Genomic DNA, 144,179 nt, shown 5'->3' on the forward strand with positions numbered 1-144,179 from the left:
CCTCATCTAACCGGAGGCACAGCTGGAACCCCATGTTCCACTCTTCGTGATGGTCACGACCCCATCTTACCGGAGGCACGGCTGGGGATCACAAAGCACCCACTCTCGTGACTTTACTCATCACTCACGGGTTCCCCATCGCACAACCTACTCTATTCTCTTCTGTAGCACTTTTCTCTCTTTTATTCGCTAGTGCTCAATCTCTCTTTCTCTTTATTATTAGAGTGTTCTCATTCTCTTTACTCTTAGAGTTGCTATTCTCAACATTCTCTACTCTTTCTCACTCAAACTATTACTCATAGTATAGCTTATACTCATAATTCTCTACTCTTGCTCAAGCTAATACTCATCTCTTCCTCAAGCTAGTACTCATAGTATAGCTTAACTCTTAGAGTAATCTATTCACAAAGTTCTCTACTCTTTCTTAAGCTACTTCTCAATGCACATGGATGGCTCATGCTCAATAATGCACTTAGGAAATGCCAATATGCAATGTTGCATCAAAGACAGTCGTTCTATGTAGGTCACACTCAAAAAGGAATAACTTGAGTTATACACATCAGATTGCTACGATTTTTGTCTCATTTTAAAGCTTAGAGACAGGGATATAACTTTTATGTTTTGGTCTAAACCCAGTTCAATCCATAAGATGCCCAAAAATCACTCAGAAAGTCACAGCTGTGACAAGGCAGTTTGGTAACATGTTTTCACTTAGGCACTTTATCAAACAACTCATGTGCATACAAAAACTCCTCTATAACTACAACTCTATTTCTCTTTTTAATCATCCAAAATGGGAAGAAACTCCCTTCTATGGACATAATTCCTATCATAGAACTTCTCCTCAAAAATTTACTCAATCTCCTCCAACTTCATCTCAAACTCATCACACATCAACACTTCTCATAAAGGAAGCATATCCAACAAACACAACATGAATATTCATCTCAACTCCATTTCTCAACAAATAGACATACATCTCTACTCAATTTCTCAACAAGCATCATATATACATGCATAAAGAAAATCTGTATTCAAGGATTTCTTAAACTTTAACTTGAGTTGGATTTACTTACCTCATACTTGAGTAGTCTTCACTAAAACTCTCTACTCTTGTTGGACCTTAGCTTTCCCTTATTTCCTAAGCATAAACTTAGTAAGAACTTAACCCTTACATAAATAAAACTCATATCTAGAGTAGAGATTCTTATCTCTTCTTGCTTAGGATCAATTCTTTGTCAAATCCCAACTCAAAAATCCCTTGGAAGATTGAGTGAGGAATTGAGAGAAAATGGGAGATGAAGAGGCGGTGGAAATGGGTGAAATGAAGGGGTTTAGAGAACAAAACCCTTATTAGCTCATATAATATACACTTTTTCCCATTTTGCCCCTACCCTTTCTTGAAAATTCCACCTTTATCCTTTAATTCTTTACAAACTCACCCCCATTCTACACTATTCTCCATGAAATTTCCTTGCATTTTACTCCCCACTTTTCCTGCTAATTAGGGGTAGAATGGTCATTTTGCCTTTAGGAAAGAATTCTCTAGAAACTCAAACAAAAACTCAGCCGGCCCTTCGCTGCGGCGAAGGATTCTCTATTGCCCCGGTGAAGAATTACAGAACCGACACCGCCATACACAAAGCCAATGTCGCCCCGGTGAAGACTGCAACTCCAAAATCCGCCAAGTCTTGACCAATTCTAGGGTAAACACTCAACCAAACGCAAAACATAAATTCAACCAAGGGCCAACCAAACAACATGAATAAGATACAACCTTATTTAGGGGCAATTCAGTAAACCTTGAGGCCATAACATAAACAATGGCTATGTATCTCAAATGGGGCGTTACATGACATATGTCACAATCTACGCTACTCTATCAACAAAATTATACCATATGGAGCCATTCGAACATACCAAAGAGATGTGTCCATTTATACCTCTGAGGTCAATGTAATGGGTACTTTTGCAAGTTATCTTGATATAGGGGACCACTTCTTAATCTTTATCTTAAAATGAGATATGATTGGTATAAAATATCTTTCGGAGGTGGTTTGAGTTTTGATAACTAATACACTTTGTTTTTTAGGTAATGCTGACATTAGTATGTATTTTTGACACAACACTTACGAAGAAATATTACAAAGATTTTCATACAAAGTGAAGTGACAAAAAATGAATAGAGGAGTGAAACAAAAAATTAAACTTATTATATTCATTTTTCCATTCATTTTTTATTACATTAGTTTGTATAGAGATTTTTATAAGATTTATTTGTAAGTATAACATTACTCTTCCTATTTTTAGAGTATTTGTCCTTTACTCTTTCTTTCTTTAATTACTTTGTCTTTCTCCACCTAATACAAAAATGACATCGTCATCGAACTTTGTCACTTTGATATCAAATTGCTAGTAGATCCAGATGCAGCAGTCAATATTCAGCTAGCTTTGATAAGTGTAACGAATCCCACATCGAAAGTGTATTGGAGAGGTTGATGCGTGTTTTCACAACATGCAATGTGTAGCAAGTACACTAGTCGCAAAAAGTAATAAAGTGATAAGTAGAATATCGTTCCCACAAGGATAGTGTTACTAAGTACCGATTTCTCTAGTTTAAGTCCTAATTGAAACAACAATAAATTGGATTGATGGAAGATTAACAAACTAAATACAAATGCAAAACCCAACAACTTAACTAATTAAACAATTCTAAAACAAATGCTAGGGTTTTGAATTCACCTAGATATGCTAACCCAAATCATAGAATCTATTACCCAAATTCCTTGATTGAAAATCGAATTCCCTAAGTTGTAAAACATACTTCTCAGACTATATTTTCCTACTTCTCCCTACTAAGGTTCTGCACCCAACAAAATGAAGATTAATGGTTCAAAGTCTCTTAAGCTTTATGGAATTCTATCTAGATTTCATAGATCGCGTTTATCTATCTCTAGTTTTCGCTCAATCTATGGTATTTATCCCAAGAGGCACAGTAACAAATCACTTCTTAGTCTAATTGTGAACAACATTCATTTGAATGGTGATCAAGCATACAAAAGTCATTAAGCAAAGAGATAAACACTCAATCATGAAATTGAAACTCAAAGTAATTCAAAACATATAAATTTGAATCATTGTATCAAAGTTACATCAAACCCTAGCTAAACAACTCAGTTCATACTCAAAAACAAAATAAAATAACAAAAACAAACTAAATCAAGGTTCATCATTGAAAAACAAGCAAAAGATGGAGAAGTCTTCTCTAATTTGAAGCCCAAATCTTCAATAATCTTCTCCTTCCACGAGCTGCCTCCCAAATGACGAACCAAGACCCATTTTCCTTCCTTTTCGTGCTAATTTATACCTCTTTCACTTAAGGAAGAAGCCCTAGCAAGCCAAAACGTGTCGTTTTATTTTTCACATCTGATGCAGTTTCGCTGCAGCAAATATTTTTCCTTGCCACGGCGAGGATCTTTCGGGCCAAATTTGAGCATGCTAGATTCTGAATCTAAATAGTGGTAAACATATAAATTGTAGCCCTTTCAATTATATTTCTACTCTTCAAGAATCAGCTAGATCAAAGGTCTACAGCTCAAGTTATGGAAAAAATACTGAAGCACGTCCAAAAACGTTTTTTCTTCAGTTTCTAACGTACTATTCACGACTTCAAGCCAAGTTTTGTCCCTTTTCCAATCAGAATTAGGAAAAACCCAAAAGATAAAAGTTGTAGCTCTACTTCTTAGCTTTCCAAAACTTCTAAATTCAGATCATTCCGAGTTTCTAAGCTCAAGTTATGAAATTTACACTCAAAACTGTCATTTATGCTCAAAATCATCGTTTAGGCCTGCAAAGAAAAATTAATAGAATTAGGTAGCAATTATGGCTCAAATTGTATGAAAATTATCCTAAATCCTATTAAAATTCAATGCAAAATCATAGGGAAAAATAGGATTATCGGAGGTCTTGGGCTTATAAATGGGGGAGTCCCTCCACCTAATATGTTAGCCTTTTGGGTGTGAAATTCCTAGCCCGTGACAAGTGGTATCAGAGCAAACCTGATCCATCTTTCGATGTCTCGCCAAGCGCCCATGTGGGGGTGTCTACGTGTGATTGTGTGTCCATACGAGAGTGAGGTGGATGGGTAGGTAGGGGACCCCACCTGTGACGAGGGCGTCACATGATTGGGTGAGGAAGAATGTAATAAATCCCACATCGAAAGTGTATTAGGGAGGTCTTGGGCTTATAAATGGGGAGAGTCCCTCCACCTAATAGGTTAGCCTTTAGGGTGTAAAATTCCCAACTCGTGACATAAGGTACCCATTTGTTCACAATGCTTGAGTTGGAAACCGCAATACTTGAAGCCCTAAAAGATAACGAAATTATTTAGTCGGGAGATTAAATTTAAAGTTACCTATTTATCCCATTGGATCGATGGATAGACTGGTCAAACCCGCTTCTTTGGTGGAGTGAGTCAATGAATTGCTTGGACTTTTGTGTTTCATTGGTGGAGTAGTAGGACCCTCTCAACTCTCAATGGTGCAAATATTGTGGGTTTAGATTTTAGCATTAAGTTGTCTGTTGTCATTTAATCAACTTCAAAATATCAGAGTTATAAGTCTTAATCTTGAGTCTTGACTTTGGAAGTGCTTTTGTGTTATATATGGTTTTGTAGTATGTATTTCAGTAGGTTAACAAACAATTGGTGGTTAACAAACAATTGGTTGTAGTAATTGTCATTTGCTTCAAGCAGCAGAAACCTATCACCATCAACCTCTCGACTCCTGCTATATTACCCTCTTGTTATTTATCAACTGAAACTCATCAAATCATACAGCCTTTCATTTCTGCAACTAGTTTATCTTTTTTTATGTAGGATTCTGAATAGTGATCGACTTGCTGTTCATTGAATGTTTATCGATCCCCATAAGACCCTGATTTATGCTATCCAGAATTAGTTGCTTGCAGGCCTTCAATATATATAATCAACCAATTATGTGCTGATTAGCTCTCCACTCTTAGCCTTAAACATGACTTGGGCTATTAAGATTTTTTACAATCAGTATTCCATTTCCATCCAATTCTTGGCTATATTTTCAATGTATGACTACTTCTTTTATCAATATGAATTTCACTTAATTAGATCGTCTCAGGGCTGTCTAGCCCTATTATATCTAGATATAAATGAATTGTTAATTTGAAGTTCAAATCATTTACTAGAAGTTAAGAAGGCAACATTTGAGCCAAGTTAAATAAAGTTTTTTTTTTTTTTTTTTTTTAATTTATCACCAGGAGTGTTTAGGTCAACTTATGTGCATCTCGACTAATCCTCCAAGGTCTTGAAATTGTCGGTAAAATAAGAGCCTTAATGGTTACCCTTATTATTATTATTATTATTTTTGAAGAGTTGCTAATCGATGTAGTAATCTTTTAATCAACACATCCATATTGATTTCATTAATAATACTCGTTAATTCTTATCCTTATTTCTTCTAACAATTTTAATACACACCCCGCCCAAACTAAAACTTGCAAATGTTTATTGCTTTGATTCTTTCAAGAATGCAACTAATTTTCTTGTGCATGGATACCAACAATGAACCAACTACAATGTGAGTATTTATCTTTGTAACAAAATATTTATCTTTAGCCATATTAATAGCTTTACTATTAGCACTTGTATTATCTAAAGTTAAACTTATCACTTTGTGAACAATATCATAATCTTCTAAAACTTTAACAATTTTATTATAAATTTGTTGACCACTATAATCCACATCCATTAATCTAAATCCTAATAAGAATTTATTTAATTTACATTCATTATCAAAATAATGACTAGTCACGCAAATATAATTTTGTTTAGCTCTACCACTCAAAATATCGATGGTTAGAGCTACATTAACATGACAACTATGTATTTTATTTTTTAATTTTAATTTCATTTTCCCAAACAATTTTATTAAATCATTTCTAGTTGCAGTTTTAGAATAACTTTTAAATCCTGGAAAAAATGAATTTTTAATAAATCTTTCAAAATATTTATCTTTAGCCATATTAATAGGTTGATCAGTTGCAGCAACATATAAAACAAATTGTTCCCTATATACATCAGAATTATAACGCCAAGTAGTATCCATATTAGTTATTTGAGTTTGATTGGTTTCTCTATTTCCATGTTGAGTAATATGTTTATTAGCATGACTTTTTAAAATACTAGTATCATTATCTGCATTAGCTTTATAAATATTTCCACAATACTTTCATCTTGCTTTCTTCACTTGAACTCCATTTTTTGTCTCATAAGACTTATCGAAATGCACCCAAACATATGATGTGTGCCTATTGTCGGTTTCGATTGCAATTGATGAACCCGCTTCTACTTGAGGTGGAGTTGAACGAGGATGACTTCTAGAACCACCGGGAGCTAGAGCAGCATGGAAAGGAAGGGGGGAATATTATGAGGTGTATTAGATTCTGAGAATGGGATAACGGGACTATTTGAATCAACTACATTTACATTAGTAAATTCAGGGGGAGTAGGATAATTTCCTTCATCATTGAAATTGATGGGATGGAAATATCTATCCATTCTAGTTTAAAAAAAAAAAATGGATATAAAAGAAATAAAGAATTAAAGAAGCAGAATTGAAGTTTGAAAATATGAATTGAAAATTGCAAAAACTAAGAAAAATTAAAATGAGAGCAAATTGGTAACAAATAGAATAATTGAGAGATTTCAATAGAGAAAATGAGTAAATGAGAGAATTTGGGATGTGAGGAAATATGAGAGATTTCAATAGGTTTTTTTTTTTTTAAAAAAAAAAATATATATATATAACCCGTCGGGTTGTCGGGTAGGCCTATGAAGGCCTAGTTCTTGCAACGGGGTATACGCGGGCTAGGTTTAACCCGCTCCCACCCCCACCACCATATCAATTTTATTGTTTGTGTTGTGCCTAATTTCTTGGCAGTCAACTTTGTGCCATGTGTCCTTAAGTTGTGCAGAAGGCTAATAGCTTGGATCCTCTCACTTGTCACTTGTCGTTTTATTAGCAGTTGTCTTTTCTTACAAGGTGATTATTGTCAAAAGCATGAGTTAAACTGTCATTAACATGACTCGAACTATTATAAGTATGAAGATTACTGACTCAGATCCTAATTAAGGGGATTATACATGCAAGCAGCCCGTAACACCGACTCTCAACCACTGTTAGACGAGCTAAGTATAAAAGGATCCCACGGCCTCCGTTCCAAGGGATTCTAGTGTTTGTAAAGTCTAAGAGAAAAATACACTTGACTTGTTTTAGAGAGTGTTTAGAGAGAATAGGTTGAGCGAGAATAGGTTGCGAGAGTAGAATGGCCTTCATTCATCTCGCAAACTTCTCTTTGTAACCACATTCGACTCTACAACACCCCTCAATAATGGCATATCAGTGAATGTAGATTTGGTTTTTATATAGCCGAACCACTATAAAATCTTTTTTGTTCTTTATTTTATTATGACGTTTTTGGCGACCTTGCTAGTTACTAGGAACCACGCGTATATCTTACCTGATCCCTTCTGAAACTGGCTAGGTATCTCTGGTTGATATGAACTATCGCATCAACAGTTTGAAGTGTTTCATTCTAGGCTGTTGTTACAACTCTTAAATAGTTTGAACCTTTGGGGTTCTGCTATTTCTGCTAAGTAGTAGTTTTGTGGTGGTGATGAAGATAGATGCTTCCAATTGTGATTTGCCAGGCAATGCTGTTTATTTTGTTCGAAGACGCCAATCTTCATAATTGATTGCAGTATAACATCATAAACCAATTGATCTGATCTAATTCATCTCATCCATCTACAAGTACAAGTCAACCTCCAAATTATTATACAATTCTAAATCATAAACATTGTGATTACTTTCTTTAAAAACTAAACACGTATTAAAGAGGTCCGATTTTATTACATATTTAATTAGATTACGCGATTTAATTGCACTTGTGTTGTGCGTCATCTTTATATTGTAGTATATATTATTAAACTCAAATAAGGTGGGAATTAATACTATAAAGACATCAAACTAAAACCTGTGGCGAATGGGAAAGCCACATACTTATTAGATAAGCAGAAATAATAGAAATTTTTACCTTCTTGTAAAATCCTGGGCGACGGTGAATGGGCAAGCACTGAAACAAGATAAGGGTTCATTCTCATCAATTGCACACTTTTGACTATAAAAAAATGTTGAATGGGCGACGATGAATGATTAGCATTTGAATAAGTTTATTAATGTAGTGATGCGTTTGACATTCTAAATGTCTCTAGTAAACTTTTGATCATCGAATAGTCGTGCCAATCCATTGCTTGATGTACCCGCAATTAAAATAAATAGTCAGAAAGCTATAGTCAACTGTCCAGATCTTCTTATAGAAGAATCTTTGTTGATGCGTGATTTTGACACCAACCAAACACACGTGTGAAATGCTGAGCTGACCCTGAAGACATACGTGGATGAATGAATGAGAGTAAATACAATAGAGAATAGCGTTTAAAGTGGTTCGGATGCTAAGGAGGCAAATCTTACGTCCACTGATTTTGTATTAATGATAGCGGTCAGGTCGCATTCAGCGGACTGACTTACAAATAATTGTACAAGAGAGAGAATGCTATTTTTTCTTTAGAGAGATTAGTTAATCCCTTAAATGAGAGAGGAGCTTTCTATTTATAGTGGGATGGATTAAGGTTATCATTGCTAAATCTGTGAGTTTGTGGGATTATCCATGCAAATCCTTCTTTATGTCCCATTGCCTACCTTCTAGAGTGATTTTCGCGATTTGGTGCAGGGATTGGACACGTGGAATCGCCATATCTCTTGGCTGGTCTGACGTGCACCCACTGCCCTGACAAGAGCATGCCGCCCCTGTCATTGTATGACATGGCTGCCTTTGACTAGCTGCGGGCCTACCTAAGCTCTGACTTTTTGTGCTGATTGAGTTTGCATCAGCCCTACATTTTCAGGCATAATAAAAGTCCCCCAGTTTCTAAGGTGCGAGGATCGGACCTTGGAAACTATAATTCATGCCGTGACAAGATGCCTTCGAGGAAACTTCGGTGATCCCAACCTGTATGAGAATAGGTCGTGAATGCGTTTTCGTGCGCTCGACTTGATACGGTTTTCGCTTAAGGATGAACGACCTGATCTCAGACCATATCAGTGCTGCTGATTTCGATTTTCCTAAGTTTACGACCCGATTATACTTGGAATTCTCTGGACAAGGGATTGGGTTGTTTCGAAGCTAAATACTCATCGAGTCACGTCGTTTAGCAACCAATGTGGTAGAACCGAGGAGTCACGTTGCTTTGTGATTGGCTAGACGAAGAGTGTTCTACGTAACGATCTCTTTAGACATTACCTGGCGCATTTTCATAAGGGATATATTTCATGAAGCCCCTTTTGCTCTGACAAACGTGTCCTATACATAATTAATGCCAGCTATGCGCATTAAATGCGTGACATGCTGAAACGATATACTCTTATCAGAGCCTTAAATGTAGATTGGGGCACATTTAATGCGGCAGGAGAATCGTGCCGTCGTTTGGGGTTTTTAACAACGATTGGGTTTTCTTGGAGCGCAACGATCACCCTTTCCCGTGGATCTACGACACGTGGTCGCGATCAACGAGGAGGTACATTTTTTTGCCCAAACGTCGTTTGATTTCAGGAAAACCAAATGCCAGTTCTTTTGCTATAAAACCTAGGTTTGTCTCAAGCAATGTCACCATACTCATCTTTTCAGGGAGAGCAAGAGACTTTTTGCAAACTTGGATTCTTTGCTTTTCAAGTGCGTACCTGATATTCGAAGCAGAAAGATCTATCTTCATATTCTGAGAGGTAAGAATCATTTTCTGTTTTTGTTTCTTAGTCCCAGTAGTTGATAAATGATTGGTTTTCCAGTAGTTGATCGGAGACGAAATGTTTTTGCTGGGTTCGAGCCATGAATGGCTGCTCGACTCATTATGTTAGGGTTTTTCTAGGATTTAGGAGGGGAAGTGTTTTGCTTTCCTCCACGTCATCGTACAAAATGGTGTACAAGGGCTAAAAAGATTCCCTGCTTGTCGGTTCTGTAGACTGTAGTAGGATGGACCCCTCAACGACTAGATCTGAGGAAGAGACCAGTTCATCCACGCAGGATGTACCTATGAGTCCCACCCAAGAGATCTTCTTGGTACTTACTGAGGATGAGCTCGATAGGGTGATAGACCAATATGGTATCCGCGAGGATGTTTTCCGCAATAGGACGCACACAGCTTGGCATCCGCCACATGGGTGGTCGGTCTTGGACCATTTCAGGATTGCGTCGATGCAACTCACGCCAAATGCGTACATGATTGCGGTGGCCATGTAAATCGCGTGCTGCGAGAATGGGTTGGGCGAGCTAACCACAGTAGAACTCGGTTGCTCGTACATCTTAAAAAAGAGCAAGGACAAGGACTCTTACTACTTGTCCAGGCGACCTACTATCGCAGCGGGGATACACAGTTACCTTAGCAACACGGGGGCTTATGAGACGAAGTTTTTCTTTTTTCGTTACGACGACCTCTGCCGTTTCCAGGACCTAAGTAGGTTCTTTTCCCTTAACGAGCTCATTGACTTTATTTTTCTTACTAATGAACTGTTTATTTTTCTGGCAATTAACAAAATGACCAGTTTGGATCTGCTCGCAGATCCGGACAGAATCATAGCCTTCGGTTTCTTGCCCGAATCAAGTCGTGATGCAAAGCTGCTCGTGACAATCGTGAATCTACGGAGATACTACTTTTTCAACGTAGACGCGACCTTAGAGCCTCCATCGAGTAAGTTGCGTTAACTGGATCCTTTTTTATTGCGCAATGAACTATTTTTTACTAACGACGTTCATATGCAACAACCATGCCTCCGAAGAGGCCAGGTAGTTTTCTTTCCCTCGGGCGAGGACCGCTAGGACGACCTAAGCTGCTCCTAGTGGCCCTCCGGCCGAAGGGGAAACATCAGAGGCCTCGACGCGTCCTGCCGAGATTCCCCAACCTTCGGCTGGCGCCCTGATTCGACTTGCGGGCGCTTCCTAATCTTCTGCTGCTTGCCCGAAGCAAAAAAAAAGGGCTCAGCGACCCAGGAAGAGGCGACAAATTCGGGTCGAAGAGTCAGAGTCTGAACTGAAGGATCTGGGCATCTAACCCGGGAGGTCGCAGCCAAGCATTTCACTGCTTCAGGAGCATTTCGAGCAGGGAAAAGCAAGGTCGTAGGCATTGGAAAGAGGTCGGGTAAGGAGACGGTGGGCGACACCCCTGTCGGGGGTACCGACGAGGACACTCCAGTGTTGGACTCGATGGGCCAACTGCCAGATCATTTGCAGCCAGCGGTCTTCGCCTTGTTAGAGTGCGAACTCGCGGAAGTATTTAAAGAGTTCATGGGTTCCGACCACGTGGACCTGATGTCCACATCAATCCAGCACATAGGCAAGGTAAAATGAACTGTCCTCAACGAGGATTGCCTTTTTGTTCTTAATAGGAAACTGACATTTTTCTTGTTCGCAGGCTCTACTCTCCCTGCAACTATCCCTGCAAAAGGTTCGACTGGGAGCTACTGTGGGATAGGTCACACTGAAGGAAGAGAATGCAAAGCTCAAACAGGACCTGGAAGCCGCCGAAGCAGAAAATAGGCTATCCACCAAATCGTTGGTACGGTACCTGAATGAAAGGGATGCAACTCTTCGCACGGTGGATTTTCAAAAGGCCGAGCTTGAGAAGCACGGGGAGGAGATAAAGGAACTCCAGTGAACTATAGCCAGGCTCTCCAAGGAAGTCGGCGAGAAAGATTAGGAGCTTAAAACGACCTTTTAGTGGGTCCTACGAGCAAAGTAGGAGAGGGAGGTCTTAGAGAAGCAAAGGCAGGCTCTTGAGGCCTAACTCCAAGCGAGTCAGGGAAAGGTTACTTCACTGACTGAAGAGATGCAGAACCAAGCAGAGGAGATCGAGGCAAAGGTTGCTGAATGGGAGATCGAGTCCATCTATGCCTTGCGGCCAAAGAATCCACAGATTGATATGTCCGACCTCCCGGAGGATTGGCGGGAAACTCTCATTTCCATGGCACGGCGCGAGGATGATGAAGTAGCGGAGGCCGCCCGAGGATTTGATCAAGCGGATGGGGACTAGCCCTGAGGTGACGAGGTCAGTCCTCCAGGAGTCGAGAGTTAGGACCGATAATTGTAATTTGTTTTTTGGGATCTTTTCTTGTTCGCTGTACTTATTAATGAAATGCATCTTCCTTAATCTCGAGCACTTACAATTTTTGTACCCTATGAGATCGCATTCTAACCGTTTATATCATTAGAACAAGTCTATGTGAACATAATTATAACACGTCTATACGAACATAATTACATGCGAGGATTATAACAAAAGAACAGGATAATACACATGTTATTTACATTTACAAAGATTGCGAAAAATAAAATCTTTACAAGGGAAAACTGAGTTCGGAATTACTGATAATATGGTCGGAGATGCTTAGCATTCCAAGCTCGAGGCACTTCGAAACCATTCAGCCTTTTGAGATGATAAGTCCCGGTCTTATCACTTTGGCGATGCAGTATGGACCTTCCCAGTTCGGTCCTAAAACTCCCGCGCTTGGTTCTCTAGTACCGAGAAGAACTTCCTTCAAAACAAGGTCGCCGACCTGGAAGTCCCTTCTCCTGACCTTTGAGTCAAAGAACCTCTTCGCGCGTTAATGATAGGCTGCTATTTTTAGCTAATTCTTGCTGCGATGTTCTTCAACCAGGTCCAGACTTGTGCGCATAAACGCTTCATTGTCGACTTCGTTGTATAGGTCCCTCCGAAGTGAACCGGTTCCTACCTCCATAGGGATCATTGCTTCGCAGCCATATGCTAGCGAAAAAGGAGTTTCTAAGGTAGAGGTTCTTGGAGTTGTCCTATATGCCCATAGGACTTCGGGGAGGTCGTCGGCCCAATTTCCCTTGGTTGCGCCAAGTTTTGCCTTCAGAGTGTGCTTGATGGTTTTGTTGATAGCTTCAACTTGACCATTTGCTTGCGGCCTTGCGACTGAGGCAAACTTCTTATGAATACCCAACTCGTCGCAAAACTGCTTGAATTCCTCATTGTCGAATTGTTTACCGTTGTCCGAGATAAGAGTATGAGGAATCCCATAGCGGCACACAATGTTCTTGAAGACGAAATCCTTGAGCTTTCTGGTCGTGATCGCGGCTAATGGTTTTGCTTCGACCCACTTGGTGAAGTAATCCACCGCGACCACATGATACTTTACTCCCACTTTACCAACTGGCATGGGACCGATGAGATCGATTCCCCACATGGAGAATGGCCAGGGGCTGGTCATGGTTATCAGCTGGTGGGAAGGAGCTCGCGATATGTTCACGAACCGCTGACACTTATCACACCTCTTGAAAAAGTTGTAGGTGTCTTCTTGGATTAGGGGCCAATAGTACCCTTGGCGAACAACTTTGTTGGCGAGAGATCGTGCGGCGGTGTGATCACCGCAGATCCCTTCATGTATCTCCCTTATGATGTAATCTGCTTCCTCACTGGTCACACACCGGAGGAGAGGGGCACTAAACCCTCGCCTATACAGTTGGTCTTCGATGAGTGTGTAACAAGCAGATCTTGTTTGCAGAATTCTTGCCTTGACCGTATCATCAGGCAAGGTCCTATGCCTAGGATACTGAATGATAGGAGTCATCCAGGAATCTGATTCTATTACATTCACAGCCTGTTTGATCGGGCTGATACTGGGGGTCTAGATGAATAGAACAAAAATACTCTCCGGTGCATCTGGGTCCAATGAAGAGGCTATCCTCACCAAGACATTTGCCACAGAATTACTCTCTCTAGGAATCTGTATGATCGTGAAGTGCTTGAATGGCTCAAGTGCGGCCTTAGCTTTCTTCAGATAGTTGATCATATTTTCTTCCTTGGCTTGGTACTCTCCCGAAATCTGGTTAACGACCAGCATGGAGTCGCTGTGGATACTAATCTCGGTTGCACCTATTTCTCTGGCCAACCGTAGTCCAGCGAACAGAGCTTCATAATCGGCCTTATTATTGGTAGCCTTAAAATCGAACCGGAGAATGCTGTGAATGCAAGCCCCTTCAGGACTCTAAAGGAGAAGACCTACCTCGACCCTATTTCTATTTGATGATCCATTGACGTAGAGGCTCCAGGTTGACAGATTTTGAGCAGTCTCCTGAATGACTTCGCTGGGCTGTTATTCTGACTCATTCGTCATATGATATGAGAATTCTGATATAAAGTCGGCAACAGCCTACCCTTTGATAGTTGATTTTAGTCTGTACTTTAGATCGAACTAACTTAATTCCATGGCCCATTTAAGCAATATACCCGACGCCTCCAGTTTCTGGAGGACCTGCTTGAGCGGGTAGTTAGTCATTACATGGATCGTATGAGCATGGAAGTAAGGTCACAACTTCCTTGAAGCAATCAGCAGGGCATAAGCTAATCGTTCTATTTCTAGATACCGCATCTCGGCATCTAACAGACGCTTACTCACGTAATACACAGGCCATTGGACCCTATCCTCTTCTCGAATTAAGGCTGCACTGACCGCAAACTGGGAGACGGACAGATACAAGAAGAGGATCTCTTGTGGGAGAGGCTTGGACAGGAGAGGTGGCTTCCCGATGTGTTTTTTAATACTCTGGAATGCCTGTTCGCACTCAAGAGTCCACTCGAACTTTTTATTGGCCCTTAGAACATTGAAGAATGGCAAGCAGCGATCTGTTACCCTCGATATGAAGCGACTTAATGCCGCTATTTGCCCATTAAGGCTTATGACCTGCTTTTTGTTGGTCGGGCTTTTTATGTCGAGGAGAGCTTGGATTTTCTCGGGGTTGACCTCTATTCCTTGTTGGTTAACCATTTATCCTAGGAATTTTCCTAAAGATACTCTGAACCAACACTTTAGGGGGTTTAGCTTCATTATGTACTGCCGAAGGATGTCAAACATCTCAGCAAGATGCGCTATATGATCTGAAGCAACATGGGATTTGACTAGCATGTCATCTATATAGACCTCCATCGATTTTCCAATCTGTTCAGAGAACATTTGGTTAACCAACCGTTGGTGAGTTGCGCCAACGTTCTTGAGGTCGAAGGGCATAACTCTGTAGCAGTACAACCCCCGATCTGTAACAAAGGATGTATGCTCTTCGTCCGATGCGTACATCAGAATTTGATTATATCCCGAGTATGCGTCCGAAAAACTCAGCAGCTCGTGCCCTGAAGTTGCATCCATGAGCTGGTCGATTCTGGGCAAGGGAAAGCTATCTTTCGGGCATGCTTTGTTGAGGTTGGTAAAGTCGACGCAGGTTCGCCATTTGTCGTTAGACTTCTTTACTAGAATCATATTGGCAACCCAGGTCGGATAGAGCGCTTCTCGGATGGATCCATTTCGAAGGAGGTTATCCATCTCAAGTTTTAAGGCAGCATATCGCTACGGATCCATCGCTCTTCTCTTTTGACGAACCGGCTTGGCTTCACTGTCGATGTTCAATGCATGGCAAATAATATTCGGGCTAATCCTGACCATATCTACATGTGACCATGCAAACACATTGATATTCTCTCTAAGGAGGCTGGTCAGTTCGGTGGCAAGTTGAGGGCTGAGATTGCTCCCAATCCTTAACACTCTACTCGGCTCGCTCTGGTCGACCGATACTTCAGATAGATCCTCAACTGGCCCACTAGAAGGGCATTCCTGAATACGAGGATCCATATTATCCTCGGCTAGGTCGGGCTGTGGCTCAATCTGGCTGATCACCATTGCCTGTCAGGGAATGCCACGCAAGATGCCTTTCCCTTTGCTCGTCATCTGAACTGCTTTCACATAACAGTCGCGAGATACGCGCTAAGATCCGCTGACTTCCCCTAGCCCCGTCGGGATAGGGAACTTCATCTTCAGATGGTATATCGAAGTGACTGCCTTGAAGTTTCTCAGCAGAGGTCGCCCCATGATACCATTAAAAGCGGATGGGCAATCCACTACCAAGAATTCAGTTACCTTAGTCACTTCGTCGAAGTCACCCAACGTGACTGGGAGCAAGATCGTTCCTTTGGGGATCAGGTGGTCCCTGGTAAAACCATATAAAGGGATCGAGGCGAGCTTCAGGTCGGCCTCGTCTAAGTTCATTCTTTCGAAAGTTGTCTAGAATAAGATGTTCACAGCACTTTTGTTATCCACCAATATTATGTGGATGTTATGGCGTTCTATCAGGGGCGTGATCACAAGAGCATCATCATAGGGATGATGCAATCGAACTGCATCCTTTTCGGAGAAGGTAATTTCCTTCTCCCTGCGAACCTTATGCAGTCGCCGTGTTGTGCTCATCACACTAATAGGATCGTGATGGGCTGCGTGATCGTATCTTTCCTAGGCACCTCGCGAGTTCCCTGCGAGGTGCGGTCCCCCAAAGATCAAATTGACGTTGCATATACCTTTGTGATCATGTCGCTTCTTTCTTGGTTCCCCTTGGTTTTTCTCTTGTGCAGAAGTGGAATCATTAATATATTCCTTGAAATGCCCCTGCTTGATGAGGTCTTCGATTGCCTGTTTGAGAGCTCGGCACTCATCGGTGTGATGCCCATTATCCTGATGAAAGCGATAGTATTTCTTACTATTTCTGGCTGATGGGGGATTTTTCATGGGCTCAGGCTCTCCGAGCAAGGTGGCTTCTTCTGACTTGTCAAGAATAGCTGATACAGACGCATTCAAAGGCGTATACTGATTTCTGTCGCCATCGTGACGAGGAACGGGAGAGTAAGACTTTTTGGGCTCATAGTGCGGTTTCTTTCCTTTTTGTTGATTGTCAGTAGTCCATCTGCGATCAACTCTCCGACTCTCCCCCCGACCAGACACACTACCTAAAGCGCCGGGGTCACGGCGGTGGAGCGCCGCCACAGAATTTTCAATTCAGAGATACTTCTTCGCAAGGTTATAGAAGCGGGTGAGGGAAACATCATCCTCAGCCTGCAACTCTTTCCACAGGTCGGTCTGTGGGCGAACTCCTGCTATGATGAGAGTCCGAACAGACTCTTCAGGAGTGCGAGCTACTTTATTTAGTTCTCTATGGAATCGGTCGATGTAAGACTGGAGGGATTCATCCCTCTCTTGCCTTATATTGCTGAGGTAGCTCAAAGGCATTGAGAACTTTCGGTTTGCTTGGAAGTGCCTCAAGAACGTCGTGCTCATTTGAGGCCACAAGTTGATCGATCTGGTTGGGAGCGACCTGAACCATCGTTTGGCATGAGAGGTTAGAGTTACTGCCAAACAACGGCATTTTGCCAAATCTGAAACCTGGTGAAGCTCCATCAGGTCGTTGAATTCATATAAGTGATCTTGTGGATCAGAATTTCCATCGAACGCCGGCATGTCGGACATTCTAAATCTTGATGGGAGTAGGGTGGCTAACACTACCAGAGAAAAGGAAGACGCTGACGCGACCTGCCTCTACTTGTTTTATTCTGCAGCTCCTCAATCTGAGGCAGTGGAGCTATCTGGAGATTGCTTTCCCTCATGCGAGTTCGACCCTCGCGGTTGCGGTTGAGGAAAGTTCGGAGGTCGGATTCCACTTCGCCTCGATCGGCAGTTCCAGCCATTCTCAACACACGCTGGCTAGAGCTGTGTGATGGCCATGAATGATGCAAGGAATTTTCACGACCTCTGCGGTGGTAAGAACTGCCCTGCGGAGTGTGGGAACCTCCCGCACGACTATGATCAGGATTGCTTCTCTGGCGGTGATGAGAATCACCCCGTCCAACACTTTTATAGGGGTTTCCATGTGACGTGGCATGGGACGGCTCGGGCTGTGACTTTTCACCGAGTCTTAATGCCACAGGTATTCTACTCGGGACGTGATCGGTGTTCGCCGGCCCTTTGGAGCCCTTAGGCCCATTTTTTGCCACTTGCTTACCCTTCCTTCGGCGCGCTGCAGCGCTCGCGGCACGGCCTATTGCCTTTTGCCGCGCTTTCACGTGACTTGCAGGCGTTTTTGGCGGTTGCACCATCTCATTTGATCTGGGTGGCATGCCCCGGTCCAAACGGTCTAACCTTTGATTTACCGTCTGGAGAGTATTATCGAACCTCTCCAAGTAGATTCTGATGGCAGGGTCAAGTAGTGAACTTGATGGGATATCCCCCGTGACATTTTGCGGAACCGAAGGTACCCCGGGAGAGGTATCCTCCTCTACTTAGGGGATCTCCTCAGCACCGTGGTTGGTTCGCTCAGGTTCAAGTCGGCGGGCCATTTGCTATTGTAGGACCAGTAAGTTAGAGATTCTCCTGATGAAGGACGAATACTAAATTAGGCCCTCCTTTTAGTAGACCTGGCAAAACGGGTCTGGATCCACGGGTTGGACCGTACCCGGGTAAATAATATAGGGTACGGGTCTAATTTATTAAACCCGTTTTTTTAGACCCGTACCCGTACCCAGCCCAAAAACAAACGGTTTATACGGGTGAACCCACGGGCACCCGTATTTGCAGAAATGAATTTTTTAATTTTTTTGAATCCCTAGTTTTTTTCACGCATTCGCCATTCACGCAGCAGTCAAGCACTCACGCCTCTCACTCTCTCAGTCTCATCTCATCTCTGATCTGATCTCTCACATCTCTAATCTCTCACTCTCATCTCATCTCTGATCTCTCACATCTCTGATCTCTCACTCTCATCTCATCTCTGATCTCTCACTCTCAGATTCTCAGCAACTTTATCGCGGCCGCATCTCAATCTCTCGTCATTCTTCTTCGTCTGAAGTTCAACTGAATCAACTCCCTATCTCGGTGTCTCCATCTTCGATTAATAGTCAGTTCGTCACTCGTCGACTGGTAATGAATCCCTGACCCCTAATTTTGTGTGTTTGTTTTTGTTTTTTTGACAGATTTTGTGTTTTCTTTTTTGTTTGAATGGTTAATATTTTGTATTTTAATTTTTGTTTGTGAGATTAACATTGTTTACACTTATATTGTTGTCTGGTTGAGCTTTCCCTGTACATAGATCTGTAGAGTTGTTTGGGTTGAGTGTGTTTGTGTTTGGTTCCCCTGGTTGATGGGTTTTCCTCTTTGCAGATTATTACACTGATATAAAGACAGGTTTCCAAGTAAAAGAAACTGTGAAGTGTGGAAGGATAATCTCTTTTGGCAAGGTAGAATCGGAATTACCTTCTTCACAGATCCCTAATCTTGATACAGAGGTACTAAAATTTCAGTTTTGCTGAGTTAATCGGAACTGAGTTAATTTGTTGCAAAACATGTACAACTCTTTTAGGCTAGACGTCGTGAGTGAGGCTTGGTCCAAATTTCCCTGTGCAGTATTCATACAGAGTGTTATTCACCTTTGTGTAGATCTTTGCTTTGAGTAGAAATAGGTATCAACATGTGTAATCTAAATCCTGAGCGAGGGATGTATGATGCATTGATGTATCATGTATGCAGTATGTATAATATGTTACTTGATTGTGCTCAAAGTCTGTTCACCAATACTACTAAGCTCATCACATAAACTAGACTAGACAAAAGCATCTTGAACACATTAGATTCAGGCAATTAGGTTCACAGAATTTCTGCTTTTGCAATCAAGATATATTGTATGCGTCAACTACTGATAATTTATGCTCAATGTAAGTATGTAACGCTACAATTTTACTAGGTCAGTTTGGGGAAATTTTCTGAATGAAGCCATTCTCATTCTGAGAGGAATTTTCTCAGGATTAAATGTTTGAAAATTTTGAAAGGAAATAACGAGTGATCCACTTGTGTTTAGAACATTGATGCATTGATGTTTTGGGTTTTGTGGAAATCCCTTATACGTGCTATAAGATGATAGTATGGTGTAATTGTGCTATTTTAGATCCTGCACAAATTTGTGTTTTGTTGTTGTTATGGGATTGTATTTGCTTGTGAAGATAATTAAATTCTATGAAGAGGTCAAGAATTTGGACAGTTTTTTGTGACTTTCTACTGCACCCTTTGTAATTAATGATAGCCGTTTTCCCTATGGATATTTTAGGATTATGCTAAACATACATGCCTATACTGTTATAATCTTTTACTTTGAATTTTAAATTACTCTTGATACTGGCTGGAATAATTCATTGGGTAATAAGAACTTTGTTTCTAATTTTAGTTTAAAGGCTGAATAACCTAATCTGTTTTCTTGAGAAGAATTTTCATCAGCCTAATGTGATATCACATTTAGATCTTTCATTATTTTGCAACAGGAAATTGCAAAAGAATGAAATAACTAATTGGCAGAGATATCCTTCATCTTTGTGGTTTAATTTATATTTTTTATTATGAGCCACAACATATGTGCAATTTAATCTACATTCCATGGATTAACTCATCACATAAAGTCTGTTCACACAAGAGCAGGTTCTTGTCTGTTTGATTTCGAAAGGGTGAGTGTTGTTCTAAATCTACATTCCATGGATTGTGTTGATGCGTGATTTTTGACACCAACTAATTGACACGTGCGTAACATTGATTGGTCAAGAGACACACGTGATTATGAATAAAACGTAAAGTAAATGCAATGAAAGCCTTTTAAAGTGGTTCGGATGCTAAGGTAGCAAGTCCTACGTCCACTGATTTGTATTAATATAGTGGGTCAGGTCGCAACAGCAGACTGACTTACAAATGATTGGCCAAGAAAAGTAAATACAAAGTATTGAGAGAGAGAGAGAGCTAATTTCCAGTGTAAAAATAGCCGAATCCCCTTAATGAAGGGGTCTTCCTCTTTTTACAGTGAGGTGAGTGCAAATAATCATCAGTAAATCCATGGGTTGGTGTGAATGTCAGAAGTAAATCCGGCTTTATGTCACATTTCCCACCTTCCAAACTGATTTTACGCGATTTAGAGCAGGGAAAGGGACACGTGGGAGCTCCATAGCTATTGGCAGGCCTGACGTGTGTTTACCGTTCTGACAAGAGCAGGTCACCCCCACATCACGTGATTTCCTACGTCAGCCCTTGATTCTCGAGTAGTAACAGAAGTCCCCTAGTTTTTAAGGTTTGAGGATCAAACCTTGGAAACTAAATCATACCGCAATTGGAGATTTGGGTAATTTCGACCTAAATGGAAGGAGCTCGGGTCAAGGCCTTTTGCGAACACATCCTCGCACAAACTTCGCCCGAATGACCAGACAATCATCCCCTCAGCGAGCTAGCCTCATCGGGCACCCCTTACTGCTTTAGAGATGAACTAAATGAGGTCGTTTCTGCGCTGACAAGCGCTCTGCGCGTGTTAGGCGTCTGTCAGGCGCATTAAATGTGTTGTGTGCTGGCCCAGAGTTGCTTTGACAGAGCATTAATTGCGCGATATGTTTGAAACGACAACCCTCATCACAATATTGAACGCGACATGGGGCGCATTTAATTTGGAGAGAGAGAAGTGCGTCGTTTCGATTCTGAAGGGTGGTGACTGTCGTTTCATAATCCATATAAAAGCCGAACTTTTTTCAGATGATGCCACTAGAACCCTTTTTACTTCGAGTGAAAGGCTTTTGCAAACCGGAAGTTCTTTTTTTACGATCGACATCTTTCCGATATCTGAAACAAGATCTGTCCTCGGTCATGCACCCCAAAAGGTAAGGTCTTTTTTCTCTTTTTTTTATTTTTTTTTATTTTGGGGATGCAGCGGAGTTGGGTCTTCTGATGTTTCATCAGAGACGCGACACCGGAATTAGGTTCCACGCCGCCGCCATGCCAGGCGACATGCGATGGCTAAAATGACTTTGTCTGTCGGTGTTGCAGACTTTGGAATGGAACCTTCAACGTCTCGACCTGAGGAAGGAGCTGGTTCATCTTCGCGGGATGTTCCCGCGAACACATCCCTCGATGTCTTCTCGGTTCTTACCCGAGAAGAGTTCGATCGGATAAAAAGACAGTTCGACGTCCGAGCAGAGGTATTCCTCGACGCCACCCGATCGTCGCGGCATCCTGCCGATGGCCTAGCCGCGATCTCCGAGGAGATCTTCAAGGGTGGGGGGACGATTCCTTTCCACCCTTTTGTTAGGTCGGTCTTGGACCACTTCAGGATCGCACCAATGCAGTTGATGCCAAACGCGTATGTCATCGCAGTCGTGATGTACATCGCGTGCCGCGAGTGTGGCTTAGGCGAGCTGAAGGCAGCAGAGCTTGGTGTCGCATACTTTCTCAAGAAAAGTAAGGACAAGGATTCTTACTACTTGTCCCGGTGACCTACCATCGCCGCAGGGATACATAGCTATCCCAGCAACGCGGGGGCCTATGAGACGAAGTTCTTCTTTTTCTGCTATGATGGCCACTACCACTTTCAAAACCCAAGTAGGTTCTTCTTCGCTAGGTTCATTGGCTGTAGGCCTTCTTTATTCTAACGACCTGCATTCTTTTGCAGTCAATAAGACAAGCAGCCAAGACCTACTTACCGACCCGGACAGGCTCGTGTCATTTGGAGTCCTCCCCGAAGAAAGTCGGGACGCGAGGAAGCTCGTGACAACCGCAAACTTATGAAAGTACGGTTTTCTTAGTGAGAAGGCGTCTTTAGAGTCCCTAGAATGTAAGTTACACTGATACCCTTTTGGTCGTAGAGTAGTTTTTGTTTGGTTACTAACTGTTTACATGCAGCAACCATGCCTCCGAAAGAGTCCGGACAGCCCCGACGAGCACCGTTCATTTTTCCCTGCTCGAGGAGAGAAAGGGAGGCTGAAGCTGCTCGCCTCGTGGCGGTACAACCGGCACTAACTGCCATGCCTCCCCAGACTCGTCCTGAGCGAGAAGCGACCATAACGGAACAGGTCGCACAACCACCTCCTGCTTGCACGAAGCGAAAGGCTCCGGCCTAGCGATCGAAGAAGAAGAAGCAGATTCAGGCTAACGAGTCAGAGACCGAGTCTGAGGAAGAACCGTTGAGGTCGAGGCAGGAGGTCAGAAGGAGGTTGGGCAAGGAACCTGAGGAAGAGACGGTGGCCGCCGACAAGGCAAAGGACACACCAGTACTGGACGCACTTGGGAACCTTCTTGAGTACCTGCAGCCGGTAGTCTACTCTCTACTCGAGTGTGGGCTATCGGAGTCATACGATCAGTTCGCCGATTCGGGCGACGTCGACCTGATGACCACGTCGTTTCAGCACTTAAGCAAGGTAAAATGACTTGTTCCTGTAAGAATGTCCGCCTTCTGTGCTCTATCTCTTTTTTGCTCGCAGGCTCTGTTCGCCATGAGGATGTCCCTGGAAAAGGCTCGGCTGGGGGCCGCGAAGGGAGAAAACGACCTGAAAGACGAGATCACAAAGCTCAAACAAAGCCTGAACAATGTTGAATCGGAAAGAGCACTGTCCAATAAGGCAGCGAACAAACATCTGAATGAGAAGTTGGCCGCCATGCGGACAGTTGACTTTCAAAAAGCGGAGCTTGAGCGACGTGCGGAGGAAATAAGAGAGCTCCAGAGGACAACAACTACGCTCTCTAAAGAGGTCGGAGAGAAAGACTAGGAGCTCCAGACGACCTTCATACGAGCTCAGTTGGCAGAGCAAGAGAGAGAGGCCTTTGAAGACGAAAAGCTAGCTCTCGAGGCTGAACTCCAGGAGAGTCGGGGAAGAATTGCTTCCCTGACCGAAGAAATACGGACTCAGTTCGAGGAGATTAAGGATAAGGCCGCCGACTGGGCGATCGGGTCTATTTATACGCTGCGACCTAAGAACCCAGATCTGGACATGTCCGACCTCCCACCGGGGTGGCAAGAGACCTTGCGGATCTTGGCAAGGGAAGATGATGAAGCAGCAGCAGCCGTCGCCTGGGGGTCCGACCAAGTAGAGGGTTCGGGTCTTGCTTCGAAGGATCCCCCCACCGACCAGGCGTAGTGTAATGAGACCCCCCTTTTTGAATTAACAGGGTCCTAACTTTTGTTGTAAATAAATGAGAATACATTTGGTTTTCAATTGTTGTTCGCTTTATCATACATGAGTGCTATTCACAATTCAGTTTGTTTACATATGCAATATTACACACGAATTGCTACAAGCGAGCAGAATAAATTTGAACTGTTATAAGCGAACAGAATAATGCTTTACAATGATAGGGAACTGCCAAAATCTAACTAATTTATAACGAGGGTTGAGTTTGGGATTACTGATAGTATGGTCGGAGATGCTCGGCATTCCAAGCTCGTGGTACTTGAGAACCGTTCAACCTTTTGAGGTGGTAAGTCCCCCGTCTGATCACCTTGTCGACCCGGTATGGACCTTCCCAGTTAGGTCCTAGTACCCCCGCACTTGGTTCCCTGGTTCCAAGGAGAACTTCTTTCAGCACAAGGTCCCCGACCTGAAAGTCTCTTCGCTTGACCTTTGAATCGAAGAACCTTTTCGCATGCTGCTGGTAGGCTGCTATCCTTAGCGAAGCCTTGGTGCGGTGCTCTTCAACAAGATCCAGACTCGCCCTCATAAGTGCTTCGTTTTCAACTTCATCGTACAAGTCTCTCCGAAGAGAACCAGTTCCCACCTCCACGGGAATCATCGCTTCGCAGCCGTAGGCTAGCGAAAAGGGCGTCTCTGAGGTGGAGGTTCTTGGAGTTGTCCTGTATGCCCATAGAACTTCGGGGAGATCGTCGGCCCAATTTCCATTGGCCGCCCCAAGCTTGGCTTTTAGAGTGTGCTTGATGGTCTTGTTGACAGCTTCAACTTGGCCATTTGCTTGCGGTCTGGCGACTGAGGCAAATTTTTTATGAATGCCCAACTCGTCGCAGAAGAACTTGAACTCCTCGTTGTCGAATTGTTTCCCATTATCCGAAATAAGGGTGTGAGGAATTCCGTAGTGGCACACTATGTTCTTGAAAATAAAGTCTTTCAGCTTTCTGGTCGTGATCGCGGTTAGTGGTTCAGCTTTCACCCATTTCGTGAAATAATCTACCGCGACCACGACATATTTAACTCCTCCCTTTCCGACCGACATGGGGCCGATGAGGTCGATCTCCCACATAGAGAATTGCCAAGGGCTAGACATCATTACCAGTTCGTGAGAGGGGGCTCGCGGAATGTTCGCGAACCTCTGACACTTATCACACCTCTTGACAAAATCATGGGTATCTTCTTGGATCCGGGGCCAATAATATCCTTAGCAAACAACCTTGCTCGCGAGAGACCGTGCGGCGGTGTGATTACCGCATATCCCTTAATGGATTTCTCTCATGATATAATCTGCCTCTTCGCTGGTCACACATCGGGGGAGAGGGGCACTGAATCCCCTCATGTATAGTCGATCCTCGATGAGCGTGTAACAAGCAGATCTTGTTCGCAGGACCCGTGCCTCGACCTTATCGTTGGGCAAGATCCCATCCTTGAGATACTTGTAAACGGGCGTCATCCAGGAGTTTGACTGTGTTACATTCACGGCCTGTTCGGTTGAACTGATGCTCGGGGTCTCGATAAACCAAACAAGAATGCTATCAGGTGCCTCAGAGTCCAACGACGAGGCTATTTTTGTCAAGGCGTCAGCCACAGAGTTGCTATCTTTGGGGATCTGAGTGATCGTGAAATGCTTGAACTGCTCAAGCGCGGCCTTGGCTTCTTTTAGGTAACGGACCATGCTCTCTTCCTTGGCTTGGTATTCTCCTAGGATTTGGTTGATGACCAGCATAGAGTCGCTGTGTATGTTGATTTTGGTTGTGCCCATTTCTCTGGCCAACCGTAATCCGGCGAGCAGAGCTTCGTACTCAGCTTCGTTGTTGGTCGCCTTGAATCCGAACCGTAGGATGCCGTGAATGCGAGCCCCTTCAGGACTTAACAGGAGGAGGCCTGCTCCTGCCCTTTTTCGGGTCGATGATCCATCGACATAGAGGTTCCAGGTCGATAGGTTCTAGATGCTCTCTTGGATGACTTCGTTGGGCTCTTGGTCTGACTCATTCGGGAGATAGGAGAATTCTGAAATAAAGTCAGCGACAGCTTGCCCTTTGATGGTCGACCTGGGCTTGTACTTCAGGTCGAACTGGCTTAATTCCATTGCCCATTTGAGCAGTTTACCCGAGGCTTCCGGCTTCTGAAGGACCTGCCTGAGGGGGTAATTAGTCATTACATAGATTGTATAGGCATGGAAGTAAGGTCGTAGCTTTCTGGAGGCGATCAGCAGAGCATAAGCTAACCGTTCCATTTCAGGATACCGTATCTCGGCGTCCGACAGGCGCTAACTCGCGTAGTAGACAGGCCATTGAACTTTCTCTTCTTCTCGAACTAGGACTGCACTGACCGCGGACTGCGAGACGGACAGGTACAGAGGCAAAATCTCTTGTGGGTGAGACTTAAAGAGGAGAGGTGGCTTCCCGAGGTGCTCTTTTATACTTTGGAACGGCTGTTCACATTTGGGAGTTCATTCGAACTTCTTATTGGCCTTCAAAACATTGAAAAACGGCAAACAGCGATCTGTTAGTCTCGATATGAAGCGGCTTAGTGCTGCTATTCGCCCATTTAGGCTCATGACCTGCTTTTTGCTGGTCGGGCTCTCCATATTGAGCAGAGCTTGGACCTTCTCGAGGTTTATTTCTATCCCTCGCTGATTAATCATGTATCTCAGGAACTTTCCTGATGATACCCTGAATGAACACTTGAGAGGATTTAGTTTCATTCTATAGAGCCAGAGGATGTCAAACATCTCAGCGAGATGTTCAATGTGTTCTGAGGCGACCTGGGATTTGACCAGCATGTCGTCCACATAGACCTCCATTGTTCTTCTGATCTGGTCAGAGAACATTCGGTTAACCAGTCGCTGGTAGGTTGCGCCAGCATTCTTGAGGCCGAAAGGCATAACTTTGTAACAGTACAGCCCCCGGTCTGTAATGAAGGACGTGTGTTCCTCGTCTGGGCCATACATAGGGATCTGATTGTATCCCGAGTATGCATCCATGAAACTTAGCAGCTCGTGCCCCGAGGTGGCATCCACGAGCTGGTCGATTCTTGGCAGAGGGAAGCTGTCTTTCGGGCAGGCCTTGTTGAGGTCACTAAATTCAACGCATGTTCGCCATTTTCCGTTTGGCTTTTTTACCAGGACCAGGTTGGCAACCCACGTCGGGTAGAGTGCCTCTCGGATGGATCCGCTTCGGAGGAGGTTTTCCACTTCTGACTTCAATGCAGTATACCACTTCGGATCCATTGCTTTTCTTTTTTGGTGAACTGGCTTGGCCTCACCGTCGATGTTTAATGCATGGCAAATAACGTCCGGGCTGATCTCGACCATATCTGCATGCGACCAGGCAAACACGTCGACGTTTTCCCTAAGGAAACCTATTAGTTTGTTAGTGAGCTGGGGGTTGAGATTTTTACCGACTCTTAACACCCTGCTCGGCTCTTTCTAGTCGACCTGGACTTCAGTCAGGTCCTCAACTGGCCCACTGGAGGGGCAGTCTTGGATGCGAGGGTCTAGATTGTCCTCAATCGGGCCAGGTCGTGGATCGATCCTATTGATTGCCATGGCCTGGCGAGGTGCATCTCGTGGAATGCCCTTTCCTTTGTGCGCCATCTGGACCGCTTTTACATAGCAGTCGCGCGATGCGCGCTGAGAGTCGCTGACTTCCCCGATCCCCGTCGGGGTAGGGAACTTCATTTTCAGATGGTAAATTGAAGTGACCGCCTTGAACTGCCTTAGCAGAGGTCGCCCAAGGATCCCGTTGAAGGCTGACAGGCAGTCCACCACTAAGAATTCAATCATTCTGGTCACTTTGTCAAAATCGCCCAGCGTGATCGGGAGTAAGATTGTTCCTTTGGGGAGTAGATGATCTCCTATGAATCCGTATAGCGGGAACGAGGCAGGCTTCAGGTCGGCCTCGTCCAAATTCATCCTCTCGAAGGTAGATGCGAACAGGATATTCACAGCACTCCCGTTATCCACCAGCATTCTCTGGGTGTTATAGCGCTCTATCAAGGGAGTGATTACAAGGGCGTCATCGTGGGGATGGTGTAACCTGGCCGCATCCTGTTCAGAGAAGGAAATCTCTTCCTCCCGACGAATCTTTTGTGGTCGCCGATCCGCACTCATTACTCTAATGGGGTCGTGATGAGCTTCACGAGCATACCTTTCTTGGGCACCTCGTGAATTCCCAGTGAAGTGTGGTCCCCTGAAAATCAAGTTGAGACCGAGCACCCCTTTCTGATCGCGACGCTTCTTACTTGGCTCCCCCCGATCTTTTTCTCTCGAGGGAGCAGAGTCATCGATGTATTCCTTGAAATGTCCCTTCTTGATAAGCTCTTCAATTGCTTGTTTCAGGGCTCGGCACTCGTCAGTATGGTGCCCATTGTCCCGATGATGGCGACAGTACTTTTTATTATTTCTGGCCGTTGCAGGGGTTTTCATGGGTTCGGGTTCTCCGAGCAGACTGGCTTCTTCGGACTTATCAAGGATGGCAGACACAGAGGCATTCAGCGGGGTATATTAGGGCTTGTCGCGGTCATGACAAGGAACCGGGGCATAGGATTTTTTGTGCTCATAGCGGGGTTTCTTTCATTTTCACTGATCGTCAACGTCTCCTTTGCGATCAACTCTTTTACCTTCTCCCCGAATAGACATACTGCCCAAAGATCCGTGGTCGCGACGTCGTAGTGCCGCCAATGAATTCTCTATGCGGAGGTACTTTTCCGCGAGGTTATAGAATCTGGTGAGGGAAACATTGTCCTCAGCCTGTAGTTCTTTCCATAGGTCGGTTTGCGGGTGAACCCCGACTATTATGAGAGTTCGGATCGACTCTTCGGGGGCGTGAGCCACCTTGTTGAGTTCCCTACGGAAACGGTCGATATAAGATTGTAGGGACTCGTCCCTTTCTTGCCTTATATTACTGAGATAGCTCAAAGGCATCGAGAACTTCCGGTTTGCTTGGAAGTGTCGTAGGAACGTCGTGCTCATCTGAGGCCACGAACTGATCGTTCCAGCTGGGAGCGACCTTAGCCACCGCTTGGTATGAGAGGTTAGAGTCACAGCCAGGCAATGGCATTTTGCAAGATCCGAAACCTGGTGGAGCTCCATCAGGTCATTGAATTCATACAAGTGGTCCTGTGGGTCATGGTTCCCATCGAACGGCCGCATGTTGGGCATTCTGAAACCTGGTGGGAGTGGAGCGGCCAACACTTCGGGAGAGAAGGGAGCCTTCCGCTTCGTGCGAGCAGGAGGTGGTTGTGCGACCTGTTCCGTTATGGTCGCTTCTCGCTCAGGATAAGTCTAGGGAGGCACGGCAGTTCGTGTCAGTTGTACCGCTGTGGGGCGAGCAGCTTCGGCCTCCCTTTCTCTCCTCGAGCGGGGGAAAATGAACGGTGCTCGTCGGGGCTGTCTGGACTCTTTCAGAGGCATGGTCGCTGCATGTAAACACGTTAGTAACTAAACAAAAACTATTCTACGACCAGAAGGGTATCGGTGTAACTTACATTCTAGGGACTCTAAAGACGCCTTTTCAATAGGAAAACCATACTTCCGCAAGTTCGCGGTCGTCACGAGCTTCCTCGCGTCCAGCCTGTCCAGAGCTCGCTGCAACTCCTTAATTTGCGGTAACGGAGCCAATTTGGGATTGCTTTCACCCACGCGAGTCTGGCCCTCGCGATTACGATTCAAGAGGGTCCGGAGGTCGGACTCCTCGTCACCTCGGCCGACGTTTCTGGCTGTTCTCGACACACGCTGGCTGGAGGCGTGTGAAGGCGATAGATGATGCGGGGTATTTTCACGACCCTCGCGGTGGTACGAACCGCCCCGCGAGGTGTAAGGAACATCCTCACGATAGCGATCAGGATCATTCCACTGGCGGTGATAAGAATCACCCCGTCCAACACTTTTGTTCGGGTTCACCTGCGACGTGGCATGGGACAGCTCGGGATTTATTTTTTCGTCGAGTCTCAGTTTTGTTGGCACCCTGCTTGGGGCACGGTTTGTGTTCGCTAGCCCTTTGGAGCCTGTAGACTTGCTTTTTGCCACTTGCTTACCCTTACGTCTACGCGCTGCAGTGCTCGCGGCACGGGCTATTTTCCTTTGTCGCGCTTTCGCGCGACCTACAGGCGTTTTTGGCGGTTGCATCGCCCCATCTGTTCTAGAGGGCACGCCTTGGTCCAGACGATCCAACCTTTGGTTGACCGTCTGGAGAGTATTGTCGACCCTCTCCAGGTAGCCTCTAATGGCGGGGTCAAGCTGCGAAGTTGCTAGGATATCCACCGCATCAATTTGTGGGGATGGAAGTATTCTGGAAGGGGTATCCCCTTGGGTCTGGGGCACTCCCTCAACGCGCTGGTTAGCTTGTTCAGGTTCAGATTGGCGGGCCATATGTTGCTGTAGGACCAGTAGGTTAGAGATTCTCCTGATGAAGGATGAACACTAAATCTGGGCCCTCCTTCTAGCGCCAAACTGTTGATGCGTGATTTTTGACACCAACTAATTGACACGTGCGTAACGTTGATTGGTCAAGAGACACGCGTGATTATGAATAAAACGTAAAGTAAATGCAATGAAAGCCTTTTAAAGTGGTTCAGATGCTAAGGTAGCAAGTCCTACGTCCACTGATTTGTATTAATATAGTGGGTCAGGTCGCAACAGCAGACTTACTTACAAATGATTGGCCAAGAAAAGTAAATACAAAGTATTGAGAGAGAGAGAGAGCTAATTTCCAGTGTAAAAATAGCCGAATCCCCTTAATGAAGGGGTCTTCCTCTTTTTATAGTGAGGTGAGTGCAAATAATCATCAGTAAATCCATGGGTTGGTGTGAATGTCAGGAGTAAATCCGGCTTTATGTCAGATTTTCCACCTTCCAAACTGATTTTACGCGATTTAGAGCAGGGAAAGGGACACGTGGGAGCTCCATAGCTATTGGCAGGCCTGACGTGTGTTTACCGTTCTAACAGGAGCAAGTCACCCCCCCATCACGTGATTTCCTATGTCAGCTCTTGATTCTCTAGTAGTAACAGATTGTTTATACATAATTTCCAGTGTTAAATGAAATTTAATCCTCCTTTTATATATATATTAAAATTTATCCTTTCTTTTAGTTTCCTCTGCTTCAACGCTTTGCCTTAAGCTTTCCCTTTTTCATCCACAAAATCCCATGAAAATTTAACTATAGAAACTCTTAAGTACTATAGGAAATTTGTAACTGGAACGGCAAACCTTCTGCATTTCCAGTCAATTGAAAAGAGCATGACAACTTATTGGTCTTAATTCATTTACCTAGTAGATGTTTCAAAGGTTTAGATTTTCTTTTTGCAACCCGATCAACTTAATTGGTCTTCATTTACTGTGATTAATACAGACTTGAGCGTATTGGAGTTTATGGGTCAGTTCCAGATTGCTATTGATGGGCTTAATTTATTTTATTCTACTAATTAAATGAACATAAACGGAATTGGAATTGGAATTGCTTATGTTTAATATTTAATTTTACTACGTTACAGTATTATAGTCAAATCTTTACATCAATCATCTTTTGGTTAAGATTCTTTTAGAGTAATAAAATGATAAGAAGAGATTAATTAATTAAAAGTTAGGGCATTGGTATTCATATATGTTTAGAAAAAGTAGAGAACTTTACAAGACACCAAAAGGCTCAAAGATTAAAATAATTATTACTGAAAATTGGAACAATGCCGTTAAATGTGTGTGTGCATGGCCATGGGTCTTCACATCTAAAATTAGTTGGTGTTTCTTGAATATCACCATTTTATAAGAGATTTCAATATATAGTCCTAATAATTAAAAATACAAGATGTTATTCATTAAATTTTGGTTATTTCATTCAGGAGAGATTGTTAACTCTTAAGCTTCTCATAATTTAAAAAAAATTAAATATCCTCTTAAATTATTATAAAAGTCTTTTAAAAAAGAAAACTTTATAAATAAATGAGATGGAGATGGATGAATAAAGTTACTCATTTAAGTTTGAAGCAACCCCTTATATTAAAAAAGAAGTAATTGTCAAAAATGAATAATGGGATTGTTATGTGGAGAATTAATAACAATGATTAAGAAGAAGAAAGGGGAGGGGCATGTGGTAAGTGGACCTAATTTTATGAATAGAAAGCCAACATGTAACATGTATGTTGGGTTTATCATTAAATTAATTACAAAAGAATTGAAAAATTTATTTGTAGTGACCATAACATAATGAAGGTGGGTCACCACTGTGCACATAATGCAATTAATATTGTATTGTTGTTCTTTTATTTTTTATTTTTTTATTTAATTTATTGTCATAATCACCCCTGATCGTTTCGTTAAAGCAGGCATGAAAATGTTAAATCTTTAATGCAATTATAATTTAATTTTACTAATGAGGTATGTACTTAAATCTTAAAATGAATGTGATAGAACATATTATTAGGCATGCTGATTAATTTAGTTTAGATATTTATTCTGGTTATGGTGTCGTTGATGTTTGTTTCTTTATTTTTATTTTTATTTTTGTAGTCTCAAGCATTGACATGGCGGATTCAGAAACTATAGAATGGATATGTTTAACGTGAGAGCAAGTACGATGCTTCTAGGGTAATGCCACTCCTTCTAATTCTGTATTCCTACAACTAGTTCTAGAAATAAACATAAAACATCAGAAGTTTGGAATCATTTTGGATATATGTGAGAATAACAATGAGAGGACTAGGTGTAAGGCATGCAGTAACTCTATGCATATGGGAGTGCCACACATGGGACAAAATATGAAGCGTCATATAGAAATTGTCCAAAACGTGCCAACCATGATGTAGCAATTATTGATTGATCATACTATGATTGGAAGTAGAAGATTAGCAAGAGACTTATCGTGAATTTATGGCTTTATCAATTATTCAACTAACTATCCATATTCATATGTGGAGAATGAAGGAACTAGGAGAGTCCTTTCGTATGTGTGTAAGGAGCTTGTGCATTATTCTAGGAACACCGCTAAGGCGGATTGCTTAAAAATATATGAAAGGCTAAAGAAAAAAACTAAGCTTGAATTAGGGAGGCTTACAAGTAGAATATGCTTAACTTCTGATGTTTGGACTGTCGTACAACTGAGGGATATATTTCTTTGACAGCTCATTATATAGATGAGGATTGGGAGTTGCAAGTAAAATATTGAACTTTTGCCATATTCCTCCTCCACACTCAGGGGTTGTTTTGGCAGAAAATATTATGAATTTCTTGCAAGAGTGGGGAATTGAAAAGAAAGTTTTTCTCAATTACTTTGGATAATGCAAGTAGTAATGAGGATGAAGGATATTTTGAGGAACCAGCTTTGTGTGCAGAATGCTTTGTTATGTAGAGGTGAATTTTTCCATGTGCGATGTTTTGCACATATCTTGAATCTTATTGTTCAAGAAGGGTTAAGAGCTACATTGTTGTTTTGATAAGATCGGATAGTGTGAAATATATTAAAGCAACTGAGGCTAGGAGAATCAAGTTTGGAGAACTTGCTGTACAATGGGAGTGAAAAGCTCATGGGTTGAGATTGGTGTGTTTCCACTAATGGAATTCACATTTTTAATGTTGAACAGCATTAATTTTCGTCCCGTGTTTGTGGCTTGGTCAACAATAGATTCTAGTTATAAATTTTGTCCATCAAATGAAGATGGGATAGGGGGAGAGGATATGCAGTTCTTGGAACCATTTTATGATTTACGACTTTATTCTCAGGTTCTAAATATCCTACAGCAAACTTGAACTTGAAATGTGTTTGGGAAATTCAATTGTGTTTAATTGAAGAGAATACGAGTGAGGATGAAGTTGTTAAAAGCAGTGCAACAAAATGATCCCAAAATTTACAAAATATGTATTCTTATAGTTTTGTGTTGACATTGCAACTATTCTTGACCCACGTCTCAAGTTTCAGTTTGTGGGTATGCTTTCAACAAGTTTATGATTCAAATACTGCCGTACAGAAGTTGGAGGTTGTTAAGAATACTTGCAAAAGCTTTTTCAAGCTTACGAGGCTAAATGTTGTAAAGAAGTTCCTGCCTCACCTTCATTGTTTCTCCTGCGACTAGTTCTACTTCTAGTAGGCGTATAGTCATTTTTCTGTAAGTCACTATTTTTAGTTTTTATATTCTTATGATAAATAAAGTATTGTTTATGTTTAATTTTAATTTTTGACACTTAACTATTTAAATGATGCAGGATTTTGACACTATGAGTGTTTTCATTTCTACTAAGAAATCCGAATTAGATCTTTATTTGAAGAGATAGGTTTGATTGCGTCAAATATCAGAATTTGGTATCCTCGATCATTGGAAGAACAATCGTGATCGTTATCCAATACTTACCATGATGGCTTGTGATATCATGGCAATACCAATAACACCGTAGCCTTGGAGTCCGCTTTTAGTATTAGTAAAGGGCTCAACAAATATTGAAGCTCACTTCAACCAAAAAGCAGAATCTTTGATATCACTCGAACTTGGCATAGGATATGAGTTTAAGGTAACATGTTACCATAATATTTCAATATTTTTATTATTTTTATTTATTTGTAGTTGATCATTGTTTTGTAGAAGGTGAATGATGATTCGGATGATGATCTTGATGTGCCATTAACTATCTCAGGACTGTGGAATCAAGAGACTCTACACGCCCATTGTAGGATGACCATTTGCTGTCCATAATGTTTTTTTTTGTTGAATATTGGATTATGTATTTGTTTTTTTTAGTTGGTATTTTATAGTTTATTGACTTATTTTGTTTGTTTATGTTATGTGTAATTGTGTATTAGTGATTTTGTATTTGTTTATTTTGGTTGGTATTTGTAGTTTTGTATTTTATGTTATTGTTTGTTTGTTTATTTTGATTCCTATTGGTTTATATTCTAAATTGAATTGAATTTAGAGTAGTTGATTTAGGGGGTGTAAATGTAAAAAATTAAAACTGTAGGAATTTTGGGGGTGTAACTGTCATAATTGAAAATTATTAGGGGTGAAATTAAAAACTAAAATCTAGAGAGAGAAAATACGGGTCCACCTGCACCCGTATAGGGTAGGGCACAGGTCCAACATTTCAGACCTGTATAACTCGACCTGTATAAGGACCCGTACCCGTTTGACCCAGACCGTCCCCGGCCTACCCACCCGTTTTGCCAGGTCTACCTTTTAGCGCCAAACTATTGATGCGTGATTTTGACACCAACCAAACGCACGTGTGAAATGCTGAGCTGACCCTGAAGACACACGTGGATGAATGAATGAGAGTAAATACAATAGAGAACAATGTTTAAAGTGGTTCAGATGCTATGGAGGAAAATCCTACGTCCACTGATTTTGTATTAATGATAGTGGTCAGGTCGCATTCAATGGACTGACTTACAAATAATTATACAAGAGAGAGAATGCAATTTTTTCTTTAGAGAGATTAGCTAATCCCTTAAATGAGAGAGGAGCTCTCTATTTATAGTGGGATGGATTAAGGTTATCATTGCTAAATCTGTGAGTTGGTGGGATTATTCGTGCAAATCCTTCTTTATGTCCCATTGCCCACCTTTTAGAGTGATTTTTACAATTTGGTGCAGGGATTGGACACGTGGAATTGCTATAGCTCCTGGCTGGTCTGACGTGCACCCACTGCCCTGACACGAGCATGCCGCCCCTATCATTGTATGACATGGCTGCCTCTTACTGGCTACGGGCCTACCTAAGCTCTGACTTTTTATGCTGACTGAGTCTTGTGTCAGCCCTACATTTTCAAGCATAACAATCTTAATTAATTTCCTGAAGTTGGTCAGTGATTTGGAATATATAGTATAACTTATGTAGTTGCCCAATCAACGAAATAATTGCATCCATGAAAATATAGAAAAAGTTACTTTGAAAAGAAGTTATTAAAATTTTAATGTATAGAAGAGCCCATAAACTATAGTATCAAAGACTACAGCTGAATGACAGTTGAAACTACTGATTAATAGATAATATTTTTTAACTCTTTTTCATGTTTAGCTCTGGATAGTACAAAACTTGACTCTCATCGTTTGATATTTTCTTACATATGTACAACACAAACTTAGTTGAAGGTCCATACCCCTGTTAGTAAATTCGCGTTTTATACGCGAATTATACGCCCAACCGTATAATTCGCGTATAAAACGTGAATTCCCGTATTCTATAAGCACAGCCGAATTATACGCGAATTATATGCCTTAGCCGTATAATTCACGTATAATTCGCGTATAATTCCCGTATAATTCGGCCGTATTTTTAAAAATAAAATTTTATTATTTACTGAGCCAAAACGACGTCGTTTTAGGTGAAATTTGATCAAAACGACGTCGTTTTATGCTCAGTCTTTTAAGCGCGATGTCAGTCTCTTTTTGGCGCATTTTCTTCCCTTTTCTGCGCCCGCTTCCTTTCTCTTTCTTTCTTTTGGCCCCCTTTCTTTCTTTTGGCGCCCTCTTCTTTCTTCTTCTCTTTTTTTGTGCCCTCTTTCTCTTTTCTTCTCTTTTTTGGCGTCTCTACCTCTCTTCCTCTTCAACTATTCTTCAACAAACACCACTGTTTGTCTTATCTTCTTCTTCTTCAACTTAAAAAACAAATAAAATTATTTATTTTATTTAATAATTGATCACTTCTATAATATTTGTAATAATAAACTAAAATATTATAATTAAAAAAATATAAATCATACACCTATAACGAAAAATAGAGAATAATTAATTCAATGATCATAAAAAATACTAAAATCAGGATTAATATTACCGTATTTTTCAAAACGTATTATTGACAATATACCGTATTAAACCCGTATATACCCGTATCGTATTTTTCCCGTATCCGAATTTTAAGGCCGAATTTTTATAAACGTATTTTTCATCGTTTGCCGTATCATTCCCGTAAAATTCCCGTACCGTTTTTTTACCGTACCCGTATTTACTAACTATGGTCCATACTAATTGTATCCTTCCCTTGGTGAAAGAATTTAACTCCAGCTCCAGTGAATCCTTAAACTTTGAGCCATGGAGACCTTCATCTCAAAGCCACATGTAGTTCTAATATCAAATCCCAGTTTGGGGCACCTCATCCCTGTTCTGGAACTTGGAAAACGCCTTGTCACCCTCCACAACTTTGAAGTAACAATCTTTGTTGCTACGTCTCAAACATCAGCTGCAGAATCAGAGATGATCCAAGCTGCCATGAGTCCAAAACTTTGTCCACTTATCGAAATTCCAGCCCCAAATATCTCGCACCTCATAGGCCCTGATACTGCGCTCGTCACCATACTTGCAATCATGATGCATGAAAGCAAATCACCTTTACATGCAGTAATATCTACTTTGAAATCTCGCCCAACTGCGATGATTTTTGGCCTCTTCGGAACTGAATCTTTTGAGATCGTTGATGAGCTTGAGATACCAAAGTACTACTTTGTAGCCTCGCATGCATGGTTTCTCGCACTCACTGTATGTACACCGATCCTGGATAAGTTGGTGCAAGGACAATATGTTGATCAAACAGAACCGTCTGACATCCTGGGCTACAAGTCCTTTTGACCTAAAGAGGTGGTTCACCCAATGTAGGATCGAACTAATCAACAATATTTTGAATATGTTTGCATGGGGACGGAGATCCCGTTGTGTGATGGGATTTTGATTAACACTTGGGAGGATCTGCAGCCGAAAGCACTGGCTGCACTGAGAGATGATAAACTTTTAGGTGGAATCATTAAGGCTCTCATTTATACTGTTGGCCCGATAGTGAGGTCCTGTGGACCTACTGGCTCCAACAAAGAACTCTTTGATTGGCTAGATAAGCAACCAAGTGATTCAGTGCTTTACCTGTCACTGGGGAGTGGAGGGACGCTATCCTATGAGCAAACCATTGAGTTGGCTTAGGGTTTGGAGTTAAGCCAACAAAGATTTATTTGGGTGGTTCGGTGGCCAGCAGCAAAAGGAGACGGCTCGTTTTTTACAGTGGGAAGTGATAGTGGTGATGAGTTATCAAGCTTCTTGCCTGAAGGATTCCTGAACCAGATCAATGAAGCTTTGTTTTAAAACTCAGACCGAAGGGCAACCCGCTCTGCTGCCCGAGTCACGGTTCAATCGGTCCAACCAGTTGGACTGGTGACATCATCACTTAGCATGATGACATTAGCACATTTAAAAAAACCTGTTTTTTTTTTTAATAAGACAAATAGACAATAACAACTTAATTACTGTCCAACATGATTCAAATTATGTATGTGCTAAGTTTTTCTTGGACATACAATAGAGATTGCACTGTATTTATAATTTCTATATCTAAATCTGTGTCTTCAATAAAAGGTGAATTTTTAATTAAGAAATTAAATAACACCCGTGCACACTATTTATACAAGAGGCGATCATCGAAAAGAAAATTCAAACCAGATTATTTTAGTTAAAAAAAAAAAACAATTAAATTCAGGTGCTAACAAAGCTAGCCTCAGAGGTAGAGCTCCTGGGCAACTAATGAAGAACACTTGTTGGTGAAGAATTAGATGTGGAGGATCGCAGAACCTCCGCCAGTGGGCCTCCCATTGAAGCCACCTAATTTGTGGCCCATCCGGTGGCCCAATTCAGTTGGGATTCCACTCTTCCACCACCTTGGTGTTGGTGATCTGTTTCTTTTCCATTGCTGGTTGACAGTTTCAAGGAGACATCTGATGATCAATTTCCAGACATTGAAATGGAGAGGCAAGTGCTGGCATTGCTTGAAGAAAAACTCAAAGCGAGGAATGGAGCTTTGCCGCAAATAAAAGAACAGCCCCAATTGCACGCTGTTTTCCTCTGATTACAAATTAAATAACCAAAAAAAAAAAGTCACATAATAATTAATAACAAAATCATTTGCAATAGAATCCAGAATGAACAACATTTGCAAAATAAAGTTTAACTCTTTGAATACTTTATGCCCACAAAACAACATAAGCACATACACACAAACAATATAACAAACAATAAAAAGGCAATATTCACACAAATGAGCCACCACTCACCAGACTCAACAATCTAAATTTCTAAATCGATAAAAGGGCAATATTCATGCAAACTAGCCACTACTCACCAGACCCAACAATCTAAATATCTAATTCGTATCCTCGAAATTCATTTGACCTTGTAAGTTGTAACTTCAGATATTTAGATATTTGCAAAATCTCTTCAGTTGCTTCTGTAATATGTATTCTATAATCAAATATTTGTAAAGAACAACAAATGAAATAGCTAAAAATGCTAACTNATTAAAATGATTGCTGCGGTCTCTAATTTTTATGTCTATTGCAATTCATGATACAATTTTTTTTATTAGTAAAGTAATCCTTGAAACTAATAGACATTACAATTTTTAATTGATAAAAAAATTACTCTAAATATTAATATATATTTCTCTTCAAGTCTTCTAACAAAAAAAACTATATTTAAAACTTAATAAAAAGTAAAAGAAACAATCAACAATACTTAATCTTTAAAAAATAAAAAATATAAACCCACTATTTGAAACATGTTGACTGTAGACGTAAAAATCTACCTGTACGGAAGGGGGGTCTGATCCCGTAAGGTTGAAACCACTAGCGATCCGCTGCACCTGCACACGTACAGAAACACACGCGTGAAGCGAACGGGAAACACCGGGGTGGTGTTTGCCGTAGGCACTCCGACGCTCAAGTCAGCAAGGCTGAGAGAGGCTAATATAGTGAGAGCTAGGGAGTAGAGATTACCGGAAGTCTAGTTGGAGACTGTGACTACGATAGTGATGTAAAGCTCTCAAGTAGGAGCTTCGGGTGTGAAGGTGTAATGTCCTCTCCTTGTGAGAGGACTGGCCTCTGTTTATATAGTGACTGTCTGGTCTCCCAATCCTAGTGGGAGTAAGAGTCCTAATGTGACTCTGATGCAAACCCTAGAAGAATTAGGGTCGTGGCAAGCTGTCTTACCAGTGTCCGAATAGGAAAGTGATTCTGATTAGGAGAGTAACTTCCGAATAGGAAAGTGTTCTGAACAGGAAGGTGACCTCGAATAGGTGATTGCTCGTGAACAGGAAAATATTCTGAGGATCGTGGGTCCTAGATTCGCCCACGATCTTAGGAAATGGGCCGGGATTGAGATACTCGTACCCAGGTGGTTTGGGTCGGCAGTATCTTGCCCCAAGTGGACCTAATCCTGATCGGGATCGAGCTTGGCTTCTTCATTGTCAGGCCCGTTTTCCTATTTGGGCCAAGGACGATTTTTGGCCCTAACATTGACCTTGGGTCAACCAAAAAAATCCAATCTATTGACTAATCAATATTAAAATAAAAACAAAGAAATAAATAATAAATTAACAAAAATAAGAAGAGAAAATTGACAAAAATGTGAGCCTCACTATTTACATTGGATGGTTTACATATATATACAACCAGAAGAAAATCCTTTGGTAAATAATACAATTATTTATCCCCTGGTTTTGGCCTTTTGGGGTTTACTACTGTTCAAATCTTGTAGTTTAAACGATTATGATAGACCCCATGATTCTAACACGTGAACTCATGTGAGGGTAGAATGAGTAATTCAGTCATACAGATAAGGAAAAAACAGGCAACTCACTTATAATTTACTTATCCTTGGATAAAAAAGTGTTGTTTCGCAATTGGAATTTGATTAAGAGTAGTTAATTTGAGGAGGCATTTCCTAATATTTGAAAGATCATGATCTTGAAAATTGTACCAAAACCTCAAGGTGGATTAAGTATTTCTCTTGTTAAACAATTGATTAGATTCTTTTGAATTCAAAAACCCCAAAACCATATAATTACCAAAAAAAAAAAAAAAGAAAAAAAAAACACGAATATGAAGGCAACTTGGCTTATGGTTTTGTTTGTATTATTAATCTTTCGACAAGAAAAGAGTATTCAATTTAAAGGGTGTTTGTCTAAGCTTATAAGCTAGTCAAATTAGTTTATAAACTCTAAAATTAAGTTGACCTGTTTGTTTATAATTTTTTTTAGTTTATAAGTTGTGTTTATAAAAAAAAAAAAAAAAAATTACTCACATTATCCTTGTTTATTTTATGATTCCATAGTATACCCTTATTTATGCTAGTACCTTTTTTAGTTATTTTATAATAAAATATACTTATAAGCCATATTTTACCAAACCACATCACATTTATCAGTCCTTATAAATACTTTAACCAAACACATAATTGCTTAAAATTAAATGCTTATAAGCTCAAATTAGCTTATAAGCACTTGTTGCTTATAAGCTAATTTTCATAAGCTCAGACAACACCCTTTTGATAATTCATCCTAATTTCTTATTCATAAATCTTATAAAGACCAAAACCCCTACTTTAGTTAGAGAAAATATACTAGATTAGAAGAGAAATATACTTTTAAAGTGAAATGTTTATATATTTATAGTGAAAAGTTGATAATAATCGCAAAGTTAATGATACTAATCCCCCAAGACTTGATTCAATAATAAATACTCTTAACATTAAGTTGTAAGTATTAATATAAAGGTTGGAAGGAGTAAATATTTATTAACTCATATAGTATAAATTTAAGTTTTAACTAATTCAGTGGCATGAGGAGTTTTATTGTTTCAAAAACCTCAGAATTTATTTTTGTTATTACATCAAACTTCAAAAGGATCGATCATTTAACTATATATTCAATCTAGAAATGTTTGTTTCATATTGTATTATAACATCATCATACTTATCATAAATCAACAATTTTTACTATTTTTGGTTGTTAATATATTTAAAAAAATATTTAATCAAAATAAATGATTTTTATACATAAAATCAAACGAAAACGCTATGAAACAAACCCATATAAACATACAAACACACCCACTATACAAAAAAATCATATAATCCCTGGTTAGCAAGAGGGGCATTTTCGTCTTTATATAATTATATGATACTAGACCTGGTCAAACAAGTGTTTATTAAACCCTCAGAAAATTACAAGATACCCCAAAACTTCTTAAAATCTAGTTCACCCCTTGCATGTGAATATAATAACTAGTGTCACTGCCAGACTTCCTCCTCCTCCTCTGCTAATAAAGATGAATTTCAAACTGAAGCCGCTTCCTTCTTCTTCTTCTTCTTCTTCATCTTTCGCTCATTATTCTGCATTTGCTTCATTGTTTCTTCATCTTACAAGAATCAACTGCTCAAACTGCCACTACTGATCCTATTGAAGGTACATTCTCTTACTCTTCTTTTTTAACCCAAAAAAAGAAAAAAACACTTAGCAAAAGTAATTCTCAAAAGTGCTTTTTGATTGCTGAACAAGCTTACTTGCTGTATATCAAGAAACTGTTTTTTTTTTTTTTTTAAATAATTTTTTGGGTATTTTATTGTTGATTATTTATCTGTTATTTTCCTTTCACAAAAGAGCAGATATTTACCATGGCTGGTTGATTAGGAAGAAGATTTTATTGTTGAAAGTTTTAAACAAATTGTCACATATATTACCTTGTGTGACCTACAACCAAAAGCAAACCACAAATTTGATTATTCTAGAGATAATAATATACCCTTCTAATTCAATATGTTTGAAGGTCCTAAAATCTTCAATATAGATATTTTATATTTGGAGGTCCTAAGATCTTCAATATAGATTTTCATAAAATTTAGGTGAGAGTTTATGATGTTTGGTGGGAGAGAAAATGAGAGAAAGCTGAAGAAACACAAGATGAGAGAAAAATGTTATTTCTATTAATTAAACCTAAATCTCCTGTGAAGTTACAATTGGTATGTACTCCTATTAACACCATAAGCATATGCCGGAAATGGTATTTATTGATGCTTAATTTTGATACTAACGACTTACACATGTAAAGTACTAAGCGGACTTAAAAATTGCACGTGATATAAAAATATGTAACGAAAGAATAAATAAGAAGCCGTTTTTAAAGTGTTTCGGATGCTCAAATGCAAATCTTACATTCACTGTAGTTGTATTAATAGGTGCTTACAGTCAGATCGCGTACATCGAGCTAAATTACAATCAAGAGAGAGTATATATATATATATATATGGAGAGAGAGAGAGAGAGAGAGAGAGAGTATGCTTTTGACGGCTAAATATGAGCCAATCCCGTAAATGAGAGAGGAATCCTCTATTTATAGTTGGGGGATTCAAGTAGTAATTATGATTCTACAGTCGGGCAAGTGTGGTACAATTCCTAACCCGCTTTCTATTGGTTGTCTGCATAGAAGACATCTTTAAATCGCATAGGGCTTGGGCAGATGGACAATTCCCAACCACTCACAAGCCTGATATTCACCTGTTACACTGACAATAGCCTTACCTCTTCCGTTCTTGTGCGACGTGGCAGTGTCTAGACAATATAAAATCTTCTTGAACTCTGATTGGCCCTTGCTAGCGGGAGCTCACGTCAACCTTGATTTTTCAGGCATAACAGTATTAATTTGCTAAGTTAATATGAACAAAATTATTAAAAAGATCGTCAATAGAGGTAAAGTAATTTAGAAACAGATAACTAGCATTCAAAAAGTTCCCAATTAACTGTAATTTGTCATTAAATTTAATAAAAAAAACTTAATTATTCTTCAACCAAACTGAGGAAAAACAAAAACTAACAAGAAAACAAGCCCAACACCAAGCCCAATTCTTGTCGCTACTGATTCAACCAAACTGGAAAAATGGTTGGTGTTGAAAGCATGTGTGTTTGTTCAATGCGTGCTGGATTTGTATAATAATTGAAAGGACGTCATGGTTAATCGTCATCTTATTTGCATCGCTCATAAAATTACAGAATGTTGTTATCAACATTTTTGTATGTATTATCAAGTCGGGTGGACTAAAATACTATTGATAGGAACTAAAACGTTACTAAAAAGTTATACTGGACTACATAGTACTTAGATCAAATCTTAAAATTTATTAAAAATTTCTCCAAGATTAAAGGTTTAACTTAAGAAATTTGAAGGATAACAGAAAGAATCTATAAGATTCTCTGCCATTTGGTCCGCTCGGCTGGTGTAGGAAGCTGTGTGAGGGGTGTGACGGATTGGATGGGTAGGTTGCGGCGGGTGGGACGGGGTGTGGTTGCCAGAACGGTGTGCTACGACTGGAAGGTAGGGGGAATGGGTGGGTCTACGACCGCTGAAGGTGGTGGCAACGGGTGGGAGTGCGGCTGCTGGAGGTGGGCAAAATGGGTGGGGTTCGACGGGTGGGGATTTTCTGAATATTTTGTAACTTCAGTTCTTTTTTAATCAGTTTTAGAATATACATAGTATCTTTTAACATTGAACGTTAGATTTGAAATTTATAGCTTTAATGAATTTGTGTTGTTAATATTTAAGTTTGCGTGCATTGCTATCAACTAGTTCTGAAAGTATTTATTGGTTTGGTTTGGTGTTGTGGACAGTGAAGGCATTGAATTCAATATTTCAAAAATGGGGTGTACTCGCACCACCGGGATTATGGAACATAAGTGGAGAGCCATGTACTGGAACTAAATGGGAAGACCACGCTGTTTCCATCGTTTGTAACTGTAGCTATAACAATAATTCAACCTGCCATATTACCCACTTGTAAGCTCTCTTTCTCTCACCAAATCTTGGAAAATTTCATTTTTGAGTTGTTTCAGTTTGCTAAAAATACATGCAAATCATTTAAGTTCCGAAAATTCTTTGATATTGTGGTAACCTTCCCTAGTTTATGTGTCTTTTATCTAAGCCAAAACAGTGCAATTCTGATCAGGTCAAATTTTAGGAGAGATGAATGAAATTTTGCCTTTAAATTGCTAATAGAATTGGATTTTGTGTCAATTAGTCAAATATGGTACTCCTGTCTGACTCTGGCTTAGAGAAGTTTGAAGCTGAGATTTTTTTATTTGTTTTTTTGGGGTTGAGCGATGCTGTAAGCCAATACTTTGACCCAACCAAATTGCTACTTGAATAACTTCATGACTTGCAAATGCTGGCTGGAGAAACACAGCTACAGATGATTGGTTTTGGTACCCCAGAATTATAAAAAATTTACAACATAAAACTTTGAAGATTTGTGGAAATAAAATTGGGAAATTAAACAATAAAATATTCTTATCTTGTTAGTAAAGTTAATGGCTTCATAGAAAAAAAAAAGGAAAACATCATTTCTGGACAAAGCATTTAATGAGGTATTTTACTTTTCAGGAGAGTATTTGCACAGGACAGCACTGGAGTGATTCCAGTAGAACTAACATCTTTGCAATATCTCACACATATGTATGGATTCCTTTTCATTTCCCAAATTTGATTCATATATATGAACTTTGACCTTTATCATTTTCAAATTAATGGACAAACATTTTATTTTACTTATTCATCATGATGAGAGATTTTGATTTGATAATCTTTCCATTTTGAACTTTGTAGAGTAATTGATCAAAATTACATGTCTGGCACCTTGCCTGCTTTTATTGGAAATTTAACTCGGTTGACATATTTGTAAGTATTTAAGGATACCTTTATAATTGGAAGTGTTTACTTGACCTTGGTTTTCTTTTTGGCATAGTTTTGATTATATGTCATTTGGATAAATGACTTTGGATTTTGCTGCTAATTCTTGTTTGGTGGGTCTTTGCCTCTTTGTGTATTATTGTCTTCTTGTGTCCAGGTCAATGGGTCACAATGAATTTTCAGGGTCTCTCCCAAAGGAGCTTGGAAACCTTAAGGAGTTAAATTTTCTGTAAGATTGGAATACTTTCTCCTTTTTCTTCTTTTCCAGTGACAGCTAGATTGAGTTAAAGTCTATACAATTATTTTTATGAAAAGAAAGCATAAATAATAATCATATTCTAGATGGACATGCTATTGTCTATATTAAGGCCATTGTTTAGAGTGGCTGATGCAGACTCAAGAAAAGAAGTTCTATTGTTGCTATTATATATATTTTAAGTTAGGAATTTACAGATATTACTTGCTTTAAGTTATATTTAGCATTCTTATATTAGATTTTTATATGTGAAAGAATGTGACTTGTTAAAGGTAGATTTCCAGTTTCTGTTCTATTTAGGCTATTATAAATGTGGACCGATTAAAGCAAGAATATGATGTACGTGTTTTCTTCTCTCTAGTTTCTTCTTGCTCTTCTTATATCTTTTTTCTTCTTCTCAGTAGTACTTTGTAAAAATTTTATTCTATTTCTCACTGATCTCTTTGTTTCAATCTAATCTCTATCTCCTCTGGACAACTATATCATGGTAAATGTATCCAGTCTGACAGTAAAAGAGTTGGTTTTTGTTAATTAAATGGATTACGATTAGCACTCTTCATGCTAGAAAAAAAAAAAAAATGAAAGTCTTAAGATAGAAAAGTTTTCTATGACTCAATGTGCCACAAAGTATGTAAGAAAAACTGAGTCACAGTTAAAGCCATTGTTTGCATTGTACATAACTTGAAATTACATTCATCCGTAAAGCCCCTTGAAAACTGAATTGATCATGAGAGAATTATGAGCACTCATCTAGCATGATGTATTCACACACAATGGTGATCACTGAAGTGTTATATTCTTCTGATATATGTCATGAAGAGCTATAGGTTCTAACAATTTCTCTGGAACACTACCTCCAGAATTGGGTAACTTAGCCAAACTAGATCAACTGTATGTTCCAACTTCTTTGTTTGAATATTTTTATTTATTTATTTTTTAAAAACAGCATTGATTTTCACACCAGATACTCAGGTCTTATGAAATTATGAATTTTTTTATTGTGAATTTAACAGTTACATGGATTGTTCTGGAGTGGGTGGTGAGATTCCCTCAACATTTGCTAATCTTCAAAATATGCTAATTATGTAAGGAAGATCCCTATCTACCTATGGCATTCTGTTTCTTCTCTGCTTGGAGATTACCTTTGTGTCTGAACTAGTCTTACAATTGATGATTTTTAAATTTCAGGTGGGCATTTGATTGTCCTCTATCAGGCAAAATACCTGATTTCATTGGGAATTGGACCAAGCTTATAGCGCTGTAATATATAAAAAACTTATTTAAAGATATTAAAAATGTGTAACATGAATTATTGCAAAAGTTATATTTCGCTATGCCTAAATTTTAGCATTCTGATTTTTTTGTTGACTAGTCTGTCGAATTTTTCTGTAGGAGATTTGGAGGAAACACTTTTCAAGGTCCTATACCATCCAGCTTTTATAACTTGTCCTCGTTGACTGTCTTGTGAGTGTATCCTAAATAACACTACACATACCAACTCTCCCTATAAACTATCTAGTACTAACTCATGTGGCATGACGTGATTGAAGAAATAAAAATTAAAAATAATTAAATCGTTTTAAGTACATGATGTAACAATCATGTAATACCATATCAGTTCACATAAAAAAGTTTATATATATATATAATAGGTTCGAGAGCACTTCCAAATGTATTAATATTTATATTAATCTTCACACTTATAACTTTCTCCTCCTCTCTTCGGAAAGATGGCTCGTATCATTGATGTTTGAATTAATTGTGTAGGCAGATCACTGATATATACAGCGGGAGCTCCTCTCTTGATTTTATAAGAAATATGACGAAGTTAACTGAATTGTAAGTTACACATACTCCATTCAGTTATACACATATCTAACTTGGATTTTCTAATTGTCTTCTCAGCTGATTCATTTTGACAGTAATTAATCATTTTTATCTCCCTTAGATCTCTAAGAAATGCTTTGATCATCGGTAACATTCCATCTAACATTGGAGAATATCTAATGTTAAAGACTCTGTAAGTTAATACCAGCAACTAAACCTCAATTTGTACTCTTTTGAGTGTTTGTCTTTCTTTTTAAATCATCTTTTTTCTCTTTCTGCAGGGACTTGAGTTTCAACCACTTAACTGGTCAAATCACTAGTGCTTTGTTTAGTATTGATGCTCTTACTAACTTGTAATTCTTTTGACATTTCTCTCCATCAATTTCAAGATTTGAGTACCTAGGTTACTTTTTTATGTTAGATTTTGGTCTGAGCCTTATTCTTTCATTTAATATACATATATTTTCTCATTGCTTCTCTTGTACTCTGGTCAGGTTTGTCGGAAACAATAGTCTGTCAGGACCTCTTCCTTTGCAAAAAGGTGTAAAACTTCAAACCATGTAAGCCTTCATTCAGCAGTATTTTGTCACACTGAACATCGTGGTTATTACATTCAGTTATGTTGTGAAATTATGCCTAAATCTGTTTCAACAAAATGAAATCATTCCTCTTTCTCTCTCTATGTATAAATACATGTGAGTTTGTGTTGCTGCATGCCTGACGCGGTATATGCATCTCTTCCTATTATATCATGTTCAATTAGATAAATTTTATACGCGTGTTTTTGTTGTATCTGCCTTGAAATTTGTAGAGGCTCCAGTCTTGAGGAACTTTTGGTGCTAAACTCAGAATAAGTAGATTAATTAGAAAATGATAGAAATAGTTGCATTTCAATTCTCATGGGACTTCCTTTCATATCCTACAAAAGATGCTGTAGGTTATACTTCTAGATTTTCTGACGTGGTACATGTTTCTAAGTGTTTTCTAGAGAATTGTTTCCCAACCCTTTGTCACTTTTGAGGTGGGAAATGGCAAAGACACTTGTTTTTGGGAAGATAAATGTTTTGGGGATTTTAGCTTGGATCAATGTGGCCTCTTCTTTATAGATTGACCCATAATAAGAGAGTCAAAGTTTATGCCTATCTTGACTCTTCTTCCCCACATGGAAGCTGGAACTTAAATTTAAAAAGAAATCTGAAGGAATGAGAGATTGAAGAATTCACAAAGCTTATGGGGCTGCTTGACAATGCTTCCATTTATGAGTCAAGAGAAGATAAGAGGAAATGGAAGCTTGATTCCTCAGGCTACACTTGTAAATCCTACTTTCAGAAGTTATGTGAAGAAAGCTTAACACTTGAATTTAAACATTGCAACTCAATATGGAAGGCAAAAATTCCTCCCAAATTTCAATTTTTTGCATGGATTTTGGTTCAAGTACAGCTGACATCATCCAATTAAAGTATCATCAAGTGTGTCTCTCCCCTCATTGGTGTGTTATGTGCAAGAATAATGCAGAATCCTCTGACCATTTGTTCCTCCACTGCCCAATGGCTTCACGATTATGGGCAAAAGTTTGTAGTGAAACCAATTTCCATTGGGTTACTCCATGATCTTGTTATGAGTTACTTATGGAGAACTCTACTTTCTTTGGTAAAGGAAAAAAGGCCAAGACTCACAATAATTGTGTGATTCTTGCACTTTTGTGGGTTATTTGGGTGAAAGAAATAGAATGATCTTTGAAGACGGTGGGGAAGAAGAAACTGAATTTTATGGGATAAGATCAAGTTCTTGGCATCTCTTTGGACTTTGAGGATACCTCTTTTTTCTTTATCCATCTTAAGTGGTTAGCAGTAATAAGATAATTCTGGTTTTTAGGACTTGTCCTTGCCATGGTATCTCTCTTTTTTGGGTTTCTTTTTACACAGGCTCTTGATACTACTTGTAAAGATTTAGCCCCTTTTTAGATGGGCTACTTTTGTAGGAGTGGATTTCTGATCTACTTTCTATGTTTTTTTCATTAATATACATTTCTATGTTTCCTATCAAAAAAAAAAAATCACTAATTTAGTTAATATGTATTTTTTATATTAACCACATTTTGATATGCATGTTCATGAGTATGAATATAGCAACTGTACACACATATCTCTAGTTTCATCTTCTTAAATGCTTGCAATTGAACCATGACGATTACGTTGTGTATGTCTACTTAGAAGTTGAGATTTAAAATTAAAAAAAAAAAAAGCAGAATTAAAAAGGCAGTTTTCCTATAGATATTTATTTTTGAATTAGGCCACTGAATTATCATACGTGTCACTCAGAACTTTTTCATACAAGGTTTTCTATAAATGTAGTCAATCCATTTCTTCTAATTCCATACAATCATGGTTTTGGCCAATTTGATTTGACAACTAATTGATAAAAGCAATCGAATTCTTTACTGACTTGTTTCTTAGTCAGATATATATGTTTTCTACTCACTGGTGTTTGTCATACTATTTCTTGCAGAGATTTATCTTACAACTATCTATCAGGAACTTTTCCCTCGTGGGTGACTACTGTTGGAATGCTGTATGTCTCTCAAACCATGATAATTCCTTTGTCTGTCTTCATTTTAGTAGGCATTGTGAAGCTCGCATGAACTCTCTTCCTTGTTTCTTTAATTTATAATAGTTCACATGATTGCACAAAAGAGTTGATGAAAAAATTTATGACCATCAGGCCAATTAAAAAGAAAAGCAGATGACATTATGGGAATCTATTGAGCACCCATCTTCATGGCCAATACTTATCACTGCTGGTAACCCAGTGTCCCTTCCTTTTTGGCACTCAAAAGAAATAATACCATGGGACTGAATAATGCCTGTCTAATGCCTTGATGTGCTTTAATTTCCATTCGCAAAGAAAGATCACTCAGAAAAACCATTTGGCATTCCATGAAGGCATAGCTCATTTCTGATGTCTTTGTAATGTAGTCAACTATTCCTCAAATTATGGTTCACTATATTTTAAAAATGTCAAACATCCTTGCATCTCTTACTAGAATGCCTCAAACTTTTACATATAATTGATCATTTCAATCAATTGTATAGGAATTTAGTTGGCAACAACTTCACATTTGACAGCTCAAACAGCAGGTGAGTAATAATTTCCTTTGTAATAATAATAATAATAAAAATGATCAGATTTTGCTTTGCGAAAAAGGTTCTCGCTTAAAGAAGAGAAGACAAGTAGTATAAAAACTCCTCAACAGAACATGCTGCTTTTTGAATTTTCAATAAAGATGACCAGTAATGTTCTCTGTACTTGCCAGTCTTGTTCCTGGATTGAACTGCCTCCAGAGAAATTTCCACTGCAATAATAATTCTCCTCGCTGTAAGCTGCTTTTTAGTTCCTTCTGTATTATTTACTGTACTTCCATATTACCTTTTTCTTTCTGGATTATTTTCCTTAGTGTAGATGCTGCTGTTTCTATGTAGATGTAAACATTGATATGGTTGATGATTAGTAAAAGAGGTTCAAAGAAATTTCATAAGATAAAGGTTTAATAAAGCTCTTGCTCAGTGAATGCGTTAAGTTGGTTTCGATAGGAAACTTAGATATGTCTAACTACTGTGAAAAAAACTTATATGGTGGATCAGTTATCCACTACTACAAAAATAACCCATCTAAAAAGATTAATTAAGAGATAGGTTCAATAAACCGTTGATGTTGAGGGCAAAACTGTTTTAGACCCCACAAAGTGCAAAAATTACCAAGACACCTCCTGCCGTTTGTTTTTGGTGTTAAAGTTCATAGAGAGGAGGGTAAAATAGACATTTCAAAATTAGTAGAATACGAAATAATTTTTTTTAATTTTATTAAAAAAATGAAAGTAAAATAAGGAAAAGGAATTTGAAAATGTTTAAATTGCAAAATAATTTGTAGAAAGCTAAAAAAAGATAGAATTTTTTTACTAAAATTTATGAAAAAATTATAATAAATGTTATTTTTTTTTATATATCTATATAAATATACATATTTGTGGGGATTACTCATGGTATTTTTTTTTTTTTTTTCTTTTAATAAGATTTTAGATTAAGGGTTTTTTTTTGAGTTAAATATTTGGGATTTTAGGTTTAGGTTTGTATTGCTTTAGGATTTTTTTTTTAATTTTTATTAATTATTTTACCTTTTTATTTAAAAATGAGTTCTTTTATTTTTTTTTTAATGAAATTAAGCGTAGAATAGTCAAGTCTGAAATATAACTATGAGCAAATTCTAATTCTATTGGTCAAATCAGTCTAACTCTCACATTTTACAGAAAATCTAACATAAGGGGACAGTGCGGTAGTCTTTCGCTTTTTGTGGGGTCTAAATATTAGTTTTGGGAGTTTCAAGAGGTGCAGTTGGCATTTACCCTAAATTAGTATATTCATTTTGACCTCTGGGGTCTAAGTGTTAGTTTTGCGAGTTTCAAGAGGTGCAATTGGCATTTAGCCTAAATTAGTATATACATTTTGACCTAAAAGGTTTAATATACCTATTGACCTTTACAAGAAAAATGAACAGTTGGAATCCTAGCTTCAGGGGTTGGGTTCAGTGGTTAAGACCCTTGACTTCCAAACAAGAGTGCTAAGTTTATGCTTATATGCTATTAGTTTCTGAAGTGCCAAGGTTGGAGGATTTGATGTTAACCTCCGGTTTCAAACTCAAGGATCATATAGGAGAGGCCAAGGGATATCTGGGTATCAAACCCCCCACCCCCCACCAAAAAAAAAAAAAAGAAAAAAGAAAAAAGAAAAAAGAACAGTTAGAAACCATGCATTGGCAATGAACTTTCAAGTAAAAACCTGTCCTTCAACCTCCATGTCTGAAAAATTAATGTATTGCCATCTGTTTTAGTTTTATTTATCCAGAATGATTGTATTACTTAGTTGAATACTTGTACTCCATGAATTTTGTCTGAATCTTTGCTGTAGGAAATTCGGATCAATGTTGTCATTAAAGCTTTTATCTTTGCGTTTGCAGATTCAAGGTTAGCAATCAAGTGTGGTGGTAAGCAGTCGAGAGTTGGCAATACAGTTTATGAGGACGATAACATTGATGGAGCTTCTTTTGGTGTATTTAATTTAGAAAAATGGGCACTTAGTAATATGGGTTTGTTTTCTGAAGGACGATTTAGAACACTTATTCAAAATGAGGGCTCAAAAGTGATTAACACCACAACCCCAGATCTTTATCAGACTTCAAGACAGTCACCTGGGTCACTTAGATATTATGGACTTGGTCTTGAGAATGGGCCTTACAATGTTAGCTTGTTCTTTGCTGAAATAGTTTATGAAGATCGAGCCTCAAGAAAATGGGAGAGTCTTGGAAGGCGTGTCTTTGACATCTATATTCAGGTAAACATTGTGTACCCTTATTATCTGCAGATTCTATTATTTCAATTCCATCTATTTAGTTTTACACTGAGAATCTCATCATTGATCCTATAGGGCACTCTTTGTTTGAAGGATTTTGATATATCAAAGGAAGCAGATGGGGTTAGAAGAGAAATTAGGAGGAGCTTTAATGCTACTGTGTCTGATAAACATCTTGAAATTCACCTATTTTGGGCTAGTAAAGGGACCTGCTGCGTGCCTGCCGCAGGTAGTTATGGACCATTAATTTCAGCTCTTAGTGTCACTCCAGGTAAACTATGTGATTTCATTGAATCTTCTTTTTAGATGAACTACTATAGATGTGCCAATATTCTTCTTGCTGATACTTATAACTGAATTTTACTGCTCAGGTTTTCCACCAACTGTTGATATTGAACAAACTGTTAATATTGAACGAAAGAAGAACCAGACTGGGTTGATTGTTGGTATTGCAGTCACGCTTGCAATTTTGGGGTTCATACTGATATTTTTAGTTTTCTATACGAGGATGAAAAGAGAAAACAATGATGCGGAAGGTAAGAGCACCCTAGATTATTGTAGTCATAAAATCTCTGCTACCATGTTTCTTGTAAAGATTTTTGTAAGAGAAAACAATTTTGGGGTTTACACAAGATTTTTTGGACACCTAGTCCACCTCTGTATCTTTATTCTCTTTCTCAATATAGTGGTGTTTTTTTTATCAAAAGAGGAAAAAAGCCGGTGTGGGAGTGGGTATTCCATAACATAGGCAAAGCTGCTGCTGTATTGTATCTCTTGTACTACAAGTCCTTCAATGTTTTGTAATCTAATGTCTTGCCTCAATACATAGTGCTACTTGGAATGGGACCTAAGCCAAAATCTTTCACTTATCTTGAGTTGGCATCTGCAACAAAAGACTTTGACCCTTCAAATAAGCTAGGAGAGGGAGGGTTTGGACCTGTGTACAAGGTAACTTTGTCTTACATTTACAAGTTACTACCTATAGATATTGGGAACTTCGTCTGTGATGGATTATATATTATGCAGCCATAGCTAGAAAATATAACAGGAAAACTAGGTTGAATTTAGCTTTCAGATTTTCACGATGGAGCAGATATAATTTATGTTATGAAATCTGGTGTTACAGGGTATGCTTTCTGATGGAAGGGTGATAGCTGTGAAGCAACTTTCACTAGGATCCAACCAGGGGAAAGATCAGTTTACTAATGAGATCACTACCATAACTGCAGTGCAACATCGCAATCTTGTGAAATTGCATGGATGCTGCATCGAAGGAACTAGACACCTCCTTGTTTATGAATATCATGAAAACAAAAGCCTCGATCAAGTATTGTTTGGTATGAGGATGCTGATGTTTAATAATCAACCTTAGTTTTATATTTTTCTACCTTGGTTTTCTTGCCAACAACTGAAACATTAATGCATGTGGTTTCTCTCCTATGATCTCGGTCAGTTATTGACTACAAGTCTTGCTGTACCGAAATCAATTTTTATGACTAAAATATTTTAACCGAAACTAAGTTTAAAGAATGAAATATTCATCTTGCTTGAAATATGCATTTTGTGAATCATAATGATGATGACTCTGAACAAGGTAGAGAACTACAAAATTAGCTAGCTAAACTTCTAAGAACAAGCAACAGGTTTTCATAGAGCTGATTGATAATACTTTAATGAGCTCCAAATCATTCCTGGACATACATTATTCCTGAATCCTCAATTTTCCGCTCCAATAACTCTGGAAGTTCTTAAAGATTTTGCCAATTTTTCTGCAGGAAATAGGGAGTTACATCTCGATTGGCCTACCCGGTTTAATATATGCTTGGGAACCGCAAGAGGTCTAGCATATCTTCATGAGGAGTCAAGGCCAAAAATTGTGCATCGAGACATCAAAGCAAGTAATATTTTACTTGATACAGAACTTTGCCCCAAGATATCAGATTTTGGATTGGCAAAGCTATTTGATGATAAGAAAACTCACATCAGCACAGGGGTTGCAGGGACCATGTAAGCTCTTTCAATCATTTCTTGATTACCATTCTTCCTAATTGCTTCGTTTGGAATGTGCTGCAGAGTGAACATGATGTAATTTATACACGATATCATGGTAGTTACCATCAATACCAAGCAGATTTGTATAACGACAACCAAATAATAATTATATACTGTTTGAAGAGTTTATTAACAGTTGAGAGTACTTCTTGTGTCTTTCTTGATAGTCACCCAGTCATAGATGCTAGAATAATTTGATAGAAGTAGATGTATGATGCTATTACTTTGTATTTATGTAAGATTTTCTAAATTCAAAATGCATTCACATTGTGAAGGCATGGGCGCATAGTATGTGCCTTACTGTCAAACTCAGTTTGACAACAATCTAATATGTCCAGACAGACTCTTGATTTTAACCTTTACAAACACTTAATTGTCTTGTAGCGGCTATCTAGCACCGGAGTATGCAATGCTTGGGCACCTGACGGAGAAGGTTGATGTATTCAGTTTTGGTGTTGTTGCTTTGGAGATTATCAGTGGAAGAGCAAACTCTAGTACTAACTTGGATAGGGAAAAGATTTATCTTCTCAAATGGGTAATGAAAATAAACTTGAATTTTGATTTGTTTTGGTTGATTTTTAATTGTCTACATGCTATTTCTAGGCCTGGAGTCTTCATGAAAGTAACCAAAGTTTGGGGCTGATAGATCCCACATTAACAGAGTTCAATGAAATCGAAGCTTTAAGAGTAATAGGAGTGGCTCTCTTGTGCACTCAAGCATCACCAATGTTACGGCCACCAATGTCTCGTGTTGTGAACATGCTTGCTAGAGATAGAGAAATTGGACCTGTTACTTCGAAGCCAAGTTATTTGACTGATTGGGATTTTAAGGATACAACAAACAGCTTTATGAAGGGAGATATTGTTACAACCTCATCGAAAAGAAGTTACATTGGAAAGAATAGCCAATACGACAATGCAACTGATCTTTGCCCTAAAGTTGACCCGTTGCTCTGTCCAGTAAATGCCAGTCAGCTCAGTGACATAATTGCAGATGGGAGGTGAGAAATTTCTTCACTCAATGAAACTGAGAGAATAATACTGCTTCTGGCTTTTGTGCTGCCAAAGACAGTCCATACAACTAATTAAACTTATTGATGTTGGCAGCATTATAGAACGCCAAACTGTTTTAGGAAGTATAATGTTTTGTAGTTATCCTCATATAATTTTAGATGATGAATTTGAAGACCATCATGCTAGATGTGTAGAGATAAAAATTCACAATATTTATTATTATTATTATTATTTTGTGTGTGTAATATCTTATCTGCCACTTACTTAGAACTTGGAGATATGGCAAGTTTGAGGTTTCAAAACTCTATATATAATTCCTGATTTGGGTTCTTTATTCTGCAAGGGATTATTTTTGGTCTTTCTGTTCTTATTATTATTATTATTTATTTATTTATTAAAACATCTCAGTTTTAATTAAATTAATTTAGGTTGACTTGACTTGACTCAATGAAAGCCCACTTTGAGAAGGAAATTCCACTAAATGAAAAATGTTTAATTTTTTTGTATCAATCAATCAATATATATTAAAATTTACAACAATCACATGAATTTGGTTAGTTGTTGCTAAATGTTGTCACATGTATATAAAATGAATGAATACATTTTGATTTAAGTCCAAGTAAAACCAAGTTTTTTCAAATATCATTAAAAAAAACTAATTGCTTGTTTACGAGACAAAAAGAAAACCCTTTTTAGGTTAAATTTATAACAAGATATAATTAAAACATTATCAAGAAAAAGAAGTGATTAAAAAAAAAAAAAAAAAAAAAAAACTGATAACATGACAGTGCAATATTAGAAAGTAAAGCTAGTTTTACTCACATTTTTGTTTTATACGGCTATCTTTATAAGTATACTCCGTGGTTGTCAATAAAATTGAATCTTCCACATCAAAAAATAAAGCTAGTTTGCATTTATTATTTATCTTGTTATTAATATTATATGAAACAACAAATTGGAAGTCTACAATTTAAAACACTATATCGAGAAGATGATATAGCATATTTTTTAAAGGCAAAACAAGCTACACAATATCTTCAATTAGTAAATTTAGAAAACACTTTTAGATGAAGTAGAGAGAGAACTGAAACACTACATGCTATTACACTTTTTTCATAGAAACCTAGTTCACTGGGCTGATATGCTATTGTGCTTTTTCATAACAACTTTTATAAGATAAATGTTAATAATAATGTTTTATTTACAACTGAGTCATACAATCACATAAAAATTATATAAAATTCATAAAAAATGACTATTTTATCTTTTATTTTTTGTCTAGTTGTATTACTCATTTTTATAATTCAGTTATAAACATAACATTGTTCAAAATGTTAATCTTATAAGGAAACATAATGGCTTTGTATATTATTTCGTTGCCCATACAAATCAATAACATTAAAAAGCCACATGTCAAAAGCATGGTCATGTGTCATCAATTTGTATGGTGCATAGCCACATATTTTATAACATTCTCTTTAATCCCCACACCACTTTCCAACTTACTACAAATAATTGTATTTCTTTTTTAAATGTAGCATTTTAATGTCAAGGGTCCTTTTTCTTTTTTTTTAACGGAGTCTTCGAGTCAGTTTGCACGTATCTCAATTAATTCTCGGGGATCCATTGAACACCCTACAAGTCCAATGAGGTAAATAAATCACAAATGTGATAGGTCACCACTTGGTGAGACTCAAACACAAAACATTTGGGTGATCTGAGGTCTTGCCATCTGGCCACAAGCCAAGTGGTTAGATCAAGTGTCTATTGATTTGTATGGGTGGTGGATTAGTATATAAAAACCCTTTGTATTAGTAAGATTAACACTAACAATCTAAACTAGGTTTTTATGAAAGAAATGCAATAGCATCTTAAGCCTCCAATTCTCTCTGATAATGTCTTTTAAATTCACTGGTCGAAGACGTTGTGCAACTTGTTTTGTCCATAGATGGTAAGTCTATTCATCTTCTTGATTGAGAGCTTTGAATTGTAGACTTGTAATATCGAAATCTTCAAGAATACAATACTGCAAGATAGTTGTCGACTACAAACAAGACGTATTGTACATTTTAGACGTAAATTTGATATTATCACAACAATATTGAAAGCATCATTTTCAGAGATATTTAGAACTAATTATGTGCTTCTCAGTTGCTGAAAATGCAAAGATAATTTTTTTTATATATTTATACATACTAATAAAATATAATTAAAATTAAAGTTTAAAGTAATATTTCCCCTAAAGTTTCATTGAATAAATATTTCCCCTTCAAGCTTTTGAAATAACAATTTACTCCATTCCATCAATGTTCTTTACTAGTAATTACAATGAAGGTCCCCAACCCCTTCTCCATCATCATCGCTAGAAATTGTCAACCCTAATCATGAATGAGATGAGTTCAACAAGTTAAGTATTGTAAGTGGAATTTAAAGTAACATGACATTTATGATCAGACTATTTTGATGACTGCCATGGTGGCCCTAAATTACGTTCTGTTTTGGTGGAGGGAAATAGGTGTAGGCTATGATAGTCATGCTGTGTGCTTCTTTGCGTGGAATGGGCGCATTTTGGCAAGCATGATAATGGTTGGACCAGCAGCTTGTGTTTGAGTTTCTGTTTTGCTAAGGCCTTGTTTTTCACTGGACTTAGCGTTAAATGGATTATATATCCTCTTGTTATCTTGGCCTTTTTGTGGTCTGTCCAAAGTTTTTTTCCCTTGAAAGGGAGTTCTCCTTCGTTGTATTTTTTTAATTCTTAAAAAGAAAAAAAGTAACATGACATTATTGTAAGTATTGAAAAGATTCCAATGGATATGAGAATAATTTAATGAATGCTTTAGTTTGGCAGTGTTATGGACCACTTTAGTTAAGTTCTTGAAATATTGTACATGATTACATAACATTGTTGTGATCAAATTAGAGTTAATATTGTTGTAACTAACCAAATTAAACAGACAAACAACTAAACACACAATCGCAAGAAATCAAGAACAAACACATCACGAATTTTTACAATGGTTCACTTATCCAAATTGGATAGGCCACGTCCACGTTAAGCTTTGGAAATGGGAGAGCTCGTTGTACTACTTATTAAATCAAGATCCAAACAAGAACAACTACAATCGAGATCAAACTCTTATCAATTTACAAGAAAAATATCTTAGTAACTAACCCCAGAGAAACTCACTAGGAATCCCTAAGAACAAGAGCAAAAACTCTCCTGATTGACTAAATAATTACCCAATCAACCCCAAGTTACAAAGATTTCCCCAAATCGACTAAACCCTAACAAAGAGCAAGTAGATTCTTTCAGTAGAGGCAAATATCAGGATAGAGAGAATTCTGACTGTTCATACACTTATATACCGTTGACCCATTGACGATTTTCTTATTAGTCTATTATTTATGTTTCTGCAATATATATAATCTCAGCACCATATTCAAATCTCATGGATCTATCACGTGTAATTTCTAAGACTCTCTTTGTACTTTGCACGTGCGAGTCATTGGTGTCCAAAATTAAGCATCAACAAGCTTATTGATAGAAGTGTTGATGGCTTGAACTTGATGCTACTTAATATATCAAACATTTACATGTGGTCATTCTGTGCCAACACTTGTCCCCTTTAAGGCATGATGTAGAAGGCATCTTGATTCAGTGCCAATGTTCAATACTATTGATACTGCTAATATACTGTTGATCTTCCTAAATTTATTAACTATATGAATTTCTTGTAAAAAATAAATACGCAAATCAATAAATGTATCCCCTCAGCTCCATAGCATTTGATGTCTTATATTAAATTCTACTGATTCATTTTGTTGAGCATACATCATCCTTATGTGCATTTTAAGACTTCTTGCATGTCGACATGAATTATTAGATAGTCCTAAACATAGTAAATTAAAGTCCTATAGCAACGACTCTACGACAGTGAAATAGGAAGTTTTTCTTTCATTGATCACAAATGGCTTCATTCTTGGTCCATATAGTGATATGCTCATAACCCGAAAACCCCAGATTGGACTAGATTGGAACCAGCGGCCCATGATGAGTGTCTAGTAAAAGGTAAAAATTAAACTGGAGGCTCTTTCTAATTTCAGTTCAAGCTTAATACTGTGGATTCCTATATTTTAATCCAACTCTTTGTGATTTCATGGGATGATTTGTGCTTTTGACATTCCACATAGGTACTAGATAGAGAAAGACAATTTGGGTTATGTTACAAGCTTCACGTTTCTTTTACCAAGTAAATGCACTTTGGGTGAAAGAAGCTTGGGTAAAGTCCATAACGAGTTAGCTTGTTTGGTTTGCCCAAGTTGTTACAGTAGGTGGGGAGTACAGCTTTGGCCCTCGAGACACAATTTTCAATTTAGCCACAGATTGTATGTGTTGAGATATTATAGCTCGCTTTTCTATTTGTTCTCATGTGAAATTGTATGTCTTTAGGAAAATTATTTAGTAAAGAATACAATTGTAAATAGGAATAGAATTTAGGAGTCCTAATAGGAATTGAAATATGAATCCTATTAGAAATAGAATATCTCATATACTTCTTATAAATATAGGGGTCAGAACCAATTCAAGGTTATGAGAGAATAGCAGAATGTCAGAACACAAGGTATTTGATGTAAAAGTTATTAAACATCATGGAGATAGAGTCTTAGAAATTGTGATTGTTTCCATTCTAGTTACTAGGTTAAACGTGGTTAGAAACTATGATTGTTCCCGCTCTGTTTTATGTACCAGGTATCGTGTTCATTATAGTGGTTTTCTCTCATTTGTGGATGTAGGAGGGTTATGCTGAACCACGTAAATATCATGTCTCTTAGTGTAGAGTGATATTATTCCTATGTTATTTATCTCGAATGTATGTTTTCTGCTGTGCGATCTCCTAACAAGTGGTATCAGAGCTTTAACTATGGAGATAAGTTATTTCGAGATGGTGATGCACATAAGAGACAGACTACAACAAGTTTAAGTTTTAGGTGGAGTAGTTCTCAAATCTTGGTGGCAAAATTTGGCATGGTTACTATGCAACTTGGATCGATGCTAGCAAAATTGAACAGAATTACTCTACAACTTGGATGTCGTGATGGTGTAGCGTTATCTTCATCATGTTCATTGTTGTGATGGAAAACTCTCACATTTATTCCTGTGATGGATAACTCTCACGTTCATCGCTTTGATGGAAAACTCGCCAAGGTGAAGATTGTTGGGATATTGTGGCTCACTTTCCTATTTGTTCCCTTGTAAAATTGTTTTTCATTTATGAATACAATTAGGAATAGGAATATAATTGTATGAGGAATTAAAATAAAATTCCTATTAGGATATAGTATTTGAGTCCCATTAGGAATAGTATCTCATGTATTATCTATAAAAAAGTGTTAAGTCCTAGAGTTAGAGACAACAAAAGAATAGAAGGCAAAGCCACAATTAGAGAATGAAAGCCATCAAATAGGGTTTAGTGTGTGAGGCTTGAGAGATTCTTGTAATTTTTCTTTTCCTTCAACGTGAAATTCCGCAGTGGTAAAGTGGACATATCTCTCATACAGAGAGCGAACTATTATAAATCTTGTGTTTGTGTGTGATTATTTTTTTATTTTTTTGTCATTTATTCGCATTATATTTGTTTTCAAGGATTTACTATTTGTTGGTATCTAATTAAACCCCCACAATAATTGGTATCAGAGCTCTAAGTTGTGACCTTGGGAGATAAGTTATTTCGAGATGATGGATGCACATAAGAGACAAAATACAAGAAGTTTAAGTTATAGGTGGAGTGATTCTCAAATCTTGACGGCAAAATTTGGCATGGTTAGTGTGTGACCTGCATGTTAGCAAAATTGGACAAAGTTACTCTGTGTCTTGGATACCGTGATGGTGGAGCATTGTCTTCGTCATGTTAATCGCTGTGATGGAATTATGAAAAAAGAAATAGAAATAGTACAAAATTGATGAAGCCAAAAGGTACAAGCAACAAGCATAGCATCCATGAAAGGAGAAGATGATATGTTGATTTATTAGCTTAATTTAATTAACCTAAAATGTAATTTCAATACCTAGAAATTTGTCTATAATTCTGAAGGAACTCAACAAAATTGTCTGCATATTGATTCTAAAGTTCCTTATCAACAATTATAATCCTCATTTGCTTGGCTTTATCCCTGTAAACTCTTCCTTCTTCTTCAACTATCACCATCCTCTATGTCTCCGCCACCGACTTCCTCGTATACACCACCTCTTCTTCATTTCTCTCTATTTCTATCCCCGCTTTCTTCTCTGCAAAAACTCTTGAAACTAACCCATGATCCATCACAAAAGGTAGCAAAACCAATGGATGCCCATAATTGAGTGCCTCGATAATCGAGTTTAGCCTACAATGAGTCAAGAACGCTCCCACCGATTCATGAGATAATATCTTCAGTTGAGGTGCCCAACTCGTCCACACCACTCCGCGGCCCTCGACTCTCTCCTCGAACCCATCCGGAAGCTCCACCGGATTGTGCTGCTTTCTCAGACACCAAAGGAAGGGTAACCCGGATAGCTCTAGCCCTCGAGCCAACTCAGTGAGGTCTTCTTGACTCGGATTTATCTCGCTTCCTAAAGCTACATAAACCACATAACCTGTTTTTTTGTTTGTCTAGCCACTCGCTGATTATAAGCCAGGAATTGTACTCAGTTACATTCTCTCTGTTATCTTTATCCGAGGGCGGTAATAGGCCGACGAATACAATTGGTTTACCATTAAGCTCTCCCATGAGGTTTAACCATTCCGATTCTAGCTCCGTGCAGCTCTTAATAGCTATCTCATCACAACCAGCTATCGCCGATCCCAAACGAAACAAGTCGCTCACTCCCGAATCGTCTTCTTTAAGATGAACGAACACTTTCTTCGCCTCGTGGAGGCGAAATGCTATGTCGGAACGAAACGGTACCCACTTGGGAGGAACAGTGTAATCTTCCGGCTTAGTCCTTGGATCCTCTCCGTTGATCATTGCGGTTGTTGATGATCCGAAGAAACATATTGACCAAGCTGGGAAGATACTGAAGTAGGCGCAGGAGATGCCAAGATTAGCAGCTATTGGTGGTAACCAATAAGAGAAGACATCGTAAATGTTCCAATCAGGAGTACAAGTTTGTAGAAACTGAGTTAAAGACTCCTGGTGTTTATCTTGATGGGGTAAAGTGAGTGAACTTTGAGGTATTGAACTTTGGAAAATGGCAAGTCAGTGGTGGCTTCTGCGTCTTGAGGGAGATTATCTTGATGGGGTAAAGTGAGGGACACGAAGTTCATGAATGGTGATAAATTTGAAGGGATTTTTGGCAAGCGTTCGATGTTTTTAGGAGTTGATATGAAAAAGACTTCGTGATCCTTTCCAGCAATGTGCTTGGCTAACTCAAAGAAGGGGAGCATGTGACCAAAGGCTAGCCATGGAAACATGGTTAAGTGAAGCTTTTTAGGCGTAGCCATGGAACTCAAGCTGGAGGTGTTTTTTATTTTTTCGTCGAGAGAGATGGCAATGGTGTTTTGGGTCATCAATTTCACTTATTCGGGCGATAACAGCAAGGCCCCTTCTAAGATATTTGATAAACATGTGGGTTTTTCAACCTTAATTGATTGACACTTGGTCATCCATTTTACACTTATCAATTAAGGTAATCAATTATTATTGAACTCAACTATGGAAGAAAACGAACTCATTTTTTATGGAAGAAAACGAACTCATTTTATTCGTAAGAAAATTATTCAAAGATTAAATAAAAATTAAACTAAAACATTAATAGAAATTCGTAACAAAAATTAATAAAATTTAAACTACTTAATGCAGTCCACTATTTCTCATAAATAATAGGTGGGGATAAATTATAAGAGTTAAAGGACACGTTCCCACCCAAAAAATGGCTCATTGACAAATTCATACCCACCTACTTTTTAAATATCATTTTACCACTCACAATAGAAATCCTGTTAACAGTTTATGTTAAAAACATATATTTTCATTGTAAATATGAAAATGCCCTTAATTGTTTGACTGTAATTTTTTTTTTTTTTTTTATCATATGTGAGTGAAATACAATGTACCCCAATTTTAATTATAAAATTATTGAGATACCCCCATCTTTTAACAATAATTGAATTACTAATTTGTCCCAAATTTTTTTAACAAATGAGTAACAGTCAGATTATGAAAAATTAACACAAATGAAATTACTATTTCGTCCGTGTATGTGGTGCGTATTGAGTAGATATTTATATTACATTTACTTTGTCAATTAAGATTGCAAAATCACAATGCATTTTAGTCACCCTAAACCCAATAAAATTTGGAAATGTTTTCATTAGACCTATTCAACCTGCAAACATGCAATAATAACAGTAAAAGCATAATGTTTTTAAAAGAGGAGAATATAAAGTTTGGGTAAAAATAACTTCTGTTGTAAACACAACAATTCTGATTCAATATTATCAAAGCAAATTCATAACAATCTTGATTCGATATTATCAAAACAAATTCATTCTCCAGTATATAACATAAAAAATGAGCAAAATGTGATCAGTTGAAAACCTGCCATTGGTGGCAAAGATGGTTATACCGCTGTTTAGAATTTCCACTAAAAAACCTGTGACAATGACAAAGAAGAGGAAAAAAACCAATTTAGGGTGCAACCACAATAACGAGAAAAAAACCAATTTATGGTGCAGCCACAATAAGAAGTAATCAACATCATACCAAAGCAGAGCAACAAGTACCACAAACAACTTGTGACAATGATAATAAAGAAGGGAAAAAAAAAACAGTTTAGGGTGCAACCACAAGAATAAGTAATCAACATCAGACCAAAACACATTGTGTTCACAGTATATAATTCTAATAATTTATTAAATGAAATATCTAATACCTTAAGCCAGTAATATATGCAAAAACCCAGCAAGTACAATTAAATTCATTACAAAGTTACACTATTGATGGGCCCATATTTTACAAACCCCAAACAGGTTTATTTTGGGGCTTCAAACTGATATTGGGCCCAGATTTTACACAATTCAAACAGGTTTAGTTCAGGGCTTTAAACTGTTTTGGGCCTAGAATTTTCAGACCCTTCAAACATGCTATTCTCAGTTAAATGAAAAGTAAATATAAACCATAACTGAACTCGGCAGTTAGAATGTCAACAAACACCAATCCAACCTCATGCAACAGAACATTCAAACCATGAATTCAATCCCTAAATGTAAAGTAAATTTATGCATTCACGCAAAAGGTTTACAAATGCTAAAAAAAGGGTACAACAATCAAAGCATGAGATACCCACATTATTAGGATGCGAAGCAATTCCACTCACAGACGATTCTTGTCTCTTCCAACTATGTTTTCTAACCCACCTACAGGAAAAATTAACAACCAAATCATCAACCATACCACACACACACATATACATCAGTGTAAATTTAATGTCAATTATCAATTATTCTCTTCCTCACATAAACTTACATAACCAGTTTTCTAACCACTTCCACCAGCAGACTTACAATTACAACAATAATAAAAATACTTTCTGAAAACTATGTATATAAATTGCATAATCAATCATCATCTACTGGAATGCAAAGTCAATACTGATGAAGGTTTTGGGCATGATGAGAAGCCATAATTATTGAGGAAAACAACATGGGAAAGTTCATGAGCATTTCTTTTTCAAAACAAAGAGATGAGGGAACTTTTTATTGGATATTTCAACATCTTTTACTTGGTTCACAGCAGCTGACAAAACAGAAATTTTAACGAATAAAGAAAATGAACAACAAATGTGCAGTCAGAATCATCTTTTTAAATACAACAAATAAAAAAATCAATTTCCCACAAACTATAGGAGACATTTGTAACTATTACTAAAATGGACCCACAACCAAAATCAATCACAAAAACAAATAAAATAAGAAAACTTCATGTGAAATTCATTATTTTAAAAGAAATAATAATAATTTTTTTGCCATTTCATATCGTGAAAACTAACAATTCTTTGTCTTTAATCCTTCCCAAAACATGGCGACTTTGTTGCATGCCTCACCATAAAAACGTAAAAGCTGAAAAAATGATATTCCCAAAACCGAAGCATAACACAGACCTCAGAAGTCTCAACGATGATCAGCTGTTTCACTCGAAGTCGCCTATCAAACTTGTCATTCGACGGAAAATCTTCACAATAACAGCACTAATTGTCAACACCCTGAATGAACACTAAACGCGACAATCGCCAACAACCAATCCAACCCATTAGTGTAAATCGCCGTTAACAATCACCGATCACCGTAAAAATTGCAAGAACGTAGTCGACCTTTATTAAACGAAAACCCAACAGTCAACTCTTCCAAGATACGCAAAAGTAAAATGACTTTTGCTTTTCTTTTTTTGTCAACTTCCTTGGACATGTGTCATTGGCCCAGCCTATGATTCCCCATATGCAATTTGTAAATGAGTAAACGACATATTCCCACCCAAGGTTTGAAGAAATCCCAAGTTAGTACCATTGGTTCCATTTATTTCAGATTCTTATCCTTAAAGTAACAGTGTTATGAATTTTTAAGGTTTAGAGGGTGTAATTACCATAATGCCCTTAACCCTAAATTAATAAATTATGTTTTAACCCCTAAATTAGTAGAATTACAAACTTACCATTTTATTTTCAAATTATATCAAAAACACCCTCGATTACTATACACCCTCGTCGGAAACAGCCTGATCTGGGCTGTTTCCGACGACGTCGAACCCCCTGGTCACCTCCATCACCTTCCCCATAGTTCGTCGTCCAAAACCCCTCTGGTTCCCGACTCATTTGCCCCTCTAATCGTCGGCCCCGTTAGGCTTAGGGTTTCGGTGTTCTTCACCGGATTCCAATCGATTCCAACGGTAAAAATCCAATTGGACACCACCAATGCAACCACCGTCTCCAAATCTATAAAACCCCTATGTCCCCAGCAACCGTTTCGTCGTCATTCGCTGGCCGAGAGTTCGTGTTCATCGGCCGTTTTTCGTTGCTGTGGCTGACGATCAGCGAGTGATGAAGGGTTGTGAATGGTATGGTTTTGTAGAGAGGAGAATGTGGGTTCAAATGGTGGTGACAAGGGTGATTTTTGGTGGAAGAATCGTCGGAAAAGAGCGAAAAACGTCAAGAACGACGACTGCTAATGTGCGCCGGAAGACTGTTAGAGGCGGTGGTCTGCTAACGTGCGCCGCCCATGTAAAATGACCAATTTACCCCTTTACCGTTACATCAAACGTTTTCTCGTCACTTTAAGGGTAGGAATTTGGAATAAATGGAACCAATGGTACCAACTTGGGATTTCGTCAAAGCTTGGGTGGGAATATGTTGTTTACTCTTTTTAAATTTTGATTTCCTAAGCAAAATGTCAATTGGTCATTTTACCTTTTCTTACAAATGATTTATGACCATACTACCCTTTATCACAGTAAAAACTACTAACGGGATTCTGTTGTGAATGGTAAAATAGCATTTAAAAAGCGAGTGGGTGTGAATTTGTCAATTAACCATTTTTCAGGTGGGAACATGTCATTAACTCTAAATTATAATTAATGAAAACTTTAAACTAACCCTATAGGATTTGTAGAATTTGTTCATACTATAATTAGTTAATGAAATTAATAATATCACTAATAACGGATTATATTATAGAAATATTTTATGAATTATATTTGTAACAATGTAATAAAATTCAATAATACTACTCTTCTCTAACGCCCAAAATTTCACATATAAATATATAACATCTATAAAACATAGGTGCTATTTACTTGGTTGCAAAAATTATTCTTTTCATGTTGTGCATTTATTTTTGGAAAATGGTAGATGGTAATGGCACATTTTTTGTACTAGAACCGCCATCGATGGAACTAAATTGGAGGACCACATGCAACTGTACCTTTAACAATAATTCGACCTGCCTTATCAGTCAATTGTATGCTCTCCTTCTCTTTACGGAACCTAGGAAATTTTGGTATGGAGTTGTTGTTTCAATTTTGTTAAAATACAGACAGATTATACCAATTTTGGAAAGAATCTTCATTTGAAATTTATATTATTGTAAATTTCTCCTTTGAAATTGTGGTCAACCTTTCCAGTTTTGATTTCCCTTATTTTACCTTGAAAGAAAGCCCGTATTTTTTATCTAAGCCAAAAGAGTGCAATTCTTATCAGGTCAAATTTTATGAGAGAAAATGAAATTTGCCACTACACCCACTATACATAAAAACTAAAACTGTTAGCAGGAAAGGGGTATTTTCGTATTTACATAGTTATATGATGACTAGACCTTGGTCAAGTATGATATATTTTCTGTTAAACCCCTTGAAAAATTACAATGTGCCCTGAAACTCCTTAAAAATAACCAGTTCACCCCCTCTTGCATGTGAATATAAATAACTAGTATCATTGACAGACTCCTTTTTCTCCTTCTCTCTTAAAAAATGACCAGGGAAAATGAGAGAAAGTTGAAGAAACACACAACGAGAGAGAAATGTTATTTCCTATTAATTAAACCTATGCCAGAAAAATATTATTAATTTGGTAAGTTAATAGGAAAAGATAATGAGCTTTAATAACAAAATTGTTAAAAAGATGGTCAATAGAGGCAAAGTAAAAATCCATAAAAGTTACAAGCATTCAAAAAATGATCTATTAATTGCAATTACATTTAATAGGAAACGAGAGCGAATCTAGGCCACCGTTCTAGCGTGGCTTGATATAGCCAATGACTGGCCTCTACTAGTTGCGCCATTGGCATGAGGAAAAGCCAATGACATTTATCTTATTTTATTTTTATTTTTTAAATTTAAAAAACAAAAATAAGTTTTTTTATTATGTTTGGTTTTTCTTATTTTCTTATTATTTTTAATAGTTAAACTTTAAAATCAAACAATTATTTTTTTAAATGTTTAACTTAATTTTTTTTTTTTTAGTTTTTAAATTTAAATTGAAAGACTAAAACCAAATAAGTAACTAAGGGTATCTAAATCGTTTTATTGTTTTCATTTAAAATTAAATTGAACAAAATTACTATTTAGTGTTCCTAAATTGTAAAAATTGAAATTAGTGTCTGTTTGTGCCTAATATGAACAAAGTTACTATTTAGTATTCCTAAGTTGAACAAATTGAAACTTTCGCTTTTTTAGTATATTTCATAAAAAAGTTGTACCTAAATTGATAATATCTCACCCTATAAATATAATTAACAAATTATGGTGACCAAAATGATTGGAACGATAACAATTACCTTCCTGAGATTTGGTTTAAGTAAAACTTTAATTTAGTATAATTTTTTTAATAATTTTGGACCCTGAGATTTGGATTTGATTTTTGTAGATAATGGATTGGATTATGGAGTATCCAATCCATAAATTTTAATATGCATGTTTAATCTAATTTTTGTATTTTTTTATCAAGTTTTCAAGTTCTCATATTAATTCTTTGTATTGTAAGCCCAAGTAAGCGGTCAAACTACAAAATTTCCTTCATACTAAATTGTATTCTATTAAGTGTTTGATAAATATTTAAAAATATGTTATAATATTAAGTATTAGTGGCTGCCGATCAACCACTATTGACCGATGGTCAATGCCGGTCAAAAGTGGCTCGTTGGCATCACCTTCGGCCTAGTTTGGATCAAACTTCTCCAATCTACAAGAATATGGTTGAATCACTGGATTTTGACACTTATTTTGGTTGTAGAAGGCATTGAAATATTCCAACACCTTTTGTAGCCAAAATCAATGTCAGAATCCAGTGATTCGACCAGATTCCATAAGATCGGTTTGTTCCAGCCTTAATGGGATTAGATTTGACACTAATGGGCCACTTTTGGCCGGCAGTGACTTGCCATTGACCCACAGTTAACCGCTGTTAATGGTGTCAATAGTCATTGTCATTTCAAATTTTATTTTTAATTTATAAAAAAAATTATGAAATTATTTATTCAATGTATTGAATGTTTATTTAAGTTCTTTTTGTAATATGAAGAATTGTATGTAGATAATAGATAATGGATTGAATATTGAATATCCATAATCCATTTCAATCCATTTTGATTAATATGGATTCTATCCATATTGACCCATTTCATATATGGATCCAATCCAAGTTGGTCCGATGGAGGGATATCCAATCCATTGGATATTTTTGCCATCACCAAATGAGTGAAGAGGAGAGTTGTAACTTGTAATTTGTTATGAAAAATGAGTGCAAATGATAAAAACAATTAAATTTAAGAAACTCTTGTAGTAATTAGATTTCATTTGTTAGGGTATTTTCGTCTTAATATATATGTATTTTTTTTTTTTTTTTTTTTTTTTTCAAGAAGCTAGGTCGGACGACAGCCCAGTCTAGCCTCTTTATGTAGCTCCATTTTTTGAATGCATAGAGAAAATTTTATTTATTAGCCCCATTATTAATTAAATTTATCAGAAAATTAATCTATAATAGGTATTACGGTTAATTCCAAAATTACCCATATTTTCCGACCGATTGCTGCTGGCGGTTATCAGAACCGTCGAAGGCGGCCAGTCTATTACCATCGCCGTCACTGTTGGGTAGATCTCAGGTCGTCTATCCAACGGTAAAAACAGGGGAGCCATTGTTGATGGCATTTGGCCGGAAAAGTGGGAAACGTTTCCCGCTTTTTCGGTCAAACGCCGTCGACGACGGCTTCAACTCTATCAACAATCAATCACATCACCGGCAATTAATCAACAATCAATCACAGCCAAACTGCATCACCATTCCCCCCTGCAGCGAAATGCACCAACGGCAGCCGGCCACTATCCCCTCCTCTTCCACAACCTCCGTAACCACCACCTGCCGCCGGCCCGGTGCGATTCAGGCTGGAAACCTTTTTGACACCGTTCAGTTATATCTATCTTTTTAGTTTCTATTTTTTATCTCAGCTGATTAATTTTGACACCGCTCAATCTTTTCTATCCCCATAGATCTCTGAGAAATGCTCTGATCAATGGTAGCGTTCCTTCTGACATTGGAGAATATAAAAGTTTACATACACTGTAAGTTAGTTTTGTAATGGTATGAGTGTGTATTTTATTGTTTATGCGTGTGCGTGCTTTTTTTAAATATATATATTTTTTCTCCTTCTGAAGGGATTTGCGTTTCAACAACTTAATTGGTCAAATGCCAAGTGCTTTGTTCAGTGTCGATTCTCTTACTCACTTGTAAATTTATTGAAAGCTTCTCTCTACTGATTCTAGATTTTTGAGTACTTTATATTTAAGTTAGTTTTAGTTTCTAGTTTTAGATTTTCTCTGATCCTAATTCTTTCATTATATGTACATTCATTTGTTTTTTGCTTCTCTGGTTTGGTTTCTTGGAAACAAATGTCTATCAGGAACCCTTCCTCAGCAAAAAGCTGTATATCTTGAAAACGTGTAAGCCTTAATTTCAGTTATCTTGAGAATTATGCCCTATTATATCTTGTCTGGTTAGGTAGTGATGTTATACGTCCATTTTTGCTGTATCTGCCTTGAAAGTTTTAGAGGCTCAAATTTAGAAGAGTGGAGAGGTATTGGTGCCAAATGCTTCACGAATAGATTAAGAAGAAAAAGAAAGATAAATATCTTCATACAAAGATTTTTCCATGGAAAATGAAAAAAAAATGAAAAATGCGCTACTGCTACAGATATGTATCATGAACCCCATTTAAAATTTAAAAATCTTAACTATAGTTGTAACCACTTTCTTGTGACAATTAATTGATGAAAGCAAATGAAAATCTTAACTGATTTGTTCCCTTTTTGGAATTTTATGTTAGTGCATGATTCCTTCTAACTGGTGCTTAATGTACTCCTGCAAAGATTTATCTTAAAATTATCTATCGGGAACTTTTTCAAGGTGGGTGACTACAGGTTCACAACAGCTGTATGTCATTTGAACCATAATAGCTTATTTTCCATCTTCATTTTCTAGAAATCAAACATTGCTTTGGACCTTAGGCGCTGTGGAGCTCAATAACCCTCTTTCCTTGTTTTGTTAATAGATTATAATGCTTTACATGATTGTATGAATTAGTCAATAATAAAATTTACGACAATCATGCCAATTCAAGAGAAAAGCAGATGACAGTGTGAGAATTTGTTGATTATTCATCTTCAACACTTACCCCTTTAGTGACTCAGTTTTCTCTTATCATGTGACAATGATCAGAATTACTTAACAGCGACCTACTAATTGCCTTGATGAGCTTGAATTTCAATGTCCAATCAAATGTCACTTGGAATAACCATTTGGTGTACCATAAAGTCATAGCTCATTTCTGATGTCATTCTAACATAGTTGATTAGTTGTCATGTTATAATTTTAATATAAGACATCTCTAGTCAGTATACTTCAAACTTTGAAGTATAATTGATCTTTGCATTGAATTGAACAGGAATCTAGGGGCCAACAATTTCACATTTGACAGCTCAAACATCAGGTTAGTGATAGTTCCTTTTTTGATAACTAAGGTATCAGATTTGTTTTTGAAAAAAGGCTCTTGCATAAAGAAAAAATTACTAGAAATATAAAACCTCAACAATGGAATATGCTACTTTAAGAAGATAACCAGTAAGGTTCTCTGTGCTTGCCAGTATTCTCCCTGGACTGAACTCTCTGCAGAGAAACTTCCCCTGCACTAAATGCTCCGTGCTGTAAGCATCTTTCTTTCTGCTGTATAATTATTTTTCTAAAATTTAGCATACTACCAATTACCTTTCTCCCTGTATTATTTTGCTTAAATATAGTATTGCTGTGGCTTTATAAATTGTTTATTAATTCAGCTCCAGTTAGGATAACTGGACCAAATTGATAGCATAGTGTATTTTTGCAACTGCAGATTCAAGTTTTGCAATCAAGTGTGGTGGTGAAGAAATGAAAGTTGATAGCATAGTGTATGAGGATCGATAGCTATGATCTTGGTGGAGCTTCTTTTATTGTATTTGATGCGGAAAAATGGGCAATTAGTGATGCGGGTTTGTTTTCTGATGGACAATTTAGCACTCATGTTCAAAATATCGGCTTGCAAGTGACTGGCACTGCAGCCCCGAAGTTTTATCAGTCTTCAATGCAATCCCTGGGATCACTTAGATACCATGGACTTAGTCTGGAGAATGGACATTACAATGTAAGCTTGTCCTTTGCTGAGACCGTTTTTGGTGATCAAGGCCCACAAACGTGGACGAGTCTTGGAAGGTGTGTTTTTGATATCTATATTCGGGTAAACATTCACTGGAAAGTTATGGTTCATACGCTAATTATATATCTATATTTTTACTATTACAATTTCATCTGTTTTCTTTCATTATTCATCCTGTAGGGAACTGTCCAGCTAAAAATTTTTGACATATCAAAGGAAGTGTGTGGGAAAAGCAATTACGAAGGAATTTTATGCTAAGGTGTCTGCGAACTACCTTAAAATTCACCTATTTTGGGTTGGTAAAGGGACCTGTTGCATACCTGATCGAGGTAGTTACGGTCCATTAGTTTCAGCTCTTTTGTCATTCCAGGTAATTATTTGATTCCTTTGAATCTTCATTTAAGATAAGAGTTACAATAAATGTGCTTATATGCTTCTTTCTGGTTTACATTTAACTGAATTAACTTCTCGGATTTCATTCCAACTGTTGCTATTGCACATAAGAAGAACCAGACTGGGCTCATTGTTGGTATTTTAGTAGCTCTCGGAATTTCGAGCTGATACTGATATTTTTAACTTTTTACATGAGGACAAAAAGCACAATGACGATGCGGAAGGTAAGAGAGCCCAAGAGATTTTTAAATTAAAATAGTTGAAGTATCAGGAACCAAGTTGTTCAAGAAAGTTTATGAATTTGCATTCACTTGGGCACAAAGTTAAGGTTCTCTGGGCATTTGAGAAAAGTAGATTCCAGAGAAGTAAGAATTTGTCCTAGTGCAACTGAGTTTGTTCTGAAATAGGCAAAGCTGCTGGTGTAATCATCACTTGTCGTGCAAATCCTCAATGTTATGTAATCTTGCTTTGATATGCAGTGTACTGGAATAGGACCTGAACTCAAAACTTTCAGTTATGCCTAGTTGAGACCTGCAACATAAGACTTCGCACCTCCAAATAAGCTTGGCAAGGGAGGATTTGGACCTGTGTACAAGGTAACTTTGTATCTTACATTTACATTTTTGATTTACAAGTTACAAACAATGTTTAGCACAAAGGAACTTGGGTTGCAATGTTGTATTGAAATGCATTATCAAGTTTACCATATTAACAAGAAAACTAGGTGAATTTCAGCTTTTGGATACTCACCAAAGATGTAGCATATATAATTTATGTCTATAAATCTGGTGCTACAGTTTGATTTCTGAGGAAGGGTTACAGCTGTGAAGCACTTTCTCTAGGATCCCTCCAAGGGTAAAACAGTTTGTTAGAGATGCTACATAACTTCAGTGCAACATTGCAATCTTGTGAAATTGGATGGTCGCTGCATTGAGGGAACTAGGCTCCTCTTTTTTTATGAGTACCTTGAAAACAAGCCTTGATAAGTATTGTTGGTATGAGGATGCTAATTGATGATCAACTTTAGTTTAAAATTTTACTTTGCTTTTTGCAAGCAACTGCAATGTTAATGCATGTGATTTCTCTCCTATGATTTGCTTCCAGTATAAACAATAAATCTTTAGTACAAAATACTATTTGCTGACTTTCAAATGTTTTAACCAGTCAAGGTTTAAAGAAAACATATCTGTTCTCTATGTAAATTGTGTTTAGTTATATATATATATATAGAAAAAACTGCAAGTTTAATGGGCAAATAGAGCACAAACGGGTTTGAGCTGATTGTAAAAGTTTTATTGAGCTCCAAATTGTTTATGGGGATAAATTGTCCATGAATCCTCAGTTATCCATATCAATAACTCTTGAAGTCTTAATGATTGCAGCCATGTTTCTGCAGGAAGAAGGGAATTGCATTCAATTGGCCTACCCGGTTCAATATATGCTGGGAACTGCAATATGTCTAGCATGTCTTCATGAGGATTCTAGGCCAAAGATGTACATCAAGACGTCAAGGCAAGCAATATTTTACTCGATGCAGAACTCGCCAAAGATATCAGATTTTGGATTGGGCAAGTTGTATGAGAGCAGAAAAACTCACACTCGCGCAGAGTTGCAGGGACCATGTAAGCTCCTTCAATCATTCTTGACTACCATTCTTCCTTAATACTCCTTTAGAATGTGCTGCAGAGTATTTCAAAACTCTAGTGGATTTTGTTGTGAGTATTTCAAAGTGCTCACATGCTCAACATAAATGTATTGATGAGAAGACTATGAGAGCAATAATGTATGTTGAGAAACTTTTGTGTCATCTTTGATAATGATGTAATTGTTTTGTATTAGGAAAGATTTGCTAACTTATAAAGCTTTTCACTTTGTAAAGGCAAGTGGGCGCCTGGAATAGGGCTGATTATTGAATCCAGTTTGAGAGCAATCTATATACCGAAGCTTTTCTTTTGGATTTAACCTTGGAAACACATTTTCTTGCAGTGGCTATCGACACCAAAGTATGGAAAGCTTGGACTTGAAAGAAAAGGCTGATGTATCCAGTTTGGTGTTGTTGCTTTGGAGATTATCAGTGGAAGGGCAAACTCTGAGACTAACCTGGATAGGGAAAGATTTATCTTCTTGAATGGGCACTTTTACCATTTTTTTTTTTAATGCTTTCTTCTAGATCCTAGTGTTAAAAAATCTTATTCCTTGAATTGTCTCTATGGTATTTGTAGGCCTGGAGTCTTCATGAAAGTAACCGAAGTTTGGGGCTGATAAATTCCCAATTATCTGAGTTCAATGAAATTGGCACTGTACAAGTAATAGGAGTTGCACTCTTGTGCACTAATTGTCACCAATGTTACTGCTACCAATGTCACGCGTGTAACAGCTTGCTGGAGACATCGAAGTGGAAACTGGTGCTTCAAAGCCAAGTATTTGATGATAAGGATTATAAGGACATAAAAAATAGCCTTTTGAACAAAGATACTGTTACATCCTCATCGACAAGAAATTATAGCAGAAAGAAGAGCCAATGTGGCAGTGTAACTGTTCTTAGCCCTGGAGTGATCCATTGCTCTCCAGAATAAGCCCTGGGTTCAGGGACATAATTGCAGAGGGGAGGTGAGAAAATTTCTTTACTCACTGAAACTGAGTGAATAACACCGCTCCTTGTATACCACAACTATTAATTGCACAGTGAATTTGAAGACCATCATATTAGATGTATATAGAGAAACCTCTGTATAGTTCTTCTGCAACAAGCTTGTTTGGAATCTCTTTGGAATTTCTGGATATTGGAAGTTTCAGCAGTATGTATAATTTTGGGAAATTGGCTATACAGGGGTAAGAATAAGCAATCGACAGAAGTTTTGTAATATGTGTAGTTTAAGATGTGATTTTTGTGGCATGGAATGTCATATTTGTAACGTTTCAAATATTTTTCATTTGAATTTAACCGTCAATGTGACAAATATGGATTTATTGTATATGCAGCTTGAAGGTACTAAGGTTTGGATATAGTTGTATAAAAGTTTCATAACTATATAACTCAAGGATATACTTGCTGATTTGGGATCTTTATATGCTTTTCTTAGATTTTAAGTATTTACATTCAAAATCAGGTTAATGCTCATATAGTCCTGAGAGATCATTTATTCAGTCGGCGACGATACTTACTGTTCTCTATAATAATATGTGGCACTACAAAATTAATAGATCAATGTTTAATGGCATGATTTAAAAAAAAAAAAAAAAAAAAAAAAAAAGAACCGAATAACATTTTCTTATGTTTCGTGAAACAACGATTCCACCTTTAGTTTGTAATCTAATATGTGCCACCCAACCTGACTCTCCGTCCACAAAATTATAACTTGACCAGGTTTGACTGTTTAAAATTCCAAAATTATTCTTATTTATTCATTATTTTCAAAAGAGTAAACGACATGTTCCCACCCAAGGTTTGACGAAATCCCAAGTTAGTACTACTGGTTTCATTTATTCCAGATTCCCACCCTTAAAGGACGGAAAAACGTTGATGTAACGTAAGGGGTAAATGGTCATTTTACATGGGCGGCGCACGTTAGCAGACCACCGCCTCTAACAGTCCTCCGGCGCACGTTAGCAGCCGTCGTTCTCGACGTTTTTCGCTCTTTTTCGGCGATTCTTCCACAAAATCACCCTAGTCACCACCATTGAACCCCCATCCTCCCTCTACAAAACCATACCATTCACAACCCCTCATCACTCGCAATCTCCGGCCACGGCAATGAAAACGGCCGATGAACACGAACTCTCGGCCGGCGAATGACGACGAAACGGTTGCTGGGGACATAGGGGTTATAGATTGGGGACGGTGGTTGCATTGGTGGTGTCCAATTGGATTTTCACCGCGGAATCGACCGGAATCCGGTGGATAGCACGCAACCCCACAAACACCGAAACCCTAAGCCTAACGGTGCCGGCAATTGGATGGGTAAATGAGTCGGGAACCAGAGGGGTTTTGGACGACGGACTACGGGGAAGGTGATGGAGGTGACCAGGGGGTTCGACGTCTTCGGAAACAGCCCAGATCGGGCTGTTTCCGGTGAGGGTGTATAGTGACCGAGGGTGTTTTTGATATATTTTGAAAATAAAATAGTAAGTTTTGTAATACTACTATTTTAGGGGTTAAAACATAATTTTAATTAATTTAGGGTTAAGGGCATTATGGTAATTATACCCTCTAAACCCTAAAAATTCATAACATTGTTACTTTAAGGGTGTGAATCTGGAATAAATGAAATCAGTGGTACTAACTTGGGATTTCGTCAAACCTTGGGGTGGGAATATGTCGTTTACTCTTTTCAAAATAGCTAATTTTCTAAAATAAATTTCAAATTTAATGAAAAAACCTAAATAAAATAATTCACAATAGGAAAAGAAAAACTCCCTCCACAATCCAATACGTAAACCTCCAACACTACACAATCGGATCAAAACTCTTCAACCGAGAGTATTACAAGGTGGCAGTGGCAGTGGCAGAATCGCCGACAGCCAGAAGAAGTGGCGATGACGGGACGAGCAGAGGAGGTGAAGGCGACAACCAGAAAAGAAGGTATTGGTGGCCAAAGCCGGGAGGTCAGACAGCCTAGCCGTCATTTGACCTGGCTAGATGCGGTTGGGCTATGTGGCTGCCCGAACCGCGGCGGACTTGGTTTTTTTTTTTTTTTTTGTGAGTTTTAATTGATTTGACGTAGAAGAAAACTATAATTGAGAAGAAACGACATAAAAACCGTTCTTCGGTCAAGTTTAAAGGCCAAATGTGAAAAATGAGGGACAACTTCGTTATTGTTCGAAAACTTTTGGTGTCATCTTTGATAATGATGGAATTGCTTTGTATATATGTCAGATTTGCTAACTTATAAAGGTTTTCACATTGTAAAGGCTGTACCCAAACTTTACTTTTGGATTTTAACCTTGAGAAACCCTTTGCAGTGGCTATCTGGCACCGGAGTACGCAATGCGTGGACACTTGACAAAAAGGCTAATGTATTCAGTTTTGGTGTTGTTGCTTTGGAGATTATGAGTGGAAGAGCAAACTCTGATACTAGCTTGGATAGGGAAAAGATTTATCTTCTTGAATGGGTAAAGAGAATAAACTTAAATTTTTACTTGTTTTTTTTTTTTTTCTTTCTCCAATGTACCTTAATGCAAAAACTCATGCTTTTTGAATGGTCTATATTATATTTCTAGGCCTGGAGTCTTCATGAAAGTAACCAAAGTTTGGGGCTGATAGATCCCAATTTAGCAGATTCAGTGAAATCGAAGCTCTCGAATAATTGGAGTCGCTCTATTGTGCAGTCAAGCGTCACCAATGTTACGGCCACCAATGTCATGCATCGTTAACATTCTTGCTGAAGAGATCGAAGTGGAAACTGTTACTTCAAAACTAAGTTGTTTGATTGATTGCGATTTTAAGGACACAACAAATAGCCTTTTGAACAAAGATATTGTTACATCCTCTTCTACAAGAAGTTACAGCAGAAAGAAAAGCCAATATGAAAATGCAATTGATGATAGCCCTGGAGTTGATCCATTGCTCTCTCCAGTAAATGTCACTCAGTTCAGTGACATAGCAAGGGGAGGTGAGAAATTTCTTCGCTCGTTGACACCGACTGTATTATACTGCTACTTCTGCCCACTAAAATCCATGCTACTATTTAACCCATTTATCGTTATGTATCCGCAAGCTATCGTAGGACTTGCAATGTTGTGAAGTTATCCTTGTATACCAATAACATTATTTGATAATTTTGATGACCATCGTACTGGATGTAGGGAGAAAAAAGTTCACTATATTTCTTGTTCCTGTAATATCTCATTTGCAACTAGCTTATTTGGACTGTCTTTTGGAAATTTTGGATATGGAAAGTATGAGCAATACGAATAATTTTGAGAATCTGCTACTATACATGGTAAGATTACAGTGATTGATAGAATTTTTGTAATATTTTGTAATTTAGGATGTGATTTTTGTGGCATGAAATGTTGTGTTGTATAGGCAGGTTGTAAGGTTTGGATATAGATGTATAAAAGTTCTGATCTATATATTAATTCAAGCATATAATTCATGATTTGGGATCTTTATTATGCTTTTCTAGTTTTATTAGTTTTAAGTATTAAGATTTAGAAATTGGACAACATTCGTTTATCTTGGAGAAATCATTAAATTCAGTCAGCAATAGGTATTCATCATCTTTCAGAATGTATCAAAATTTTCCTTTATGGTTAACGATATGATTGATTCTTAATACTTTTGATATCTTTGATGGAGTTAATAACATCCATCTCCTAAGATTTGATGTAAAAATAAAAATTTTTCTTAAATTATAAAAGAATAAAAAATCTCATGAAATTTATGAAATAATGAAATTATGAAAATCTTTGTTCTTAATTAACTTACACTATTATAACTCAATATTATTTATCGAATTATTTATTTGTTTTAATGATAAAAAAATTTATATTATTTTTAAAACTTAAAATGAATTTTTATTATTTACTTAAATTTCATAGAAATTAATGTCATTAAATCTTCTTGATAAGACTTGTTTTGTTCGTTGCTTCACCTCGGAGTCCAATTACCAATTGGGCATTGGTTTTCGGTGGATCGGGTTGGAAGCCCATTAAGCCTGTAGGCCCAGATGGCCCAAAAAAGCTCCCGTCGTTCTCTGCATTACTATTGCTGCTGTCGGGGAGACAATGGAAAGAGGTAACAAGAAGTAAAAACAAGCACAATACTTAAGTGAAAATGGCCCAAAGAGAGTGTTAGAGCTAAATCTGAGTCCAATGTCAATGTGTTCATCATCTTCCTCAACTAAATCATGGATCGTGCACGGCATTGTGGCTGGAGCAGCCATTGCTATGGCGACAACCAGAAGAGAAGGTAGTGGGCAAGCCCCTCGTTAATATCCTTTGCAACTAGTAAGAGGTGATCAAAAGTTCATGACATAATTCTTGGGGTTTAATATAAGAAATTATAATTAAGAAATCAAACAATAAATAAAAATTAAATTAAATATGGCTGATAATAAAGAATTCAATAAAGTATAGAATAGGGGTGAAGGAAAGAATTTTCTTCCCAAAGTTTGAGACATAAATGAAGGAAAGGATATATACTTGAATTAAAGTTGTTGCTTATATTGTTGTAAACAATAAAGTTGAAGAATATTTACATAAATTATCTTCCAACACTAGTCTCAAAATTCAAAGCCTTAGTTTACTTACATTTACGACAAAGAATATATCCGAGTCTTCACTGGGTTGCATATTTCTTTGAACAGCATGCAAGGCAAGAAATCTTAGTATATACTTCTTCATAGGGGAAAATTAAAGGATATGTAGCTTACATTCATTCAAGACAAAGAATATATACTAATCTTCACTATATTCCCCATGCTACTCAAAGAATCTTTATATATATTGCCATGCTCTCTTATTATTATTTCATACAACAATCCAATTTCACCACTTCACAAACACAACAGCCTGCACCTTTCTTTCTTTCAAAATTATGGCAGAAACTATCGTCTCTGCTATTGCTGAGCAAGTCTTGGGTAAGCTGATATCCCTTGCTTCCAATGAAATGTGCTTGGCATGGGGTGTCAAAAATGATGCACAAGAGCTTGTTGACACCTTAACCACTATCAAAGCTGTTCTTTTAGATGCTGAGGACAAACAGATCCATAATGAGAAGCTGAAAGTTTGGCTGGGAAAGCTTAAGGAGATCTGCTACGATGCTGAAGATGTTTTAGACGAGATTGAGGTGGAAGATTTGCGCAAGCAAGTTGTGAATCGTCAGGGCATTACAAGAAAGGTATGCCACTTCTTTTCATCCTCAAATCCAGTTGCTTTCCGTTTTACTTTGGGGCATGAAATTAAGGAGATTAAAAAGAGGTTAGCAAAAATAACAGCTGATAAGGATAGTTTTAATCTCACTGAGAAAGTTGATAGCAATCATGTTATAGGTTGGGAGAGGGAAACTCACTCATTTGTGCATGCTTCGGATGTCATTGGTAGGGATAAAGATAAAAAAAATATTATGAAACTACTATTATATCCTAGTGATAGTCATAAAATTGTTTATGTCGTTCCTATTGTTGGGATTGGAGGTCTAGGAAAAACCACACTTGCCAAATTGGTATATAATGATAAAATGGTGGACGGATATTTTACGTTGAAAATATGGGTATGTGTGTCAGGTGAGTTTGTTTTAAAAAAATTATTAATTGACATCATCGAATCTGCAATTGGACAAAAATATATTGATAAGAGTATTGACCAATTGCAAAAGATCCTACATGATATCTTAATCGATAAAAAATATTTATTAGTTTTGGATGATGTTTGGAATGAAGATTATGGGAAGTGGTTTGAATTAAAAAATTTATTGACAGAATGTGATAGTGAAAGTAAAATTATCGTAACCACACGTAGTGATCGTGTTGCCTTAATTATGGGCACTATACCTACATACAAGTTAGAAGGTCTTTCTCTTGATGACTGTTTGTTAGTGTTTGTTAAATATGCATTTAAAGAAGGGCAAGAAAAGCAACATCCAAATCTTATGGAAATTGGAAAAGAAATTGTGAAAAAATGTGGAGGTGTTCCATTGGCAGTAAGAGCGTTAGGAAGTCTACTTTATTCCTCAACTTCTGAACAAGATTGGAAAAATTTGAGGGATAATGAGATTTGGAAGTTGGATAAAAAAGAAAATGACATTTTAAATGCTCTAAGAATAAGTTATAATCATCTTCCACCTCACTTGAAACAATGTTTTGTTTATTGTTCCCTTTTCCCAAAAGACTACGACTTTGATAGTGATGATTTGGTTCAGTTTTGGATGGACCATGGGCTTCTTCGATCCCACAATGAAAATCAAGATTTGGAAAATATTGGTATGCAATATATAAAAGAATTAATGTTGAGATCTTTTTTCCAAGATATTGAACAAATTTACGGGAATGTGTACTTGTTTAAAATTCATGATCTCATGCATGATCTTGCCACATCATTGATGAGAAATGAGAGCTTAATAGTGAAATCCACTAACCAAATTTGTACCAAAAGTCATCGACACTTATCATTTTATTTTGTTGATGCACCTATAATCGATGTTCCAAACATTTTACCTAACTTGGGTCATCTGAGAAGCATTACTTTTTATCCAATTACTAGAGAAAGTACTGGTATTAGCCAATCATTTTTGGAATTAATCGTCTCAAGGTGCAAATTCTTGCAAATGTTAGACTTAGCATTTTCAAATATTGAAGTAGTGCCTAAAAAAATTGGTAATTTGAAGCATTTGAGAGATCTTGATCTAGGAAGCAACCCTAAAATAAAAGAACTCCCAAGTTCCATTTACAAGCTGCAAAATTTGCAATTTCTATCACTATCGCATTGTAAGGAATTAAAAGCGTTAACAAGAGATGTAAAGTACTTAATTAGTCTTAGATGTCTCATCTTAACTACGATACAAAAGCATCTACCAACCAATGGTATTGGTTGCTTGAATTCTCTTCGACGTTTGGGGATTTCCGATTGCAATAATTTAGAATATTTGTTTGAAGATATTGGTCACCTAAGAGTTCTTAAAACTCTAAAGATTTCTGAATGTCCAAGACTTATCTCATTACCATGTGGTGTGAGAAGCCTAAGCTCATTAGAAGATCTTCGTTTGCTTGGTTGTGAAAGGCTTAATCTTGATTTGAGCATCGGATCGGATAAGCAAGACAATCATGAAGAACTCAGCAGCACTTGGCCTCACCTTCGATTTCTTCATATAAGAAAATTACCACAATTGGTGGAATTCCCGCAATGGCTTATTCAGTGTTCCACTAACACTTTGGAAAGGTTGGTCATTCTAAATTGTTCCAACTTGAAGGCACTACCAGAGTCGATGCAAAAACTTCAAGTTCTTCGTGTTGTAAATTGTCCAGAATTGTCATCTTTACCCAATGATATGGATCGTCTCATCTCTTTGAGAGAACTAGCAATTGAAGACAGTCCTAAACTGAGCAAAAGATACAAACGGGAAATAGGTGAAGATTGGTCCAAGATTTCTCATATCCTGTACATTCGACTCGATGGCAAGATCATCAAATCGACGGAAAATTAGGTATGACTAATCAATCTCTCATCTTCTTCATCATTTAGTAGGTAAATATTAATGATATATTTATTGCTGTTCTTCTTCATCATTAGATCTGAATTTCAAAAACATTTGAACTAATGATTCTCTGTTTCTCCTTCCTTTTGTTAACTCTATTGTTTTATATGTATGCATTGGCCATAAACTTTCAAAATAATAGTTCTCCATCAAGCTCCATGTTTGATAAATATGTGTACAGCTGTTATAGTTTGATTTAGCGATGGTCTTTGTATTAAGTTACTGGAAGTTATTATTCTCAAATTTTGTCTAATTCTTTGATGTATTCAGATTAATATTATCATCAGAGCTTTTATCATTGCGTTTGCAGATTCAAGGTTGGCAATTAAGTGTGGTGGTAAACAATTGAGAGTCGGCAATATGGTGTATGAAGCTGACGATGGTGGAGCTTCTTTTAATGTGTTAAATCCTGAAAAATGGGCACTTAGTAATGTGGGCTTGTTTTCTAAGGGACAATTTAACACACTTCCTCAAAATACCGGCTCAGAAGTGATTAACACTACAACAACAGTTCTTTATTAGACAACAAGACAATCCCCTAGGTCACTCAAATATGATGGACTTGGTCTTGAGAATGGGTTTACAATGTAAGCTTGTTCTTCGCTGAGATAATTTATAAAGATCAAACCTCAAGAAAATAGGGGAGTCTTAGAAGATGTGTTTTTGATGTGTATATTCAGGTAAACATTTGGTCATCAAATTGTAATTTGGAGATCTTGTGAAATATACCCTTGTCCTTTACCGATTCTATTATTACAATTTTATATTGAAAAGTATAATACTGTCTCTCCTCAAATATCATGTAGGGAACTCGCCAATTGAAGGATTTTGACATAACAAAGAAGGCAGGTGGGTTTAGAAGAGCAATTCGCAAAAGCTTTGATGCTAATGTGACTGATAACCATCTTGAGATTCAACTATTTTGGGCTGGTAAAGGGACCTGCTGTGTACCTGCCGCAGGTAGTTATGGACCATTAATTTCAGCTCTTAGTGTCACTCCAGGTAAACTACGTGATCTCTCCGAAACTTCGTTTTAGATGAATTACTATAAAAGTGCTAATCTGTTGATATACTTCTCACTAAATTTTACTCAGAATTCCCACCAACTATTGGTCTTGAACAAAAGAAGAACCGGACTAGGCTGATTGTTGCTATTATAGTCCCTCTTGTGATTTTTGGCATCATATCGATATTTTTAGTTTTTTACTTGAGGATGAGAATAGACAAATATGATACGGAAGGTGAGAAAACCCAATAGAATTTAACAGTAATATTAGTCATAAAATCTCTAAAACCAAGTTTCTTCATGAAAATAAATTAATTTGCATTATTCACTTCTGCTCAAAGTTAAAGGTTCTCGGGGCATTTGGGAAAAGTAGATACCAGAATATGGTTGTAACAGAAGTGTTGAATTATATTCTAGCACTCCTAAAACTTAAGTACGGGATCTATAATATCTCGTTGTTAAAATATGGGCTAGTAGTAATGTATTCCATAAGACAAGCAAAGTTGCTGCTGTAATTCATCTCTTCTATTGCAAGTCCTTCAAGGTTATGTAATCATTTGTCTTGCTTCAATATGCAAAACTACATGGAATAGGACCTAAATCGGAGAATTTCACTTATGTCGAGTTGAAATCTGCAACAAAAGACTTGGTTTCTCGTTTTTCAGGTACAATTTTATTTGGTTTTTAGATTGTACAATTTTCAAGATTTTATGTAATTTTTTGTCATTTTGACAGAAACATTCTACTTTGATTAATAATATTTCTATAGATACGTGATTAGAATTGCATCTTATCCAATTTTCTAATATGTTGATTTATTTTCAACTTTACAAATTCCAATATGCTACTTTTTTCTTTAGGATTTTCCCACTTTTGCTTCATCTTTTTCTTCTTATTTCACAACTCCATTGCTCAAATTACTGACCCTAATGAAGGTACTCTCTCTCTTCCTTTCTTTTACGTGTGTATTTTATTTTATAAATGAATTATTTGTTTTAATTATTGAATATAGAATTGTTTAAAGAAATATTAAACTTTACTAATTTATGAGTAGCTAGCTTCAGATTGAAGTGAACCCCATTTAGCAAAATATATTCTATTTTGTTTAAAAGCTGTGCAGGAGAAAGCTAAATAAAGAGGGACAAAATTAAGTTGAAAATTCCATCAAAGTTGGTTATGAAACATTTCATTTTTGTGGTGGGTGGATTTGCAACATCGTTGGCACCATTGGGGGAATTCACCCACCACTTTTCGAATTTTCAAATGTGACTGTTCGTTTAAAAATGGCTCAACTTGCCACATCATTGAGCTATAATCTCTTTTCTCTCTGCCAAATTTAGGGGAATTTTCACATTAACTTATTTCAGGTTTTTTTCAAGTATAGACATGTTACATTTACTTAGATTGAGATTGGGTTTTGGGTTAATGTTGTGGCATTGGCATTGGTTTTTGAATTATTCATAACTTTTTATTGAACTGTTTATGCTATATTATGTAGATTATTTCTGATGCTTTAGATGGATCTTAACTTTTGGTTAAAACTTTCCCTAAAGTTGTGTATACAATTTATCCTTCAAGTGTGTATTTTTCCTAAGGCAAGAGAGTTTGCATCTATAATCAGATCAAATTTGAGGAGATATGATTGGAAACTTGTCTTTATTTTTTGCAGGAGTGTATATGCTCTAGACATAAAAAGAGTGATTCCAAAAGAACTAGTGGCTTTGAAATTTCTGACAAATTTGTATGGATTTTCCCATTCATTTCCCTGCGTTTGATATGTATAAGTCAAATTTGACCTTCATCGTTTCTAATTAATGGACATTAAATCAGATTTGATTTAGTTTTTCTATTTAACATTGCAGTAGAATCAAACGAAATTACTTCACTAGTCTCTTGCTTGCATTTATTGGAAATTTATCTCAATTGAAGTATTTGTAAATATTGATAAATACCCTTATGATTGAAAACCTAGGTTAGATTATATATGATTATTTTTGGTATATGAGTGTTGATTTTGTTATAACTTTTTCTTTCATGTGCTAGAGAGGTTGGCCACAATGTACTTTCTACTTTCTTGGCCTCCCCCAAAAGAGCTTGGAAACCTTAAGAACTTAACTTTTATGTGAGATTAGCAAACTTTCTCCTTTTTTTTTTTAATTTTCTCTTTTCTTCTGGTATTGATATTTTATACTTAGGGAGGGTTTCAAGCATGTTGCCAACATGTAATTAGTTAGTTAAATAGAAAATTATGTTATTAATTATCAATTAGTTGTTGACTAAAACTAGTAATTAGTCTAATCTTATTCTATTTTTAGATTTTGGCACTAATGCTCAAATTGGGCTTGGGTTTAAATGAGAAAAAAAAAAAAAAAAAGAGTATCCTATTTAATAATTCATCCTAATTTCTGAATACATAAATCTTGTAAAGATGAAATTACGCATATTTTAATTGGAGAGAATGCATACTTTATAAGTGAAATATTTATTTATTTATTTTTGTGAAAATGTGATGATAGTCAAAATTTAATGATACTAATCCCCTAAGATTTGATTAAATAATAAAAAAAATTTAATATCAAGTTGTCAGTGTTATAATAAACAGTTGGAGGAAATATTTATTAACTCGTAGTCGTAATAGTATAAATTTTAATGACTTTCAATGGCATGGGGAGTTTTTTTGTTTTAAAAGCCTCAGAAATTTTTTTGCTACTACATCAAAAAAAAATTGTACAAATTTGGCAATTACATATATAGTGAATCACTAAGTATGCCCAAAAATCAACTGCTCAAATTGATTCATCTTCTTCTTCTTCATCATCATCTTTCGCTCATTTATTCTGCATTTGCTTCATCATTTTCTTCATCTTTCAAAAATCAACTGCTCAAATTACCACTACTGATCCTATTGAAGGTATGTTCTCTTACTCTTTCTTTTAAGTTTTAACCAAAAAATAATTCTTAAAAGTGCTTTTTGATTTCTGATTAAGCTTAGTTATTTGTATATGAAGAAATTGTTCCTTTTTTTAAAGGTTTTTTTTTTTTTTTTGGTATTTTTCTGTTGATTTTAAACAAATATATCTATTTTTTTTTTTTTAATTAATTCTTTCCAATTTTCACGTAGAACTCAAAACAAAGAAGTGAATCACTAAGTATGCCCCAACTTATTCTTAAACGTACCCATTTGTAGACTCTTATCTCGAACTTAACCGTAGTGGTGTACTTCCAAAGAGAGGGGGTGTAGTTAGTATTCTTGTAATCCACTAGCCCATTGGTAAAATAGATATCACTGAAAAAAGCCCAAGCAGATAAAGGCTAAAGAATAAGAATCAGCTTAGTTCTTTAACCTAAAGCCAAAACGTAAAAATCATAAATACCTCTTAAAACATGATCAATGGAATGTTTCTTCACAACGCCGTATCTTCTGATAATTTCATGATCCATTTGGATTGATATGGGTTAATTTGAAAATTTTCTTTTTTGAGTGGTGGTATTTAAACCCTAGTAAATATTTTTATAAGCTCCATTATTAATTAAATTTATTAGAAAATTAATCTATAGTATGCATTATAGTCAAGGGAGAACGACTTATACGTACCCAAGGTTTATCGTAACGACAAGTTGGTACCTAAAAGGTTTTGAAATGACAAATAGGTACTTTCCGTCATGTTCTGTTAGTTATTTCTGTTTATTACTGTTTATTAATAGTGAAAAGACTAAAATGCCCTTAAAAGTTTGAATTTAGTTTTTTATAAATTTCTAAAAAACCCCCTAAGTTTACAAATTTAACTAAATACCCCAATATATAAAAATTTTGTAAAATAACAAAAACACCCCCGCCACCCGCAGTGCCAGATTCCGGCCACCACCGCCGGAATCTGGCCGGAAAATTGCGTTACGACACAGACCCGTCGGATCTGTGTCGTAACGCGTCGATCTGGCCTTTTCCGGCCAGATCCGTGGCTGATCTGGCCGAAAAAGGCCAGATCTCTGGCTAGATCTAGCCGTCGACGCCGCAAAACTCCATCTGCGGCGTCGACGGCCAGATCTGGCAGTAGATCTGGCCTTTTCCGGCCAGATCAGCCACGGATCTGGCCTGAAAAGGCCACATCGGAACTTTACGACACAGATCCGATGGGGATCTGTGTCGTAATGCAGTTTTCCGGCCAGATTCCGGCGATGGTGGCCGGAATCTGGCATTGGGGTGGTGGGGGTGTTTTTGTCATTTAACAAACTTTTTATATATGGGGGTGTTTAATTAAATTGGCAAACCTAGGGGGTTTTTTAGATATTTTTAAATTTATAAAAAACTAAAATTGAAACTTTAAAGGGTATTTTAGTCTTTTCACTATTAATAAACAAAAATCACTAACTAAACATGACGGAAGGTACTTATTTGTCGTTTTAAAACCTTTTGGGTATCAACTTGTCGTTGTGATAAACCTTGGGTATGCACAAGTCGTTCGGCCTATAGTCAATTCCAAAATTACCCATATTCTTAATCTGCCGTTCTATTTCACTTCAAAATCAAAAGGAAAGTAGAGAAGTTAGATTTTGAAAGACTATCTGATTGTTTAATTTCCCTTCTTGTTAAGATCTTCGAGCTCGGTTTGCAATAATCATCTTGCCCATCAACACAACTTAATTCGTCAAATCCCAAGTGCTTTATTCAGACACTGTAAGTTGTAATGCTATGAGTGTGTCTCTTATTGTTTATGTGTGTGTGCTTTTTTATTTTTTATTTATTATTATTATTATTTAAGTTAGTTTTAGTTTCTTATTTTAGATTTTCTCTGATCCTTGTTCTTTCATTAAATATACATTCACTTGTTTTTTGCTTCTCTCACTAGGTTTCTTGGAAACAATTGTCTGTCAGGAACCTTCCTCAGCAAAATATTCTATATCTTCAAAACATGTAAGCCTTAATTTCAGTTATCTTGAGAATTATGCCCTATTATATCTTGTCCAGTTAGATAGATGTTATATGTCCATTTTTGTTGTATCTGCCTTGAAAGTTTTAGAGGCTTCAGTTTGGAAGAGTGGAGAGGTATGTGCCAAATGTTTCATGGATAGATTAATAAATATCTTCAGGCCACCCCATTTAAAATTCGAAAATCTTAACTATATTTAGTTGTAATCACTTTTTTGTGACAAGTAATTGATGAAAGCAATTGAAAATCTTGAGTGATTTGTTCCTTTTTTAGATTTGTATGTTGCTGCATATGATTCCTTCTAACTGGTGCTTAATATACTCCTGCAGAGATTTATCTTACAATTATCTATCAGGAACTTTTCCATCGTGGGTGACTACAAGTTCAAAACTGCTGTATGTCTCTTGAACCATAATAACTTCGTTTTCCATCTTCATTTTCTAAAAATCAAACATTGCTTTGGACCTTAGGCATTGTGGAGCTCAATAATCCTCTTTCCTTGTTTTGTTAATAGATTATAATGTTTTACATGATTGTATGAATTAACCAATAATCAAATTTACGACAATCATGCCAGTTCAAAGGAACCAGATGACAGTATGAGAAATTGTTGAGTATTCATTTTCATGGCCTACACTTAGCACTTTAGTGACTCAGTTTTCTCTTATCATGTGACAATTATCAGAAATACTTAACAGCGCCTGACTAATTGCCTTGATGCGCTTTGTTAGAATTTGAGGTGGGCTTGACTCCTCATCCAATAAGGTCTTGTTGAATGGAAGGATTACCCCCTCTTATAAACCAGTAGGCTTGAGCGTGCCTAGTCGGTATGGGACTCCAACACTCCCCCTCACGGTCAAGCCCATATGTTGGGTCATGCCTGTTATTGGAGGTAGTTGCAGGCTCTTAACTCCTCACCCGCTGGTCAAGCGCTCAGCTTAACTAAACCTGGGCTCTGATACCATGTTAGAATTTGAGGTGGGCTTGACTCCTCATCCAATAAGGTCTTGTTGAATGGGAGGATTACCCCCTCTTATAAACCAGTAGGCTTGAGCATGCCTAGTCGGTATGAGACTCCAACACGCTTGAATTTCTGATGTCCAAACAAATGTCACTTGGAATAACCATTTGGGGTACAAGAAAGTCGCAGCTCATTTCTGATGTCTTTCTAACATGGTTGATTATTTATCAGGCTCTGATTTTAATATAATACATCTCTAGTTAGTATACTTCAAACTTTGAAGTCTAATTTATCTTTGCATTGAATTGAACAGGAATCTAGTGGCCAACAATTTCACATTTTGAAAGCTCAAACATCAGGTTCGTTATAGTTTCATTTTTGATAAATAAGATATTAGATTTTATTTTTGAAAAAAGGCCCTCACTTAAAGAAAAAAATTACTAGAAATATAAAACCTCGGCAAGGGAATATGCTGCTTTAACAAAGGTACCTGGTAATGTTCTCTGTGCTTGCCAGCAGTCTCCAGGATTGAACTGTCTGCAGAGAAACTTTCTCTGCAATAAGAATGCTCCGCGCTGTAAGTGTCTTTCTTTCTGATGTATAATTATTTTTCTAAAATTTAGTGTACTACCAATTTACCTTTCTCCGTGCATTATTTTGCTTAAATATAGATGCTACTGTAGCTTTATAAATTGTTTGTTAATTCAGCTCCAGTTGGGATAACTGGACCAAATTGATAGCATAGTGTATTTTGCAACTGCAGATTCAAGTTTTGCAATCAAGTGTTGTGGTGAAGAAATGAAGGTTGATATTATAGTGTGTGAGGCCGATGGCTATGATCTTGGTGGAGCTTCTTGTATTGTACTTGATACCGAAAAATTGGCAGTTAGTGATGTGGGTTTGTTTTCTGATGGACAATTTAACACTCAATGTTCAAAATATTGGCTCACAAGTAACTGGCACCGCAGGCCCGAAGCTTTATCAGTCTTCAAGGCAATCCTCGGGATCACTTAGATTCTATGGACTTAGTCTGGAGAATGGACTTCACAATGTAAGTTTGTCCTCTGCTGAGACAGTTTTTGGTGATCAGGGCTCACAAAAGTGGGTGAGTTTGGAAGGCGTGTTTTTGATATCTATATTCAGGTAAACATTCACTGGAAAATTTTGGTTCATACCCTTATTTTATATATATAGTTTTGACTATTACAATTTCATCTGTTTTCTTTCCTAATTGATCCTGTAGGATTCTCCAGTTAAAAGATTTTGACATATCAACAAGAGCAGGTGGGGAAGGAAAAGCAATTACAAACAAATTTAATGCTAGTGTGTCTGAGAACTATCTTGAAATTCACCTATTATGGGCTGGTAAAGAGACCTGTTGCATACCTGACCGAGGTAACTATGGGTCATTAATTTCAGCTCTTAAGTGTCATTCCAGGTAAACTATGAGATTCTTTTGAATCTTCGTATAAGATGAGTTACAATAACTGTGCTTAAATGCTTTCTAATAGATATACTGAATTTTCCTACTCAGATTTCATTCCGACTGTTGGTATTAGACGAAAGAAGAAGAAGAGTGGGTTGATTGTTGGTATTGCTGTAGCTCTTGGAAGTTTGGGTTTGATACTGATATTTTTAATTCCTCACTTGAGGATAAAAAGAGAGAATGATGATGCAGAAGGTAAGAGTGCCAAAGAGATTTTTTAGAAAATAGTTGTAAAATCTTTGAAACCAAGTTTGTTTTTGAAAATCAATGAATTTGCATTTCACTTCAGCATTCCAGAATATCGGTGTAACATAAATGTGATTTTTGTTTCGGTGCACCAAAGAAACATAAATAACAGATATATAATATCTCATACTTATAACAGATGCAAAATATGGGCTTCTGATATCTATTTCAAAACTAGGAATAGCATAGTTCATGAAATAGGCAAAGCTTCTGTTGTAATTCATCTCTTGTCATGTAAATCCTCAACATTATGTATTCTTTTATCTTGCTTCAATAGGTAGTGCTACTTGGAATAGGACCTAAACTAAAAATTTTCAGTTATGCTGAGTTGAGGTCTGCAACAGAAGACTTCGACCGTCCAAATAAGCTTGGCCAGGGAGGATTTGGACCTTTGTAATAGGTAACTTTATATCTTACATTTACAAGTTACAAACGATAAATAGTACACTGGGAACTTGGGTTGAAATGTTGTATAACGGGAAAAATAGGTGAATTTTAGCTTTTGGATACTCACCAAGGATGGAGCAGCTATGATTTATGTTAATAAATCTGGTGCTAAAGGGTACACTTTCTGATGGAAGGGTAATAGATGTGAAGCAACTTTCACTAGGATCCTGCCAAGGGAAAAATAAGTTTGTTAATGAGATTGCTACCATAATTGCATTGCAACATCGCAAGCTTGTGAAATTAGATGGCTGCTGCATCGAGGGAACTAGGCTCCTCCTTGTTTATGACTATCTTCAAAACAAAAGTCTTGATCAAGTATTGCTTGGTATGAAGATGCTAATTGATGATCAACCTTAGTTTAAAATTTTCTACTTTGCTTTTCTTGCAAGCAACTCCAAATCAGTGCATGTGATTTCTCTCCGATGATTTACTACCAGTTATAAACAATGAATTTTGCACTACAAAATACATTTGTGATGACTTTCAAATGTTTTAATATATAAAGAGAAATATTTGCACTGCTCTGTAAAATGCATTTAGTACAAGAGTAGGGAAATGATTTCCAAAGAGCTGATTGACATATTTTAATAAGCTCCAAGTCATTTCTGGAGATAAATTGTTGGTGATTTCTCAATTATCAACGTTAATAACTCTTGGAAGATCTTAATGATTGCAGCTATGTTTATGCAGGAAGAAGGGAGAGGCATCTTGATTGGCCTACCTGGTTCAAAATATGCTTGAGAACTGCAAGAGGTCTAGCATATCTTCATGAGGATTCTAGGCCAAAGATCTATACATTGAGATGTCAAAACAAGTAATATTTTACTTGATGCAAAACTCTGCCAAAAGATATCAGATTTCGGATTGGCAAAGCTGTATGATGACACTAAAACTCACATGAGCACCAGAGTTGCAAGGACGAGGTAAGCTGCTTCAATCATTCCTTGACTACCATTCTTCCTTAATACTCCATTTTAGAATGTGCTACTGAGTATTTCAAAATATCTAGTAGATTTTGTTGTATTTCAAACACTCAACATACAAGTATTGATAAGAAAGACCGTGAGAGCAATCTGTATATCCAAACTTTATTTTTGGATTTTAACCTTGAGAAACCCTTCATTTTCTTGCAGTGGCTATTTGGCACTGGTGTATGCAATGCGTGGACCCTTGACAACAATGGCTGACGTATTCAGTTTTGGTTTTGTTGCTTTGGAGATTATGAGTGGAAGAGCAAACTCTGATACTAGCTTGGATAGGGAAAAAATTTATCTTCTTGAATGGGTAAAGAGAATAAACTTGAATTTTTACTTGCTTTGTTTTCTTTCTCCAATGTACCTTAATGCAAAAGCTCATGCTTTTTGAATGATCTATATTGTATTTTTAGGCCTGGAGTCTTCATGAAAGTAACCAAAGTTTGGGGCTGATTGATCCCAATTTAGCAGAGTTCAATGAAATCAAAGCTCTATGAATAATTGGAATTGCCAATTGGAGTTGCCTATTGTGCAGTCAAGCGTCACCAATGTTACGGCCACTAATGTCACGTATCGTTAACATGCTTGCTGGAGAGATCGAAGTGGAAACTGTTACTTCAAAGCCAAGCTGTTTGACTGATTGGGGTTTCTAAGGACACAACAAATAGCGTTTTGAACAAAGATATTGTTACATCCTCTTCTACAAGAAGTTACAGCAGAAAGAAGAGCCAATGTAAAAATGCAACTGATGATAGCCCTGGAGTTGATCTGTTGCTCTGACCAGTAAATGTCGCTCGATTCAGTGACATGATAGCAGTGGGGAGGTGAGAAATTTATTTGCTCGCTGAAACTGAATGTATAATACTGCTATACATGGTAAGATTACAGTGATTGATAGAATTTTTGTAATATTTTGTAATTTAGGATGTGATCTTTGTGGCATGAAATGTCATATTGGTAACGGTCATAGAATATGCAGGTTGTAAGGTTTGGATATAGATGTATAAAAGTTCCAATCTCTATAATTCAAGCATATAATTCCTGATTTGGGATCTTTATTATGCTTTTCTTAGCTGTTAAGTATTAATATTTAGAAATTGGATAGCGTTCATTTATCTCGAAAAAATCATTTAATTCAGTTAACAGTCGATATTCATTATCTTTTAAAAAGTATCGAAATTTTTCCTTATAGGTAGAGATAGTGATATGTGTTAGTGTTTCGTGTATTATTATTATTATTTTTTTTTTATTATTTTTTTTTTTAATCACTGATCAAAATTGAAGTGAGTTTATTTTTCTGAATTAAAAAGCTAGCTACACCATTGCTGGTGGCCATTAATTTCCGTTGGTTTGTACTTAGATTTGTTAAAATTTCAAATTATATTTTAATTTATTCTCTACACATCCCTTGTTGTATGTTGTTAAAACTTTTTTATTGGAACTTAATTTTTTATCTAACATAAATTTATTATAATTGTACAATAATATATGTAGGCGTAGGCCCTACAAAATTAATAGATCAATGTTTAATTGTATGATTGGGAAAAAAAAAGGGGGGATGAATGACATTTTCTCACCTTATGCTTTATGAAACATCTATTTCATCCTTATTAGTATCAGAATCTAACAATGTGCTACCATGTATTAATATCTGGCATTCTAACTTTCCCTTATTAAAAAGAGAAAAAAAAAAAAAAAGAAAAAATTCCAGCTAGCAATGAGTGGATCACACGGCGTGGGGGTCGAGATCCAAAACAACTTCTTTGTGATTGCCAGTAATATTTTCGGATGGAACTGTCATCAAAGAAGTTTCCCATGTAATAAGAATGCTCTGCACTATAAGTTGCTTTCTATAATTTTCTCTCTCTCCGTGGCTTTACAAATTGTATTGTTGCTTACATTCCGTAGGAATAAAGGGAGTAAATTGTCTATTGGACGTTGAGCCTTCCGCAATGCAAATTGATGTCGAGACCTAGTGCCGGTGCAAATTGATTTTCCGTTTATGAGTTTCTATCAATGACTCTATTCTTAAGAAATCTTTGTTAGATTTAACTATTGATATGTATGATGATTAGTAAAAGACTCTTTATGTCCAACACAACCACAAAGTTTAAATTCACTTAAAAGCCGCCTATATAGGATATTATATGGCAGTACAAGTTTCTATATATGCTGCAATTGTCAACTGAATTCAAAAAGCATTTACGTCTTTTAGCTCTTGAGACTAAACTGTCACTTTCCGAAAGGTTGGGGCCTGAAAAAGTTAAGGACAAAAATGTTAAGACCCCATATTTTGTTGTAGAAATTTGTAATTTTTTTTTTTTTTAATTTGGATTTCTATTTACCTAGTAAATTCTAGAAGACAAATTTCTACAATTTTTGATAAATCAACTTCATTTGAAATTGATGAAAATGATATAGATAAGAGATTCAAATATTAGATATTTGCTATAATATCACAAAATAAGAGACTTCAGTTAAAGGGAAGATACTTTAATATTTGTTTTTAAGAATTTTGAAGGAAATCATCGATATAAAGTTTTATCTTTGTATATATGTATGTATGTATGTTCATAATGCTGTGAATAAATTTATGTTAGTTATCCATTAACATACTTCCTCTCTTAATTACCTACCTTAAATATTGAAAGTGTTCTTAAATTGAACAATTTAAGACATTGTACCAATGGTCTGAAAACCGAATCGGACCGCCTGGTCGGACTGGTTCGATCGACAACCGACGGCAAATCCGGTCCAATATATATAAAAAACCGCTATTTTGTTTAAACCAGATTGGACCGCGGTTGGACTGCCGGAATAGTACCGAATCGCGGTCCAATCGCAGCTAAACCCCGTCGGATTCCAGCACCTTTCGACGGAGAAAACACCCCCATTCGACGGACGGCATCTCCACGACCAAACCCATCCATTTTCAGTCGTCGTCGTCCAGCCTTCGTCGATCGCCGTCCACCTAAAGTTTACGTGACGTCGGATTTCTTTTGTTGATTCCGACGAGTTCCGACGCCGATGGAACTCCCTAGCACCGCCATCAGAGTCACCGGCACCTACACATCAAAAGCCCCAAGATTCTAGCTTCGATTGGCCGTCGATCGTCGCTGCCGCCACCACTCACCAGAATCTTCGCCCGACAGGAGTGTTTTAGATAGATTTCAAACCTTTAGGGAGTATTATAGGGCTGTTTTTTGATGAATTTCAAACCTTCAGAAACTAAAATGTAATTTTACAAATTACGGTCCAACTGACCGATCCAACCGATCCAATCGGTAACCGGACCCTTGAACGGGTCATTGTTAGGTCCGGTTCTCAGAACATTGCATTGTACCCCTTTCTTGTCATTTCATGAAAATTTGTAGTTTAATTAATAATATCTCTACATAACGTGATTATAATGGCATATTATACATTTTCCAATTTTTTAATTTATTTTCTAACTTTATAATTTCATGGTTATTATCATGTTGACACACCCGGCTTGAAAGTGTTATTATTGGATTAGGCATCAAGCTTTGATTGATTGAATAATACAAAATGATTTACCAATTATATATATATATATGATCCTTTCCCACAAAGGCTTTCTCTCATAAATCAAATTTATTTATATCCAAATTCATTCACATAATATTACTTTTGAATAAAAAATATTCACAATATTATCTCAAATTGTTCTCTCATTCTATCTATTTCTTACTCTAATTTTCTCTGTTTTAATTCTTCTCCCACTTTCCTACATCAATCGCGTATAGTTTGATTGGGATGATTGTATGATGATCAAAATGTTTTTATTTTAAAATTGATTACTAAAGAAAAAAAAAATAGAAGTCTTAAGATAAACCAAAAAAAAAAAGGTGCGATATGATTCAATGGTTGAAATACTATACTTAGGAAACTCAAAATCAAAGATGAAGTCATTGTGCTTGTACATAACTGCAATTACATCTAAAGTAACTCCACTAAGCTAGATGATAGGACACATTATCTGGACACCTAGACTCTACTAACAAAGACTCGTTCAAATAACAACCAACATAATAATAGCAACAATAATTACAGACTTATTTTAAGACATACCAAAATGTGGCATGTGAATAATAGCAAAAGTTTTCTTTAGCTTTATCTGGATTTAAGCAATCTGATTATATTGTTGACTAGTTTATCAAAAAATTTCGACAGGAAATTTGGAGGAAACTATTTTGAAGGTTGTATATCATCCATATTCTCTAACTTGATCCCATTGATCATAGTGTAAGTATGACATATCATATAACTCTCTCTAAAAGTTAAGTCAAAAGGTTAAAGTGACAACATATTGTTAAGAAATATGGGTTATTTTGTTTTATTGTTTATTAAGGGTAGATTTGTCTTTTCATTATTTCCTTTGTTTAGCCTATATATATCTCTTTGTATTTAGGTTAAATCATACTTTTTGTATTCAATTGAATTGTGCAATATTAATGAAACCCTAGCCTTCTTTTTTTTATTATTTTCTTTGGATTGTTTAACACATATTATATTAGTGATGTTTGAATTGATTATGTAGGTAAATCACTAATATAAATAATGTGAACTCGTCTCTCTATTTAATAAAAAATATGAAGAAGTTGATAATTTTGTAACTTACACATACTCCATTATGTTAAATCCAAATTTTTATTGAAAAGTTAGTCTTTTTATTGAAAATTTTCACTTGAATGAATTAAGTTATTCATATGCTATATTTTAAGTATAATATATTCCAAACTTTATGAAATTAGAACTGTCATGTTTAATTTCTGAAATGAAGAAATTAGTTGACAATGGTAAAAAGATGATGGTCACCTAATTCCAATGCCGTGATTGACGAGTGGGTTGGTGGGTCTGAAGTCTGAACACTGTGATTTAAGAGTGGGTACTGGGAAGTAACGACGCTAGGCCGCCAGTCTCCCCCCTGGAATTAGTGGACCCCCTTCCCGCGATCAAAAAAATGAATTTCCTTTATTAATTCCAAGATGATGATTATTATCATCAGAAAAGGAGCCAATCAAAGACCTTGAAAGTGATGGTCCTACAGTGTATTTGAATCTGTGAAAACACATCAACTGTTGAAGAGTCGTGTCAAAAGTAAAAAACAAAGGTGAGAAAATGAGAAAAAAGCCAGGCGGGAACCCGAGATGGCCAAGTTGCATTTTTGGTGGGGACAATACTACGCATTCGGATTAATCTGTCAAATAATTCTGCCAGAAATACGAAAGAATTGGATTTTGGGAATATTATTTTTAATATTTCTAAAAAGGTTAAACAGTAAAATACCTAAAAATTTATAATATTATTCAATTTTATTCAATATTTTTTAAATCTCTTAAATTTGTTAATTCAATTAAATACTCCTAAATATTTTTAATATTTTTGTTACGATGACTCCGGTCACTCTCCGATGGTAGTGGTCGACTGTCCGTATTTGAGGGTAGATTAGGGGTGTTTTTGTTAACTTTTAATGTTTTATTATAAGGGGTGTTTTATAAAAAAATAAACATAGGGGGTATTTTATAATTTGTAAATCCTACATCGTAATACCTACCCAATTCAACTTTTTTTTTTTAACTTTTCTCAAAAACACAAAATTGTGAACCAAATGGAGCCTATTATTACTATTCTAAACAAAAGTTAAACAGTAAAATATTATTATTTTTAAAATATTATTTAATTTTTTTAATTTATTAATTTAATTAAACACCTTAAAATATTTTTTTATAAATTACAAAAACACTCTCACTACTGTTTATATTTAATGAATGAATTTGAGATTTTTTTGTTAACTTTTAATATTTTATTATAGGAATATTTAGTAAATAAATAAAAATATGAGATATTTTTGTTAATTTTTAAATCTTATATCATAATACTTGTCTAATTTAAATTTTTTTCAAAGATTATTCTAAAAAGTATGATAATAATGAATCAAATGGAACCTATATTATCCATCTTTTCTAACTTGACCTCGGAAGTATAGCTGAGATAACATCTCTCTCCAAAAAGTAAGTTGAAGTGACACCATTTCATATTAGTGATGTTTTAATTGATTGTGTAAGTAAATAATGTGAACTGTTTCCCCATTTCGTGAATATAATAATTTTAGAGTAATGTTATATTTATATCACTCTTTTACATCATTTTTATTATATTATGATGTGATATATATCATAATCACACAAATTTTATTATAATATTAAAAAATTTAAATAATTAAAAATTTATGTAATTGTGATATATGCTACATCATGATATAATAAAAATGATATAAAAAAATGATATAAATGTAAGATTACTCATAATTTTGTAACTTATAAAATAATTTTAAATTAAAAATAACTTCTAAATATCAAAATGTCATGTGAATGATAGCAAATGTTTTCTTTAGCTTTATGTGGATTTAAGCATTCGGATTATATTGTTGACTAGTCTGTCCAAATTTTCCTTCTGGAAATTTATACCATCCAGATTTTCTAACTTGACCTCATTGATAATATTGTGGGTATAACTCAGATAATATTTCTCTCTAAAAGCTAAGTCAAAAAGTTAAAGCGATCATATTAATGATGTTTGAATTTATTGTGTAGACAAATCACTTATATAAATAATGTGAGCTCATCTTTCGATTTCATAAAAAAAATGCGAAGAAGTTAATAAATTTGTAACATACACATATTTCATATTATTTTGAATAATATTTTAAAAAAATTGAATTGGGTTATTATTATGATGATAAGATTTGAATTTAAAAATGTATTTGATAATATTATTTTTTAATCTCTTATATTTGTTAATTTAGTTAAACACCTTCTATAATAGAAGTTTTAAAATTAATAAAAACATCTCATCCACTCATTAAATGCCAACAATCAATCACGGTTGTCAAGAATATGTGGGTGGGTGATGATATTTTACCAATAATATAATATATATGATCCTTTCGCACATAAACTTTCTCTCATAAATCAAATTTATTTATATCCAAATTGATTCACAAAATATTACTATTTAAATAAGGAAGATTCACAGTACTATCTCAAATTGTTAATTTATTCGATCTATTTCTTACTCTCATTTTCTCTGTTTTTATTTCTTCTCCCACTATCCTACGTCAATCGCATATAGTTTTATTGGGATGACTGTATGATGATCAAAATGTTTTTTACTCTGAAATTGATTACTGTAAACACCTTTTAACCTAGAAAAAAACATGAAAGTCTTAAGATAAATAAACAAGAAGTGTCATTTGATTCAATCGATTATATATTATATTTAGGAAAATTCAGAATCACAATTGAAGCCATTGTGCTTGTAAATAACCTGCAATTACATTGATCCATAAATTCTGCTTGAAAAACATGTTGATCATGGGGAAAATTATGAATACTTATCTTGCAAATGTATGAATTATGAAAAAGTAATGCCCTCTAAAGAGTTATATTCTTCTGTCATACACGGCTTTAGGTTCCAACAATGAGTGATTTGTTAGTCTTCTTATTAATATTACAAAATATAATATTTAACTTCATTGAAGACATTCTAATTGGCAGCAGTTGATAATGTGGCAATCAGTGAATAGGTCAATTGAATAATCCGCATAATACAAAACATTTGTCTTATAGCAAGGGGTTAGATGGGCAGTCGCACTTAACTTCAACGCACATGTATTTGAACCGGCTTAATTGAATGTATGAGGTGGTTGATCTTAAATTAAGACCCTTTAAAAAACTAAATTAAAACTCCATCAACGATCATGCGAGGAAACCAACAATATAGTACAGCCTTTTCTCTTCTCTCTAGTAAATACAATTAATTATTAATTAAGGCAATTAAAAAGATGAATTTCATTCATTAATCCCAAGATGCTGATGATCATCATCATCACAAAAAGATCTTAAAAGTGATGGCCTCACAGTTTATTTCAATCCAGCGTGTGAAAACACATCAACGGTGGAAGAGTCATCTCGTTAAAACCAAGGTGAGAAAATGAGCAAAAGTCAGGCGTGGAGCCCGAGATGGCCAAGTTGCATTTTTAAATATAATCGGGTTAGTGATCTGATTACTGCCACGTGTCCTTGCCTGATCTATGCATACGTGTNAAAAAAAAAAAAAATAAATAAATAACATGTAAGAGTCCGTTTGTTTTATTATTTTGAATAGAATTTTTGGAATAATATTGGATAGTTGAATAAGGGAGTATTATGAGGTAAAATTTGAAAATTTATAAAAATCCCTTAGATTTGCTAATTTAACTAAACACCCAAATATATAAAAATTTTGTAAAATGACAAAAACACCTCATCACCCACAGTGCTAGATTTCAGCCACCACCGCCGGAATCTAGCCGAAAAATTACGTTACACCACAGACCGGTCGGATCTGACAGGTAGGGCATTGATATGGCCTTTTCTGGTCAGATCCATAGATTTACGGCCAAATATGACTGTCGACGGCCGCAAATGTCCATCTTTGGCCGTCAGCAATGGCCAAAGATATGGTCGTCGTTAACGGCCAGATCTACTGTGGATCTGGCTGGAAAATGCCAGATCAGTGAATTATCGATCATTTTTTGTGGTTGTGTAGACTATTGTAATAGATTCCGGTTATCACTAGCAATGGTTATGGAAATCTGACAAATATTGGTGGGTGGGAGTATTTTTATTAATTTTTAAACTTTTTTCTAGGGATATTTAATAAAATTAATAAACTTAAGGTATTTAAAAATAATTAAAAAAATAGACTACTATTTTTCAAATAATATGCCAAATAATATTTGAAAAATATGTTTGAGAATATGGATAAAAATAATAAGTCAAACGGAGCGTAAATTGTTTCATAGACCTATAATATAAGTATAATATTATTTCAATAAAATTAATTTATTAAATTATATGTAAGACAATTAAACAGATAAATTTCATTAGTTAATCCCAAGATGATGATATCATATATCATCACAAAAAGAGCCAATCAAGACCTTAAAAGTGATGACCCCACAGTTTTGTTAAGAAAACACGTCAACGGTGGAAGAGTGGGGCGTGGAACCCAACGTGGTCAAGTTAAATTTTTAACAATAATCAGGTTAGTGATCTAGTTACTGCCACGTGTCTTTTTCTTATCATCTGCATACGTGTTCGATTCCTATTGGTTTATACAGCTAAACGGGCTTCCAAGTTGCATGTGATGTGTCAGGAATTTTCAGGGTGTCAAAGCATGGTTGTTAGTATCTTACGATATTGGATACGTATCATATGATACAATTCGATACAGGTCGCCAACGATACGTATCAGAGAGTATATCCTAAACCTTTTGATACGTTGATATGTATCCTACGATACGATACGTATCCGTTCGTATCCTTAAAAATATCGATATAGATCGATATGACTTTATTAATTTAGGCCAAAGGCCCAAAAAAATTTCGGGTCGAAACCGGGTCACCCAACCCGTTCACTAAAACGTGTCTAAATTTACCCATTTTGCATGAAGAAAGTGAAAAGGAATACGTGTTACTCATTTTACATGATAATAATAATATAAGTGGAGATATCATTGAGCTTGGAAATGATATGAATGGTTGAGAGAAAATAATATAAATTCTTAATTTTGTGATTAATTTTGATTATGTAATATCATAATTTAAAGCCAATAATACCACAAAATTCTTTAATTAATCTTGGGAAGGATATTAATTTTTTTTAAATTTTGATTATTTTATTAATTTTTTTAAAAAAGGCGTATCCTACGATACGATACGATATGATACGAGATTTGACAACCATGGTCAAAGTCAAAGCAGTGATGTAATTGCGTCTGCCGTCTGGTTAGCATATGGTCCAATAATTAATCCAAGAAGATGCAGGTGCACGCCAATCGTTATTTCATACAACAATTCAACTTCACCACTTCATAAACACAAAATCCTGCAACTTTCCTTTCTTTCAAAGATATGGCTGAAACAATCGTCTCTGTTGTTGTTGAGGTACTCTTGGGTAAGCTATTCTCCCCTGCTTCCAATGAAATTGGCTTGGCATGGGGTGTCCAAAAAGATGCACAAAAGCTTATTGACACCTTAACCACTATCAAAGCTATTCTCTTAGATGCTGAGGACAAACAGATCCATAATCAGAAGGTCAAAGTTTGGCTGGCAAAGCTTAAGGGGATCTGCTACAATGCCGAAGATGTTTTAGACGAGATTGAGGTGGAAGGTTTGCGTAAACAAGTGGTGAATACTCAAAGCAGTGGAAGAAAGGTACGACACTTTTTTTCATCCTCAAATCCAATTGCTTTCCGTTTTATGTTGGGGCATAAAATTAAGGAGATTAAAAAGAGGTTAGCAAAAATAGCAGCTAATAAGGATAATTTTAATCTCACTGAAAAAGTTGATAGCAATCAAGTTATAGGATGGGAAAGGGAGAGGGAAACTCACTCATTTGTGCGTATTTCAGATGTTATTGGTAGGGATAAAGATAAAGAGAAGATTATGAAATTACTGTTACGTCCAAGTGATGGCCATGAAAATGTGTCTGTCATTCCTATTGTTGGGATAGGAGGCCTAGGAAAAACCACACTTGCCAAATTAGTGTATAATGATAAAATAGTGGGTGAATATTTTAAGTTGAAAATATGGGTATGTGTGACAGATGAGTTTGTTTTGAAAAAACTATTAATTGACAACATCGAATTTGTAACTCAGAAAAAATATGTTGACAAGAGTATTGACCAATTGCAAAATATCCTACGTGATATCTTAAGCCATGAAAAATATTTGTTAGTTTTGGATGATGTTTAGAATGAAGATTATGGGTTGTGGTTTGAATTAAAAAACTTATTGATGGAATGTGTTAGTGGAAGTAAAATTATGGTAACTACATGTAGTGATTGTGTTGCCTCAATTATGGGCACTATACCTACATACAGGTTAGAAAGTCTTTCTCTTGATGATTGAATAGTAAATAAATTATATGGAAGACAATAAAAAGATAAATTCATTTAACCCAAGAGATGATGTCATCATCATCACAAAAGAGCCTATCAGACCTCCAAAGTGATGGCCCCACAGTTTAGTTGAATCCAACGGTGTGAAACACGTCAACGGTGGAAGAGTCATGTCGTGAAAACAAAGGTGAGGGAAAGAGCAAAATGAAAATGTAAGGCATGGAACCCAAGATGGCCAAGCCGCATTATTATACCGGTTAGTGATCTGGTTACTGCACGTGTCTCTTGTAACAGTGGACTAGACATGTACCATTCGTTTGCTTTAATTAAAAGCAACATAATTCCAGTGGAAACAATTCTCTAAAATTCTCATGTAAACACACAAACATGATTCCAGTGTGAAAATTCTACTTTTTCCTTCAGGATTTTCGCACTTTTGCTTATTCTTTTTCTCGTCATTCACAATTCCGCTGTCAAATTACTGACCCAATGAAGGTACTCTCTCTCTTCCTTCTTTTATGTGTGTATTTTATTTTACAAATTAATTATTTGTTTTAATATTGAATATACAATTGTTTAAGAAGTATGTACTTTACTAATTTATCAGTAGCTGATTGAAGTGAACCCCATTTAGCAAAATATATTCTAGTTTGTTTAAAAGCTGTGCAGGAGAAAAATTTATAAAATTATATTAATTAGTTTAATTAATATAATTAGAGTTTAAATGGGTTTTTTTTGTAATTAACATGCTAAAAGTAGTTTTTGAATTCTAAAAATTATAAATCCAACATCTGAAATTGATGTTGACACACTTTTTAGTTGATAGCTTAAGAAATAATTAAGTAATTATTCTTAAGCTACACCAATCCCAAACATTAAGGTCCTTGAGTATGGGGGTCTTTTGTTGGTTGAATGAGTTGTGTACTCAAGGGTGATTATAAAATTTAGTCTTCCTTGTTAAACATTTTGCTAACAAACGGCTCTAAGGGGAGGTCTGAGGGAATGTGCAGAATAGTTTTTAAAACAACAGGGGCGTGGACTAACTAAAATTCAAAATGAATTTCCTATTGTTCGAGCAGTTAATATGCCGTTGAATACATAGTATAATAATTAATAAATATTTATCCAATTAGCCCTCTCGTTTCTTTTTTAACCAAAACACTTAAACACAGGAAAATTTATATTACTATAACTCTAGGGGGATTACAATTAATTAATTATGACTAAGGGGATTATTGTTATTAACCTTTTACTTGAAGTACGATAAACCCGGAGTGGAATTCACAATTCTTAAGTAATTTGAATGCTTCCTGATATACCCATGGCCTCAAAGATCAGTGATTTTATGAAATTTGTGATTACTTGCAACCTTGCTTACATTCTCAATTCTAATAATAGAATGCTTCTTGAGCCGTGAGGGCGTTGAAAATCAATATTTCAACAATGGGATGTAAAAGCAAAACCAAGTTGGTGGAACATAAGTGGAGAGCCCGCAGTGGAGCCGCCATAAATGCAACTAGCTTGGATGACTATAATCCTGCTATCAAATGTGACTGTTCCTTGGAAAGGGCTCAATTGCCACATCACTGAGTTGTAAATTTTCAATTAACTTGTTTCAAGTTTTGTTTAGTATAGACAGATTATATTGCTTCAATTGAGAATAGGTTTTCGGTTAATTTGTGTTATTGGCATTGATTTTTGAGTTATTATAACTTGAACTGTTTATACTATACTATGTAGATTATTTCTGATGCTTTAGATGGATCTTAACTTTGGTTCAAACTTCCCTAAAGTCGTGTATACAATTCATCCTTTAATTGTGTATTTTTCCTAAGCCAAGAGAGTTTGCATATGTCATCATGTCAAATTTGAGGAGATATGACTGAAACTTGTCTTTATTTTTTGCAGGAGTGTATTTGCACTGGACATAAAAGGAGTGATTCCAGAAGAACTAGTGGTTTTGCAATTTCGACAAATTTGTATAGGTTTTCCCATTCATTTCCCTGCGTTTGATTTTTATAAGTCAAATTTTACCTTCATCATTCTAACTAATGGACATTTATTTGATGGATTTTGTTTTTCTATTTAACATGCAGTAGAATCAAACGAAATTACTTCACTGGTCCCTTGCCTGCATTTATTGGAAATTTATCTCAATTAAAGGATCTGTAAGTATTGAAAAATACCTTATGATTGAAAGTAGTTTGGATTAGTCTGATTATTTTGGTATATGAGATTTGATTTTGTTATATTTTCTTTTGGTGTGCAGAGAGGTTGGCCACAACGTACTTTCGGGCCTCTCCCGAAGGAGCTTGGAAACCTTAAGGACTTAACTTTTCTGTAAGATTGGCAAACTTTGTCCTTTTTCTTTAAATTCTTCTCTTTTATTCTATGCCATTGCTTAGTGTGGCTGATGCTGAAATAAAATACAAATAATATCGTTACTTAAAGAAAGAGTTATTTTGGGAACCTCGAGACATTGCTTTTAGTTTTAAGAATTTAGATTTTTTATATAGATTTTCCACTTTGAATAGAATTTGAACATTATTTAGGTAGATTTCTAGCATTTTGTTTGTTTAAGCCATTAAATAGGCTGTTGTCTGTCTTTGGTACGTCGACCAATGAAAGAAACAATATGATGAATAAAATATTGTTTCTCTTTAGTTTTCTCTTGTTTCCAATTTTTCTCTCATTCTATCTATCTTGCTCTCATTTTCTCCGTTTTTAATTCTATCCTACATCAATGACGTATAGTTTTTAGTGGGATGACTGTATGAGATCATATTGTTTTATTCTGAAACTGATTACCATAAACATCTCTAACCTATAAAAAGAAAAAAACGGAGTCTTAAGATAAAAAAAAGGGTCATAGATTCAATGCGTTGCATACTATGTTTATGAAAACTCAAAATCACAGTTGAAGCCATTGTACTTATACATAACTTGCAATTACATTTATCCATAAATTATGCTTGAAAACCATGTGATAATGGGAAAATTGTGAATACTTTCTTACAAATGTATGAATTAATGAAAACTAAAACCACTAAAGAGTTATATTCTTCTGATAAATGCCATGCAGAGCTCTAGGGTCCAACAATTCTCTGGAACACCCTCCTGAACTGGGTGACTTATTCAAACTGGAGCAAATGTAGGTTCTTACTATTTGTTAATATATTTTTCTTTATTATATTTAAGCACAATAGTAATTTTCACACCAGAAATCAGTCTTATGGAATTAAGAAGTTCTTTATTGTGAATTTAACAGTAACATAGATAGTTCTGGACTGGGCGGGGAAATTCCCTCAACATTTGCTAATCTTCGAATATGCGAATTATGTAAGAAATACCTATCTACATGTTATGGCTTTCTGTTGCTACTATGCTTGACATTACCTTGTGCCTGAATTTGGCTTACAATGAGTGTTTTTAAATTTCAGGTGGGCATTTGATTGTTCTTTGACAGGAAAAATACCTGATTTCATTGGGAATTGGACCAATCTTACAACGTTGTAATATATGAAAAACTTCTTTCTAGATATTCAAATGTGTCATATGTGAATGATAGCAAAAGTTTTCTTTAGTTTTGTTTGGATTTAAGCATTTTGATTATCTTGTTGACTAGTCTATCAAATTTCTGTAGGAAATTTGGGGGAAACTCTTTTGAAGGTCATACCAGCCAGTTTTTCTAACTTGACCTCATTGACCACATTGTGGGTAAACTAGATAATATTACCCTTAAAACTAGGTTAAAAAATAACGTGACACGGTATCAATCGTGATGTTTGGATTAATTGTGCAGGCAAATCACTGATATAAACAATGTGAGCTCATCGCTCGATTTCATAAAGAATATGAAGAACTTAATTATTTTGTAAGTTACACATACTCCATTCTATTAAATCTAACTTTTTAGTTTCTAATTTCTCCTTCAGCTAATTCATTTTGACACTAATCAATTTTTTCCCCATAGGTCTCTAAGAAATTCTCTGATCTATGGTAGCATTCCATTGACATTGGAGAATATCAAAGTTTACAGACTCTGTAAGATAGTATGTATTTCATGGGGTGTCTCTTATTGTTTGTTGGTGTATTCTTTTTTTTTTTTTTTTTTTTTTCAATTCCTCTTTTGCAGGGATTTGAGTTTCAACAACAATTGGTCAAATCCCAGTGCTTTGTTCAGTATTGATTCCTTACTCACTTGTAAATTATTGAAGCTTCTCTCCATCAAATCCATCAATTCTTGATTTGAGAACTTAAATTTAAGTTAGGTTTTACTTTAAATGTTTGTCGAAGCCTTTCTTACATTCAATATTGCATTCTTTTGCTTGTTGCTTCTCTGGCATAGTTTTGGGAAACAATAGTCTGTCAGGAATCCTTCCTCAACAAAAGCTCTACATCTTCAGAGCATGTAAGCCTTAATTTCAGTTATCTTTAGAAATAATGCCTTATATCAAGTTCATAAAATGGATGTATACGTCTATTTTATTTTATTCGCCTTGAATTTTTAGAGGCTCCAATTTAGAATAGCTGTTGGTGCCAAACGCTTAGTGAATAGATTAACAGGAAAAAAAGAAAAAAAAATCTTCATCATGCAAAATGTAGAGAATGAAAAAGGCACTACTGCTACAGAAATGTATTTGGAATTAGGCCAACCCATTAAAAAATCTGAACAATGTGTAGCCACTTTCTCTTGACAAGTAATTGATTAAAGCAATTGAAAATCTTAACTGAATAGTTCCTTTTCAGTTTTATATGCATATGTTTTCTACTCACTGGTGCTTATCATACTTTCCTGCAGAGATTTATCTTACAATTATCTATCAGGAACTTTGCCTCATGGACTACAGGTTCACAACAGTGTATGTCTTTCGATCCATAATAATTTCTTTGCCATCCTTTTTTTTTTTTTTTTTTTTTTTTTTTTTTTTTTTTTTTGGAATTCATACCTTGCTTTGGAGCTTAGGCATGTGTGGAGCTCACTCGAATCCTCTTATCTTTTTTGTTAATAGATTATAGTATTTTAGATTAATATGAAGAATCAATAGTAAAGTTTACAACAAACCTTGTCAATTCAAGAGAAAGCAGATGATTGTATGAGAATCTATTGGGCACTTATCTTATGGGCAACACATGTCATTTAAGACTGTGTTTTCTATATCATGTGACAATCATCAGAAATAGTTAATAGTACACTACTGATTGCCTTGATGACTTAATTTTCTAGTCCAAAAAATGTCACTTGGAATAACCATTTGGGATAGCTAAAGGCAGAACTCATTTCTAATGTCTTTGAAATGTAGTTGACTATTTCTCAAGTTAAGATATAAATAAACTCTCTGGCAGTATACTTCAAACTTTGAAGTATAGTTAATCTTTGCATGAATGCACAGGAACTAGTGGGCAACAATTTCACATTTGATAGCTCAAATATCAGGTGAGTTATAGTTCCTTTCTTGTAAATAAAGTCAGATTTGGTTTTGAAAAAAATGCACTTCCTTAAATATTAAAAAAAAAAAAAAAAAAAAAAAGGAAAAGAATTATAAAACCTCAACAAAGCAATATGCTGCTAACAAATATAACTGGTTGTTCTATGCATGCCAGTATCTCCCTGGATGAACTGTCTTCAGAGAAACTTCCCCTGCAATAGGAATGCTCCACGCTGTAAGCTGCCTTCTTTTTGCTGCTTATTCTTTTCTATAATTTAGTGTACTGCCATTATTCTTTTCTTTCTCTGTTGTTTCCTTCAGTAAGATGCTGAGGTTTTATTAAATTGTATTGTTACTTATGCTCCAGTTGTAATAAATGGACCCTTGTCCTTTTCCTAGCTAAAGTTAAACTTATCTTATTATATGTTGGTATTACACTTTGATGTTACATGAAATACCTTGCTTCTGAATGTCAGAACAAAAATTTTCGATAAGAGGAAGAAGTGAGCTTAGTTGTTTTAGACTGTTGCACACAAATTTGAAATTCTCTTTCAGCTCCTCTATTCTTAGAAAACCGCTGTTAGATTTAACTGTTGATAGTTGTGATTAGAAAACAGGTTTGAAGAAAATTTCACAAGCTGTGGCAAAGCTCTTGCTGTGATGGAGTGATGAATGTGTTAATTGAGAGAGAGGTTCAATAACCTACCAGCCATCTGAATGTCATGGATAGCAAGTATAAGCGTTTTGACTTAATCCTTATTAGTTTATTATTGACATTTGTCAGAAAATTGAGCTGTATGGACCCTAAGGGTGTGGTTGAGGGACAAGACCCCTAACTTTGAGCAAAAGTGCAAAGTTTAAACAAGTTTCTAAACTGCAAAGTTGTAGGATTTTGCAGTAGTCTTTGCTTTTGAACTCAATGAACTCATGAGAAAGGTCAAGGAATTCATGGTATCAATAAAATAAATAAAATAAAATAAAAGAATGGGAAACCATGTATAGGCATTTAACTTTCAACAGGATAGCTCTCCTTCATATCTATGTTTGTAAAATGTATGTACGAGGTTTTAAGTTGTTGAAGTTACCAAATAAAAGTACTCCATCAATTTTGTCTAAATATTTGGTGTAGGATTCAGATAACAATTGTCACAGAAGTTTTATCTTTGCAATTGCAGATTCAGTTTTGCAATCAAGTGTGGTGGTGGTGTTGCGCTGAAAGTTGATAAGGTAGTGTACGAGGCTGATGACTATGATCTTGGTGGAGCTTCTTTTGTGTACTTGATACAGAAAAATGGGCAGTTAGTGATGCAGGTTGGTTTCCTGATGGACAATCTAATACCCATGTTCAAAATACTGGCTCTCAAGTGACTGGCACCACAACCCGGAGCTTTAATCGCATTTCAAGGCAATCCCCTGGATCACTTAGATACTATGGATTAGTCTTGAGAATGGACCTTACAATGTGAGCTTGTCCTTTGCTGAGACAGTTTTTGGTGATCAAGGCTCACTAACATGGAAGAGTCGTGGGAGGTGTTTTTGAATCTATATTCAGGTAAAAATTCTCTGGAAAATTTTGGTTCATAACCTTATCATACACTGATTCTACTATTACATGTCCATCTATTCATTTTTACATGAGAAGTCGAGTCTATCACTCATAATCCTTCTTGTAGGGAACTCTGGTAAAGGATTTTGACATATCAAAGAGGCAGGTGGGGATAGAAGGCAACTACAGAGAAATTTAATGCTATGGTAACCGAGAACTATCTTGAAATTCACCTATTTTGGGCTGGTAAAGGGACCTGCTGCATCCCTACTGGAGGTAGCTATGGGCCATTAATTTCAGGTCTTTAGTGTATTCCGGTGAAGTATGTGATTACTTTGACTCTCTTGAAGATGAGTTACAATAGAGTGTGCTTCTATATACTTCATTCTGATATACAATAACTGAATTTCCTACTTAGATTTCATACCAACTGTTGGTATCGCACGAAAGAAGAACCAGACTTGGCTGATTGTGGTATTGCCATGGCTCTCGGAATTTGGGCTTGATATCTATTTTTAATTTTTTACATGAGGATAAAAGAGGCAATGATGATGCAGAAGGTAAAATCTGTGAAACCAAGTTTGTTTTTGAAAATCAATGAATTTAGTTTTACTTTAGCATCCCACAATATAGGTGAAGCGTGAACTTTGTTCTAGTTCACTTAAGAACATAGATACTAGATTTAAAATAACTATTTGTTATAAAGGTCATGATATTGAGCTCTTGCTTCCAAAAGTTGAATAGGATATTCCGTGAAATAGGCAAAGTTGCTGGTGTAATTCATCTCTTATCATGCAAACCTTCCATGTTATGTATATTTTATCTTGCTTCAATATGCAGTGTTACTTGGAATAGGTCCTAAACCAAAAATTTTCAGTTATGCTGAGTTGAGATCTGCAACAAAAAACTTCAACCCTCCAAATAAGCTAGGTGAGGGAGGATTTGGACCTGTGTACAAGGTAACTTTATATCCTACATTTACAAGTAAGAAACATAGATAATTATTGGGTTTGGGTTACTGAGTGTGTAGTGTATGTAAGGTTATGAAGATAGCTTGACATTATAACAAAAAAACTAGGTGAATCTACCTGGATACTCACCAAGGATGGAGCAAACATGACTTACGTTATTAAATCTGGTGCTACAGGGTACGCTTTCTGATGGAAGGGTGATAGCTGTGAAGCAACTTTCACTTGGATCCCACAAGGAAAAATCAGTTTGTTAATGAGATTGCAACCATAACTGCAGTAAACATCGCAATCTGTGAATGCATGGTTGCTGCATCGAGGGAACGGCTCCTCCTTGTTTATGAATACCTTGAAAACAAAAGCCTTGATCAAGTATTGTTTGGTACGAAGATCAGCCTTAGTTTAGAAATTTTCTACTTTTCTTTTCTTGCAAGCAGCTGCAACTTTATGCAATGATTATGATATCTCTCTTGTGATTTATCTTGCGTGTACAAAATTCAATATTGTTTTCAAATGTTTAAAACCATCTAAGGTTAAAGAATGAAACATTTGTCCTGCTCTGTTAAGAAGGCCCGAACTACAAAATTTGCTCGCCAAACTAATAAGAGCAAGCAACAAGTTCAATAGAGCCGGATTCACAATGTATAATGAGCACTATATCTTTCCTTGGGATACATTGTTCCTAAATCCTCAATTCTCCAAATCAATACTCTTGAAGATCTAAATGATTGTAGCCACTGTTTCTACAGGAAAAAGGGATTTGCATCTTGATTGGCCTACTCGGTTCAATATATGCTTGGGAACTGCGAGAGGTCTAGCATATCTTCACGGATTCAAGGCCAAAGATTGTACATCGAGATGTCAAAGCAAGTAATATTTACTCGATGCAAACTCTGCCCCAAGATATCAGATTTTGGTTTGGCAAAGTTGTATGATGACACGAGAACCACATCAGCACAAGAGTTGCAGGGACCATGTAAGTCCTTCATCATTTCTCGACTGCCACTCTTCCTTGATAACTTGTGATGTGCTGCAAAGTATAATATGATGTATTCTATACATGCTGTCTTGGAAGTTACACAATACCTAGTAGATTTTTGTTGTAGAGTATTTCAAAATGTCAACATACATGTATTGATGAAAATGACTGAGAGCAATACATGTATGTGAGAGAACTATTTGTGTCATCTTTTATGTTACATAGTGATTGATGCTATAATCTTTGGAGGGGACTAGATTTGTGATTGTATTGCTTTGTTATTTTCAAGTTTAGCTAAATGTAAGGTTTTCACATTGTAGGCGACGTGGGCACATGGGATACGGTTGATCATAAATTCAGTTTGAGAGCAATATCCAGACTTGACTTTTGGATTTTAACCATGAGAAACACTTGATTATCTTGCAGTGGTTATCTGGCACCGGAGTATGCAATGCGTGGACACTTGACAGAAAAGGCCGATGTGTTCAGTTTTGGTGTTGTTGCTTTGGAGATTATCAGTGGAAGAGCAAACTCTGATAGTAACTTGGATAGTGAAAGATTTATCTTCTTGAATGGGTAAGGAAATAAATTTGAAATTTGAGTTGTTAATTTTGTTTGCTTTCTATATACCCTAGTTGAGAAAACACATTTCTTTTGAATTGTCTATTATGCTATTTCCAGGCCTGGAGTCTTCATGAAAGTAACCGAAGTTTGGGGTTGATAGATCCCCAGTTAACAGAGCTTAATGAAATCGAAGCTCTTCGAGTAATAGCAGTGGCTCTGTTGTGCACACAAGCATCACCAGCATTACGGCCACCAATGTCACGCGTTCTTAGCATGCTCACTGAGACATAGAAGTGGGAACTGTTACTTCAAAGCCAAGTTATTTGACTGATTGGGATTTTCAGGATACGACAAACTGCTTTCTTAACGAAGATTTTGATACATCCACATCTGCAAGAAGTTATAGCAAAAAGAATAGCCAATCTGAGAATGCAACTGATCTTAGTTTCTGGAGTCGACCCACTGCTCATCCTGTAAACGTCACTCGGTGCAGTGAGATAATGCAGAGGGGAGGTGAGAAATTTTCTTGACTCACTGAAATCAAGTGAATAGTATTGCTCCTTCTGCCAACTATAAGCCATGCAAAACTATTCAACTTATTGATGTTGGCAGCATTTTCGAAGTCGAAACTATTGTAGAACTTATAATGGTGTGAAGCTATAGTTGTATACTGACAATATTCGACGATGAATTTGAAGAGCATCCTGCTAGATGTAAAGAGAAAATTTTACCATATTTCTTGTTCTTTTATATTCACTGGAGTTAGCTTTAATTAAAACTTTGGATATGGAAAATATAGCAATTCATATGATTCTTGAGGTCATTTAATTCTGTCGTCATTCAATGCTTTCAGAAAATATTGAAAACTTGATTAGTGTTTCGTTTTTAATTTATTTAAAATCCTTTTTATATTAGTATTTTCGTTGCCCTTCTATTCTGTCTCTTTTCCTTTTCATTGATAAAGAGGTTGTTTGGTACGGCTTATGAAAATATAGAAGCTTTTAGAAGAAGCTTACTTGAGTGAGATTATAGAATAGAAGTTTATTGAAGTAGAGCGAAAATATAACTAATATGAAAATGTTAATAGTTGTTTGATGAGAAAATTTTAGAGGTGTGTTCTCGTATTAATTTACCAAAAAGGGATCTAATATGCAAGAATATATCAAGTCATATTTATAGATATTATAAAGAAAAAAAATGATATTTAAAATTTTTAACGCTTTAAATAAACTAAAAAAAAAAAAAGCTAATTTTTAAATTCTATAAGCCTGTCTGCATTGTTAAATTTCAAATCATATTTTAATTTATTCTCTACAAATCCTTACATGTTAAATTTTTTTTTTTTTTTAAACTTAATTTTTTATCTAACATAAATTCATTAGAATTGTAAAATAATAAATGTAGGCCCTACAAATTAATAGATCAATGTTTAATGTATGATTCACACCCCCCCCCCCCCCCACCCACCCCCCCCCCCCCCCCCCCCCCAAAAAAAAAAAAAAGAAAGGAGAATTACTTTTCTCACATTATGTTTCATGAAAGAACTATTCCATCCTTATTAGTTTCAGAATCTAACTTCCCTTATTAAAAAGAAAAACAAAATAGTTGTTGAAATTCTGGCCGGCGATGAGTAGATTATAGGGTGTTGGTAGTTGAGATGTAAATTGTCAGTAATATCTCAGATGAATTGTCTCAAGAAGTTTTCCATGCAATAAGAATGCTCTGCACGGTTGGAGAGCAAAGGTTGGAGCCTGAACAACCACAAAAAATGTTAGCTCTTGGGACTAAAGGTCTTCATTGGTGTTAACTCTTGGGACTAAACTGTCACTTTTCCAAAGGTTAAAAAAATGTTAAGACCCCATATTTTGTTGTAGAAGTTTGTATAATTTTTTTTTTTTTTTTTTTTTTAATTTGGATTTCTATTTACCTAGTAAATTCTAGAAGACAAATTTCTATAATTTTTGATAAATAAAATTTATTTGAACATGAAAATGATATTATAAGATTCAAATATTTGTTTTAATATCACAAATTGGAAACTTAAGTTGAAGGGTGGACACTTAATATTAGTATATTTAAGATTATTGAAGGAAATCATGATATAAGTTATGTATGTGTATACGTATGTATTTATGTCCAAATGTTGTGGATAAATTTATGTTAGTTATCTGTAACATACTTCTTTAATTACTTACCTTAAATATTGAAGTGTAACAATAATTCATTGTTAAGTGTTCTCAAATTGAATAAATATAGAGACTAAAATGAAATTTTATGTATTAAAGGGACATATTGAATTTTTCAAGCCCTAGGACTGGTCTTATGGGCCCATGATTGATCATAAGGATTGGTCCGGGCCATGAAAAATTTATGAGCTTAGAACTGTCCTCAACCAAGATAGACCTGATCCCAATTATGATCGGACTGATTGGCCCGATTATTGCCCACCTCTAAATTAAAAAACTAACTAAAAAGGTTATGGGGCATCGTATTAAAGCAACAATATTTGAATTGCTATGTAGATAAATCACTATATAATAATATGAGTTTATCTCCCGATTCATAAAAAGATATGAGAATCTAATAATTTTGTAACTTATACTTACTCTATTATGTTTATATCTAAATTTTTACTTAAAAAGTTAACCCTTTTATTGAAAATTCTCACTTGAATAATTAAATTGTTTCATAGACCTATAATATAAGTATAATATTATTTCAATACAATTAATTTATTAAAGAGTATGCTACCGTCATTGTAGTAGTGTACTGGATTTATGTACTGAATAACGTGATAAAATCATGATCGTTGATAATTTTAATTTATATCAATCAACGATTAAGATTTATTACGTTATTCGATCAGAATCAGTAACACTGCCTTGTTATATCTTTTCTATTTATTAACTTATATGGAAGACAATTAAAAAGTAAATTTCATTCATAATCCAAAATGGTGATGTCATCATATCATTACAAAAAGAGCCCATCAAGACCTGAAAAGTGATGACCCCACAGTTTTGTGTGAGGAAACACGTCAATGGTTGAAGAGTCGGCGTAGAAACCCAATTGGCCAAGTGCATTTTTAACTATAATCAGGTTATGATCTAGTTGCTGCCACGTGTCCTACCTTATCTTAGGCATACTGTTCGATTCCTATTGGTTTTATACAACTAATCAGGCTTGCAAGTTGCAGATGTATGTGCCGGAATTTTCGCGTGTCAAAGCAAATGATGTAATTAATTCAACAAAGAAGAAGATAATATTATGAAGTGCAATGCTTGCTTATCGTTCATTTATATACCTTTTTGTCATTTTATATATTAGGGTCTTTAATTAAATTAGTAAACCTAAGGGCTTTTTCATAAATTTTTAAAGTTTACCTCGTAATACTCCTCTATCCAATAACCCAATACTATCCCCAAAATCTTATCCAAAATAATAAACCAAACGCACCCGTTATTATTTGGACTAGGCATGAAGCTCTGACTGGTTGAATAATACAAAATAAATTACCAATATTATAATATATATGATCCTTTCCTGCATAGACTTTTTCTCATAAATCAAATTAATTTATATCCAAATAGTAATTTACTATTTGAATAAGGAAGATTCAAACTCTACTTTTTAATTACTAATAGTTTAGGTTATTTTTGGTATATGAGTTTGATTTTGTATAATTTGGTCTTTCATGCGCTAGAAATGTTGGCCACAATACACTTTTTGGGCCTCTCCCAAAGGAGCTTCCAAATCTTAAGAACTTAACTTTTATGTAAGATTAACAAACTTTGAATAGAATTTGAATGACTTGTTAAAGGTGGATTTCTAGCATTTTGTTTTGTTTAGGGCATCATAAATAGGCTTGTTGGCTTGTCTCTAGTATGTGGATTGATGAAAGAAACAATATGATGAATAATAAATTGTTTCCTATCTCAATTTTTTCTCTCATTCTATCTGTTTCTTACTCTCATTTTCTCTGTTTTTAATTCTTCTCACTATCCTACATCAATCACGTATAGTTTTATTGGGATGACTATATGTTGATCAAAATGTTTTTATTCTAAAATTGATTATTATAAACACTCTTTAACCTAGAAAACAAAAAAATGCAGTCTTAAGATAAAAAAACAAAGAGTGTGGTCACATACTATGTTTAGGAAAATTCAAAATCACAGTTGAAGCGATTGTGCTTGTACATAACCTGTAATCCATTCATCCATAAATTCTGCTTGAAAAACATGTTGATCTTGGGAAAATTATGAATACTTATCTTACAAATGTATGAATTATGAAAAAGTAATGACTACTGAAGAGTTATATTCTTTGGCCACTAGGTTCCAATAATTTCTCCGGGATACTCCCTCCTAAACAGGGTAAATTAGTCAAACTAAAGCAGATGTAGGTTGTTATTCATTTTGTTTAATATATTTTTGTTTAGTTTTTTTTTTTTTTCTTTTAAAGTAAAACTATAATTTTCACATCACAGATTCAATCTTATGAAATCAAGAAACTTTTTATTGGTGAATTTAACCGTAACATAGATAGTTCTAAACGAGCTAATTTTTGAAATGTGAGAATTATATAAGGAAGATCCCATCTACATGTTGATGGCTTTCTGTTGCTACTATGCTTAAAGAATACCTTGTGCTTGAATGTGGCTTACAATGAGTGATTTGTAAAATTTCAGGTGGGTATTGATTGTTCTTTATCAGGAAAAATTGCTGATTCCATTGGGAACTAGACCAATCTTACAATAATGTTATGTATGAAAACTTATTTCATGATATTCAAATGTGTCATGTGTGTTGACGCTTGATTTTGGACGCCAACGACTCGCACGTGGGAAACGCTGAGCTGACTCAGGAGACACACGTGATGGATCCATGAGATTTGAATATGGGGGCTGAGATTATATATTTTGCAGAAAAAATCAATAAAAGAATGGCAAGAGGGGGTTTTTATAGTGGTTCGGATGCTCAACAAGCGACTCCTACATCCACTGTTATTTTATTGATCTCTCACTATTTCTATGATTTTGCCCGTAAGGCATACAAAGATGAAGAAATACAGTGTTTTTACAGAGAGAATGAAAATGAAATTAAATCTCAGCCCAGCCACTAGCCTCCCTTCTTCGGGAAGAGAAAAATCCATTTATTCACCTTTGCACTCAATGCAATGAGAGCTTTTGCAAACTGCCTTGACACATGGAAGGCTCTCGTCCATTCATCTCTTTGAAATGAGATAAAGTTGGTGAGAATATCTTTGGAGATATGGGCTTGGTAGTTGGTACAAAGAGACATTAATTGTGCTGACATAGGCTTGACTTTTGAGGCATAACAATGTGAATGATGGCAAAAGTTTTCTTTACCTTTGTCTGGATTAAGCATTTTGATTATGTTATTAACTAGTCTATCAATTTTTTCTGTAGGAAATTTGGAGGAAACTCTTTTGAAGGTCCTCTACCATTCAGTTTTTCTAACTTGACCTCATTAACCATATTATAGGTATAACTTAGATATATTTCTCTCTAAAAACTAACTCTAAAAGTTCACGTGACACCATATTATATTAGTTATGTTTGAATTGATTGATATAAACAAGGTGAGCTCGTCTCTCGATTTCATAAAAAATTTGAACAGCTTATAATTATTTTGTAACTTACACATACTTAGTTTTGTTATATCTAAATTTTTTCATTCAAAAGCTAGTCTTTTTATTTACTTGAATGAGTTAATTATTCATGTCCTATAGTATAAGTATAATATATTCCAATAAAATTAATTATTAAATAAATTATATGGAAGACAATTAAAAAGATAAATTTCATTTAACCCAAGATGATGATGTCATCATCATCACAAAAAGAGCCTATCAAGACCTCCAAAGTGATGGCCCCACAGTTTAGTTGAATCCAACGGGTGAAAACACGTCAACGGTGGAAGAGTCATGTCGTGAAAACAAAGGTGAGGGAAAGAGCAAAATGAAAATGTAAGGCATGGAACCCAAGATGGCCAAGCCGCATTATTATTATCCGGTTAGTGATCTGGTTACTGCCACGTGTCTCTTGCTAACAGTGGACTAGACATGTACCATTCGTTTGCTTTAATATAAAAGCCAACATAATTCCAGTGGAAACAATTCTCTAAAATTCTCATGTAAACACACAAACATGAATTCCAGTGTGAAAATTCTACTTTTTCCTTCAGGATTTTCGCACTTTTGCTTATTCTTTTTCTTCGTCATTCACAATTCCGCTGCTCAAATTACTGACCCCAATGAAGGTACTCTCTCTCTTCCTTTCTTTTATGTGTGTATTTTATTTTACAAATTAATTATTTGTTTTAATTATTGAATATACAATTGTTTAAGAAGTATTGTACTTTACTAATTTATCAGTAGCTGATTGAAGTGAACCCCATTTAGCAAAATATATTCTAGTTTGTTTAAAAGCTGTGCAGGAGAAATAATTTATAAAATTATATTAATTAGTTTAATTAAATATAATTAGAGTTTAAATGGGTTTTTTTTTGTAATTAACATGCTAAAAGTAGTTTTTGAATTCTAAAAATTATAAAATCCAACATCTGAAATTGATTTGCTACACACTTTTTAGTTGATAGCTTAAGAAATATTTAAGTAATTATTCTTAAGCTACACCAATCCCAAACACTTAAGGTCCTTGAGTATGGGGGTCTTTTGTTGGTATGAATTGAGTTGTGTACTCAAGGGTGATTATAAAATTTAGTCTTCCTTGTTAAACATTTCTGCTAACAAACGGCTCTAAGGGGAGGTCTGAGGGAATGTGCAGAATAGTATTTTAAACCAACAGGGGCGTGGACTAACTAAAATTCAAAATGAATTTTCCTATTGTTACGAGCAGTTAATATGCCGTTGAAATACATAGTATAATAATTAATAAATATTTATCCAATTAGCCCTCTCGTTTCTTTTTTAACCAAAAACTTAAACACAGGAAAATTTATATTACTATAACTCTAGGGGGATTACAATTAATTAATTATGACTAAGGGGAATTATTGTTATTAACCTTTTACTTGAAGTACGATAAACCCGGATGGTAAATTCACAATTCTTAAGTAATTTGAATGCTTCCTGATATACCCATGGCCTCAAAGATCAGTGATTTTATGAAAATTTGTGATTACTTGCAACCTTGCTTACATTCTCAATTCTAAGTAATTAGAATGCTTCTTGAGCAGTGAGGGCGTTGAACTCAATATTTCAACAATGGGATGTAAAAGCAAACCCAAGTTGGTGGAACATAAGTGGAGAGCCCTGCAGTGGAGCCGCCATAAATGCAACTAGCTTGGATGACTATAATCCTGCTATCAAATGTGACTGTTCCTTGGAAGATGGCTCAACTTGCCACATCACTGAGTTGTAAATTTTCATATTAACTTGTTTCAAGTTTTGTTTCAGTATAGACAGATTATATTGCTTCAATTGAGAATAGGTTTTCGGTTAATTTTGTGTTATTGGCATTGATTTTTGAGTTATTCATAACTTGAACTGTTTATACTATACTATGTAGATTATTTCTGATGCTTTAGATGGATCTTAACTTTTGGTTCAAACTTTCCCTAAAGTCGTGTATACAATTCATCCTTTAATTGTGTATTTTTCCTAAGCCAAGAGAGTTTGCATATGTCATCATGTCAAATTTGAGGAGATATGACTGAAACTTGTCTTTATTTTTTGCAGGAGTGTATTTGCACTGGACATAAAAGGAGTGATTCCAGAAGAACTAGTGGTTTTGCAATTTCTGACAAATTTGTATAGGTTTTCCCATTCATTTCCCTGCGTTTGATTTTTATAAGTCAAATTTTACCTTCATCATTTTCTAACTAATGGACATTATATTTGATTGGATTTTGTTTTTCTATTTAACATTGCAGTAGAATCAAACGAAATTACTTCACTGGTCCCTTGCCTGCATTTATTGGAAATTTATCTCAATTAAAGGATCTGTAAGTATTGAAAAATACCCTTATGATTGAAAGCCTAGTTTGGATTATGTCTGATTATTTTTGGTATATGAGATTTGATTTTGTTATAATTTTTTCTTTTGTGTGCTAGAGAGGTTGGCCACAACGTACTTTCTGGGCCTCTCCCGAAGGAGCTTGGAAACCTTAAGGACTTAACTTTTCTGTAAGATTGGCAAACTTTGTCCTTTTTCTTTAAATTCTTCTCTTTTATTCTATGCCATTGCTTAGTGTGGCTGATGCTGAATTAATAATACAAATAATATCGTTACTTAAAGAAAGAGATTATTTTGGGAACCTCGAGACATTGCTTTTTTAAGTTAGATTTAGATTTTTTTATATTAGATTTTCCACTTTGAATAGAATTTGAATGACTTATTTTAGGTAGATTTCTAGCATTTTGTTTTGTTTAAGCCATTATAAATAGGCTTGTTGTCTTGTCTTTGGTACGTCGACCAATGAAAGAAACAATATGATGAATAAAATATTGTTTCTCTTTAGTTTCTCCTTGTTTCCAATTTTTCTCTCATTCTATCTATTTCTTGCTCTCATTTTCTCCGTTTTTAATTCTATCCTACATCAATGACGTATAGTTTTTAGTGGGATGACTGTATGATGATCATATTGTTTTTATTCTGAAACTGATTACCATAAACACTCTTTAACCTATAAAAAGAAAAAACGGAAGTCTTAAGATAAAAAAAAGTGTCATATGATTCAATGCGTTGCATACTATGTTTATGAAAACTCAAAATCACAGTTGAAGCCATTGTACTTATACATAACTTGCAATTACATTTATCCATAAATTATGCTTGAAAACCATGTTGATAATGGGAAAATTGTGAATACTTTTCTTACAAATGTATGAATTAATGAAAACTAATAACCACAAAAGAGTTATATTCTTCTGATAAATGCCATGCAGAGCTCTAGGGTCCAACAATTTCTCTGGAACACTCCCTCCTGAACTGGGTGACTTATTCAAACTGGAGCAAATGTAGGTTCTTACTATTTGTTTAATATATTTTTCTTTATTTATATTTTAAGCACAACAGTAATTTTCACATCAGAAATTCAGTCTTATGGAATTAAGAAGTTCTTTATTGGTGAATTTAACAGTAACATAGATAGTTCTGGACTGGGCGGGGAAATTCCCTCAACATTTGCTAATCTTCGAAATATGCGAATTATGTAAGAAATATCCTATCTACATGTTTATGGCTTTCTGTTGCTACTATGCTTGAACATTACCTTGTGCCTGAATTTGGCTTACAATGAGTGATTTTTTAAATTTCAGGTGGGCATTTGATTGTTCTTTGACAGGAAAAATACCTGATTTCATTGGGAATTGGACCAATCTTACAACGTTGTAATATATGAAAAACTTCTTTCTAGATATTCAAATGTGTCATATGTGAATGATAGCAAAAGTTTTCTTTAGTTTTGTTTGGATTTAAGCATTTTGATTATCTTGTTGACTAGTCTATCAAATTTTCTGTAGGAAATTTGGGGGAAACTCTTTTGAAGGTCCTATACCAGCCAGTTTTTCTAACTTGACCTCATTGACCACATTGTGGGTATAACTAAGATAATATTACCCTTAAAACTAGGTTAAAAAATTAACGTGACACGGTATCATATCAGTGATGTTTGGATTAATTGTGCAGGCAAATCACTGATATAAACAATGTGAGCTCATCGCTCGATTTCATAAAGAATATGAAGAACTTAATTATTTTGTAAGTTACACATACTCCATTCTATTAAATCTAACTTTTTAGTTTCTAATTTTCTTCTCAGCTGATTCATTTTGACCCTGATCAATCTTTTTTCCCCCATAGATCTCTAAGAGATTCTCTAATCAATGGTAGCATTCCATCTGACATTGGAGAATATCAAAGTTTACAGACTCTGTAAGTTAGGATTGTATAGCCATGAGTGTGTCTNTTTGGATTAATTGTGTAGGCAAATCACTGATATAAACAATGTGAGCTCATCGCTCGATTTCATAAAGAATATGAAGAACTTAATTATTTTGTAAGTTACACGTACTCCATTCTATTAAATCTAACTTTTTAGTTTCTAATTTTCTTTTCAGCTAATTCATTTTGACACTAATCATTTTTTTTTCCCCGTAGGTCTCTAAGAAATTCTCTGATCTATGGTAGCATTCCATCTGATATTGGAGAATATCAAAGTTTACAGACTCTGTAAGATAGTATTGTATTTCCATGGGTGTGTCTCTTATTGTTTGTTGTGTGTATTCCTTTTTTATGTTTTTTTTATCAATTTCTCTCTTTTTGCAGGGATTTGAGTTTCAACAACTTAATTGGTCAAATCCCAAGTGCTTTGTTCAGTATTGATTCTCTTACTCACTTGTAAATTTATTGAAGCTTCTCTCCATCAAATCCATCAATTCTTGATTTGAGAACTTAAATTTAAGTTAGGTTTTTACTTTAAATGTTTGTCGAAGCCTTATTCTTACATTCAATATTGCATTCTTTTGCTTGTTGCTTCTCTGGCTAGGTTTTTGGGAAACAATAGTCTGTCAGGAATCCTTCCTCAACAAAAAGCTCTACATCTTCAGAGCATGTAAGCCTTAATTTCAGTTATCTTTAGAAATAATGCCTATTATATCAAGTTCAGTAAAATGGATGCTATACGTCTATTTTATTGTATTTGCCTTGAAATTTTTAGAGGCTCCAATTTAGAATAGCTGTTGGTGCCAAACACTTAGTGAATAGATTAACAGGAAAAAAAGAAAAAAAAATCTTTCATCATGCAAAATGTAGAAGAATGAAAAAGGCACTACTGCTACAGAAATGTACTTGGAATTAGGCCAACCCATTAAAAAATCTGAACAATAGTGTAGCCACTTTCTCTTGACAAGTAATTGATTAAAGCAATTGAAAATCTTAACTGAATAGTTCCTTTTCAGTTTTATGTGCATATGTTTCCTACTCACTGGTGCATATCATACTATTTCCTGCAGAGATTTATCTTACAATTATCTATCAGGAACTTTGCCCTCGTGGGCTACAGGTTTACAACAGCTGTATGTCTCTCGATCCATTATAATTTCTTTGTCCATCTGTTTTTTTTTTTCTTTTTTTTTTTTTTTTGGAATTCACACCTTGCTTTGGAGCTTAGGCATTGTGGAGCTCACTCGAATCCTCTTATCTTGTTTTGTTAATAGATTATAGTATTTTAGATAATAATACAAAGGAATCAATAATAAAAGTTTACAACAATCTTGCCAATTCAAGAGAAAAGCAGATGATTGTATGAGAATCTATTGGGCACTTATCTTCATGGGCAACACGTCACTTTAAGACCGTGTTTTCTATTATCATGTGACAATCATCAGAAATAGTTAATAGTACACTACTAATTGCCTTGATGCACTTATAATTTTCTATGTCCAAACAAATGTCACTTGGAATAACCAGTTGGGGTAGCATAAAGGCAAAGCTCATTTCTAATGTCTTCGAAATGTAGTTGACTATTTCTCAAGTTAAGATATAATATAATACATCTCTAGCAAGTATACTTCAAACTTTGAAGTATAGTTAATCTTTGCATCAAATTGCACAGGAATCTAGTGGGCAACAATTTCACATTTGATAGCTCAAATATCAGGTGAGTTATAGTTCCTTTCTTGATAAATAAAATGTCAGATTTGGTTTTTGAAAAAAAATGCACTTCCTTAAAAATTAAAAAAAAAAAAAAAAAAAAGGAAAAAGAATTATAAAACCTCAACAAAGCAATATGCTGCTTTAACAAATATAACTGGTAATGTTCTATGCATGCCAGTATTCTCCCTGGATTGAACTGTCTTCAGAGAAACTTCCCCTGCAATAGGAATGCTCCACGCTGTAAGCTGCCTTCTTTTTGCTGCTTAATTCTTTTTCTATAATTTAGTGTACTGCCATTATTCTTTTCTTTCTCTGTTGTTTCCTTCAGTATAGATGCTGCTGAGGTTTTATAAATTGTATTGTTACTTATGCTCCAGTTGTAATAAATGGACCCTTGTCCTTTTCCTAGCTAAAGTTAAACTTATCTTATTATATGTTGGTATTACACTTTGATGCTTTACATGAAATACCTTGCTTCTGAATGTCAGAACAAAAATTTTCGGTAAGAGCAAGAAGTGAGCTTAGCTTGTTTTAGACTGTTGCACACAAATTTGAAATTCTCTTTCAGCTCCTCTATTCTTAGAAACCGCTGTTAGATTTAACTGTTGATAGTTGTGATTAGTAAAACAGGTTTGAAGAAAATTTCACAAGCTGTGGCAAAGCTCTTGCTCGTGATAGAGTGAATGTGTTAATTGAGAGAGAGGTTCAATAACCTACCAGCCATCTGAATGTCATGGATATGCAAGTATAAGCGTTTTGACTTAATCCTTATTAGTTTATTATTGACATTTGTCAGAAAATTGAGCTGTATGGACCCTAAGGGTGTGGTTGAGGGACTAAGACCCCTAACTTTGAGCAAAAGTGCAAAGTTTAAACAAGTTTCTAAACTGCAAAGTTGTAGGATTTTGCAGTAGTCTTTGCTTTTGAACTCAATGAACTCATGAGAAAGGTCAAGGAATTCATGGGTATCAATAAAATATAAAAATAAAATAAAATAAAAGAATGGGAAACCATGTATAGGCATTTAACTTTCAACAGGATAGCTCTCCTTCAATATCTATGTTTGTAAAATGTATGTATCATGAGCTGTTTAAGTTGCTTGAAGTTACCAAATAAAAGTACTCCATCAATTTTGTCTAAATATTTGGTGTAGGATTTCAGATAACAATTGTCACCAGAAGTTTTATCTTTGCAATTGCAGATTCAAGTTTTGCAATCAAGTGTGGTGGTGGTGTTGCGCTGAAAGTTGATAAGGTAGTGTACGAGGCTGATGACTATGATCTTGGTGGAGCTTCTTTTGTTGTACTTGATACAGAAAAATGGGCAGTTAGTGATGCAGGTTGGTTTCCTGATGGACAATCTAATACCCATGTTCAAAATACTGGCTCTCAAGTGACTGGCACCACAAACCCGGAGCTTTATCGCATTTCAAGGCAATCCCCTGGATCACTTAGATACTATGGACTTAGTCTTGAGAATGGACCTTACAATGTGAGCTTGTCCTTTGCTGAGACAGTTTTTGGTGATCAAGGCTCACTAACATGGAAGAGTCGTGGAAGGCGTGTTTTTGATATCTATATTCAGGTAAAAATTCTCTGGAAAATTTTGGTTCATAACCTTATCATACACTGATTCTACTATTACATGTCCATCTATTCATTTTTACACTGAGAAGTCGGAGTTCTATCACTCATAATCCTTCTTGTAGGGAACCCTCTGGTCAAAGGATTTTGACATATCAAAGAAGGCAGGTGGGGATAGAAGAGCAACTACAGAGAAATTTAATGCTATGGTAACCGAGAACTATCTTGAAATTCACCTATTTTGGGCTGGTAAAGGGACCTGCTGCATCCCTACTGGAGGTAGCTATGGGCCATTAATTTCAGGTCTTAGTGTTATTCCAGGTGAAGTATGTGATTACTTTGACTCTTCATTGAAGATGAGTTACAATAGATGTGCTTCTATATACTTCATTCTGATATACAATAACTGAATTTTCCTACTTAGATTTCATACCAACTGTTGGTATTGCACGAAAGAAGAACCAGACTTGGCTGATTGTTGGTATTGCCATGGCTCTCGGAATTTTGGGCTTGATACTGATATTTTTAATTTTTTACATGAGGATAAAAAGAGGCAATGATGATGCAGAAGGTAAAATCTGTGAAACCAAGTTTGTTTATGAAAATCAATGAATTTAGTTTTACTTTAGCATCCCACAATATAGGTGAAGCGTGAACTTTGTTCTAGTTCACTTAAGAACATAGATACTAGATTTAAAATAACTATTTGTTATAAAGGTCATGATATTTGAGCTCTTGCTTCCAAAAGTTGGAATAGGATATTCCGTGAAATAGGCAAAGTTGCTGGTGTAATTCATCTCTTATCATGCAAACCCTTCCATGTTATGTAATCTTTTATCTTGCTTCAATATGCAGTGTTACTTGGAATAGGTCCTAAACCAAAAATTTTCAGTTATGCTGAGTTGAGATCTGCAACAAAAAACTTCAACCCTCCAAATAAGCTAGGTGAGGGAGGATTTGGACCTGTGTACAAGGTAACTTTTATATCCTACATTTACAAGTAAGAAACAATAGATAATTATTGGGAGTTTGGGTTACTGAGTGTGTAGTGTATGTAAGGTATGAAGATAGCTTGACATTATAACAAAAAAACTAGGTGAATTCTACCTGGATACTCACCAAGGATGGAGCAAACATGACTTACGTTATTAAATCTGGTGCTACAGGGTACGCTTTCTGATGGAAGGGTGATAGCTGTGAAGCAACTTTCACTTGGATCCCACCAAGGGAAAAATCAGTTTGTTAATGAGATTGCTACCATAACTGCAGTACAACATCGCAATCTTGTGAAATTGCATGGTTGCTGCATCGAGGGAACTAGGCTCCTCCTTGTTTATGAATACCTTGAAAACAAAAGCCTTGATCAAGTATTGTTTGGTACGAAGATCAGCCTTAGTTTAGAAATTTTCTACTTTTCTTTTCTTGCAAGTAGCTGCGACTTTTATGCAATTGATATGATATCTCTCTTGTGATTTATCTTGCTGTACAAAATACAATATTGTTTTCAAATGTTTAAACCATCTAAGGTTAAAGAATGAAACATTTGTCCTGCTCTGTTAAAGAAGGCCCGAAACTACAAAATTTGCTCGCCAAACTAATAAGAGCAAGCAACAAGTTCAATAGAGCAGGATTCACAATGTATTAATGAGCACTATATCTTTCCTTGGGATACATTGTTCCTAAATCCTCAATTCTCCAAATCAATAACTCTTGAAGATCTAAATGATTGTAGCCACTGTTTCTACAGGAAAAAGGGATTTGCATCTTGATTGGCCTACTCGGTTCAATATATGCTTGGGAACTGCGAGAGGTCTAGCATATCTTCACGAGGATTCAAGGCCAAAGATTGTACATCGAGATGTCAAAGCAAGTAATATTTTACTCGATGCAAAACTCTGCCCCAAGATATCAGATTTTGGTTTGGCAAAGTTGTATGATGACACGAGAACTCACATCAGCACAAGAGTTGCAGGGACCATGTAAGCTCCTTCAATCATTTCTCGACTGCCACTCTTCCTTGATACTTGTGATGTGCTGCAAAGTATAATATGATGTATTCTATACATGCTGTCTTGGAAGTTACCAACAATACCTAGTAGATTTTGTTGTAGAGTATTTCAAAATGTCAACATACATGTATTGATGAAAATGACTGAGAGCAATACATGTATGTTGAGAGAACTATTTGTGTCATCTTTTATAGTCACATAGTGATTGATGCTATAATCTTTGGAGGGGACTAGATTTGTGATTGTATTGCTTTGTTATTCTTCAAGTTTAGCTAAATGTTAAAGGTTTTCACATTGTATAGGCGAGTGGGCACATGGGATACGGTTGATCATTAAATTCAGTTTGAGAGCAATATCCAGACTTGACTTTTGGATTTTAACCATGAGAAACACTTGATTATCTTGCAGTGGTTATCTGGCACCGGAGTATGCAATGCGTGGACACTTGACAGAAAAGGCCGATGTGTTCAGTTTTGGTGTTGTTGCTTTGGAGATTATCAGTGGAAGAGCAAACTCTGATAGTAACTTGGATAGTGAAAAGATTTATCTTCTTGAATGGGTAAGGAAATAAATTTGAAATTTGAGTTGTTAATTTTGTTTGCTTTCTTCTATGATCCCTAGTTGAGAAAACACATTTCTTTTGAATTGTCTATATGCTATTTCCAGGCCTGGAGTCTTCATGAAAGTAACCGAAGTTTGGGGTTGATAGATCCCCAGTTAACAGAGCTTAATGAAATCGAAGCTCTTCGAGTAATAGCAGTGGCTCTGTTGTGCACACAAGCATCACCAGCATTACGGCCACCAATGTCACGCGTTCTTAGCATGCTCACTGGAGACATAGAAGTGGGAACTGTTACTTCAAAGCCAAGTTATTTGACTGATTGGGATTTTCAGGATACGACAAACTGCTTTCTTAACGAAGATTTTGATACATCCACATCTGCAAGAAGTTATAGCAAAAAGAATAGCCAATCTGAGAATGCAACTGATCTTAGTTCTGGAGTCGACCCACTGCTCACTCCTGTAAACGTCACTCGGTGCAGTGAGATAATTGCAGAGGGGAGGTGAGAAATTTCTTGACTCACTGAAATCAAGTGAATAGTATTGCTCCTTCTGCCAACTATAAACCATGCAAAACTATTCAACTTATTGATGTTGGCAGCATTTTCAAAGTCGAAACTATTGTAGAACTTATAATGGTGTGAAGCTATAGTTGTATACTGACAATATTCGACGATGAATTTGAAGAGCATCCTGCTAGATGTAAAGAGAAAATTTTACCATATTTCTTGTTCTTTTTATATGTCAACTGGAGTTAGCTTTAATTAAAACTTATGGATATGGGAAAATATAGCAATTTCATATGATTCTTGAGGTCATTTAATTCTGTCGTCATTCAATGCTTTCAGAAAATATTGAAAACTTTGATTAGTGTTTCGTTTAATTAATTTATTAAATCCTTTTTATATTAGTATTTTCGTCTTGTCCCTTTCATTCTGTCTCTTTCCTTTTCATTTGATAAAGAGGTTTGTTTGGTACGGCTTATGAAAATATAGAAGCTTTTAGAAGAAGCTTACTTGAGTGAAGATTATAGAATAGAAGTTTATTGAAGTAGAGCGAAAATATAACTAATATGAAAATGTTAATAGTTGTTTGATTGAGAAAATTTTAGAGGTGTGTTCTCGTATTAATTTACCAAAAAGGGATCTAATATGCAAGAATATATCAAGTCATATTTATAGAATATTATAAAGAAAAAAAATGATATTTTTAAAATTTTTAACGCTTTAAATAAACTAAAAAAAAAAAAAAGCTAATTTTAAATTCTATAAGCCTGTCTGCAATTGTTAAAATTTCAAATCATATTTTAATTTATTCTCTACAAATCCTTTACATGTTAAATTTTTTTTTTTTTTTAAACTTAATTTTTTTATCTAACATAATTCATTAGATTGTAAAATATAATGTAGGCCCTACAAAATTAATAGATCAATGTTTAATTGTATGATTCACACCCCCCCCCCCCCCCCCCCCCCCCCCAAAAAAAAAAAAAAAAAGAGGATGAATACATTTTCTCACATTATGTTTCATGAAAGAACTATTCCATCCTTATTAGTTTCAGAATCTAACTTTCCCTTATTAAAAAGAAAAACAAAATAGTTGTTGAAATTCTGGCCGGCGATGAGTAGATTATAGGGTGTTGGTAGTTGAGATGTAAATTGTCAGTAATATTCTCAGATGAAATTGTCTTCAAAGAAGTTTTCCATGCAATAAGAATGCTCTGCACGGTTGGAGAGCAAAGGTTGGAGCCTGAACAAACCACAAAAATGTTAGCTCTTGGGACTAAAGGTCTTCATTGGGTGTTAACTCTTGGGACTAAACTGTCACTTTTCCAAAGGTTAAAAAAATGTTAAGACCCCATATTTTGTTGTAGAAGTTTGTAATTTTTTTTTTTTTTTTTTTTTTTAATTTGGATTTCTATTTACCTAGTAAATTCTAGAAGACAAATTTCTATAATTTTTGATAAATAAAATTTATTTGAAATCGATGAAAATGATATATATAAGAGATTCAAATATTTGTTTTAATATCACAAATTGGAAACTTAAGTTGAAGGGTGGACACTTAATATTAGTATATTTAAGATTATTGAAGGAAATCATGATATAAGTTTTATGTATGTGTATACGTATGTATTTATGTCCATAATGTTGTGGATAAATTTATGTTAGTTATCTGTTAACATACTTTCTTTCTTAATTACTTACCTTAAATATTGAAAGTGTAACAATAATTCATTGTTAAGTGTTCTCAAATTGAATAAATATAGAGACTAAAATGAAATTTTATGTATTAAAGGGACATATTGAAATTTTTCAAGCCCATAGGACTGGTCTTATGGGCCCATGATTGATCATAAGGATTGGTCCGGGCCATGAAAAAATTTATGAGCTTAGAACTGGTCCTAACCAAGATAGACCTGATCCCAATTTATGATCGGACTGATTGGGCCCGATTATTGCCCACCTCTAAATTAAAAACTAACTAAAAAGGTTATGGGGCATCGTATTAAAGCAACAATATTTGAATTGCTATGTAGATAAATCACTATATAAATAATATGAGTTTATCTCCCGATTTCATAAAAAGATATGAAGAATCTAATAATTTTGTAACTTATACTTACTCTATTATGTTTATATCTAAATTTTTACTAAAAAGTTAACCCTTTTTATTGAAAATTCTCACTTGAATAATTAAATTGTTTCATAGACCTATAATATAAGTATAATATTATTTCAATACAATTAATTTATTAAAGAGTAATGCTACCGTCATTGTAGTAGTGTACTGGATTTATGTACTGAATAACGTGATAAAATCATGATCGTTGATTAATTTTAATTTAATATCAATCAACGATTAAGATTTTATTACGTTATTCGATACATGAATTCAGTACACTGCCTTGTTATATCTTTTCTATTTATTAACTTATATGGAAGACAATTAAAAAGTAAATTTCATTCATTAATCCCAAAATGGTGATGTCATCATATCATTACAAAAAGAGCCCATCAAGACCTGAAAAGTGATGACCCCACAGTTTTGTTGAGGAAACACGTCAATGGTTGAAGAGTCAGGCGTAGAACCCAATGTGGCCAAGTGCATTTTTAACTATAATCAGGTTAGTGATCTAGTTGCTGCCACGTGTCCTACCTTATCTTAGGCATACGTGTTCGATTCCTATTGGTTTTATACAACTAATCAGGCTTGCAAGTTGCAGAATGTGATGTGCCGGGAATTTTCTGCGTGTCAAAGCAAATGATGTAATTAATTCAACAAAGAAGAAGATAATATATATGAAGTGCATATGCTTGCTTATCGTTATTTCATATAACAATTCAACTTCACCACTTCACAAACACAAAATTCGGCAACTTTCTTTTCTTTCAAAAGATATGGCAGAAACAATCGTCTCTGTTGTTGCTAAGGTACTCTTGGATAAGCTATCATCCCTTGCTTCCAATGAAATGAGCTTTGCATGGGGTGTCCAAAAAGATGCACAAGAGCTTGTTGACACCTTAATCACTATCAAAGCTGTTCTCTTAGATGCTGAGGACAAGCAGATCCATAATGAAAAGCTCAAAGTTTGGCTAGGAAAGCTTAAAGAGTTCTGCTACGATGCCGAAGATGTTTTAGACGAGATTGAGGTGGAAGATTTGCGTAAACAAGTGGTGAATAGTCAGAGCAGTACAAGACAGGTACGCCACTTTTTTTCATCCTCAAACCCAGTTGCTTTCCGTTTTACGTTGGGGCATAAAATCAAGAAGATTAAAGAGAGGTTAGCAAAAATAGCAGCTGATAAGGATAATTTTAATCTCACTGAGAAAGTTGATAGCAATCAAGCTATAGATTGGGAGAGGGAGAGGGAAACTCACTCATTTGTGCGTGCTTCAGATGTTATTGGTAGGGATAAAGATAAAGAGAAGATTATGAAACTACTATTACGTCCAAGTGATGGCCATGAAAATGTTTCCGTCATTCCTATTGTTGGCATAGGAGGTCTAGGAAAAACTACACTTGCGAAATTGGTGTATAATGATAAAATGGTTGACAAATTTTTTAAGTTGAAAATGTGGATTTGTGTGTCAGATGAGTTTGTTTTAAAAAAACTATTAATTGACATCATCGAATCTGCAACTGGGAAAAAATATGTTGATAAGAGCACTGACCAATTGCAAATAATCCTACGTGATTTCTTAAGCCATGAAAAATATTTGTTAGTTTTGGATGATGTTTGGAATGAAGATTATGGGTTGTGGTTTGAATTAAAAAATTTATTGATGGAATGTGTTAGTGAAAGTAAAATTATCATAACTACACGTAGTGATCGTGTTGCCTCAATTATGGGCACTGTACTTACATACAGGTTAGAAGGTCTTTCTCTTGATGATTGCTTGTCAGTGTTTGTTAAATGTGCATTTAAAGAAGGGAAAGAAAAGCAGCATCCCAGCCTTGTGGAAATTGGAAAAGAAATAGTAAAAAAATGTGGAGGTGTTCCATTGGCAGTAAGAGCGTTAGGAAGTCTACTTTATTCCTCAATTTCTGAACAAGATTGGAAAAATTTGAGGGATAATGAGATTTGGAAGTTGGATCAAAAAGAAAATGACATTTTAAATGCTCTAAGAATAAGTTATAATCATCTGCCACCTCACTTAAAGCAATGTTTTATTTATTGTTCCATTTTCCCAAAAGACATTGAATTTACTAGTAATCATTTGGTTCAGTTTTGGATGGTCCATGGGCTTCTTCAATCCCACAATGAAAATCAAGATTTGGAAAATATTGGTAAACAATATATAAAAGAATTAATGTTGAGATCTTTTTTTCAAGATATTGTACAACTTTACGAGAATTTGTACACGTTTAAAATCCATGATCTCATGCATGATCTTGCCACATCATTGATGAGAAATGAGCGCTTAATATTGAAATCCACTAACCAAATTTGTACCAAAAGTCATCGACACTTATCATTTCATTTTGTTGATGCACCTATAATTGATGTTCCAAACATTTTACCTAACTTGGGTCATCTGAGAAGCATTACTTTTTGTCCAATTACGGGTGAAAGTACTGGTATTAGCCAATCATTTTTGGAATTAATTGTCTCAAGGTGCAAATTCTTGCGGATGTTAGATTTATTTTCTTTGAATATTGAAGCAGTGCCTAAAAAAATTGGTAATTTGAAGCATTTGAGAGCTCTTCATCTAGGAAAGAACCCTAAAATAAAAGAACTTCCAAGGTCCATTTACAAGCTGCAAAATTTGCAATATCTATCACTATGGGCTTGTGGGGAATTAAAAGCCTTAACAAGAGATGTAAAGTACTTAATTAGTCTTAGACATCTCTTGTTAACTACGATACAAAAGCATCTACCAACCAATGGTATTGGTTGCTTGATTTCTCTTCGATGTTTGGGGATTTACAACTGCAATAATTTAGAATATTTGTTTGAAGATATTGGTCACCTAAGAGTTCTTCAAACTCTAGTGATTTATGAATGTCCAAGACTTATCTCATTACCGCGTGGTGTGAGAAGCCTAAGCTCATTAGAAGATCTTCGTTTGCTCGGTTGTGAAAGGCTTAATCTTGATTTGAGCATCGGATCGGATAAGCAAGACAATCATGAAGAACTCAATAGCACAAGGCCTCACCTTCGATTTCTTCTTATAAGAGAATTACCACAATTGGTGGAATTCCCGCAATGGCTTATTCAGTGTTCCACAAACACTTTGGAATTTTTGAGTATTGAAAATTGTTCCAACTTGAAGTCACTACCAGAGTCGATGCAAACACTTAGAGTTCTTGATATTAGGAAGTGCCCAGAATTGTCATCTTTACCAAATGATATGAATCGTCTCATCTCCTTGAGAGAACTAACAATTGAAGACTGTCCTAAACTGAGCGAAAGATGTCAACCAAAAACAGGTGAAGATTGGTCCAAGATTGCTCATATCCTGCAGATTAAACTAGAGGGAAAGATTATCAAATCAACCGAAGATTAGGTATGATTATTCAATCTCTCTTCTTCTTTATCATTTAGTAGGTTAATATTTATGAAATATTAATTGCTCTTCTTCTTCATCATTAGATCTGAATTTTGAAAACATCTGAACTAATGATTCTTTGTTTCTCGTTCCTTTTGTTAACTCTATTGTTTTATATGTATGCATTGGCCATAAACTTTCAAAATAATAGTTCTCCATCAAGCTCCATGTCTGATAAATGTGTGTACAGTTGTTATAGTTTGATTTAGTGATGATCTTTGTATTATGTTACTGGAAGTTATTAAAATAAAAGTACTTCTCAAATTTTTTCTAGTTCTTTGTGTATTCAGATTAATATTATCATTAGAGCTTTTATCTTTGCGCTTGCAGATTCAAGGTTAGCAATTAAGTGTGGTGGTACACAGTTGAGAGTCGACAATATAGTGTATGAAGCCGACGATGGTGGAGCTTCTTTTAATGTGTTAAATCCTGAAAAATGGGCACTTAGTAATGTGGGCTTGTTTTCTGAGGGACAATTAACACACTTCCTCAAAATACCAGCTCAGAAGTGATTAACACTACAACACCAGATCTTTATCAGATAGCAAGATAATCCCTTGGGTCACTCAGATATTATGGACGTGGTCTTGAGAATGGTTTATAATGTAAGCTTGTTTTTCACTGAAATAATTTATAAAGATCGAACCTCAAGAAAATGGTGGAATCTTGGAAGATGTGTTTTCGATGTGTATATTCAGGTAAACATTCGGTCATCAAATTGTAATTGTAATTGATTTTATGAAAATCTGTGATTTCTATAAGCTTGTTATGGAAATTTGCATTAGTTGGTTTGTTGTGGTGAGGAGTGAGAGCATTGAACTCAATGTTTCAACAATGGGATGTACAAGCAGACCCAAGATGGTGGAACATAAGTGGAGAGCCCTGCAGTGGAGCCGCTATAAATGCAGCTAGCTTGGAGGACTATAATCCTGCTAGCAAATGTGACTATTCTTTTGAAAATGGCTCAACTTGCCACATCACTGAGCTGTAAACTCTTTTTCTCTCTACCAAATTTAGGAAAATTTTCATATATTTCAAGTTTTGTTTAAGTATGGATAGATTATATTCACTTAGATTGAGAATTGGTTTTGGGTTAATTTTGTTTTATTGGCATTGATTTTTGAGTTATTCATAACTTTTTATTGAATTGTTTATGCTATACTAGGTAGATTATGTTTTATGCTTTAGATGGATCTTAACTTTTGGTTAAAACTTTCCCTAGAGTTGTGTATACAATTTATCCTTCAAGTGTGTATTTTTCCAAAGCCAAGAGAGTTTGCATTTGCAATCAGATCAAATTTGAGGAGACATGATTGAAACTTGTCTTTATTTTTTGGGGGAGTGTATTTGCACTAGACATAAAAGGAGTGATTCCAGGAGAACTAGTGGCTTTGCAATTTCTGACAAATTTGTATGGATTTTCCCATTCATTTCCCTACGTTTGATTTGTATAAGTCAAATTTGACCTTCATCGTTTCTAATTAATAGACATTATATTAGTTTTTCTGTTTAACATTGTAATAGAATCAAATGAAATTACTTACATTGGTTTGTTGCCTGCATTTATTGAAAATTTATCTCAATTGAAGTATTTGTAAGTATTGAAAAATATCCTTATGATTGAAAGCCTAGTTTTGATTATATATGATTATTTTGGGTACTTGAGTTTTAATTATAACTTTTTTTTTCATGTGCCAGGGAGGTTGGCCACAGTATACTTTCTGCTTTCTAGGCCTCTCCCAAAAGAGCTTGGAAATCTTAAGAACTTAACTTTTTGTAAGATTGGCAAACTTTCTCCTTTTTCTTTATTTTTTTTCTCTTTTTTTTTTTTTTTTGGTAATGATTGGTATTTTATACTTATGAGGGTTTCAAGCATGTTGCCAACATGTAGTTACTTAGTTAAATAGAAAATTATGTTATTAATTATCAATTAGTTGTTGACTAAGACTAATAATTAGTCTAATGGATTTTGGCGCTAATGCTCAAATTGGGCTCGGGTTTATAATAAGAAAAAAAAAAAAAAAGAGTATTCAATTTAATAATTCATCCTAATTTCTGATTACATAAATCTTGTGAAGATGAAATCATGCATATTTTAATTGGAGAGAATATATCCCTTTTAAGTGAAATATTTATTTATTTGTGAAAATGTGATAATAGTCAAAAGTTAATAATACTAATCCCCTGAGATTTAATTAAATAATAAAAATTCTTAAAATCAAGTTGTAAGTGTTATAATAAACAGTTGGAGGGAGTAAATATTTATTAACCCGTAGTCGTAATAGTATAAATTTTAACAACTTTCAATGGTATAGGGAGTTTTGTTGTTTCAAAAACCTCCGAAATTTTGTTGCTATTACATCAAAAAAAATTTGTTCAGATTTTGCAGTTGCATATATAGTGAATCACCAAGTATGCCCAAAAATCAACTATCAACTGCTCAAATTGATTCATCATCTTCTTCTTCTTCATCTTTCACTCATTTATTCTGCATTTGTTTCATCGTTTTCTTCATCTTTCAAAAATCAACTGCTCAAATTGCCACTACTGATCCTATGGAAGGTACATTCTCTTACTCTTGCTTGTAACCAAAAAATAATTCTCAAAAGTGCATTTTGATTTCTGATTAAGCTTAGTTATCTATATATGAAGAAACTGTTCCTTTTTTTAAAGGGTTTTTTTTTGGGTATTTTTCTATTAATTTTAAACAAATATATCTATTTTTTTTTTCAAGTTAATTCTTTCCGGTTTTTACGTAGAACTCAAAACAAAGAAGTGAATCACTAAGGGCATCTCCAACCCACGCTAAAATGGTGCAAAAAACACCAATTTAGCGTGGGTTGGCAGTCCAACCCGCGCTAAACACTGCGCCAAAATGGCGCGGTACTGTAGCTGACATAAAAAAAAAATTTTTTTAATTTTAGTTTTTTTGTTTTTTTGTTTTAATTTTGTTAAGTTAATTTGAGTATTAAATTTGAGTATTAAATTTTATACCAAAAATCACACCAAATTTGAGTATTTGTATTTAATTTAATTTGATTATTATTTATAATAATAAATTTATAATAATGATATAATTTAAAAAATGATGAAAAATTAAAAATAGAACTTTATTCAATGCAAATATTAAACTACAATAACTCAAAATAAAATGTAATGTTTATATTAGATGTAATGTTTTTCTATATTAAATGTAATGTTTATTTGATTAAATAAATACTTAATTCTATTAAATTAGTATAATTTTCAAAATAATTATTATTTAATAAAAATATCATTCCCAATATTTAATTAATATATACAAAAATAATAAGTGAAATAGATTAATTGTTGATTATTACAATAAAAGAAAAAAAAGAATATTCTAAAAAATATTCTAGGGAATATTATAGGGAATATTCTTTTTGGTGTAATATTTGGTGTTGTGGGTTGGAGATGGAATAGTGTTTTGCACCAAATTTTGCACCAATTTGGTGCAATTTTGCACCAAATTGGTGCAATGGGTTAGAGATGGTCTAAGTATGCCCCAACTTATTCTTAAACGTACTCATTTGTAAACTCTTATCCCAAAATTAACCTTAGTGGTGTACTTCCAAAGAGATGGGGTGTATTTAGCATTCTTGTAATCCACTAGCCCATTGGTAAAATAGATATCACTACAAAAAGCCCAAGTAGATAGAGGCTAAAGAATAAGAATCAGCCTATACCTAATTCAATTGTGCATCTAATTCTTAATTCTTAAACCTAAAGCCAAAACGTAAAAATCATAAATACCTCTTAAAACATGATCAATGGAATGTTTCTTCACAACGCCATTTCTTCTGATAATTTCATGATCCATTTGGATTGATACGGGTTAATTTGAAAATTTTCTTTATTGAGTGGTGTTGTTAAAACCCTAGTAAATATTTTTATAAGCTCCATTATTAATTAAGTTTATTAGAAAAGTAATCTATAATATGTAATATAATCAATTCCAAAATTACCCGTATTCTTAATCTGCCGTTCTATTTCATTTTCAAAAGGGAGAGTAGAGAAGTTAGATTTTGAAAGAATATCTGATTGTTTAATTTCGCTTCCTGTTAAGATCTTCAAGCTCAGTTTGCAATGATCATCTTGCCCATCAACACAGCCCTCATCTCCAAGTTTACAGACAATTTAAGTTAGTATTGCAATGCTATGAGTGTGTCTCTTATTGTTTATGTGTGTGCGCTTTTTTTTTTTTTTTTTTTTTAAATACTTGTTTTCCTACTTCTTCAGGGATTTGAGTTTCAACAACTTAATTCGTCAAATCCCAAGTGCTTTATTCAGTGTCCATTCTCTTACTCACTTGTAAATTTATTGAAAGCCTCCCTCTATCGATTCTAGATTTATGTACTTTGTATTTAAGTTAGTTTTAGTTTCTTATTTCAGATTTTCTCTGATCCTTGTTCTTTCATTAAATGTACATTCACTTGTTTTTTGCTTCTCTCACTAGGTTTCTTGGAAACAATAGCCTGTCAGGAACCTTCCTCAGCAAAATACTCTATATCTTCAAAACATGTAAGCCTTAATTTCTGTTATCTTGAGAATTATGCCCTATTATATCTTGTCTAGTTAGATGGATGTTATATGTCCATTTTTGTTGTATCTGCCTTGAAACTTTTAGAGGCTCCAATTTAGAAGAGTGGAGAGGTATTGGTGACACATGTTTCATTAATAGATTAATAAATATCTTCATACAAAGATTTTTCCATGCACAATGAAGAAGAATGAAAAGGGACTAGTGCTCCTGATATGTATCTTGGAAATAGGCCACCCCATTTAAAATTCGAAAATCTTAACTATATTTAGTTGTAATCACTTTTTTGTGACAAGTAATTGATGAAAGCAATTGAAAATCTTGAGTGATTTGTTCCTTTTTTAGATTTGTATGTTGGTGCATATGATTCCTTCTAACTGGTGCTTAATATACTCCTGCAGAGATTTATCTTACAATTATCTATCAGGAACTTTTCCATCGTGGGTGACTACAAGTTCAAAACAGCTGTATGTCTCTTGAACCATAATAACTTCGTTTTCCATCTTCATTTTCTAAAAATCAAACATTGCTTTGGACCTTAGGCATTGTGGAGCTCAATAATCCTCTTTCCTTGTTTTGTTAATAGATTATAATGTTTTACATGATTGTATGAATTAACCAATAATCAAATTTATGACAATCATGCCAGTTCAAAGGAACCAGATGACAGTATGAGAAATTGTTGAGTATTCATTTTCATGGCCTACACTTAGCACTTTAGTGACTCAGTTTTCTCTTATCATGTGACAATTATCAGAAATACTTAACAGCGCCTGACTAATTGCCTTGATGCGCTTGAATTTCTGATGTCCAAACAAATGTCACTTGGAATAACCATTTGGCGTACAATAAAGTCGCAGCTCATTTCTGATGTCTTTCTAACATGGTTGATTATTTATCAGGCTCTGATTTTAATATAATACATCTCTAGTTAGTATACTTCAAACTTTGAAGTATAATTTATCTTTGCATTGAATTGAACAGGAATCTAGTGGCCAACAATTTCACATTTTGAAAGCTCAAACATCAGGTTAGTTATAGTTTCATTTTTGATAAATAAGGTATTAGATTTTATTTTTGAAAAAAGGCTCTCACTTAAAGAAAAAAATTACTAGAAATATAAAACCTCGGCCAGGGAATATGCTGCTTTAACAAAGGTAACTGGTAATGTTCTCTGTGCTTGCCAGCAGTCTCCAGGATTGAACTGTCTGCAGAGAAACTTTCTCTGCAATAAGAATGCTCTGCGCTGTAAGCGTCTTTCTTTCTGATGTATAATTATTTTTCTAAAATTTAGTGTACTACCAATTTACCTTTCTCCGTGCATTATTTTGCTTAAATATAGATGCTACTGTAGCTTTATAAATTGTTTGTTAATTCAGCTCCAGTTGGGATAACTGGACCAAATAAAAAAAAAAAAAAATTTTGCAACTGCAGATTCAAGTTTTGCAATCAAGTGTGGTGGTGAAGAAATGAAGGTTGATATTATAGTGTGTGAGGCCGATGGCTATGATCTTGGTGGAGCTTCTTGTATTGTACTTGATACCGAAAAATTGGCAGTTAGTGATGTGGGTTTGTTTTCTGATGGACAATTTAACACTCAATGTTCAAAATATTGGCTCACAAGTGACTGGCACCGCAGGCCCGAAGCTTTATCAGTCTTCAAGGCAATCCTCGTGATCACTTAGATTCTATGGACTTAGTCTGGAGAATGGACTTCACAATGTAAGTTTGTCCTTTGCTGAGACAGTTTTTGGTGATCAAGGCTCACAAAAGTGGATGAGTCTTTGAAGGCGTGTTTTTTATATCTATATTCAGGTAAACATTCACTGGAAAGTTTTGGTTTATACCCTTATTATATATATAGTTTTGACGATTACAATTTCATCTGTTTTCTTTCCTAATTGATCCTGTAGGACTCTCCAGTTAAAAGATTTTGACATATCAACAGGAGCAGGTGGAGAAAGAAAAGCAATTACAAACAAATTTAATGCTAATGTGTCTGAGAACTATCTTGAAATTCACATATTTTGGGCTGGTAAAGGGACCTGTTGCCCACCTGACCGAGGTAGCTATGGGCCATTAATTTCGGCTCTTAAGTGTCATTCCAAGTAAACTATGAGATTCTTGAATCTTCATATAAGATGAGTTACAATAACTGTGCTTAAATGCTTTCTAATAGACATACTGATTTTTCCTACTCAGATTTCACACCAACTGTTGGTATTAGATGAAAGAAGAAGAAGAGTGGGTTGATTGTTGGTATTGCTGTAGCTTTTGGAAGTTTGGGTTTGATACTGATGTTTGTAATTCTTCACATGAGGATAAAAAGAGATCATGATGATGCAGAAGGTGAGAGTGCCAAAGAGATTTTTAGAAAATAAAAGTCGTAAAATTTTTGAAACCAAGTTTGTTTTTGAAAATCAATGAATTTGCATTTCACTTCAGCATTCCAGAATATAGGTGTAGCATAAATGTGATTTTTGTTTTGGTGCACCGAAGAAACATAAATAACAGATATATAACATCTCATCCTTATAACCGATACAAAATATGGGCTTCTGATATCTAATTTCAAAACTAGGAATAGCATATTCCATGAAATAGGCAAAGCTTCTGTTGTAATTCATCTCTTGGCATGTAAATCCTCAACGTTATGTATTCTTTTATCGTGCTTCAATATGCAGTGCTAATTGGAATAGGACCTAAACTAAAAATTTTCAGTTATGCTGAGTTAAGGTCTGCAACAGAAGACTTCGACCGTCCAAATAAGCTTGGCCAGGGAGGATTTGAACCTGTGTAATAGGTAACTTTTATATCTTACATTTACAAGTTACAAATGATAAATAGTACACTGGGAACTTGGGTTGAAATGTTGTATAACAGGAAAAATAGGTGAATTTTAGCTTTTGGATACTCACCAAGGATGGAGCAGCTATGATTTATGTTAATAAATCTGGTGCTAAAGGGTACACTTTCTGATGGAATGGTAATAGCTGTGAAGCAACTTTCACTAGGATCCCGCCAAGGCAAAAATAAGTTTGTTAATGAGATTGCTACCATAATTGCATTGCAACATCGCAATCTTGTGAAATTAGATGGTTGATGCATCGAGGGAACTAGGCTCCTCCTTGTTTATGACTATCTTCAAAACAAAAGTCTTGATCAAGTATTGTTTGGTATGAAGATGCTAATTGATGATCAACCTTAGTTTAAAATTTTCTACTTTGCTTTTCTTGCAAGCAACTCCAAATTAGTGCATGTGATTTCTCTCGGATGATTTACTACCAGTTATAATCAATAAATTTTGCAGTACAAAAAACATTTGTGATGACTTTCAAATGTTTTAATATATAAAGAGAAGAGTAACAGTACAGTCACTAACACTGCTCACTAACTTTCTCTCACTAACGTCACATGTCAGTGCACAATTCGTCAATTCACAATTCGTCAATTCACATGGGTTTTGCCTGTCCAATAATAGGTTCTGTCTAACCAAGCTAATCAT

At 35.7% G+C, this 144,179-nt stretch overlaps 5 protein-coding genes, 1 long non-coding RNA gene and 5 pseudogenes across 14 annotated transcripts; 9 read left to right on the plus strand and 2 right to left on the minus strand.

Annotated features, from left to right (window-relative positions):
- The first annotated feature begins 36,964 nt into the window (after positions 1-36,964).
- Positions 36,965-38,756, plus strand: LOC116107032 (annotated as a pseudogene).
- Positions 38,757-45,122: 6,366 nt separating this feature from the next.
- Positions 45,123-56,143, plus strand: LOC116107066 (probable LRR receptor-like serine/threonine-protein kinase At1g56130). Of its 9 annotated transcripts, none has more exons than XM_031393355.1 (21): positions 45,123-45,186; positions 45,337-45,408; positions 45,578-45,649; positions 46,496-46,567; positions 46,690-46,761; positions 46,865-46,936; positions 47,069-47,140; positions 47,444-47,515; positions 47,625-47,696; positions 47,785-47,856; positions 47,998-48,063; positions 50,012-50,074; positions 50,817-50,878; positions 52,514-52,887; positions 52,981-53,176; positions 53,277-53,441; positions 53,735-53,853; positions 54,032-54,242; positions 54,681-54,912; positions 55,342-55,492; positions 55,561-56,143. In XM_031393355.1, the coding sequence occupies exons 2-21, from the start codon at positions 45,356-45,358 to the stop codon at positions 55,960-55,962; spliced, it is 2,670 nt and encodes an 889-aa protein (XP_031249215.1). In that variant the 5' UTR covers positions 45,123-45,186; positions 45,337-45,355; the 3' UTR covers positions 55,963-56,143. The 9 variants fall into 9 exon arrangements, with proteins under 9 accessions (XP_031249215.1, XP_031249218.1, XP_031249217.1 ...); XM_031393358.1 differs by lacking the exon at positions 47,069-47,140 and adding an exon at positions 50,596-50,640; XM_031393357.1 differs by lacking the exon at positions 46,496-46,567 and adding an exon at positions 50,596-50,640.
- Positions 56,144-62,030: 5,887 nt separating this feature from the next.
- LOC116107033 lies at positions 62,031-63,449 on the minus strand (annotated as a pseudogene).
- Positions 63,450-64,499: 1,050 nt separating this feature from the next.
- LOC116107074 lies at positions 64,500-66,332 on the minus strand. Its single transcript, XR_004124397.1, has 3 exons — positions 66,107-66,332; positions 65,294-65,363; positions 64,500-64,600 (listed from the first exon to the last, which is right to left on the minus strand). It is a non-coding gene; the product is annotated as an uncharacterized LOC116107074 (long non-coding RNA).
- A 6,597-nt stretch (positions 66,333-72,929) lies between these two features.
- LOC116107071 (probable LRR receptor-like serine/threonine-protein kinase At1g56140) lies at positions 72,930-73,585 on the plus strand. The gene is made up of 2 exons (XM_031393368.1): positions 72,930-73,228; positions 73,353-73,585. Exons 1-2 carry the CDS (start codon positions 72,930-72,932, stop codon positions 73,366-73,368), a joined length of 315 nt encoding a protein of 104 aa, XP_031249228.1. The 3' UTR covers positions 73,369-73,585.
- Positions 73,586-81,105: 7,520 nt separating this feature from the next.
- Positions 81,106-83,709, plus strand: LOC116107034 (putative disease resistance protein RGA1). Its single transcript, XM_031393336.1, has one exon. It carries the CDS (start codon positions 81,106-81,108, stop codon positions 83,707-83,709), a length of 2,604 nt encoding a protein of 867 aa, XP_031249196.1.
- Positions 83,710-83,931: 222 nt separating this feature from the next.
- On the plus strand, positions 83,932-86,275 carry LOC116107035 (annotated as a pseudogene).
- A 3,472-nt stretch (positions 86,276-89,747) lies between these two features.
- On the plus strand, positions 89,748-94,853 carry LOC116107036 (annotated as a pseudogene).
- Positions 94,854-123,512: 28,659 nt separating this feature from the next.
- On the plus strand, positions 123,513-130,883 carry LOC116107067 (probable LRR receptor-like serine/threonine-protein kinase At1g56140). The gene is made up of 17 exons (XM_031393365.1): positions 123,513-123,641; positions 123,774-123,845; positions 123,940-124,011; positions 124,411-124,482; positions 124,579-124,650; positions 124,799-124,864; positions 125,265-125,327; positions 125,867-125,911; positions 126,086-126,147; positions 127,109-127,491; positions 127,616-127,811; positions 127,915-128,061; positions 128,346-128,464; positions 128,657-128,867; positions 129,238-129,469; positions 129,908-130,058; positions 130,166-130,883. Exons 1-17 carry the CDS (start codon positions 123,547-123,549, stop codon positions 130,565-130,567), a joined length of 2,460 nt encoding a protein of 819 aa, XP_031249225.1. The 5' UTR covers positions 123,513-123,546; the 3' UTR covers positions 130,568-130,883.
- A 2,578-nt stretch (positions 130,884-133,461) lies between these two features.
- Positions 133,462-136,071, plus strand: LOC116107037 (putative disease resistance protein RGA1). Its single transcript, XM_031393337.1, has one exon. The coding sequence runs from the start codon at positions 133,462-133,464 to the stop codon at positions 136,069-136,071; it is 2,610 nt and encodes an 869-aa protein (XP_031249197.1).
- A 158-nt stretch (positions 136,072-136,229) lies between these two features.
- Positions 136,230-144,179, plus strand: part of LOC116107038 — a 41,803-nt pseudogene continuing 33,853 nt past the window's right edge.

Source organism: Pistacia vera, unplaced genomic scaffold, assembly GCF_008641045.1.
Source record: "Pistacia vera cultivar Batoury unplaced genomic scaffold, PisVer_v2 Contig526, whole genome shotgun sequence".
Lineage (NCBI taxonomy): Eukaryota > Viridiplantae > Streptophyta > Magnoliopsida > Sapindales > Anacardiaceae > Pistacia > Pistacia vera.

What these genes read in the sequence shown, in the direction of transcription:
- LOC116107037 (XM_031393337.1), top strand. Translation starts at nt 133,462, where the DNA reads ATGGCAGAAACAATCGTCTCTGTTGTTGCTAAGGTACTCTTGGATAAG.
- LOC116107067 (XM_031393365.1), top strand. Translation starts at nt 123,547, where the DNA reads ATGAGTGATTTTTTAAATTTCAGGTGGGCATTTGATTGTTCTTTGACA. An exon ending in ATGAAGAACTTAATTATTTT is followed by an intron (nt 124,012 to 124,410) that starts GTAAGTTACACA and finishes TTTTCCCCGTAG; the next exon opens with GTCTCTAAGAAATTCTCTGA. An exon ending in AGGCAATGATGATGCAGAAG is followed by an intron (nt 128,062 to 128,345) that starts GTAAAATCTGTG and finishes TTCAATATGCAG; the next exon opens with TGTTACTTGGAATAGGTCCT.
- LOC116107071 (XM_031393368.1), top strand. Translation starts at nt 72,930, where the DNA reads ATGAGGATCGATAGCTATGATCTTGGTGGAGCTTCTTTTATTGTATTT.
- LOC116107066 (XM_031393355.1), top strand. Translation starts at nt 45,356, where the DNA reads ATGTCTGGCACCTTGCCTGCTTTTATTGGAAATTTAACTCGGTTGACA. An exon ending in CTTCAAAATATGCTAATTAT is followed by an intron (nt 46,762 to 46,864) that starts GTAAGGAAGATC and finishes TTTAAATTTCAG; the next exon opens with GTGGGCATTTGATTGTCCTC. An exon ending in AGAAAACAATGATGCGGAAG is followed by an intron (nt 53,442 to 53,734) that starts GTAAGAGCACCC and finishes CTCAATACATAG; the next exon opens with TGCTACTTGGAATGGGACCT.
- LOC116107034 (XM_031393336.1), top strand. Translation starts at nt 81,106, where the DNA reads ATGGCAGAAACTATCGTCTCTGCTATTGCTGAGCAAGTCTTGGGTAAG.